Here is a 111,812-nt window from a genome sequence, read left to right as displayed (position 1 = left end):
TATACTGTGAATAATTTGTTTTAACGTAAAAAAAATTTAAAAGATAGTGTCTAAGCTGCCTACATTTTTAAGTTGACTTTGAAAAGACAAGTTGGATCATTACAAAATTACATCCATAAATCCACTTATCATTTTTCTAAATCATTTGGTCCTCTTTACATCCTGCAGTACACAATTTTAAGTTGTTTTTTTTTCTCAGAGTAGGTATATTTTTGCCTTAAAAAACATCCCAATAATTAAAAAAAAAATATTTATTTTGCTCTACAGGTTTGATGCACTCACTGTTACCTGCCTGTACTGCCTGTCTCACTTTGCAGGTGTATCAGACGGCACTCGTCTGATACACGGTCTGTGAAAATTCAATGTCTTGTTCAGGATGTTCCCAAAATAGATGCACTATTTTCACTATTGTTCAAAACTCATCTAACCAGTTCAATATGCATCTATTCTTGGAAGGAGGCGACTTAATCCTCCTCTGTGAAGTCCAAAAAAGAAACAAGGCTTATAGGCCATTTCTATTTTCCTGTGTAAACACAAACATTTGTATTATGTAATAACTCTATGTGGTCTGGACATGCAAAACACAAGAGTCACAAGAGAAAGAGGAAGCAGAAGAGGGCAGAAAAAAATACAAAAAAACCCAACTGGTTAACATTCATATCAGTTTGCAGGTAAAGCATGCAGCTGCTTCTCTTTCGGTTATTGGAAAAAAGAAACCTCACAAAAAAATGAGCAATAAATTTGGTGTTTCTGATGAAAAGAAATAAACTCAGAAAGGCTGTTCACTAGGACGATATGTAGATTGTTGTTTTTGGCCATCACACTTAAATATTTGCATTTATAGTGATCATTTCTGTGTGTGTGAAGTTTTTACCAATGCTGTCTTAACAAATTCTTTTAAAAATCAAAACTGAGGCAACATTGATAATAACAAAAATCACTGCAGAGATTTCAACATGGTTCTTTGGCAAAACAAAAAGGCAGAAACAGAAACAAAGTCTTCAGGAGCATAATGTTAAATATTTTCTGTGTGCTGCATGCAGATGCCTTTCACAAGTGTTTAAACCTTTGAACACAGAGCAAATTGATTTCTTTCAAAAACACGGGAAAAAAGGCAATGAGCAACTTTTTTTTAACTTTCCAATTTGAGTAAAATCTGGAGCGTATGGTATCATAGTCACTCTCGGCTCACACTTCCAGATAAATATAAATGAAGTGCGACCTCTGGTGGACATTGTCTTGAACTGCAGTTTATCTAAATGCTAAATTTATTGTCAAGAGATTCTTATTCTGAATAAATGGCGTTCGACAGCACAACATGTAACTATCCACATTTACAGCAGCTGCTGGGTATACTGAATTTCAATTTATAAATTTAATGGGGTCACAGAAATTCAACACAGTCCCAATAGTGAGCATGAAACTGACTTATTTCACAGAGTTTATATGTGGAATTTTTAAGTTTAGTCACTAGTTGGGCTTTTACAATATATATATATATATGTATGTATGTATGTATAAGATCAAGTGTACAGAATATTGTATGGATTGATTTAGTGTTATTAGAGCATTGCAAAATGATGTCCACTCCTACAACTGGTGATAAAATAAATTATCACAACAATAATCAGTAATAACCATGTGCCTCCCCAATGCTGACCCCATATAAGCCAGTTTGCAGCCTTGGATCCTCAGGTGGGGCCCTTTTGGCCGTTCTAAAGTCGAGGCTTAAATCTAAAGGGGACCATGCATTTGCATTTAGGGCCCTTTGTTTTTGGAACGACCTGGTCGAGGAGATAAGAGTGACCTCTTTTAAATCACTTCTTAAAACCCATTTTATAGATTTGCACAGGACAACACAGGATGCTTAGGGAGAAGGAAGAGAAGATGCGAGATAGACTCCAATCTGTAGTCGTTTTTTTTTAAACAGTTATTTACAGTTTACAGTGACACAGCAAACATGAAAGGGAATGCGTGATACAAAGAACCTATATTCAATGCATAAGATCATAATTAAATTATATGTGTTTTGGACAGTCAGCAGAAAGTTCCACCACTCATCTGATACGTCATCTTTTGATACAATCTTTGCTAATTCAGATGCATGGTTCAGTGTGATTTTTATATCAAACAAGGGGAAAATTCAAGGTTAGAAAAGCCTCAATAATCCCAGAAAAAAAACACTAAAAGACGTACAGTTCTACTGCTGCAACATCAGATCAGACAGCACGTTTATGTCCGTCTCTGCCGGGTGGCACTGCAGCACCAGCGCCACCATGTTGTCCTGACCCGGAAAAAACCTGACAGAGCTGCTCTCTCAGGCCGGCCGTTTCCTCCGGGCCCCTGTTTGCGCCAGACACCAGTCCAGAAGCTCCAAGCTGCCACTGCTGGGCTCCCATGTCCCATCCCTTTCCATGTCCTCTCCCTTTACCCCGGTTCCCTCCACCTGCTGTTGTGTTTAAGGCTCCGCCCAGTGTTCGGTCGCGAAAGTTGAGCACCTCTGTTTGGGAGCGCGGAGGTTTGGAGGAAGGGAACGTGGTGGCAACACAGGCAAAAGAGTGGTTTCCTGGATCTGGAGTCCTGAGAGGAAATAACAAATTTCACTCAGAGAAAAGAGCACGATACAGCTAAACTTGTTATTGGAAACATGTAATCTTAGGTAATTGTTGTAAATTTCTCAAGAGTTTAGGTCATATTTTATTTTATATCATGTCCGGTTGTGCTTAGAAGCTTTTATTAGTGATTCTTGAGTACTGTTGTCCACAGTCATTCCCAGCTGTTACAGCACAGACAGTAGGAGGAAAATTAAAGCATGTGAACATGTCCTTGAATAAAATAATAATACCTGTGCTCAGAGCGCAGGAAGTCATCCAGGTGAGGCCCTCCTCTGCCCAGAGGGTCGTCTGGCACCATGAAGTGATCCCCCACAAATGTGTACTGAAGAAGTCTGCGAGAGGGGGAAACATAAGATCATACCACTGTATTCAGCCTTATAAAATATATTTTACTTATTTATTTGGAGAAAGATTGCATAAGATCAAAATCCATCAAAACCTTTACATGTATTTAGATAAATACAAAGATAAAAAACAAACAGACAATAAAAACAAAACTCAGACATATACGATAACTTCATTGGTATCCTCACAATATACTATGACAAGTGGCCATGATCAACTTCACTCAAGTACTTTGAAGCAACCACATTTGAAAGTTTTTATACCTTTTTTTGATGATGTCCCTCCAGACGGGGGACTCGTCTGAAAGGTCTCTCAGGTTGTCGTTAGTTACAATCACTCCGTCTGTCCTCTGTGCAAGCTGCAGCATGAATCTGTGGAAACAGGAATAGAAAGATTTCAAAGCAGCTTGGAAAAGAAATGAAAATCTTCTGGTCTTTGGCACCCCATAGTGGTGCTCTCAAACACTTGTGTGTATATACATATATATATAATATATATATATATATATATATAATAGTAAATTGTGTTTGCTGTGCAAAAAATCTCAGAAAACAAAAAGCATTTGTAAAGTTTAATAAGCATCCAATGCCACATGTACTGTAAAATATTCTGTTAGAATGAAATGGTTAAGTATGCTCTTTTTTGTATAATACCCGCGAAAACAATATAACATGATGAGTAGCGGTCGACCAATATTGGTTTTTCAGGGCTGATACTGATAATCGGCCGGGCTGATTCTCTGTCGACTCCTAATGATGAGTAGCATGTAGTACATACTGTGTAGAACTAGTATTTACTATGGATTTTGTTGCTGTGCAAGTGTGTAAAACAAATGAATATAGTAGTTATTTTCTTCTATTTCAGCATCCTCTCATTTCACAGGAGCAGGAAATGAAACGGTAACTTTCTTTTTATAGGCTTGCTTCTCTAATCTCTAGGCTTCTGTTGTTGTTGTCCTCCTGTTATGACAACATAATGAGACTAACACAAGTTTGTTTTAAAGCAGCATTGCGTCTACCTGTCGTCGTACGAGCTGATCCTCTTGCCCTGGACTTCTCTGGAGGGCGTGTAGGAGAGCAGGCCGAGCTTCTGCAGCTCAGTCAGATAGTGCTGCTCTGTGAGGGCAGGAACAAACAACGCTATGTTTAGTCTGCACTGAAAGGAAAAAACAAACGCCCACACACACACTCATATGTTCGCCCAGTTCGGATAGTTTTTTTTCCCCTTTATGTGTGACTGAAATAAAGACCAAGACACGCATGAAAGTGCAGAGGCCTTTGTCAAATGCATTGCGTGGTTTAAAAAGACAAAGGTTAACTGTGAATGTTCCTGCGAAGTTTTTCTTGGCACTCAAGGTGTTTAACAAAAATATTGTGGAGATAACGAATAATTTGATGAATAAAGTTGGACATAATTTAGTTTTCTAATTCTAATTCTAGTACCAAATAGGTATTATGAAGAATGTGTTTACATCTTATTGCTAGATACTTTTCTTTCTTCTACATATTTAACTTTATTTTCTATAAATCCAAAATATTTACATTTCTTTTTCTATATTTAAGCTACGTAAAATAGCCAAGGGTAATATGAATGCACCATTCCATATAGTGAATGGGATTAAAAAAATGCAAATGCAATAAATATTTCATTTATACATTAATGGATTACCTGATCTACAGAAAATATTAAAAATCAATTTTGATATATACTTATTAATAGTGAAAATGCCAAAGGTTCCCTTTTTTCCAGGTTCTCAAATGTAAGGTTTTACAGTTTTTTTGTTTCATGTGATTGTAAATTGATGATTTTGGACTGAAAACATATTTGAAACATTAGCTTAGTCTTTAGTAAATGTCTTATATTTTATCAACTAAACTACATTTTTTAGCACAATCCAGAGAATAATCTGGAGATCAGAATCAGAATCCGGTTTCATCGCCAAGTACATTTACATATACAATGAATCTGACACTGGTGTTGGTGCAAAACAATTAACATAAAGGACGAATAAAAATAGTGAATTTGAATAGAATAGGACATAAGATATAAAAATATAGAAGCAATTTAAACATATAAAATGACAAAATAGAATACAAAGAACACAAAATGTATGTACAAGATTGATCTATAGCAGAAACAATCATTAAACCGTAATATCAGTTATATTTCCAGAATTAAGATATTATGTTTAAAACACTACACGGGCAGCAGGAAGTGTTACCTTTAATTTTGGGGTCGCTCTTCTGTCTCCACTGTGGCAGCAGGCAGCTGATGTGACGATGACCTCGGTCCCAAAAGTGCTGGACGGCCAGAGCGATTCCTCGACAGGAGAAGAAGTGACCCAGCCCGTGACTGTGGAAAACACGAACACTATGTAGAGTTATACCAGAAACAAAATGTATTTCTCAAAGCAGCTGCAACAGGTGAAGTTTTCCCTTATTAGTGATTTTCCAGACATGAGGAATGCCTCTAATTTTATTTTTCGATCATTGTTCTGCCTACCGTGTTCTCGGCATTTTGCTTTACCACATGGATAACTGCAAACTGATGCAAACTTTATAGCCGTGTTTGTAAAATCAATAGCACAACATCTTCTGTGAATCAGACGTTAAGACCAGGCAGATATCGGCTAGTGATGGGCAATTTTCTTCATGCTTTCTTGAATTTGCTCATCAATCTTCACTTCACTTTGAAAACTATCCTACTGTACCGGAAAGTGTGGATTTTTATCTCTTTATTTATCTCTTTATTTAATTTCTTTTATTAGGTACTAACTCTTCTTCTGCAACATCATCAGTATCCAGAGTATCCAATAATGTTTGTAAAAAAAAAAATCTATATTATATTTCTAATATAATATCAGCAGATTCTGTAACCTGTGTGTTGCTCTTCAAATTGCTAAAGGTACTGTGTGTTTTTGAGAAGGTGCATGAAATACACAGGATGCAATATTCAGTCCTACTGCATGTTTCATGCTTTTCTGCTTGAAAATACTTTTAGAAAAATGGCTTTGCAAATGTTTTAAAGAAGGGAAATGCATTCAACGTTCAATGTTTATTTGATCTTAAGGATAAATAAAATAAGTTTTAGTGAGAAAAACTGAATGTAAACATAACTTTGTCCTTTTTGCAAGAGGACTCAACAGGACATGTACAGAGCATTTAACAGTTTTTTGGCATATTCTAATATACTTTTATATTTCATTTTTAAAATGTTATTTTCAGAACCAAAACATAACATGAAGATCCCCAACTATCATGTAATTTTTTTCTTTAGTGTCAATCCCTTATGTTATTTAACTATCTTTTCTCAAACAACAAAAGGGAAACACTCGACACACATTTCCATCCAATATCAACCCTGATAATAAATCAATAAAAATATTTAAAAAACACACATTTGAGGATGCTTATAACAAACTCTATCCCCACCTCATGGCCACGTTGCTCCCATCGATGATAATCGTCCTCAGTTTCGGGTTGCCAGGTTTGTCTGTTAGCTGAAGGTCGAAGGGCATCTGCAGACCCTCCAGGAAACGCTGCTCCCCTGTCACCACCACCGAAGAAGCTGTCATAAAACCTCGTCTTTCCCTCGCTCTGGTGGGAGACAAGTCGTTCCCTCTGGGGGGCTGAGGGGCTTGGACCGCTTGTTTTAAGGAAGACTTTGGGTTTAAGACATTGTCTTGGTTTGGATGAGTTGGTTTTGAGGTGGGCTGATTCGGACAGTAGATGGTTTGGTTAAACTGTTTGTTGGGTTTGGTGAGTGGATGATTCAGGGATGGGGGATAAATAGGCCTTGGTGGCCCTTTGACTTCAGGCAGGTTGACTTGATGTTGAGTTTGTGAGTTTGTGAGTTTGTGGAATTTAATAAAGTCAGGTGCAGCTAGGTCTAACACTTCTTCTCGTCTTTTATCATCAGATTTTCTCTTTTCTGCAGGTAAGAAACGCTCATTTTTTCTCGCATTTTCTTCAGATGGTCGAACTTTTGGTCCTTCTTTCTCCAGCACCACGTCATCCATCTCTCTCGGCCCCTCCCTGAAGTTGTCCGTCTCTTTGCTCTCCTCTCTCTGAAGCTCCAGGAGCAGCTGGTGAGTGGATCCATCGGGCAACATGTTGTAGACTTTGGCCACTTTCTGCTCCATGTACCCACAGCTGGCTGCCGCTTTCTTCACCACTCCCAGGACAAAGTCTTCCTCCTGTCCTTCCTCTTTTTCCTCGGCACTACCTTTTCCCTCGCAGTGTCTCGTGCTTCCTGTCGCGCCCTCACAAATGTCCCCCATCTCTCCATTACTACTTATCGCCTCATCTCCTCCTACTTCCATTTCCTCGTCTTCTCTGTGCTCCGTCTCACAAGGCCGGTTCCTCTCACTCTGATTTAAGGCAACACCATCCTGAATTTTCTTTAACTGTTCCCGGTCACTGCGATCCTGCTCTTGTTGAACTACGTCCAGTATCTGCGAGGCCTCTTTAGGTCCCGTTCGGGCAAGGACTCGTTTCACGACATCCTCTGTGTATCCCATGGCTGTGAAGAACTTCAAAAGAAGCCAAAACTCCTTGTTTTCACCGGCCAACTGCAGCTTCTCTTCTCCCTCCTCCCCTCGTCCCTCCCTTACTGTGGTACCCAGTGTCGCTGCTTGCTCCAGCTGCTCTTCCTCTCCTACCTCCTGTGGAGAATGCACAAGTCTTTGCTCAGCGGCCTCTGCCCTCCCTTGGGCGCCTGAAGACAAAAACTCAAAAAAGGAGTTTGTGGCTGCAGAGTTGTTCCCCGAACCTGCAGTCATCCCTTCAACCCACCGATCAGTAGTCCTGGAAGGCTCAGGGAGTGTGTAGGTAACTGTGGATGGTTTGTCCCATCTACCCCCTGAATCCTCAAGTGATCTCGCCCCTGAATTTCCATCCATCAGTGCTGGTCGGGGGTTGGATCCAATCCCCGAATCTTTTACCAAATCCAGCAGGATTTCCTTCACTGATCCTGGCAAAACAAGAAGATCCAGGATGTGCTTGTCCTCCCATTTTTCCACCAGAGTTTTGAACGCCCGCCGTGATTCTAGAGACTCGCCTGGGACTCTGTCTCCAGTGTCAGAGCGTCTGGACTGTGTGCCCTCATACCGCTCCACCAGGTCTGTAATGAGGGAGTAGGCTCGCACTACCGGCTCTGCCAGACCTGAGATAAGCAGGAATCCTGTCGAGCCAACCTGGTTTGATGAGAGGAAAACAGAATTGCATTAAAATTAGACCACTTAATGACATTACACACTGGACCTTCAACACTGATACTTTACCATATTTTCAGCTGAGTTTGACCACTCACTCCAATTTTAATACAGAAAACAATCTAACAATACACACAGTTTTTGGATCATATCTTTGGAATCAGCTGATCAGGTGAATCATGTTGAAAAAATCTTTTTCCAATTAAGGTCTGATGACACATTAATAATTTCCAAGCAATTTACTGCAACAATAAGCCACTAAAGTGAAAAAGAAAGTTGCTATAAGCAATAAAACTTCCCTGAGTTACAAATTTGCATTCAAACAAAATATGTTAAAAATAGGTTGAAAATTCCCAGTGACGTCATGACAGTGTTACATTAAGAGACAGTTGTTGCTTCATGAGGGGTAGGGCATATCTTTCACAGATGACATTGACTAATAATGTAGTTTCTTGTAATAATAATAATAAGAAAGCAAGATATCACATTATTAGTCAATACCATTATTGAATCATCAGTCAAAAATGTCAGTCAGTATGTCTGTGGGGGATTTGTACAATAACGGAGGCGAGTGATACTGAGTAAGTGTACTCCTTTTTGGAGTCATAACTGCAAAAATGCAGACAAGCCAAAAATATTTTTAAATTCAGCATGACTCATACTTTCACAGGACACCATAATGTCTGATCTCCACTGCAAATAAACATCCATAAATCCACTTAGAAATCATAGATTAAATAAGCTGCTTATAACTCATGGGTACATTGCAAATAGAAAGCACTGATAGCTAATTTGGCATATTTAAAATCTTTTGAAACCTTTGCAAATTAATTAATTTAGGCTTAATTTCTTTCAAAAACATGGGAATAAGAAATAAGAAATAGCCAAAAAATGCACAAGAAAGTAGCAAAAAGTTACAAGAAAATTATCTGAAAAAACACACAATGACCTTTAAAAAGTGACACACACACACACACACACACACACACACACACACACACACACACACACACACATACACACACACACAAACACACACACATACCTTGTGGAAGGAAATCAAAATACTTGTTTAAATACTTGTGAATGGTGCCTGAATGCTGCACAACAAAACCGATTTCGATCCAGGTGTTTAAGGGTTAATGGTGCCAATTTACCAAAATGTAAACCAACAAACAAACAAGCTCAAGTTGCATATTAGACTTCCTCGCTGTTCTGTTTTTGATGGCTCTTCTCCTTTATTCTGGGTAATTAAAGATATCCTAAAATCTGCTTTGTGACCTTTGAATGTAGTCTAAACAAAAACCCACAATGCAACACTCACCACTATATGTGCAGAGGTGCTTTTTGTCAGGCAGTCCATGAACAGCCCTCTGGCTCCACAGAAGATGCAGTGAAGGACCCCGGGATAAGAAACCTCCTGCTGCTCCTCCTGGTTCACAAGTCCTTTCACGAATAACTACAAAACAGAAATATTATTTCTGTAGTAGTGAAAAGTGGTATTCAAAATAATATGTGTCCATTTTGGAATAAAGAGTTCATTATATACATTGTCTTTAGACTGAAACTCCCGTTTTACACTGTCCAGGGAAAAACAACCAGGGAAAATTTCCACTAAAAACTTTGACTAACTCTGACTCATGAAGCTTCTTTTAGCTTCAGATTAACTTTGGAATGATTTTCTTGGCTGTGGATTTTATTTTGAAAGAGAATGAAGACGGGATCTCATTATCCAGTTTGAGCTTCAGACATGATAACAGCAAGCTCAACCTGTTTCATAGCTCATACGGGTGGCTGACTACTTTTATTATTTCACTTTACTTTCAGTGTTGTTTTCACCAGTAATATGCTAATAATCAGAAGCACTTGTGTTTAAATGCTTTGACCTTTAAATGGTGACTTTCATGCACTCGAGATCACAGTCGGGTTTATTTTCGCCTCTAAATCTTTTCTCTGGAGATATCTCTCCGATGTTATTCATCTTTTCTTTTTGTTCCTTTGGTCTTGTCTTTTTTTTCTCTTTCACATTTGTTAATCCACATTAGGACCTTATTGTTTAGATCAGGATGGGTACACGACAATGGTGGGTTAGATGTAATCATGAGTCAGTTTTGGGTTTTATGAGAACATTCTGAGTTGTCAGGAGATTATTTTAGAGAAAGAAGATATTAATTATATTTAAATATTGTTAAACAAACTGAGTTGTGTCTGGGGTCAAAAATATATTGTCATATATGTGCTTGACAATTATGTGATTTCTGTTTTTTATTGTCTTGGTATTAAACGAGGACACACATTTCTCCGAGGAGGGAAATCTAAATGGAAAGGGAAATTGTCCATTGCAATTTGTGAAAACTGAAATTATCAAGACTAAGTGCATTTACTTACTATTCACTACTGTTGTTCTGTGTAAATATTTCAATATTTTTAAACCCCTTGAGTAAATTGTTTTGATTTCTTTAAAAAAAAACATGCGGAAGAGTCAACAAGAAATTTTAAAGGACATGGCCAAAGAATCAGCAAGAAACTAATTAAAAAGCTAAAAGAAAATAACCTGAAAAAAACCCAAAACAATAAAATGTAAAATGTACATTTGTGCAATGAAAATTCAGTATTTTATCTATCTATCTATCTATCTATCTATCTATCTATCTATCTATCTATCTGATGTAAATCTGTATTCTTAATTCAATTTGTGATTCCAGTTATTTAATTATCTTTTTACTGCATTTTCCAATACTTTTTAAATCCTCTTTATCATGTAGCAATTCATTTATTTTTAAATGATGGACTGGTTGTTTTATGTTCTTTTTGTAAATCCCTTTTTAAGTTGGTTACTGGTTGATGGATTAACAATTAATTTAATAAATTATTTTTATAATTTTTTTTGACCATTAAAACATCAAATAATGATTTACTTACTCATTACTTACTTACTGTAATTTAGTCCGTTTATTTATAGATTAATAAATAAATTCACATACAAAATTATGAATGTTAGTCTTATAATTAGTAATTAATCAGTTAAAAAATAAATGCTTTATCACTATTTCCGTGACACTTGTGGTCCGCAGAGCTTATGTTCATGTGCATACACCAAACAAAAAGACTTTGCATTTAGTTTTAAGTCATCATAACATTATTTTCATTTTGTGAGGTCAGTCATTCTGAGTGCATGTGTCAGCAGGTTGACCTCATTTGGACTGAAACTCAACTCAGACTAATTATACAACATTTAAAAACCCTCCATGAGTCATTCACCAGCACCAAGGCCTTTTGTCACTTACAATAATGTCAATAAAAATTTCCAAATAAAGGTTCACAAACTTCAAACAATAAAACTAAATTCCAATCAGCACAGCAACAGAGGTTGGATGATTGTGTGCTTTAAGTCATATTAATCTAAAATATGTTTTAGTATTGTGCGAAATGGTTTTTAGACAAGGTTGCTGGGCAACATTGCCCAAAGTCAACTCTTGATGTCAAACATCAAACAAAGAAATCTCGCCTTACTTTGGCAGCTTTCACATCGTTCCTCTGCCCTCGTAGTTTCAGCCATATCTGCCCGTTGTTGTCATGAGACATATCATCAGTCCCGATCCCAAAAGTCACCCTGAATATCCGCTCCACCGTGCCGTGCAGGGAGGTCAGAGAACCACGCAGCATCCCGGCACACGCAAACTCATCCTCCACCTCTGACTCTCCTCCTCCATCGCTTCTCTCACTGTCCATCCCTTCTTCTCAATTTGGCGGCAGAGTGTTGAACATCCTGTGAAAAACACAGAATATCAAATGTTTACACATTTTGGCGGAAAAAAGGCATGAAGTCTGATCTCACTGCAAGAAAATACAAAAAAATCATCCTGGAAACATTTAAAAAGCATTAAATATACATGTCTGATACCTGCAGATATTGTGACTTATCCTGCATTTACTGTACATACAGTGGGCCTTTTTTAAAATTATTAAATTATCTCTAATTATTACTAAAACCTTTAACTTATATACAGAAAATATTTTCATTTCTATAAATATATAAAACATGTTGATTTACATGAAGTGCAAATGCTAATGTTGTTTTGTTCTAATTGTTGTAATATATGGTAAAGGCCTATGTGTAGTTTTTATATAACATCACTGATGAATGCTATGTTACAGTTGAAACTCTATTTTTTTACTGTATCAAAGTACAGTGTAATTTATTTTAATATGAACCCCATTTGGCAAAAAAACAGAAGTAAAACAAACAAACAACTAATTGACAACAATGAACGTCTAACAATGTATTTTCAATGTATAACAACTGCATTTTTAAAGTAAAATCTTAATCTGAAAATTTAGTAACTACACTCGTCGAATTAAAGTAATCGAGTATTCCAGCTCCCTTTTGAATGTAGCAAAGTACAAGTAAAAGGTAAACTTTGTAGCTGATGCACATACCTTTGCAAACTCCAACATGTCAACAATGATGCAGCGCTTACAGTCTGTTATTAGTATACTAACACATTACGTGCAACATGCTTTTGTTCAGCAACACTCTTATTTCGGCTGATCTGTAGAGAAATTTCTTTACCAGCGTACAAACCATGGCCTAATGCCCGATAATGCTGTGAAACATTTATCTTGATAAATAAACTGTTGGACGCTCTTTAAGCAAAGACAAACGAAGAAACAGATAGTAGACAGTTTAAGGTTCTTTTTAAAATAATCACTAAAACGGTATAAACGTGATTTTTTTGGTCTTTTTTTCTTACGTGAGGTCGATCGCTCTGCGTCTTCAAAGTTTCGTTTCCAGCAGCTGTACAGTCACCGAGACGCAGTGCAGCTTCAGGCTTCCGCAATCATACAACAACAACAACATGGATCAGACCAAAGTTCAACCAATGTTGTAATGTCACACAACGATCGCAGAGGCGAGATGGAAAAAAATTCACGGAAGAAAGACTGTGCTTGCCGCGGGTGGCGGATGAGGAAGCCCGGAGCTGGAGCCAAACCACCGATGGAAACCCCGAAGACAAAACCGAAACTAAACTGTAAACAGTTTATCACGCATTCAAAGCGGATTCTCCTGTCTGGGTGTGGGGACATAGCGTCGCCGTGACACCTAAATAATGTTTTTATAATAATCCTATGCACTCAAAATGCAGCTATGGACTCTTCTCCTATGTTAAAATGTATCTAAACGTCCAAAAAATGCACACAATGTGTCTTCAATGATAGCATTTTTTCCCCAACGTACACGATTATTATGGCGAATAATACGCAAAAGGCGTATAATTGTACCCTATGTTTTAAAAAAATATTTATTCAAAAATGTTTTGTTAACTAGTGTGAGGGTCAAACAGGAGATAGAGGGAATTTCCACTGACGTCAGAAGCGGGGGTTTTCTGTCTGTCTTTCCTGCTGGTTAACTCCTAGTTGACTGCTCACTGGCAGACAGGCTTTGCAAATAAAATACAAAGGCTCTTTGTAACGCATTTTATGTCTTGATATCTCCTAACCCAGTGGATAAATAGATTTTTTCTAAATGCAATTTTATCTTTACAGTGGTTTCCTTGGTGCAGTTAATCTGTGTCAAAGACAGGAAGAGAGAGGTTACCTCCTACACTACATCCTGTCTTTCTCTATTGGGGTAACATGTAACATCGAATGGATCAACTGGGTTCAAAGTATGACATTTAAAGGATCATTCTGACTATATTTGGCATTAAAAAGTATATGTGTGCGGTGGTGAAAGTATATATACTTTAATACAAGTAAAAATATCCCTATATAATAAACATGTTACTGAACCTAAGTAAAAAAAAATACTGGCGTCAGAATATTTTATGTACCAAAAGTACTGGTTATGCAGAATATCATATTTAAGATAATATGTTGCCTATTATATTATGGTTTTATAATTACTGATGCATTAAAGGTGCAGTAAGCGATTCTAATCTAGAGCACTTATAGTCAAAGTCTAAAAATGGTACCAGATCCTGGGTGTTTTAAGAAACGCGGTGTTTCTCTGCAGTGTTTGAGTCACCGCACTACTATGTTTTTCACCAACCTGTTCCCTGCTTTTCCGGTGGTGTTTGTGTCACCAAAGTGGGCGTTTTAAGCCAAAACATGATCTTTTCTTGCCTACCCACACCTTCACCACAGCGTTGTTGAGACACATAGTTCCATCATATTATCTACAAAAAAATGTACAGCACAACATAAAAATATTTGATTTCAGAAAACTACAATGCAAACAATTTTTCTGGTGACTGCGTTGGAAAGGGCCCTGCCTCTAACACTGTATCCAGTTCTCTTCATACGTCCATTGGTTGTATTTGTTTGGGTGTTGTCGGTCCAGTATCGCAGACTAATGTGTATGCATCACCTGCAGCTGATAAATATGGAGTTAATTTTAATTACTCCGCCCATGCATCTAAAAAGTTTTGCTTAATCTATAATATTACAAAATAATTTACTTGTTGGTGTAATCTAAATCTGGAAAGTAACTAATGGTATCAAAAATGTAGTGGAGTCAAAAAAAAATTCCCTCTGAAATGCAGAGGAGTGTGACCTCACTGCAAAGAAGTTGTACTGGTTTGCGTGAGGTGATAAAAATGCTTGAGGTAATCCAGGTTTGGCATTAGTCAGTGATTAAAAGTAACACCACCTATTTACTGTAAATGAGTTTTCAGACTACGCCCTCTGCTGGCAAAACTTAAAATAGCCATTATAGTCTTTTTTTTCCACATCAGTCTTTGTGTAAACATTTAATAATCTCGGTAATAAAAAGCTTGGGTTTGTGATGTGTACATTAGGTTGGGTGGTGTAGTGGCTTAAGTATCTTGTAACCACAACTTCTCTGATTTGCAGCTTCATATTTCAGTACATAAATAGCTTTCTTTTCCTCTATATTAGACAATTTGCTTCTTGACTAACACATTAAAATGTAAAAAGTAATTTTAAAAATGAATAGAAAGCAGCAAAATGAGAAAATTGGCTTTTCTTTCCAAAAATGAGCCCAGGACAGAGTAGAGTGTCTATATATCTGATTATGAGATTTTTCATAGATATATTGAAAGGTATTGAGGAAAGAAATTATATAAAGAAAAAAAAATATTACAAAACTTAAAACAAATTAAATAATTATAAAAAATAAACACACAAGCAGTCATTAATCTTATGAGGAATAAGGTTAATAAAAATCATTTTAAAAAATCCTTTTGTCTCCACACACACTTGCCTGTTTGCTGAGCAGTCCATAAGCAGAAGTGGAAAAAAATAGTTTCACTTCTGTTCCCCCCCTCTCAACGCGGAACAAGACATGCTGCTGCTGCAAGTAGAAAGTCACTGAATGAGCAGCAGGGTTTTTACTCTCCGGCAGTACTATTGAACGATGAGGAAGAAGAATATATCCCTAAGGGTGAGTGGATTCCCTGTTTTGAAAAAAAAAATCACCTTAGTGTTTTTTATTACTGTTTTGAGTGTCTGTGGTGTGGATTTGATCAGGAACTTGTCAGACAAGCCACTTGCTGTGGTTTCTACCTTGTAATTTATCTTATCATTTACACTAGCTGGAAATGTTAAAGTTATGGAGATATGTTCTTTAACTACAGTAGACAACTAAAATGGGAAGAGTTTACGAGGTGGAACAAATACTTTGTAGTATAATGTAATCTAATACAATAACACAAAGCAGCAAAAATTTAAATTGAACCAGTCTTAAGAAAAACTGAACTGTTAGGGAGAATTATCGTATTTTACAGGCGTTTTTATTATTTTGTCCACCCCTGAAGCTTTCTGATATGGGTTAGGTAGCCTCAACAACAAAGAAGGTGGTTTCCTGTTGTATGTGTGTGACATTATGTGCTTGTAAAATGTTGATGGCCCTGTGTGAAATACAAAATCATACACAAACACCGAATAAGTGAAGTTAAAGAGAAAAGGTGAACTCAGTGTTAGATACTATCAGCATTGGGAAGATTTGAAGGTTACAAGTTGCTAGTAACGCTGTTAAAAATGTATTAAGTAATGAAATATTTTAATTACTTCAACAAAGCAATGTAACATTGCATTTGATAACTTTTTGATTTTTTTATGTAACAGATTACTGTTACATTAACCCTTTACAACCTGAGCAAATTGGTTTGATGTTTTCAAAAACATTTAGAGAGGGCAATGAGCAACTAAACAAGAAATTGCCCAAAATCAGCAAGAAATTTGTTTTTAAAAAATACAAGAAAATGTAAAAGGAAAAAAAGGAAGAAAATGTAAAAGGAAAAAAAGGAAGAATAAAAAAACAAGAAGAAAATTACCTGAAAATTAGAAAAAAAGAAAAAAGGGTGTAATAAAATATATATTAACAAGGAAATTACTTGGAAAAAATGCGAATATATACATATTTCCGTAACATAATTTTACCGTATTTGAATTACTATGTGGTTATTTGGGGCAATACCTACAAAAGCACCCCACAACTAACATGCATACTGTGTCTAATTTAATACTGCGCAAATAGTGTACAAAGAAAGAAATAATCTGTTACCTGGCAATATACAATAGATGTTCTCTGACAGAGAATGGGGTTATAACTTATAACCTATAACAGGAAAATTCAATCTGAAACAATGTTATGCGCACACAAACCTTAAAAGTATGTGTATGTCTACTTGTGGTGTGCTTTCGTGGAATGGCCTGGAGGAAATCAAACAAAGTAAGAATATCAGACAGTTTAAAAATATGTTCAAGGAGAGATTTTTTGCAAGGTACAGAAATGAGGGCTGGGAATGTAAAACAAGCATTTTGCTTTTTCTTTTCCTTTTCCAATATTAAATGTAAAATTCATGTTGATTTTTTGAAAATATGTTATATATATTCATGATAATTTTTTTGTCTTTTTTTTATGTGCATAATATTTTATTTATTATTATTTCTTATGTTTGAAAGAAAGTATATTCAGTTCAGTAAAAAAATAAATAAATAAGATAAAAAATGATGACCTGGTTACTGAAGATAATCCACAGCCGAATGCTATCTAGTCACATTATCTTGGACAGAGGGCAAACATTTCTACGGCCGATATCTACAATCCTTGGCAACTTACACCGTTTAGATAAACACCACTACAGGTATGAGGAAAAATACATATTCTCGATTTGGGAGTGAAGAGGGCAAAAAATTAAAACTGGGCGCTGTCACATCTTAGCATTAAACCAGCCTCCCCAACTGGGTAAGATCCTCTTTATTTAGAGGAACTATGCTTTTCATTGTTCTGGCCTGTCACGGTTAAATTATTCTGAATTATTTCCCCCTTCAGTGAAGTATGGCACTGTTCAGCTGTGCAGCTCCAAGTTGGATTGAAGACTCCAGCCTACAAGGCTGGAAGGTGATTGGCTCCGGAGGTTTCGGACAAGTCTACAAAGCCAGGCACCGTCAGTGGGGCTGCGATGTGGCCATCAAACTGCTTCATTATAATGACGGGTAAGTGATTATAGAGAGCTTTCTGTTTACATTTAAATTATGTGGTGAACTACTTCTAATGCAGACATACACACAGGAACAGTACGTCTTTGCTGCGTGAGATCGACATGATGCGTCAAGCAAGCAGTCCGCTTGTTATTCAGGTCCGAGGGGTGTTCAGGGGTCAAGTGCCCAACTTTGGCCCGTCAACGCATCTCGGCCTGGTCATGGAGCTCATGGAGAGAGGATCACTGGCTTCCTTACAGGTAAGTGTGGGAAGCACTTATATCTTGTGTGTAAGATTTAGGGGGATTTAGTAGCATCCAGCGGTGATGATCGCAGATTGCAACCAGCTGAAACTTCTCCTGATTAGAATTCTGTCAGTGTTTACCCGAACTATCTGCAGAGGTCTTTTTTCTCTCCAAAACAAACACACCAGGTGATTTAAACTGGTAAAAACATTGAACAGAACAGGTGATTCAAAACTTTTCAATGTTAGTATATATATGGTAGAAAGCATATGTATCGTTCCTTTACAACACAGTCTCCAATATATGTAGATCTATAACTATGGGAACACTCTTACAGCAAACTTTAGGTGGAGCACCACCCTGGCCGCTTGTCTTCAGACTGGCTCACCAAGTAGCTCTGGGAATAAACTTCCTCCACAGTCTGTCCCCTCCCCTCCTCCACCTGGACCTGAAGCCCAGCAATGTGCTGCTGGGGTCTTATCTCGATGCCAAGGTTTGTCGCAAGCTTTTAAGGAAGGCAACGCCTCTTCCTGCTCACTTTATATTGTTTTATTAGTCTGCACTCTGCACTGTATAGCAACTCAGTCTTTATGAATACTACATGGAGCCTGAAAGCAGAGGTGGGAGTAAATTGCACATGTGCACGTCAAGACGAGTCCCTGCCATGAATCAGGAAAGACGAGACAAGTCATTGCTCAGGTCAAGAAAGTCACAAGTCAGGTCATGAAATTTTGATGCCAGTAGACTTTTAAGTTCCCGAAAAACACATTCAAGTACTTTTCTTTATGGGTTTTGTGGCGACGGATGAAGTTGGATGTTGTGATGGTCGTGTCACTGATTTTTGAGCTGCAGACTTTGCGTACCCCTGTTGTTTTCTTCTTGCTGTCATTGACAAAAATTTAAAATCCTATACAAATTTTAGATTTTTGGATTAACTTGCTCCATGATAGCTGCCCTGTGTATTGGTTTGTATCTTTGGAGGTTAACAGGTTTGTGCACATTTTCACTAGAAAACATCCAATCATTTTCAGACACAAAAAGTTACTTCTCAATATTTACAAAAAAGCAAATATTTAATCCGAATTTGTGATCAGCATCTGACTTGAGTCTCCCAACTCTGCCTGAAAGTGTAAGCCAAAAGTTATAGACATGGTTTCCCCCTTTCAAAAGTATTGAAAGGGTTTTACTATTTTGCAAGACTTACTTCAGCACATGCACTTTTATTCATGTAGTTATATTCTACCACTGGGCATCATCGACCTTTAAGCTCTCTGTTGCTTTTCTCTCTCCAGCTTACAGATTTTGGCCTTGCCCGGTTTTACCACAGCATTAAGCGGGTTTCCAAGACTGACAGCGAAGGGGAAGGAGGGACGCTCAGCTACATGCCACCAGAAGCGTTTCACGCATCATACAACCCTACCCGAGCCTCTGATATCTACAGGTACAAGGGGACCGGACCAGTACATAAATAATAGGGTTTTATTAATCCGTCCAGTTCTCATGAGCCAGATATTTTAAGAATGCCTTGAGGAGATTTCTTCAAATTTGGCACAAATGTCCACTTAGACTCAAAGACCAAATTAGATTTTGAAGATCAAAGGTCACTGTGACCTCATCTGTCTCATTCTTGTGTATACTATATCTCAAGAGGGAATTACTTTAAATTTGGCACAAACGTTCATTTGGACTTAAGAATGAACCAAGTACATTTTGGTGGTCGAAGGTCTAGATCACTGTGACCTTGTCTGTCTCATTACAGTGAACGCAATATCTCAAGAACATCGCAAGGGAATTTCTTCAACTTTGGCAAAAAGGTTAACTTGGATTTAAGAATGAACCGAGTACTTTTCGGTGGACAAAGCTCAAGGTCACATTGACCTTGCATCTGTCTTATTCCTGCAGATGCAATATCTCAAGATCATTGTAAGGAAATTTCTTTAAATTTGGCACCAACATTCACTTGGACTCAAGAATGAACTGAGTATATTTTGGTGGTCATAGATCAAAGGTGAAGGTCACTGTGACCTTGTCCGTGTCATTACTGTAAAGGCAAGATCTCCAGAAAATCACAAATGAATTTCTTCAAATTTGGCAAAAACATTTACTTGGATGGAACAATTAAATGACAATATTTTAAAGGTCAAGGTCACTGCGATCTTCCATCTGTTTCATTTTTGTTAACATGTTATCTCTAAAAAACCTTGAGGGAATTTCTACAAATTTGGCACAAACATCCACTTTGAGTCACAGATTAACTAATTTGAATATGGTGGTCAAAGGTCAAAGTCACTGTGACCTCACAAAACATGATTTTTGGCCTCAAGAAGTCATACCCGAATTTCACACAAATGTCTGGAAGGACGAAATGATAAAGTGATGACATTTTATACCCAAAAGGTCCAAAAGTCAGCTTCACTGTAATAAAGTTATTGTTTTACAATAAATATAAGCCTATAAGCTTACACTTTATACACTTTTGCACACTTGTTAAACACAGTTTCAGTATTGGCAGGAAGTCAGAATATTAATTGTCTAATCATTTTACAGTTAAGGGAAATGTTTTACAGGTGTACAGTAAAAGCGTTTACTGTAATCACACTTCCAGATTGTCAGGTGGCATTTTCATCGGTCAAACCGCACCCAAATGCTTCAGCACCTCTTAATATTTTGGACTCCAAATATTCTGGCACCTGTTTTGTTGACATTGAATAACCTAATTCTTGCATGAGAGTCGGTTTATAGATCGAAACAAACCAGCCATCAATAAACCAGGGTGTGACTGTTATGGTATGAATAGTAATCCTGGCATGTCACTCCCTGTTTGTCTTGCAGTTATGGTATTCTCTTATGGTCCATTGTCACAGGGAAACAACCATATGCACGTAAGTGACTGTTGTGTCTCATTGCCTTTCTTAGTCATTTTATCTCAATCTTTGCTACAACTATCCTCCCTTTTTTTTTTCTCATGATTTTTTTTTGACACATAGTGCACAAATGGTAGGACTTTATAGGTGTAACCACACCTACCATTTGTTTGCTTGGCTTTGAGTTGTAGGGTAATGGCTTGTAAACAAAAGTCATGTGAATGAAAGCATATTGCTTTGCAGTTTTAGCAAGACCACCGAATTTATTTTGATGTTATAAAACTTTGTTTGGGCAAACATGAACCAATGCCAGTGAAAACTGATGCACCCTATGTTACTTGCAGCTTGTTAATATGAGGGAGCGGGGGTAAGTGTGAGTGTTTTAAAGGGACAAAATAATGCAGATACAAAATATCTAAAAAAGAGATAAAACAGCAGCAGTTGGGTTTGAAATACTCTTTCAAGCCGTCAATAAACACTGTGAGACAATGACAATTACAATTGCTATCTAAGTACTATAACACCTATATGGACAGATTATTCTGCATAAAAGAATACAAAAATACACATTTTTTCTCTTACCAGTAGTTTTTTTTTTTTATCAATCAGATTATTTTGGTGTAAGTTGCTGAGTTTTTAGATGTCCACTTTAGAGATGCTCAAGGTGCCCTTGTAAGAAATATAGGAAATATTTTCTTTAGTCATAGTTTAGAAGAAAACAAGTTGTATTTTTACTAGATTACCGACTTTTTTTCTCATAAAATGATGACTTTTTTTTTCAGCAAAGTTACGACTTTATTCTTGTAATTTTATGATTTTAATCTCACAAATGTATGACTTTTTTCTCTTAAAATTGTGATGTTTTTCTGGTAAAACTGTGAATTTATTCTGATAATATTAGGAGCATATTCTTATAAAAGTGCAACTTTATTTTCAAAATGCCGACTTACTTCTCATAATATATGAATTTTTATTCTCAAAATCTAGATTTTTTTTAAAAACCATGGCCCTAATCCTCCGTCTCAACCATCAGTCGTATCACCACACAGACACATGCATCTACTGCTAGCTCACCTGGCGCCAATAAATTTGCTAAAATTATTGCTCATCTGAGAAAGATACCATTAATGTTTACATCTTGCTTTGTCACAAGCATGAGCCTCTCATCAATGAGTCAATGCAAAGTCAAAACAATTTGTAAATGATGCTAAAAGGTTCCTGAGGTGAACTGCAGAGCGAGGTGAAAATCGTCTCTGGATCCGTCTCTACAAGTAACACCTTTTGCACTACACATCCTCATTTGAATCTTTGTTATTGTAAAAATATCAGTGAATGCAGATTTAAACAAATATGAAGAAATATCTGAATGCAAGCATCAGTCCAGAGCTTATATTCAGGTATTTCCGATGTCTCACTAACCTCAATGCCACTCTGACAGCCTTTTTAATCCTTCCTCCGCTGTAGATGCACAGTCCAGCATAGTGCGGCTTCGCATCCCGGAGGGAGACCGTCCATCGCTGGAGGAGATCATGTGCCATGCACAAGGGCTTGCAGGGCTGACAAGGTTGACTGAGCTCATGATGCAATGCTGGGACACAAGACCCGAGCAAAGGCCCCTCGCTTTTAGTGAGAGAACTACTTCATTTACCTTTGAAACTCTGAAATGACACAAAAAATTCTACTTTTAATACTTTGTAATGTTTGGCCCTAATCTTATATCTGTGCTCTGTGTTGTTTACAGAGTGTACAACTGTGACGGAAGAACTGTATAAGATGCACAAACATGCCATCAATGATGCTGTCCATCAAGTGGTGAAGCAACTAGTGAGTGACAAATCTCTTCATAAACACTTCTTTAATGCTGCAATGCTGTAAAATTTGACATGACACAGCAATCGACAGTTCTTAGAATTGTACTTCTTTCTCTTCCTCTTTCCAGGACCAAAGGGAAGAAGAAAGGATAACAGAGCAGGTTCAGCGGGGTCAAATCACTCAGAAATCAGGTCTTGTTACATCGTGATGTATTTTGTGTTTTCAGATTTGTGTTTTCAAATGCTTATTAGCAGCACAAAAGGGTTCACATGCTAACTTTCTGCAGCTTTCAAGTGCATCTCACAGTCTTCATGATAGGAATCAGAGCTAAGATTATTTTATTAAAATGCTTTTTTTAAAGTGGTTTCACTAATTGACTTTGATTTAACAATGTTGAGCCGTATTAATAACTGACAAACTGTTATTTTCCAGCAGTAATTTTCAATTTTATATTGTTTTATTTGGTCTTGTTCCATTTTTGTTTACAGAGGGTGAATGTTTTCAAGAAGAGAACATTTGCGATAGCGTGCCGACAGGTCCGCCACCAGTACAGGTGAATGTTTAAATTATGTGTACTGAAAGGAAAAACAGAATATAACACTTTAACGTCATCATCAGTCTCTTTATAGGACAGTGTAGATTACATTTTTCTTTTAACCCCAGAACGACTCACTGTGGTCTGTGAGATATTGTTTTTTTTTTCCTTACCTTGTTTTTGTTTTATCTTTTCTATCTAATCTCTATCTTTTTGCTGCCATGGGGACAATGTGACATTCATCACTTCCTGCTGCACAAGGGAAATTTTCACAGGAAAGAGACACAGCAAATAGAAAGTTTGGATCAAGGTTAGGCAATCAGTGACAGAATATTAATATGAATATAAGCAAGAAAATGAGTTTTAGGGCATATTACTAATATTTAAATGTCATAATAGTTTATCGTGCAGTATTTTTGGAAAAACTCTTTTTTTCTCTCTGGATGACAGATAATAAGATATCTTCTCACGTGAATGAGTGTATTTCCTAAAAATGTCAACCTTTTTTTCTAAGTCTTGTGAATCATTGATTTCACCTGTTTTGTAGTCTCTCCTTGTTTTTTGGCTTCTGCCATATCTGTTCTTCGTCTACAGGCAAAACAATGCAGACTAACAACACAAAAGAAAAACAAAAACAAATTTCCTGTGTAGCAATTCTTTTGTTTTATGGGAGACCCGATTCAATATTGAGAAAACAAGTAGGAAGTTCCAAATATTTAACGTGGTATAAAAATGGTTTCTTTCTTTTGATTTCTTGTGGTGTTTTGGTTATTTCCTACTATGCAAAACACATGTGCAAACTGCTAATTAGCTCTACTCAATGCAACTTTTTCTGACTTTCGTTGCAGGAACGGGCTGACGTCCGGCCCGCGAATCAAAGAGACCAAGTGAGAGTCAAAGGTAAAAAAGGAAGTTGGTGAAGCTGCATAGAAACCACCAAACTAGGACCGAAACTTTTGTTTTTAGGTCACAAATCAGACAAACAAATCATGTGTCATGGCAGATACATTTCTTCCCTTTCAGATCCGCATTCATTTCAACCTGTACACATGCATCATGGTGACGTGAGACGCCCATCAACAAACTACAAAGGGAAAAGCTCCTCTGGTAGCCCCATTGGGTCGGCACCGTCGTCTCCTTCCTCTGGGAGGTCATCTAAAGGCAGAACACAACCGCCGAAAAATTCTCAGCTGGATTCTAGAAAACAAATGTCGCCACAGTACCAGGTGGGATTTTTACTTTTCATCCCTGCATTAAAGATATGTTTCACATTAACCATGTTCTGCATTAAAAATAAATTATATTTATTTTACTAAAGGTTTTTTATGAAATGAAGGCAAGATTTTTTTGCACTTAGTGTCTAACATAATAAATTCTCATGAATGCTGCATTTATCGAAGACTCAAGCAAATATTTCATCCTAGCTGCTGCTGACTTTCACTCTTTTTATATTTTCTATCTGCAGCGTCAGTCTTCCAGCCCCGACACTCCTTCTCCTGCATGGAGAATCCAAATGAACCTCAGCAATGTAACCGGATTTCAGCAGGGTAACAACAACACCATGCACATCCAAGTTTTGGACCCCCGAGATAGGAAACGACATCCAACAGCACCATCTCGCCTCAACCTCCCGCATATAGGAAACTGGAGGGACAAGACAGGAGGCGTGGGCTGAGTTCACAAGCAGCTTTTTAGTTTTAAGTTCTCTATTTTTTTCATCACAGTTCTCCATGCTTGGTTTTTCCTTTGTTGCATAACAGGAAGGTTGTGTTTTGCCAGAGAGGCATTTTCTATTTTCTCTATTTAAATCTGTGCAGGATTAAGATGTTAAAATAATATTTAATAACGTTCCTTATTTAGTTTGCTTCCTGAGTCTGGATTTTTAAACCAAGGAGCAAAAACCTCACACCTTTACATTTTTTTGCCCTGTCAGCACTGGTAGCCGTCAATAAACACTGCCAAGTCTGGTCATATGGTTTTGCTTTTCCGCCAACTGTGGTCAACAAAAAATATCCAGAACTGCAGCGCCAGCTCACATTCAGATGCCAAAAATCACCTGAACAACAGACGGACAATTAATCAAAAGGTCGAGAGATATATATATATTCTCTACTGTTTTTTTTTTTGGTTTGTTTGTTTTTTAATTTAGCCTCAATGCCAGGTGCACACATTAATGTTTTTTGATCATGTGACTGATCATCAATCTGTACTGTATGTTTTAGACAGTGCAAATGTTCTTTGTACTCAGTGCATTAATATAGTGTCATTTATACCTATGTGTCCTTGTGTGGCTGTACTTTTAACATCCAACGTTAAACATTTTATATTCCTTTTAAATTATTTTTTAAGACATATATTTTTAAAATGAACGTCTACAATCAAACACAAGTTTGAATTTTCACACGTGTGTATAAAATGATTCACAAAAGACATGCAGATGATGTAACGGTGCTGCTGTGAAAAGTTAGCATCTCAGTAGAAGCATGATGTAGCTTCAATGAAGTGCTGGAACAAGCATGTATGGAAAATGTATGTTATATTGCTTTGTAGAATGCAAACAAACATGAATTTAAAGGATAGGTCTGGGACAGTTTTATGGGGTTTGTTCACAGTAACGAAAATATAAAATATCCCAAGACTAATCCTTTCAACCTGAAGGTACTAAATGGAACTACTGTAACTGAAACATTAAGAAACAGATTAATAATGATGATATTAATTAAAAAGTGCTGTTTTTGTAGATTTAGAATTCTTTATAAATGTTATGTTTGTACTCAAATGTTCTGGGAGTTGTATTTATGTTTTTACTTTGTCATTTGGTCCAGTTGCAAATTGAAAGTCTCAATTCACATCCCACACTCAGGGTTCCTTGATGACTTAATTTCAGTTTTTATATGTCAAAGAGTGAATATAATAAAGCGAATGCATTAATTTCTTGCTTTCTTTTTTTATCTCATTGCAATGTGAATATTTTTAGTTAAGGACCTGTAATTGGTGAATATCCCAGTATAGTACATGCTACTGTATATCACTGCGTCCCACTATTGGGGTGCCTACTGCCACTAGGGGTCGCCAAAGTTTCATGGGGATGCCCTCTTGAACAAGAGTGACAAAACTTCACTTTTGTACTCTACCGGCCTTGTCCTTCATTAAAAAGGTACACACTTAATGCAACCACGCAGAATTGCCCAAAAAGAAGCCTGTTAAGCATATATAATGCTAAAATAATAATTAAAAAATAAATAAAATTACAAAATATCAAACAGACATCATACAGAGAGGGAATCGTGTAGCAAGTTCCTGGAAATATCAGGAAAACTCCTGATTCCTGTAGTTATTGTGTTCAGTATGTGGGGTAATTAATCAGTTTTTCTGCACAATTATTGTTATACACTGAATATATTATGAAATATCAATAAAATGTGTCACTTTGTCAGGGGTTGTCAGGTAACTTAATGATAGAGAAGAGGTTTCTCATGGAAAAAGGCTGGGAACCACACATAATATTTAATATCTATGGATGCAAAAAGTGCAAAAATTAATAGGCAGCTTTTTTTTTTTTTTTAAAAAAAAAATGCTTTGGGGTTTAAATCATATTTTAATTGCATTTCCCTGATTTTTATCTCTGTAAAACAAATATCTTTGAAAATCTTGCCTTTTCTACTAAATAAATATAAGCTGCACCCCTCTCCCCACCTCAATAAATTTAGCACAGACCCTAAAGTTGTTTCTTTGATATGTTTTGTTGTTGACATGTTTAAAGCCATGCGGTGTTTATTCTCTGTAATCTGTCAATCGTTTTGGCAACTTTCATTGAGCGTCTGTAGGTGGCACTCTTGTATTTATTCTTTATTTTTTTGTTTGGCCTCTTTCACTCTGTGTTTATCTGTTTATTCCAAACAAATCACTTCTGTTGGTGCTGAAAATGTATAATTTACTACTAATTTTCCCCCCAACAAAACAGCATTTTTTTTTTGTTTTTTTCAAGAAAGATCCAGTTAATGCATTATTTTGTTTATCACAGGAAAGGGAAAAAAAATCAAAATAAACATTCATTTTTATTTAAAAATGTCCTAAATTATGATTTAATTTTACTTTAAATGTTAAAACTTCTTTTATGATATTTTCTGTTATTTATTAATTGGTGTTTATCTGTTTTTGGATCCAAAATCTTAACATTGTTTTGCACTCCATACACGAATCTCCAAAGTGCTAACACAGGCCTCTGCTGTGCACCTGGGCGTTGAGACTAATCGGTTGTGATGGTCCAGTGTGATCTCAGCAGGCATCTGGCACTGGACCCCTTCCTTTAGTGCCAATCCTCCATCTGTCACCGGATCCTCCGCAGAGACACGCTGTGTGTCACCAGGATGACACATTCACACAAGAATGTATGTGTAGTTTACTTATTCTTTTTTTTTTTTATACAATAAATCTACAGTTTTCATCTTTAAACTTTATTTTCAACAGTCAGTAGTGGAGTGTTGACATGTAGGGGTTAAAATCTTGCAGTGTCCTCACATACTCTTAATATAACTCAACAGGGATGCATGCTATTTTTAGAACAACAGTCTGCCTGCATAAAGTGATTTATAGAGTATGTAAAGTGTAGTGCAGGTGTTTTTGAGGACGTAAATGTCAGCTTTAACCAAGGGCATGAGCATATCCTTGTCAATGTCAGGTGAATAAACTGTATCAGTAAATCTTTTCATGCATATAATAAGTTACATTGTTAAAAAATAAATAGTGTGGCTTTTCTTGGTTTGCATGAGATTGTTTACTATTAGTAAGTTTGCTTGCCTCTATGGTAATGATTAATAGAAAAACTGTGCAAGATAAAATGCTATGAAGTATGATAGTAATACTAATATTCAAAAATCAGACTTTAAATTACAAATAACTGAATAACCAATAAATGATACTAAATTTGAGCGTGAAAATAAACATAAAGCTTTGTAATATTGCTTAACAAAACAGTAAAGTAACCAGTTTTGCAATTTATTTAATTTATGTCACCTCAGTAATGACTGAAAAGTTAATAAATAATACCAAATGTAATTGCTAAAATATATAAAAAGCTTGATTATTTTTTACTTCACCTCCAATCAATTGCTAAAAAAAACGGCAACGAGCTTATTATTTTTTTTAGTTGATAAACTCTTTTAAAAAACTTTACCTTAAGCTCAATTTAAATTCATTAATTAATTGCTTTTTTAATTCATTTATTTTCCCTTTCGATTTATTTTTTGTATATTTTTTTCAATTTCTTACTTTATTTTTTTCACCGCGAAAAATATTTATTATATTTATATCGTATTTATTTCCAGTACACTGTGTGGTAGCTAGTAATTTAGCTAGCTGGCTAAAAACAACAACAAAAAACACAGTAATACTCCCCTTCTTGAGTCACACAACTCAAATCAAATCTGAACCCGAAGACAAGAAACACATATTTTTGAATTCAATGTGACTTACGATTTTTAAGGATGTCATTATCTCCGATGTCGACCTTGGATTAAAGCCCATAAATCCGCTTGGAAATCACAGGAAAGACCACACTGCTCGAAACCGCCGAACTTGCCTGAGAATCGTTACATTTTTAACTTTTCTTCAGTAACAAACGTCTCCAGCGATAGTTGTCTCTACATATATGGGTACAATGCAAACATGAACTTCTGATAACTAATTCGGCATAATTTAATTGGAGCAATTTTCCCGAAATGTCAACAAAATTAAGCTAAAAAAGAAGCACAGGGGGTCAAGTTAGCGCACTCCATGGCAACAATGCACTTCCGGTTTGAATCCCCCAAAGCCCTAAAATTATGGGAAATGTAGTTCAGCGAGATGAAAGAATAGATTTGGAAAGAGGCAGAGAACAGATACAATAATATTTATTGCCACAAAGATTTACCATCCTGTTTTTCATGCATAAAATAAAATCACAAACCTCTGACAGGCTGGTGTAAGCAAGCATGACGACACATTACAGTCAGACCACAGTGAGTCATAAAAGTGCAATAGAAATGGAAATTACATTCAGGATTATTTGCTGCTGAGTGAATTCAACCATTCATTTAATACATATGCTGATGCATCAGATCAGTTTGACTGAATCCAATGACAAAAACACAGCTGTGTATACCTCAGCCTTAATCTACAAGGGGAACACCAGAAACCCAGAGAACGTGGAGTACTTCCACCCTCCCATTAGGTTCCCCCTCTCCAGTTTGAGGTATGCCTTGTCCCCTCTCTCCATCATCACCAGCCCGGCATTGGTGGCAGCTTCCCTGGTCACGTCCTGATCACCTGCAAAGGCTGAAATCACTGGCCAGCCATTGAGAACCAAACTCACCTGAGAAATTTAGGCAAGGAGAAAGATAGTAAAGACAGGAAAACTGGGACCTGAAATGCTATAATGTTGTTGATTTTAATCCAATTTATTCATGTATACTGCAGCTGTAGAAAGGTTTTGTATGCCCATCGCCTAGAGAATTTTTATAGTAGCCTACTGTATAGATTTATGTAAATAACAGTTAAAAGGTACAAGGGTATTGAGCAGCTGCCATGACAGCTATGTAGGCCTATGTGAGCCAGCATCTGCATTGTGACTGTCAGATTAAAACTGAAAAATACAAAGATTCAAATTACTTTTTAGTTTGACATTTTGAGAAATATGTCCTTTTTATAGTTGACCTATTCGTCACATAGCGAACAAGTTAGCGAGCGGCAAATTGGGTTACATGTCAAATGGTGAAAGCTTTTCAGCTTTCGTCTTTACCTTCGTCTTTTTTTCCCCTTCCCTTCCTTTTCTTTTGTTTTTTTTTTCTCCCTGGCTTTCATCTGCAAATTTACACAGTTTGACGTCTGGGTCAAAGTCTAGCGCAGGGACTATGGAGCATGTGCAGAATGCCAAGGACAGTTTAGGTCTAGTTGAAGCATATACATGAAAGAGTAAATTGACCCCAACTGCATCATTAAGGTGTGTATGTCCGACTTTAAGAAATTCGGCTTCCGATTTCAGCTGGACGAACATGTTTACACAGTCCAGTTTTAGTTGGACTATCACAATAGTCCGACTTTTTCTAACATCATATAAATGTAAGGAGTGGTGGTTAGCTTTGATAACCTTTGAAACTAACCAAATATTATTCATGCTAGTCACAGGTGTGCTTATGTACTTATACAAATAGCACTACATCCCTGATCCAAAGGAAACAAAATCTGCCTACCAGCACCTCCAATGTCCACTATTTTCTGTCATATCACATTTCTTTAAAAGACACATCAGTGCACTCTGTGCTGCTAGGTGGATTTTGTTGCTGTACAAAATCAGGCCAGCTGTTTATAGCCTAAACTGTACAGTATGCTAAGATTTTAAAAATATGTGCTTTGCTGGGATTTTTTTTCTCCAAAGGAAATACACATTATCTTTAAAATGTTAATCATTTAGGTTCTTACTTGTATTGTCTGCCGGTTGTAAACTTTGACAACATGAAAGCTGAAACTGTAGACTCCTTTTCTCGGGGCCACGAAGATGCTCCTCGCTGGATCAAAATGGCTGCCAACGTTTACTAGGATCTGAGAAGAAGAGGAGATAAAGAAAAAAGATAGGAACACCACAACCTGAGCAGAACCACTCATTGGCTACATTTTTGGAATATCTGATCAAAAATCTGTCTTTTGGGAAAGTTCAGCTTTAAATCATGGTCAGGAGAACAAGAAATGGAGGACATGAAGAGGGTGTTCTGGCAGGACTTTTGAGTGGACCAACAACAGGACACAGACAAGACATAGTAAATCATTATTGGTCTGTATTGTGTATCATGTCAGAGCTCCAGACATTGCTCACAATACCTGAATGTCCCCACCCAGGACCTGTGTATGTAGTTCTTTCAGGCCTATGAATAAACACTTAATTATGACCTGCCACATGCAACGTTGATGACATTATGACAGCTTCCAGCATGTAACAACACTGACTCACATATTGGCAAAAACTCAGCATCGACCGTTTGTGATGTAAGCATTTCTCGGCAGTAATACAATGGACTCTTTGCATGTGATCAGCCACTGCCAGTAATCAAGCCTGTTTACGGACAGCAGGGACAGTCCACCATTTTCCTTTCATTGGACTTACCCAACAATTACTGTATGGGTTGTTGTGAAATAAGTTGTTGCTGATGACATAACTTCCTCTTTCCCTCCAAAACTCCAAGGACTGTTTTAACCATGCACTGAAGATTTAAAAGTGTAAAACAGCCGACTCTCATTCCCAGGGTACCAGATACTGCCGTTTTGTCACACCCTTCGGCACATTAAGGCCCAGACATACCAAACCAACGTCAAAGAGGCAGCGCAGAAAAGTCAACTGTTGCATCCCCTCAAGTTGCCCATGTCTCAGCCAAAAAGTTGCACATGACCACACCGCAAAGACTACAGCCAAAAGCCCACTAGGCTGTATGTTGCAGCCCATTCTCGTTCCAAAGTTGTCAAATACCACCGCTTTGACAGTGCTGGCACAAAAGCCACCTTTTGCATCCTCATGACTCGCCACTGGATGACGTTAGGTGAGAACACGGCCAGACAGAACCAGTTGGGTACTACTGATTTGATGCAAGACAATGGCAGGTTGAAACATGCAGGTAATGACATAACATATGAAGAACAAAAGACAGCAAGAAAGGGTTATAAAACATCCCAAAGCATTTCTGGATCAATCAGAGTAATAATCTGGAAATGCTTTGTTAAACAATGGTTTATTGAAAATAGTTGTTTGGATTTCCATGAATATCACAAATGGATACTTTGATAATGCTGCACATGATTTTTTCAGAACATTTTTCGAACATTTATTTTTGATTGCTGTCTTTTGTTTGGCCTATGATTTGCACTCATATGCTGAAATTTTTGGGTGCTCCACTCTCATAAACACCATTAAACAGAAAACTTTCTCGGACCATAGAGATCCCAGGGTGATGATGTGCAGTTTATACTGTTATTGGGTGAACTATTCTTGAAAAACTTGTATTTTAAGTGCCTCTGTTTGGTTCTACTAAATCACCGTTATCATTTATTTGAAGGATGGAATGGTAAACATCTTACTTTATGCTTTTTAAATAGTTGTGTGACCAATACCCAATAGAAACCCACCTGGTCAAAGTAGATGGTCATGGTGCGGTTGCTCATCTCTGAGGGTTCATGGTTAGTATTTCGAATGGCTGAAAACGCCACCCGACCGGTTCCTGACCTCACCGACATGCCCAGAGCGTTACCCGATGGCTCCGCAGAAGGGGTGGAGTCGCATACCACCAAACACTTTCCCTCCAGCACGATTGGCTCCGTGTCATTCTGGCAACTGACCTCCGAGGGCCCCCAGTGGACCAGAAGCAGAAGTCCAAAGAAAAAGACTGAGCGTGGTGCAAGGTAGGGCAGAGAGAGAGAAAATGGGTAGGGCATAGTTCCAAATGAGGGCAAATATCGGGTGTTTCTGGAGCACAGTGACAAAATGTCAGTGAGAACGTGTCTTCTTGAGGAACACCTCACTTTAACAGCATCATCATAGTTTCACCCGGAAAGAACTCTTCAACCCAGCAACTCATGGGACGTTAAATGATTCAAGTAATCCTCAACTGATCCTGCCAACAGCAAGTGGAGTTGGAGTCTCTTTGGGGAGGACTGTTAGTTGGCACCAAGATGGCAGTGTCCCTTAACAGCAGACAGGAAGTCCTTATACGTATAGTTGGAGGTAATCCAGTTCCTCACACTGCAGCAAAAATGGCCATCAGGAAAACAAAATCCAAACTGTTTTGATGACTGTCAAGACTTCAGGCCTGTTTGAAAATATGGACACAATTTTGCAGATAAATATTTTTCATATTTTCCATTTTCCATATTAAAATTATTGCATTACTGAATGGGCAGAGTATATAACAGTGGGCTCAAACATGCAAAAGGCAACACAGTCTCTCCAACATAGGAGCAAGATACACGGACTTTACAGCTGTTTGGCCTCTTTTTGTTGTTGTTCTGCATCTATCTGTCTAGTCATTTTATATCTATTTGGGGTAATTTAAATTTTGTGGTCATTTTGTGTCTCTTAGTAGTTTTGTGTAATGTTGTAGTCGTTTTGAGTCTATTTGTAGTCTTTTTGTATCTTTCTGTGGTCATTTTGAGTCTCTTTGTAGTCATTTTGTGTCACTTTGTACTTGCTATGCGTCTCTTTGTTGTCATCTTGAGTCTTTTTGTGGTCACCTTTTAACTCTTTGTGGTCATTTTGTGTCTCTGTGGTAGTTGTGTCTTTCTTTAGGTCATATTGAGTCTGTGCAGTTGACTTGTATCTCTTTGGGGTCATTTTGTGTCTCTTTGTGGTCATTTTGTGTTGCCTTGTAGTCATTGTAAGTATCTCTGTAGTTGTTCAGTGTCTTATTTTGATCTTTTTGTCTTCTCTTGGTCTGCATATGTCTCTTTGAGTGACATTTTGCAGGTGAAGGTCATAGGGACCCTGACACATTGATAAACCCATTCAGTAATCCATCCATAGGTATGTGAATATGTTTGCCTATGTAAAATGTGTAAATGTTTGTGTGTGATCATGCATTTGTATGAAAAATTGAATTTAAAACACTTGCATCTGGCAGAGACAAAAACAGTTAAAATGGTTTCTCTGACCCAGGCTGAATAAAACAGAAAATAATGAATCAAGAAAAAGATGAGTAGGGGAATGGCAGTGGATATTAAGAGCAAAATAATTACGCTAAAGAGGAAAATAAGCAGAAGTGATGAGGTAATGTTTTGGCCAGTAAGAGGGTGCGTTAGTGCCAGCTGGACTCAGGAGGGGGGACAGCGGACTATTGCAATCCCACCACCGAGAGGCCATCTGTGGGTAAATATTCTCACTCCCTCTTCCTCTGCACCTTTCCAATTAAATCTCTGCACTTGAATTCCTTTACACAAACCCCCATGACCACATGCTATAAATAAAGATATTACAATACTAGCTCAAGCATTATGTTAAGTGTTGATAATAAATCATTCACTCAGCAGCTGACTTTTCATGCACTACAGGAAAGCATTATCCTTAAATAAATGCTAAAACAATCTTTTACTTTAAACTACAGGGGTTAAGTAAAAATACAGAAATCTTTCATTTTGCAATTAGATAAATCCTCAGAATTTGTGCCTAATCAACACCTTCAACAATAAAAAGTACAAGCATTTTTACAAAAAAGTGACTCTTGATACATGCATACAGAAATTATTATTATTATTCTTTTAAAATATTGGCTTTAAAACACCCACCTGTCACTTAAAGTGTTGCCTCTGCAGCGACTTACAAAACCCAGCTGTCTTCAGTAAAGTTAGAGCATCCCAAGAGCCCTGTTCTCCCGTTACCTTCAGCTTTATCTTTTCCTCTCCCTCTCCTTTCCCCATCCCTCTCTCTCTCTGTTCCAGGGAACCCCTGTGTTCGAGCAGACGTTTAATCACATCATGAGCATCGCGGTCCTTCTGTTCTCACGGCTCTTTGGCCCCCTGCTGTATCGTTTCCCCTCCCTCTTCCTCCATCTCCTTTACCTCAGATACCACAGAACTGATGGCAGAACTGAAAGGCTGCATCACAAACTGCTATATATCCTTTCTGTGAGGGACCAGAACATTTTGCTGGTTGAACTTCCTCCCAAAAAGCCCAGACTTTAATGAAGGTGTCTCAAGACTTGGAAGAATAACTCTTCATATGCAAAAGATTGCGTAGTTTTGATGGTTTGAGTCTGAAATGATGGGACTGGATAAATGATTACACCCAGATCTGTGTTCTGAAAATGAATTTGCAAAAAGAAATGTGTTTAAACTGAAATACGATGCCACTTGGATGATTTAAAAACATCAAGGACATCAAACGAGCAAGCACTTTTAATAAAGTTTGCAAAATGTTCAGTGATAATGTGTCTTCCCAACAACATCTGCTTTTTTAAAATATTTGTTTGAAACAACAAAAACATAGGTCTTTCACACATTCACAGTATGTTTTAGTGAAATAATAATAATAAAAAAAGCTGATGATACCTTACAGGGCAGATAAAGGGCAATAATAAGGCAGATGGTTTACCAATGTTCATAAAAAAAATCCTTTTTATAATTTGTTGCAAAACATCGAGCTTGCTCCTTTGAGTGTTTTGTTTCAATTGCTAAACTGAAAAAGCACACAGGTGCGCGCGTCACTGAGTGCTTGTGGTTTTGTGGTCAGTTATATCACTATTTACTTTGCAATGACGTGATTAATTTCTGAGGTATGAGTCTCCATCTTTCAAGAAATACTAGATTTCCATTGTCATTAAGTCCTTCCTGTATCCTAAAAAACTTTTCATCTCTTACATAATGTGACAGCCCTAAGATTGTATTTCTGCTAAACTCCGTTCCTGCTCCCTTGTTTCTTAGTTTTCCTGGATCCTGGCCGTAACCTTGACTCTGCCTGACCGTGGTGATCGCTGTGCTGATGCTGTGATGCTGCCTTTGGTTGTGCTCGTGCTGTGGCTGTACTGACACTGTGCCCCCCGCTCGCCCTGATCGTGGTCTGGTCCTGGTTGCGCCGATGCTGTGATCTTGCCCTTGGACACCTCCCTTTCAACATATGCATGAGACTGTTATCATCTCCCTCAACATCATCATAGAGTGCAAATACTAATTTCACACCTACCATTATTGTAATATGACATGCATCTGTTTCTATTATTGCCGTGCCTCTCTCCCGCTCTCTCCCCTCTCTCTTTCTCTTTCCTTTTTTGCCATGATTGTATTTCATTTGCTATTTACGACATCTATTGCTCGTCTGTCCGTCCTGGAAGAGGGATCCCTCATCATCCTCTACCGCTCTTCCTGAGGTTTCTTCCTTTTTTTTTTTTCCCGTTACAGGGGTTCTTTTTCGGGAGTTTTTCCTTGGGTGATGTGAGGGTCTAAGGGCAGAGGGATGTCGTACACTGTAAAGCCCTCTGAGGCAAACCATGTTTTGTGATAATGGGCTCTATAAATAAAACTGACTTGACTTGACTTGGCCCTTGCGCCGACAGATTGCCCAGTAACCACTGTCAGGACGCACTGTGATGGACCCCTTCCCGTTGATGGACACCTTGGCTACACCGAGATCCCAGTCCCAACGACATCTGCTTTTTTAAAATATTTGTTTGAAACAACAAAAACATAGGTCTTTCACACATTCACAGTATGTTTTAGTGAAAATAATAATAATAAAAAAAGCTGATGATACCTTACAGGGCAGATAAAGGGCAAAATAAGGCAGATGGTTTACCAATGTTCATAAAAAAATCCTTTTTTATAATTTGTTGCAAAGCATCGAGCTTGCTCCTTTGAGTGTTTTGTTTCAATTGCTAAACTGAAAAAGCACACAGGTGTGGCGCGACACTGAGTGCTTGTGGTTTTGTGGTCAGTTATATCACTATTTACTTTGCAATGACATGATTAATTGCTGAGGTATGAGTCTCCATCTTTCAAGAAATACTAGATTTCCATTGTCATTAAGTTCTTTCTGTATCCTAAAAAAACTTTTCATCTCTTACATAAAGTGACAGCCCTTAAGATTGTATTTCTGCTAAACTCTTAAATAAGTACTGTACCAACACAACCAATCAAAATTACCAACAATCACCCCCAGCCTATGGAGAGAGCACGTACGACACAGTGCACAAGATGACATTTCAGCTCTCTTGTGAAATAGTCGGTGTAATATCATCATCATTTTTGATTGGAAAAAATGCGCATACTTAAAGAGGATAGGTGAACATGGCTTTACAATGTTCTCTGTAAAAATATTGATTTGTTGCAAAGCAGCTGGTGAGCTTGTTCAGATGACTGTTTCGTTTTAATTGTGTAACCGAAAAAGCACATAGGTGTGGTCCAACATTATGCAAGAGCTGGTCTGATGTAGGTCAATAAAAAGTAGAATAACGACATACTTTGTACTGATTCATTACATAAGTAATTGTGACTAAAAAAAAGAGTATTTACAAGTTTCCTTCTTCATACAAAGAAATACTGGATCATCATAAACTCCTTCTCCTTCCTCTGGTGCATCCTGCAAAAATCTGTAAAAAAACTGTAACTTTTCAGTGACAAAAAATATTTATTTCTCTGCTTTTGCATGTAACTGTTTTTAATGGTGTTCAGACTGTTGTGAATGGTTTGTTCTTTATGTTTTCTGTGCTCTCAAAGTAATTGAAAATACCCACAATGATTCTCTTAGATTTAAATAACAGTTGAATTAATAAAAGTGTAGTGTATGGCCTTAATGCAAACAAAGAGTCTTCGATTTAATTTCATTAATCTGGAGAAAATGTTGCGTCTTCCATAATTTAATAACAGAGCTCAGAATGTGCCAAACTCTGCTGATCTTCATGAGTTTTTGAGGGAGGCACAGTCGGATATCCTCTGAACAAATGAACTGCCCTTAATAAACACTATTTCATGCTTTTATTTCATTGCTTTTATTTTCAGTTTTTCAATTTTAAGTTATACACAGGCCATTTCAGCTATGGAAAAAAAAGGCTTTGCAATGCGTTCAACAACATTTCAAGCATTTCATATACACTAATGTACACAAGTGTGTCATTTTGTTATCATTTTGCGATGGTTCATTTGATTAATCAAATCAAAGGTTTTGGAGGAAAGCAGCTGTTAGAAACCTCACTGTCATACTTTAAGCGGTAAAAGTGCATCCAACGTGTTTATTTACATAAAAAATAAGTCATGAATTTCAGCCTGTTGCAGGCTAATGTAAATCAAATACTATTACAGTACAATGAATATAATACATTTAGGTGTAAACTAACTGTTATTAACAACAGTTAGCGTCCTTCTTTCTTATGATACATCATAAAGCTGACTCAGGGGTTTTGTGTTTTCCCTCCCTGACATCTCCTTCAATGGGACAGATGATCAGCGGGGCGCTGTTCTTCCCATCATCTTGAACGCAGGGGTTAAAATACGGGTACAGAGGCTCGGGGAAGTCACAGCCGCTGTAAGTGTAAATGTGAGTCTTTGCTTCTGCGTCATAGAAAGACACCTTTCCTTCCTCATAATCCAGGAAGATGCCAATTTTCTGTGGGGGCTCTTGGAGCTGGAGGGTGACGGAGGGGCCGGCGCAGGCATTGAGGCTGCCGCCCTTGCGCCGACAGATTGCCCAGTAACCACTGTCGGGACGCACTGTGATGGACCCCTTCCTGTTGATGGACTCCTTGGCTACACCGAGATCCCAGTCTGTTTTATCTCCAACCTGAAATACAACATACAGAAAACAGTCAGACACGCATGCTTCCTGAAAATAAACTGCTAAAAATACATTTGTGATTAATTTTATGCCAGCTGTTTTTGAATTAAGTACATGGTGAACTTTCTGTTGACTTAAAATTGCATTATATTAGATTAGATGTTGAAATTGCGATCCATTACTTGACTCTTGTGTATTTTACAGTTAAAAAACATCCAATTCCTGATAGCAACTTGCAGGATACGCAACAAGTAATAAAATTAAATATAATTTTTGTATGCAAAAACCAAATGTGACTCTGTGCTTGGCTCTAATCATTGTAGTGTGTGACATGTGCATGTCACATATACCTAAAAGTTCTAATTATAACACATTTAATTAGATTATTTTCAGTGTAGTGGCAGTTGAAAGTGTGTTTTATGTTTCTGAGCTCCTCACCTGAACAACCCAATAGCATCTTCCAGATTTGAAGCTTTGTTTTCCCAAAACGCAGACGCAAGAGTTGAAGCGGTGAGGATTGTCTGGGAGTTTGCCGCTCTTCTGGCTGCTGACGCTCACCTGTAGATCAACGTAACCATTGTTATCATCATCATTTCAAAAATTTGCATTTTAGTTTCAATTTGAGCCCCTTTGCACCAAATTCTCACATGCTCTTGAAGACCCAACCTTTTCCAATTTTCATGTAATTTCACTGAAGTACAAAAGCTCAACCCGTTTTAACTCGACCTGCTGCTTCAGAGCATAAGATTGTCTAGCTTTGCCATCAAGCTATTCTCTAGAACTGTAAGGTAGACTCTTTGTTCTGCACAAATTTAATTTAATGATCAATCAGACGATACCTTCTTCCTGTCCGGAGACAGAACCAGCCAGCCTGAAGCAGTGTCAGGATCCAGAGTGACATCAACTGCAGAAACAAAGCAGAAAAACAATGAGTCTGGCAATGAAAAGGATGAGTTAAACTAAGGATGAAGCTTATTGTAAAAATAAATGAGAGTGTGATCATCAACATACCTGCGTATTGATCCATCTTGTCCACTTCTGCAAAAAAAATAAAAATAAAAACGGTTATTTTCATGCACTGATTTTTACAACAATCTCTTGAATCTATTTGCAAAGTAGATAACAATTTATTAATAGATAAAAAATCACTGACCTTCTGCAGACAGTTTGTTCACAACATAATGGCAGACGTCCACAAGTTTGGAGATGGCTTTTGTCCCCGTCCCCATGCAGTTGTCTGAGTGGACTGCGACCTCAGACCACTCCCTGGTGGATGGGAGTCGACTCAGAGACCGGAAACTCTAAAAAAAACAAAAAAACAATGAAGGATTTTCTCATGAGCATAGCGTCCTGAAATGTAGATGCAGTACAGAAATAGTAAACTGCACTATGGATATCTTACCTGCACAAGGTGGACGGGGTTCTGAGCGTGCCCCAGGTGCTGCAGCACGCTGCTCCGCGTCTGCAGCTCTTCGAGTTCCCGTTGCATCTCTTCCAACAGCTCTTTGGATCTCTGCTCAGCTTCGCGCTGCCTTTCCTCCAGCTCCTCCACCAGCTCGGCCTGGTGTCTCTTGATAGCTGTTATCAACACGTCGCAGATTTTAGCGTTTTTCTGTATCTCCCTCTTCGTGATATCCTGTTGATTAAAAGGATAGAAACATAAATTTACACATAAAAACAATCAAATATGACCACTGGGTTCATGCCGTGTATCTGTGTAATGACTTACTTTACTTTGATCCACTTTATCTTTTATCTCCTGCATTTTTCCCCATCTGGCCTGAATCATCTGTTGAATGCTGGCCTTTGTCTCCCTCAAACAAACCTGCAAAAGATCCAAAAAGGTTTTATTATAATGTGCTGCAAAACACACACAAATATTACATATTTCTATGCAAGAGGAAAGCAGGTACATTAAGATAAACTTATTGTCTCACCTTCACCCTCTTGCTCTTCCTCTCAACGGGGATCGTCTGGTGGTTTTTGTGGTTCCTCTCTGTGCACATTACGCACACAAGTTTCTGGTCTTTCTCGCAAAACATCGTCAGCGGCTTCTTGTGGGTTCTGCAGAGGTGAATAGTGGCAAAGGTGGCCGGATCGATCAGTCGATGTCTCAGCAGCTCTTGATTCCTTAGGTGTGGTGTCAGGTGAAGTTCACAGTAAGACGCCTGACACAGGACGCACGACTTGACCGATGGCGACTTGTCTCCATGGCAGATGTCACATGGAACTTCCTCAGCCTCAAAAAGTTGGTTCAGGGAATTTTTCCGGCTTCCTGCTTTCCTTGCATTGCTGTCGCCATTCTCTGGAGACCTGTTAAATTGTTACATCCGAATTAATTTCAAATATTTGACTTTTCTGATAAATTTTCTGAGCATTTGACAGAACCAGTGAGCTTTAAAAAAAGTTTTTAAAAAAAGAAAAATGAAACAAACCCTTCACAGAAATCGATGATATCAATCATTGATCGGTTGATTCTAAGTTGAGGACGCTTGTCGAAAGTCTCTTTGCATAGCGGACAGTCAGGCTTGGCTTTTGTATCCCAGTATCCTTCAATGCAGTCTAGGCAAAAGTTGTGGCCACATGGGATGGTGGTGGGGTAGGTGTATCTCTCCAGACAGATGCAGCACCTAAACTGCTCTTCAAGTGACACAGCAAGGGCCATGTTTGTGACTGGAAAAAACACATTATATTAGTTAAACATGCACATGCATGATTCAATTGTATATCATGCACATCAACAAGCCTGCATTAATTAACAAGACAACACAAATAAATCTAAACCGCATTTTTCAATAAAAGAGTCGAACAAAACAGAACTGAAAATCTATTTTCTGATGCAAAACATTTTTAAAGTATTCAATATAAGAGAAATGTGAATAAATACATATTAAACAGTCCCTCTTGCCTTTTCCTCTAGACTTTTGGAACAACTAAAATAATTTTAATTAAAGCAATGCTTGATTTTTCAATCATCTGTACAATATCTGTACTGAATTCAATTAAATTAAAAAAAAAATGTTTTGTGAATTTCATTCATGCAATTAATGTTGTGAACTAACTCAAAGCACATTTTGTTGGCCATTTTATGAAATAAAAGTGTTCAAATGACAAAATGTGTTTTGAATATTATACCATCAGCAAATTTTAAATTCCCAAATTTTGTTTTCTCTTTGAAGTAGTCCAATAATCTAATAATAATATCTTACCTGGTTGAGTTGTCATGTTGACTGTCCTGATTGTTCTCGTCAGATGCAGAAAACAGTGCAGGATGCAACTTAAATGCTCAGTAAACTCAGGATTAGTCACTCCTGATTTCCCTTTAGCTCCTCCCCCCCAGGGTGCAGGTGCATTTTCCCACATCACTCACACCAACTGGTTATTCTGGTTCTTTTTTCTAACTTTAAATCATGTTCTATACAATCATGACCTGAGCTCACATTTATGAGCTCTTGCAAGAAATGAGGGCATGGTTCTCTCAGCTGCAGCTGTAACTGGAAAGTCAACCCACTATGGTTTTGCTTCTGAGCATGTTTTTGATTCAGCAACAAAATGTAATCAGTTCATTGTTCAGGTTAAAAAGTGTGTGTGTCTAAAAACAACTTGTAGAAAAGCACAGAAGATGATAATAATATGTACAAAAATACAGCAAACTGCGCTTTGCCCGGTGTGCTGAGTAATGATTAAAGAGCCGATATGTGAGTGTATTTGAGATCAGACTACATTCAGTGCACAGTATGAACAGTATGACACGTGCAAGAGTTACAGGAGGCAAAACATAGAAGTAAAATGTGCAGCGCCCGTGTGACCCTAAGAACTTTTTTTCATCAAAAAAAAAAGAAAAAAAAGAATTAGCATAAGGGAAATGGTGGAGTGAAATGTATATAGAGAGCATTAAAGTAAGAGGAAATGAAAAGGCAAAAGACATCTAGGGTGCAGTACAAAAACAAGAAGATGAAAGTTGCGTAAAAACAAACAAAAGAAATGTATTCTCTCATTATTTGTTATTTATTATCATTAGTTAGCTTAATTGTGTTGATTTTTCTTTAACAATTGTTCTCATTAGTATGAATACAAAATAATAAATTTTAATAAATTTTGCAATTTGCTATTGTTATTTTTGTTACTTTTGCTATTAAGTAATTTAATAATTAATTTTGATTTCTATCCTCTTTACTCTTTTATTGCAAGTCTCTATCCTTGTATATGTTTAATATTTTAATGCTCAGTAAAGCACTTTGAATTGCCCTGTTGTATGAAATGTGCCATAGAAATACAGTTATACCCTGCCGTGCCTTGCCTTGTCTTCCCTGGATAAGTATATACTGATCGGAAGGTAATTTAAAATGTATGGGTGGGCTATGTAAGAGTGCAGAAGGTACAAGTAGTATAAGTATAAGATATATGAATAATAAGGTGGTTCTCATGCACTTTTCATATGTACACCTACTAAAGAAATCAAACATCACAATCACAATTTGTAAATAACTTGCGTAATAATGAGCCAATAATTTGTGTATAACCCACACTATAGGGATGGCTGTGATCACTAATGGTGACCAGTGGGTTGATGGGAATTAAGAAGGAACAGGTTGGGGTGGTGGATGGGTCAAACAAACACAGGACTTTCCCCAAAGAAACCGGTGTGTGGGACTGTGTCAAACAAAAATAACTTTTAGTTATTTTAAGGTATGTCATTACCGTGTTTCTTGTCCTAAACCTAATCTACAAAACTCTGTGAGATATAATATGAACCACTGTATGAGGATATGCTGGAGTAATTTATTGGATAAATTTGCACATAAATTAAATATATGTATATATATATATAATGATCTAAGCCAGATGCTGATCATATGTTTATAAATTTGCTAACAAAAAAGTCCAGAATTACAGAAAACCCTTAGTTATCAGCAAATGTAAAAAAAAAAATTAAAAATGTAATACTATAAAGGATAAATCTGAATAAATACTTTGTGTAATATGCACTAAGCTCCGTGATATTGTTTGTTTTTTGTTTTTTTTTTTAAAAAAAGATATTATATCGGTTGAGTTATCAAGATAGAAGTGCGTTAATCACAAATGTGAATGTTCATCATTGCATGTACAGTGACGTCAAGAAATAAACAGACGTTCTCAGTGTGCTGAACGTTCGCAGATAAGGGCTGTTGTTTTTCAGCATTTCTTCATTTTTCTGTTTAGACACGCTTCAGCTCTGTGCTGATACAACATTCAAAAGGAAGACAAACCTGTTCTCTCTGTCAGAGGTAAACAAATCCATGTCGCATTAAGAGTAGTCATACGTGAGTGGGAAATTTTGTTTTTTAGTGCATCGACTCAACCTATGTTTACCAGAAAAAAAAGTATGCCAAATAAGATTTTGAGGCCTCTTATCAGCTGACTCTAGTTGTGGGAGTATTTAGATAAAAAAAAAAAAAAACACATTATTTAACTCAAACATGCTTATCAGAGTAATATTCTTTCAAATGGTTTTATCTATTGTGCACAAGAAGATTTTGAATGCAAAACTATTGGGTCATTGCATTTTTTTTAAGTATTTGTCACAGTATTAATCATAGGAAACAACAGTGCAGATACTCACTGTTACTCAATTGTCAAAGAGTGCACTGACAATTTTCAATTACTGACTAATGCAATAAAAATAATGTTTCCCCAGGATTGCACCATACTGATGACTAATTGTTATTGAGTAAAATACAGAAATGTAATACAGACCGATATTAAGCAACTCTGCCAAGCACATACTGCATTTAAGCAGCGCTCTAATGATGATATCATTACAGCTGGTGATAAGTTAATGAACAGTTGTTGCCAGCCAAAAAGTAACCAAGAGAATCATTAAAAAACAAATATAAAATTCATTAGCTGCTCACTGTTGGCATTATTATGAGATAAATAGACTAGGTAATGATCACTACATGAGAAGTTTTTAAATAATGAATCAAAAGATGGCCATGATTATTGCTTGTAGCCTGTAAACAGATGTTATTGATTCATCGTAACATCATTTGTGGGGCGTTGGATTCATTGGATATCATTCGAGCTGTTTTCATTTTTGCAAAAGACAGGACTGTCACATCCCTGTGGTTTATATCTTTTCACCTTTTTCTGTGTGAATTTGTCATAGTTTGTAAAATGCTGCATTAATATAGACTGTTCCTATAGACATACTTAAAATATTTAGAAATGTAGACCTATGATCTTGTAGTTTGAGTTCTGCTGGACAAATGCTGCTAAACGTTTATTATTTTTAGTTTGATTTTACGTATATGGATGACATTGCTATTTTATTTGCGTGTCTTGCATAAGTAAATGTACTTTGCACGTTTTTAGATTTGGATATAATTTTTTTAATCAGTTAACAAATCTAACTATATTTTCCCCTTTAATCTGGAATTTTTTCCTCTCTTCTTCACACAAAAGCTCAAAGACAGCTGCCATGTGAATCAGCCGGCACGTGTGACGGAAACAGGAAACAAGAATAAGAGATGTGGGATGTAAATGATCCGACAACCAATTTTGATTCATTGTGCCAATGCAAACAGATTTTTTATCAGGATGCTACGTTCTTTTGTTGTGACACTTTCAGGTAAAGATCCATTAACCTATGGACTATCCATTTATAATTACTGAAACCTGTTTTGCAAAATACAGTTGAGCATAAACAACAAAAATCCCCCCATAAAATGAGACAGGCGACTTGTTAAATCAACAGGAAAAAAAAACAACTGGCACAAAATCAAACGAAGCAATTTGTTGCCCACAGCTGCTACAGCAAGGACATAGCCTTTGTACATGGGGCACCCACTCCACCAGGTGAGCTACTGGGCACCCCTTAACCCTTTGAAACTTGACTGACAATAGTATTCTTGTCTGATTTCATTTAACACTTGGGGAAAAAGACAAAAAACAAAAGATGCCTCACAAGAAAGTAAAGTTTGTTTCCTATTTTTGCAAGAAATTGGGAAACAGTGACAACTACTAGAAATTTATTTTTCTGAAAAACATAACATGTCCAGGAATGTTACAGAAATATGTATATGTGAGTGTATATTAGTACGATTTTAGTTATTTCCTATTTTATCTTATTTTATTTTATTTCATTTCATTAAAATGTTTTCTAATTTTCAAGTCATTTTCTTGTTTTTGTTGTGTTATTTGTTTGTTTGTTTTTGTTGCTAATTTTGAGTAATTTCATGTTAAGTTGCTCATTGCCTTCTCCCCATGTTTTTGAGAGGAATCAAGCCAATTTGCTTAGGTTTCAAAGGGTTAATTCATGTTTTGACCTGAATGTATCATCATGCCCTGCAGCTGAACTGTCATAAATTTTTTACTGTCACCATAACAAAAAACAGACACTCTACAGCATGACCCGGCCCTGTGTCAAAATAGTTTCGGCTAATGTCACTCAAACTGGCAGACAGCTTCATGTGCACGCTTGGTATGTTGAACCACCAGCAATGTTTTAGTGGTTCCAGCAAACAAATCAGCCGCCTCTCTGGCATGAGAAACTTTAGCATCTGGCCACAAGAAAAATGCAGTTAGTTCTGAAGGTTTACAGTTCTGCCACACTGATCACACACACACACACACACACACACACACACACACACACACACACACACAAAGAACTTAATGTGCACAATCGACCTTTTCTGTTTTTAGTTAAAGCCATAGTTCACTAAAAATTGAAAACCCAGTCATTATCTGCTCACCCTCATGCCAATGGAGAGCTGGGTGAAATTTTACAGTCCACAAAACACTGCCGGAAGATCAAGGGGAAAAAGCCGTTCATCTCCCAAACAATTGAGGCAAATGGTGACCAGGTTTCTGATAACACATAATAAAACCACAAATGTCTCCATACTGTTCACCCTGAAGCCCCGACGTGCCAAGTTGTTTTGAAAAACTTCACTAGTGTCATGTTTTAAGCCTTGTTTTAGCCTGTAGCTTTTAGTGTTGGAGCCAAATTCACATACGCACGCTCACGCAAGACCAACGAGAGCTCGAGTTATCTGCACGCCAGTGTTTCCATGCTACCTGGAAGCTTCCCGCACACAGAGTAGCTTTATATCCAGCAAATGGACTTGTTGCTTCCTGCTAACTCCATAAGTCTCTCTGCGTGTGATAACTTAAGATAAAGACAATCAAGAGGTTTTTACCATAAATTGTATAATCCAAAGAGGTCTCCTCCTCTCCAAAACAAACAGACATGGTGATTTAAACCGGTAAAAACACTAAAAAAAACAAAAAGTAGTTTCACATTACAAATCCAGTGCAGCTAAAGTACTGCTCATTGCAGATGTGCTTTTAACAGCGTTGACTGATGTGAAAACATGAATGGCCCCATACTTCAGAAACATAATGTTGCATCATGATGACCTCCATAAATGAGAACCTGCTCCCTATGTAGATATAAACGAGTTATTACAAGATAATGAAAAAACATTATGACTATTATTTTTGGGTGATTAAAGGCTACACAAAAGTTCAATTTCTGCCAATATATCCCCCTAAATCCTACCCACTGGACCTTTAAAAGTGCACTGAATTATATTTTTAAAAGACTATTATAACATGATTTAAGATGCTTATTAGTTAGTCTGTTTGTTTTCACTGTTATTAGGAGGATATTGAATTCCCTGTCCCCTCATGTCTTTCTTTGCTGCCTTTCCCTCACTTGTCTGTCTACACACCTGTCCTGCATCAGCCTCATTAGTCCTTCTCTGTTGGCTGCTCTCCTGTCTCTTCACCTTATTCCCCTCACCTGTGCTTCTCCCCTCTTTTCTCCACCTGCACTTCATCCCCTTGTCTGATTAGTTTGAGTTTAAGTCTTGTTTTTTCAGTTTAGTCTTCCTTTTTTCCCTTGCTGCCTACTGCTGCTTGCTTTTTCTTGCACAAACACTTGAAACTTGACTTCCTGTTGCCTGCCGTCTCGTATCATGACAACTCTAAATTAAATTAAAAATGAAAAATTGTGTCACTGTTTCACCAAGCATGGTCTCTTAACACATACGAAGGCTGTATGAGGTTAGTTGGCGCGAGGCCAGAGAATGTTCCCGGTAATCAAGTCATTATGTGGATGTGTGAGCGCATAAAAAGGAGACCGTTGAGAAGTCCGGAAGACGCCCTACATATAGAACATCTTGCATCACTAATGACATGTTTTTCACCTGAAGTTATAATATTTATGACTCTCTGTGTGTGTGTGTGTATTGCCTAATTAGATTCTGTACCTGATTTCTTCATGGCCAGACACCTTTTTATCTTATACCCAACCAATACTGTAAATAAATATGCTTTTAAAAAATGACTATTGTCGCCTGAATGATACTTTATAATTTTTTCTTTTTAATTTACAACCACAACAAAAGTAGATTAAAACAGATTGTGCAGGTGAGATAAAAAAAAAGCCCATAAGGGGTTGCAAAGATATCTCATCAAAATAAACAATGCAAACAGTGATGAGGACAAAACACAAGAAATAAAGAAAAAAATTAAAAACATAAGAAAATTAAACAAAATAAGGCAGAAAAGCTGTCATGAAGCAACATGTCCCTATTAAAAACTTAAACACTGCAGAGAAAATCCACATACAGAATTCTAGGCTCCACAACCTTATCTTCCACCAAAAACAAATGCAACATTTATCCTTATATTAAGAAAATATAATTCATTTTGAGTGTAAGTGCATTAAAATTTAAAATGTTCTTAAATACTTGCAGACAGGGAGAAATGTTCACCATGTTGATAAGAATTCAATAGCTCCTCACCACACCTGAATTTAATAATATTTATTTATATGTATTTTTTAGTTACAAAGTAACTAAAACAATCTGTAAAGTCAGAAGTGGGTGAGTGAAAATGTGCTGCGGGGATGTTGCGTAGTGAAAACAAAGAAAAGGAAACAAAAGCCACAGTGTTGAGCCCAGGTGTGTCCAATGTCTCTGACAGACAAGAGCATCTTTGTTTTGAAATGCTAGGACGGTATGTTTCTGCCAGATTGTTATCAAAACAATGCACTTGCAACACAGATGTCTCCACTTTTTTTCACTCACATGCAGCCGTCGCGTCACAGAGCATATTGAGCTCACTATTGCGCAAATTGATACCGTTCTTTGTGACACAGTTTGATCAGACAGTGAGATTACAATGAACAGCACAGTACGTCCTGTACCTGCATCAAAACAGTCTGAGTTCAGGCAAATAAGGTCAGCGTTGCATTGTTTTCAAGGGCTGTACCAAATAGTTTGAAGCTTCAAATCTAAATCAACATTCAGATGCTGCACTGCTTTTTCATTTTATTTTTTTGCGTGTCTATTTATTCTGTTTAACCCCTTGAAACCTGAGCAATTGTATTTGATTTCTTTCAAAAACATGGGAAAAAGGCAGTGGGCGACAAAAGAAGAAATGACTCCGGATTTAGCAAGAAATTAGTAAAATGTACAAGAAAATTACCTGAAAAAAGTATTCACACAAAAGAAAGATAAAGAAAGTAAAACAAACAAACAAACAAAGCAATAAAGAGTTTTTTACAAACCTGGGAAGTTCACGAGTCATCTGCAGTCCAGTCATTATGGATGTGCGGCCCACTTTTGGACCAGTTTTTCTACAAGTTCGGAACCACTGGTTCAGTTGTCTCTCACAGAAAGCAGGAGAGACGGTTTGATGCACCAAAAATGAAGTATGTCATTCCTATAAGGTGCGTTTTGGGTTAAAAAATAATGTTTTTTGACATAAGGAGGTATCAATTGTTGAGGCAGATTTCTGAAGTAACAATTTGGTTGTACTTCCCTTCAGCTAACTATATAATAATCTTACTCAGTATGTTAAAAAAACATACACACACACACACACACACACACACACACACACACCATCATTTTCCTTTAACATGACCTGTTTGTGTTGCTTTAAAGTACAAGAAACCTCTTTGCAGAGGCTGTTGTTAGCTGATCTAACAGTTGGAGTGGTTTGCCATAACAAAAATGGAGTGGTTCATTCCCAAGAGGTCAAGGATTTTTTATTTATTTATTTATTTTTTTAAATATAGGAAAGATACAAATGGTTTGAGAAGTGCACCTCTAGCGTGACTCCGTTCAATAAAGTCGTTAACGCAGGCCGAATCTTGACCTTGTTTTCCTCTTAAAGGTGAGTCACTATATCTGTCGGTATCTTACCTTTTGCCATACATCTATCACACAATACAAATGCCAATAAGTTTCAATGTAGGGCACGTAGACTGCAGTGTCATGAAGCGCCTTAGAGAGATTCTCTACTATGAGATGCAGGTTTCTGTAATTATGGAGAGCTGTTGGCTGCTATAAATGTATTTCTGATGGCACCATTGTAGACTGCACGTGCCAAAAATGTAGAAACCAGACACAGAGGTTTGTTCCATTTTATTTGGCTTTTGCTTTATTAAAAGGTTGGGATTTTTTATTTGTGCCCAGACTTATTTCAATTTTATTTTTTATAGACTATCTGTGAAGCTCACTCTTTTCAAAGTAAGAAATTATTTTTAGAAGTTAATTAATACATCACTAACCTGTGTTTTTGTCCATTGTCCTGTTTCCGATTTTTAAACCGGGGCAACCTGTGATTACAGTCTTCAAAATAAAATTGGCTGTAACTCAGGGCAGCAATTGTGTGAGTGTAACCATGGCCCCCTCTGACCCCCCCTTGGGGACGCCACTGTGAGGCTGATGCTATCAGTTTTGCAGGAATTTTTTTTCATAAAGTAATGACTTAAACAAATTACAGTTATGACCCGATGATGGTGCTGGATGAAAATTAAGTGGATCACCAAAATCAGTTGGATTCATCTTCTCGGAAACATGAATGTCTGCATCAAATTTTGTGCAGATCCAACAAATAGATGTGGAGATTTTTCAGTCTGAGACAAAGTGGTCAGCAGGCTGACACTGCCATCCCTAAAGGCAGCACTGAAGCATATTTATAGCTCTGTATATTTGTGCTCTGTACCTCAAAAAACTCCTGTACAACACAAATGTTTTCATAAGTGGTGCCAACCTGGAAGATACATCCCAATTCAGGGTCTCATGAGGCAAGTCCAATTTCAAAGGCTTCCTGAAATGAAAGCCTCCTTCTTTTTGTCCAAATTTATCACAACCAGTGTGTCAGTTTGCAGCCCTTAGCACTGCTCAATCTGTCCTGTGGACCAGTCGGGTGATTGGTGCATAAAGTGAGGGAATGTCATGTAGGTATTTGAATTAAGATAATGCATGTGTACAAACATAACACACAAGAGAAATGAAACTGCCCCCGGAGGATGAATTTAATGAGATGACACAACCTGGATTAACAACTGTGAAACATGAGATCCAAAATAAAGTCAACAGGGCGCAGTCGATATTCGGAAATAAAGCCCAACATACTTTTCAAGGCTTCAAAAATAACACTCTAGCGGTGGGTTGACAAGCTGCTTTGTTTAAATGCAGTGAAACATGAAACGCTGAGAACACAATGCTTCGAGTGCCACACAACCATCTCCTGGCCTCACCCACATACCTCACCAGAGGTAGTCACAAGGCTTCAGGGACTTTCACTTTACAGCTTCATTGTTTCGCACTGTTTTGGCTAATTGTCCAAAACCCTGCACACTAACTACATACCTTACACCAAAACAGCAAAACATACATCTCTTGCAAACAACTATTCTCGCAAAACTCTTTTAATAAAATGTCTTTTTGCATTAAAATAATTTGAATAAGCACCAACTTTGCACTGATAGAATAAATGGGAAATGTGTAGCTTTTTCCTTGTTTAAATGTGCGTACGGTTTAAAAGTTTGCAATATGTTTTGTCATACATATAGTAAACACGCATACGCACAGGTATCCACATGTGTAAACACACTATCAATACAAAAAGGTAATTTTATTTTCTCAAAATATTCTGACACTTTTTGGCCCAGCTCGCACCCGACGTCAGCATGACCCGAGAGAGATTTTGGACTCTTATATTGGACAAACATTAGATTTTGGTTGAAATGAAAATTGAGTTGATGAAATATTAAATGTCTTACATTAGTGGACATAAGCACTATTAGTTTTGTAATGCAATAACACAGTGCACAAGTACTTTTTGGAAGTACTTTACGGAAGGTTTTTATTTCTGTTAACTTTTACTTTACATTACATAATATTTACCCCAAGCGTTTGCATATATTGTTAAAAAGATGCACTAACATGTTTGGTGATGTGATCTAAAAAACAAAAATATCAATAATAATAATAAAAAATCACAAAATCTCCCCTAAGAGAAAAATTGTTTATCAAAACAGACACAAAGTGACAACAAAAAGAGACAAAATGACCTAAAATGACACAAAATTAACACTATGAAACAAATAACAACCACGAAGAGACACTGAAAGACAACAAAGAGAGACAAATTGACCAAAGACTACAAACAAAAAGACTGCAAACAAACTGCAGACCAAGAAAAATTACAAAATTAACCCACAGAGATAAATAACAGCCACAAACAGGCAAGGAAAAGAAACAAAAAGAACATGACACAAACTGAAAAGACAAATAAAAACTACAAAGACACACAAAAATACTATAAAGACAAAAAATATTATAAAATTACCCTAAGAGACAAAAAACGACCACAAAGAGACACAAAAAGACAATAAAGAGTGACAAAATAACTACAGACAACACAAAAAACACAAAAAATAACAACACAAAATTACTCATGGGGACAAAAAATAACAACTACGAAGAGACACAAACAGCAAGAAAAAAAAGTTGAAACCAGCATTAAGTTTGTGTATTTCACCCTGGTGTAGCAGAGGTGGTGGGGGCCTGTTGCATATCTGTGCCCAGAAGCTTACTGTGTCATACTCCGCCCATGTTATCGGGTACAAGTGTTAATGGTTTCAGAGATGCAGACCAAACTGTAAAAGGTTTTAGTTGATGCACGCTCCACCTGGTGGGTGTTTTGACTCAAAGCAGCTTCAGTTACTACGGTCACACAGTTGAAACAGAGACGTCTAACTTTAGCGACTCCTTGTGGCCGTTAAAAGAAGATAATAGACCTTTTCCACAGCAGACACAGCACAAGTGCTGCTAATGACACTAACGACGGCTCTGTTATATTCAGGAGTCCCTGTGAGTGTGACGGTGAGCAAGCATGCACGATACCAGGACCCTGAAGTCGAAGCAATCGTTAATTTAGTTATTTACACCTGTGCCTTTCCTTCTTTGACATGTGAAAATGTCCTCTGCAAAAACAGGCCTGTTTTACAAATGCCAATACACAAACAATCTAAATTAGAATTCAAATTTGACAAATTAAAGATAACTTTTTAAAGATTTTCTTAACAAGCGCAAATGCTATATGTATTAGTTATATTGTTTTAATTATTGATGTTCATACTCTTTCATTATTTTACTTTTTCATTTCTCTGATATTGAAATATTTTTGCAAAATCTATTATTTGGTTTATATTTTTCTTAACTTTTTTTCTTTATACTATCTGTTAATTGCTATCTAGTGTTTAAGGCATAAACAAATTGCATTCAAAATCATTTTGCACTGTGTATGATGCACATGTTAAATAAAATAAAACAGGATTTGATGCATTTTTTTCTTTTTAGGTTTATTCATTAACAGTTAAAGTATACACATTCTTTTATACACTGGTAGCTTACACCCTCAGAAAAAACACATGGTCTTTTTTTGTAATTTGTCTTCATAAATGTAAGCAAAAATAAATCAGTCAATATAAAAAAGGTTTAAAGAAGTGATATCCTGGTTCCATGTGAGCAAAAGCTTAAAATAATAAAAGAAAAAGACCCACACCCACACTTATATTTTGTACAAATATGTAAGAAACATTGATTTACACTTGTTCATATATAAGGGGTTGAAGTAACTGAATCAACTTCATCACAGTGATTAACAATCCTTCACATCTGTTTTGTACCAATTTCGATGGCTAATTAGCAGCATGTGTCAGCTGTAAACCAAATCTGGCATTCAATAATTTAACAGGGGACAGCGTCCAAATAAGTAAAACGTTCTCAAACTTCAGATGCACTGAGACAAAAAAGAAAATTTCAATATGTAAGGTGCAAAAGCATCCGTAGTGCATGAACATGATTAAAGGTAAAGTTAGAATTATTTTACAAATTAACAGAAAAACAGCATCAAATAATCAGTTTCACAGTTCTAAACACTGCTTACACTCACTGTATGTTTTAGTCCCAGAGCATAATAACATGTATTATTATTATTTGAAATCCTGTTTTCCTAGAAAAAATCTCTAACTTCTGGCCTCTTTGTTAATATTTAACACTTGGTGGGGCTCATTTTACTTATGTTCATGTGTACCGCTTCTTAGCTTGTGAATTCATGCTTGAATATCAATAAAGATTCATCTACACTTACAATAATGCACGATAATTCATTGTTGATTACATTTTGTTTGATTAATCTGAATCCGCAAAGTAACTAAAGATATCAAATAAATGTAATGGATTAAAAAGAATAATATTTGCCTCTGTTTAGATATAGGCTACTTAGTCACTTTCAGCATCTGCACATTAGTTAATGTGTTTCAATTTTTTTTTTTTAATTCATTTTTTAAAATGCGTGTGCTCTTGAAAGTTGACTCTTAGCTGCTCAGCAGCAGTAAATTTTAGCGATTTTAAACACAGCAACTAGGGGTCGACAGAATATCAGCATGGCCGATTATTGGGGTCGATATTTGGCATTTTGCTGATTATCAGTATCTGCGTTTTATTTTAATGATTGTGGATAAAATTAATTAAAATTATTTTTTTATTCAAATTTTCACACTAAGGACTTTGCTGTCTTAAGTGTGCCCTGAGTCTCCCGTTCAAAAAGCTACAATCTCTCAGCGTGCCCAACCTCAACAGGACAGATGATCAGAGGGGCTGTGTTTTTCCCGTTGTCATGGAGACATGGGTTTAAGTACGGATATAGAGGCTCGTTGAAGAGACATTCGCTGTAAGTGTAAATGTGAGTTTTTGCTTCTGCATCATAGAAGGACACCTTTCCTTCCTCACAATCCAGGAAAATGCCAACTTTCTGGGGGGTTTCGTAGAGCTGGAGGGTGACGGAGGGGCCGGCGCAGGCGCTGAGGCTGCCGCCCTTGCGGCGACAGATTGCCCAGTAGCCACTGTCGGGACACACTGTGATGGCCCCCTTCCTGTTGATGGACTCCTTGGCCACACCGAGATCCCAGTCTGTTTTATCTCCAACCTGAAACACAACAAACAGAATACAGAGTATTAGACAAACAAGCAAATTAACCCTTTGAAAGCTGGAATGACATCACTTTTCTTGTGCTGTATTCAGTCGCCTTTAACATGGAAATAAATAAATGAATAAATAAATAAATCTAGATCACTTGCTCTTTCAATTTAATATGATAATATTTTGGGTAATCCTTCAACTGTTTGAAACCTGAACAAATTGGTTTCATTTCTTTCACAAACACGAAGAAGGTAAAGAGCGACTTAAGAAGAAATGACCCAAAAATGTAAAAGCAATTATCAAAATAATAATAATAAAAGAAAAAATGGTAACGATAAATACAGTTTAGTTATAATAATTTTCCCTAGCTTTTTTCTTTTCTCATATATCTTGCAATTTGTGGAACAATTCTTACCAGTTTAATTGCCTTTTTTGCCATGTTTTTGAAAGAAATCAAACTAATTTGCAAAGAATTCAAAGGTTTAAATACTTGTGAAAGGCGTCTGAGAGCAGTACAAGAACAGTGATGTTGCTCCAGGTTTGAAAGGGTTAAAAGGACAGTTCAAGTACATATTTTCGCTCCTACCTGTAGTGCTGTTGATTAATCTAGACTGTTTTTGTGTGAGTGTCCAAGTTTTGCAGATATCAGGCAAAAAATAATTCTGAAAACCTCAATTTCTCTTTCCAGAAATGATGACCTGGTTACTCAAGATAATCCATAGACCTTAAAAACATTCAGCTGATTTAGAAACAATAGCGTAAGTGAAGGTCTGAGCACCTACCTGAACCACCCAATAATGTCGCCCAGAGGTGAAGCTTTGTTTCCCCAAAACGGAGACGCAGGCGTCAAATCTGCGGGGGTCGTCAGGGGGACAGGGTTTTTTCTGCTGGAGGCTGAGGCTCACCTGTAGATTAACAGCATCACTTACTGTAAAAACGCTGGACCACAAATTACTCGTATTCCAGTCAGTGCACGTGCCCCGTCACACTTTACCTGTTTCCCATCTGGGGACAGACACAACCAGCCCGAAGCTGTCACTGGATCCAGAGTCACATCCACTGAAGAAAGACAGAAAGACGGTATATGTAAGAGAGATAGAATTAAAGGAATGTTTCATCCCAAAAAAAAAATGCCATATTGGACAGCATGCGCTTTTTTATGTCCATGCAATATATTGTGATTTAATAATCACAAATCCATGTGAGCCTTTCAGAGTTCAAGAATATAATAATATATTGATTGGGTTTGAAAGCTAATTTGGCTTTGGATTAAAAAAAACATTTCTCCAGTATTTAATTTCTGTTACTTCCTAAATACTATGTTGTGTGTTTTGCATGCTTTAACACAATATTCAGTTGATATTTTCACATGAAGGAGGGATTTTTATGCACCAATTCGTGCCTTTTCTGCATCAGTTCATGGTGTTAATGTCTTCAGTTCATTTTTATATTTGGAGGGACAAATGCACACGTTCTAGGACTTTTTCCCTGCATCCCTCCCTGAAATTTATTTTATAGAAACTCTGAATCTTGTTTTAAACTATGTCAATTTACAGTTACCTTTTCCCCCAAAACATGAAACAATGATAATACAATGACTTATATTCAAAAACATACCTGCATACTGACTTGTCTTTCTAATTTCTATTAAAAAAAAGAAGAAAAAAAAACAAGTTTTAAATTTTGCAACATGAAACATTCCTGTTTTCAAGTTATGTGTATGTACAATGGAGTTATTGTAATTTTGACAGACGACTTTGTGATGTACAGATATTAAGTTATTATTAAAAAATATAGAGATGTTTAGGCGGAACAAATCCCAAACAAGCAATACAATATGGATATCAGCTAAAGATACTGACCTTCGGCGGACAGTTGCTTCTCAAGTGTATGGCAGACTTCCACCAGCTTGGAGAAAGCTCTCCTCACTGCCCCTATGTAGTTGTCCGACTGGTCTCTAACCATGGACCAGTCCCTGGAGGACAGCGGCGTGCTCAGAGAGGGGAAACTCTAAAACATGAAGACAGTGACATAAAATGCTAAAGTCAGGTAAAGTGGGACATCAGGTACATCAATTGCTGCATCTTTATCTTCTTTCATATCACTTTTGATGATTTATTTTCATCAAAAGGCACTCCTATAATGTCTCTTGGGATACTGTACAGTACTCCTGAATTATCCCTTGATACATTAAATTTAATCTAGCTCATGTATGAATAATCTAGCATGGATGAAAACATGAATGGAGGAAACCTTCTAACCTGTAGGAGATGAAGAGGGTCCTCGGTGTGCTCCAGGTGTTGCAGCTCACTTCGCCTCCTCTGCAGTTCATTGATCTCCTGCTCGAGCTCGCTGATAAGCTCCACCTCCACACTTTGAGTCTCTTGCTGCTTCTGGTCGATCTCCTCAAAGAGCAAAGCCTGGTTTTTCTCTATGACGCTGATCACCGTGCTGAAGACTTCAATGCTTGTTTGTATCTCCCGTTCCTTATTTGTCTGCAGAAATGCATAAATGGATAATTACTAATGTGCAAAATAATTAGGGCTGTCAGCACTAATGCCTTGACTGCGATGCACTTCAGGTTCATAAGTGACACTCAAAATTTTTTTTAATCATTTCAATCACTGGCCGACAGTTCCATCTTTAACGGGCTATACTGGGCTGACAGAGTGATGATACTGGTATGATATGAAACTAAAAGGCCTGAGGAATCATATCATGCTAGCTTCTCAGTAAGGGGGCTAAATAATGCTCTAAAGTTAGGCTAAATTTTGGTAATGGAAAAACAGTAAGGGGTCTCTTGACCTCTGAAATTCTGCAGTTAATCGTGATTTAAAAAAATAATCATTTGACAGATGAAAAAATAATGCAAATGTAAATATGTATTAAAATAGCACCCCACCTGGACCCTCATTACAAACAATTCACTTGCTCCATCTTTAAAATTGCAAAAAGAAGCCATTTATATTAATGGCCATTTCACAAACTGAATCACAATTTCTGAATTTAGGTAAGTTATGTTTTTATGCATTCAAAACATACTGTATTTGGTCAGAAACCAAGTATTGGACACAATGCAATTTTGACCAGATGATGCAGCTAGATGAAAAGACAGTTCAATTCATACAATACAAAAATTACTTTGCTCAAGTCCACTGAAGTGTTGATCTCCTTGAGCTTTTTGAGTCTGGCACGGACCATCTGCTGATACTCTGCATCGACCCTTTTCATCTGAGCCTGTGAAGGTCAAAGGTGAACACAAATACATCACCAGGATCACTGTAATGCAACTATTAGAATGAAAAACTAAATTACAGGAAAACAGAAAAATCTCTGTTTAAATTATCTCACCCTGATTCTTTTGCTCTCCTGCGCTATCGGGACTAACTCGTGGTGTCTGTGGTCCCTCTCTCTGCATTTCATACAGACAGGCATCTGTTCCCTCTTGCAAAACATATCCAGGAGTGTGTTGTGACTTCTGCAGAGGTGACTGGTGATAAAGGTGGCCGGATCTGTCAGCCTGTGTGTCGTTAACACTGGATCCCTTAGATGAGGCGTCAGGTGAACCTCGCAATAAGACACCTGGCAAACGAGGCACGACTTGTTTGCCAATATTTGCTTATCATTGCAGACGTCACAAAAAATGTCATCGGTAATAGAAGATTGGTTTGGCAGACTTCTCCTTGGTGGTGGTCGTGGCTTGTGTGCTGGCTTGCCTGTCATGGTCCTTAAGATTTAATACAGATTTGGTCAATTCAAGTCAAAAATGGCTAAAAACAGTGTTTAAAAAGGTGTATTTGATTTTGCAAGACATTTTAAAAAATGCATACAGACTTTTTAAATTCCTCTGTGATGTCTCTTAAGCCTAAGTTGACCCTGAGTTCTGGACGGGGTTTGAAGGCCTCTTTGCAAAGCGGACACTCCGAATTATGTCTGATATCCCAGAAGCGTTTGATGCACGTCATGCAGAAGTTGTGCCCGCATGGAATGGAGACAGGATTGCGGAAGATGTCCAGACAGATGCTACACCGAAACTGATCCACAGACATTGCAAAGGCCATGTTTCTGACAAATGAAGGATAATATTATATTATTTACAGCAGAACATGCCTTTGAAAAGAATTAGCCGAACACAGATAACATTTTACTTTATACATAATAAAGAAAAAACTATTTTTTGGTTTAAACAAATTAACATATACCAGGAGAGAGGAATATTTAATTATATAAAAGGATAAAAAAAAAAACAAAGACAAAAAACAAAAAGTTTTTTTTTAATTTTATCATATTTTAACTTAATACAAAAGGTACTTGACAAGGTAGAGATATAGCCACTTTTTCAGAACAGACTTTGGTTTCCCCTCATATACTAAGCAACAACACAATAAGTCCCAAAACCCAAAATACTGTAAAGGACACCATTGAGAATAAATTCATAAAATAAAGCTTTTTTACAAATGATGAAAAGTAATGTTCAAACTACATGTTCTTTTGTTTCTCCCTTTGAGTTTTGCACTATTGTAAGGACAACATTTACTGTTTTTGTCACATGAAACGCTTTAGTTATCCAGCAAACTCTCAAGCCAAGAGGAAGCGTTGAACAAAAAATCCGAGATCTGAAGGACTGAACAGGTGAAATCTGACAAGATCAATTAACTTTCTGTTGAATGAGGGAAGAGTAAAGGAGTGTCGGAAAATCACAATGGTGGGATTGGCTCAGGTTCAAAAACTGACAAAGGAATGTTGCATGTTGCTTTCACGTGTATGTGCCCTGTGTATGTGTGTCAGTCTTAAATGTGCTATTTTAACACAATGTTAAAAGCATAAAAATACATTTAAAAATTGTTCAATGGTTTTGTAAAAAAAAGTACCTGACATAAAAACATTTTAGATTTATTGTCCCCATACGTTTAAATTTAAAGGTTGGTAGGTTCACAGAATCATATGCTAAGCTGGCTTTACATTTTTAACGTCATTTTCATCATATCTACTGTGACTTCTGTACCTCATAACATTTTCCTTTTGAAAAATGGCTGACAGTTTTACATTCATAGCAAAAATCAGTTTAACTCGAAGCATTGATTACTGGTATTTCATTTTATATGTTCTTACTCTTTACACTTTCTGCTTAATAGAAATAATGTCTTACCTTGGTGTGTTGACAAACAGATACTCCTAACAGGTGTATTACCGCCAGCTGAATGAGGTCAACACAGAATTCTGATAATAGACAAAGATACACGAGTTTAAAGCTCCTCCCATGTTGACATTTGCCAAAGCAGGTATTTCTGGTTCTCCTTCAGCCTTCATGAGATTTCTGATTACTTTTTGATTGTCATTTACATTCATTACCTGCTGCACCTATGCACAGAATGAATTATTGTAAGGTTATTTGTATGTTTCTGGGAGTCATGTGGTAGGCTGTGTTACTGAAAACGTTTGCAGAACAAATTAAAATTTGGTGAGCTTCGTGACTCCACATGTTTCCATCTGTGGCCACATGTCAAAGTATAATTGATTATACTACAATCTATTAAAAGCTTGGTGTATGGCTTGACTCCGAACTCTCATTCAAGCAAACATTGCTCACGTCTTGCGTAAAGTTAACTTTGAAACTCAGTAAGTAGAAATTTAGAGGCAAGTTCTTTACAAACGTATAAAACAACTTGGACTTTGACCTATTTTTAGGTACATTGTCATCATGTCACTTTTCTTAAACCTAACCCACTAATTCTTCAAGTAATGTAATATGTACTGATCTAATTTATTGGATCCTATATCATAGGAACTGTAATATGTGCATTTTCATGGGGTAACGCATGAACTGTTGTATGAGGATAAGTTGTGTACTTCCATGTTTTGGCTGAGGTGAGGATGTGTGTGGGGTGTGTCACCCATAAATATGGTCATAAATAGAAAAACATGTCTTCCATGGGAACTCTCACCAAAAAGATTCTTTATACTTTCAAGTTTTCTGTTACAATCAGTGTCTAATCTCAAGTAAAAGCAGCATAAAGTCGCTTGTGCACTCCCTGCAATGGTCACTGCATTTCTCAGTGCTGAACATTCATGTTATCATGAATGTTCATTAAATGGCTTGAGTACCACATCTGTTACAGTAAATGTGCTTCTCAGTTAAGGCTGGGCTCTTTATTGTCCACTCATTGCAATTGGGCTCCTCAGACTTTCTGCACCTTCCGTCTCTTTATCCTCAGTTAGCGTATTTGTTTGTCTGTGACAAATGTCCTAGACTGTCATTACTATATAGTGTACACTCATGTAGCAGAAATTGCAACACAAAATGTTAAAAATCCAAAACAGAATACCTGAAATAAAACTGAAAATCAATAGTACAGTCACAGATTGCTGTAGTTTAATTTATGTCTAATACTAAATGGATTTCCATTACATTTACACAAAATTTAAGCAATATTTTCAAAATGTTGATAAAAAACAATTACAAGATGACTGCGTTTCCATTTAATTATGTTTTGCACTTCTCCTCTCATGATGGCATACCAAGAAGCATGGTATGTATGGATGCAGCATGGATGTTAAAAACATTAGCAGGTGCATTTCCATTGCAGCTACTGCACTAGCCGTCATTATTTCCAGTCAAAGGTGACATAGGCGTGTTTTGCAAGCGATAACAGAAAGGCAAGCCCCTTATACCTGGAAGCAGCCACATTTGAGGGATTTCTGGGAGGAGATAGTCAACAATTTAACAAAGGAATTTTGGATTCAAAACCTCAGGATGATCCACTCAATTTCCTATCGACAAGTGCATAACCATAGCATCATGTGAGTCATAAAAGCTGTGTTTGCTCTTGTGCTCAGGCGCGTTTTTCTTGGCACTCAGTGAATAGACCTTACAGTCTTATGTTAAATTAAAAGATAGGCTGTGATTAGTTAATAAGTATCCTTATTGTGCAGTCAATTACTGGGTGGAGTACACAAGTCTGGGCGAACTTTAGAAATATGTAGAAAAACTTGGTTGCGAGAGATAAAGTATCATCTCATCTTATTCGAAAGATTTGGTTGTTTCAGGTGACTGTCTGATTAATATAGACGTCACTGTTTGATTTCACCCCTCATGACTTCAGCTTCAAATGCAACAGCGATGAAATGTGAGTTTTTGATTGATTAAAATATCTTAGTTAATTCATTAAAGTATCTCTGTTGCCCAACCCAAACCACATCTCAAAGTTTATTTCTTTTCTTTTTAGTCATAAACCATAATCTTTCCCAAATCTTAACCATAGCGCTGTTGTTGCCTGTGTAGAAACTTTAAGAAACCATCAATAAATATTGAAATAAATAATGTAGCGTAGTAGTCAGATAACTTCTAAACTTTAAACTATAACACGCCATTATCAGATTTCATCTGTCCTTCGTTGTCATCGCATGAGAACCAAACGAGATAAAAAAACACAACAATATGATTGGAATATTTTATGTTTACTTAACAAGAAGCAGAATGGCTGTTTGGTTTTAGATTCCCAAGAATGATTGTAAGTCATAGAAATACCTGTGCTTATTCTCAAGAATTAAAGTAAGCGTCATTTTCTTTTTTCTAATGAAAACATTTCACATGATAAAATTCCCATTGAGTTGTGTATTCCCAATAGGAAAAATAACATATAAAAAAAACCCATAACTTTTTGTTCTTTTATACATTAACATTAAAAAAATTTATAAAAATTCCAGATATAGCGCAGGCTTAAAGTGATACTGAGTTTTTGATGGCTAAAATAAGTTTTGCTTCTGCCCCGTCCATAATAATACTTCCTTTATCTTCCGAGCTGGTAGATTTGGTTTATCAAAGATGCTATAGAGACACAAAATAAGCACAGCAGTTTTGAGATTCAAATTTCATTGCACCCTTATTAGTCTTAGACACTGACTGCAAGTTTTCAGACACAGTTGAGTCACACTACTCATATTTCTACTTCCTTCTTGTGACTGAACTCTGTACAGCTCAGCACAGACACTCTGAGCCACAGGGGGTTAAATAGTGTGTTTGTGAACAGCTGGGAAATACAGGGGATTCAACCAGCGCACACTTTTTACAAGTTTCTGTGAGGGACGTGGTAAAATTGTTAGCCGTTTAATAGCGTCAAGTGTTGGCACAGCAGTTCGAACACCTTCAGTAGGTATCAGACAGACTGGCAGCCTGCTGATCTCTAATGTAACACGACCTGTGCTGAACCAGGAACACAGTTTATGCAGTAAATTCCCTCAGTCAGATGATAAAGGAAAAATGTCATTTTAGGCATCTGATCCTGTCCTGCTGGTGTCCTGTGTCAAACCCTCTCAGCTAGCAGAGAACGTTCCCACAACGTTGGCTAACGACAAGTTGCAATAATGTTTTAAAGAAAACATTTTAATCCAAAGTTCAAAGAATGTTTTAAGGATCATTTCAAATAATGTTCCTGTAAGGTTAAATGATGACTAAGATGCACGGTTTTAACAGCATGATTGTGAGGATGTTTGGGAAAGAGGTGACAGATCATAGAATCTTATTTTTTTATAAAACGTTCCCACAATGTTATATGAGAACAAAGGAAGAACATTTTCAAAGCACCATTTAGAGCATGTTATTACGGACTGATATTACAGACCGTGAAAATGAATAAAATAAATGAAAATGTAATGTAAAGTGATATGATAACATATATATATATGCATATTTTATGTTTCGAGAGAATGTTGTCCTAACTTTAGAAAGAAGATTCTGAGAACTAAAAGAAAACTTTACTAAAACTTTACTACCCATAATGTTTTTAGAACCAAAAAATGCTAGATCTTTGGTTGTGGCTCTAAATCAGCGTTCCTACATCACACAGAGAGAGAAGATTATCGTCAAGGTCTTGCGATCAAACACAGTTTGGAATAAAACTCTGACAGTGTCATACATTTAGGATGACTATTGTATTGTGTGATCGCTGTTATACATCTCCTGACCAACCAATTCAGCTCTTGTATGTTCACATTTTCTCTTAAGACTTTAGTGGCGTAGATGATGCAAGCAGACAACGTTTTCCTTGTATATTGTACGTTGTAGCCTGAGATTCAGTAGGCATTGCCATCATACAGTCTGCATTGTTGGCTACAGAGACCTGGCTAAGGACAGCATCAATAATGATAAGCTGCACACAAGCTGCTCTCTTAGCTGCGAAGACTAACTTCCTCGTTCACTACCAGAAATAACAACACACACTCCCAGCTCTCAACCAATTACAGGTGCGCCATCTCTGTGAATTACCGTCACCCGTTACTGACATGACAGACAGGTATTACAGCATCTACACTTATGCTGTAGGAGCAGTTTGTGATTATTGTACACAAACAAAATCTGATGCAACCAAAAGTGAAGGTCATTAACTCTGCTGGTAAAACGACAGATTATTACATTTCTAGTTGATCATTTCATTTTGAGAGTTGGAAAGCCCCATCAGTGGAAAATTTAATTTTAATTTTAATTTTAATTTTAAATAAAAATTATTTACCTATAAAGATAGCTTTAAATGTGATTGGATGAAAGTTTTTTTCATGTTTGTGCCAAATGTTTTTTTGTTGAAGATAACCTTAAAATTTGAATTTGTGTTTTTGTGTTTGTCTGTGTGCTTTTGCAAGAGCTTTGTGGTTGAAGTGATGTGGCTCTTTAACCCTTTGAAACCTGACCAAATTGGCTTGATTTCTTTCAAAAGCATGGAAACAATGCAAAAAGCAACGTAAGAGGAAATTACCCAAAAATTAGCAAGAATTTCTTAAAAAGTACAAGAAAAAATATGATCGTTTTAAATGTAATTATTTTCCCTAACTTTTTTTTTTTTTTTAGAAATATATATTTTTTTAAATCAACTAATTTCTTGCAATTCTTGTGAAGTTCCTAATTATCTTTTTCCGCATGTTTTCAGAAAACAATTTGCTAATGGTTTAAAGGTTTAGATATTTGTGAAATGCATCTGAATGCAGCACAAGAAAAGAGATGTTAATCATGATTTGATATGTAGCAGAGGGGCAATAAGACCATGCAGAGGCCAGAAACCAATAAGGTGACGCCAAGAAACTGATCAATGGGCTGATGAACAGCAGGTGAGACTGTTGACTTCACTCTCCTCAGAAAAGGCCCTTTGTGTGCACTCGTGTGTCACTGTTTAAGTCTCCCTTTGGTTCTGCTAAGCTGAACCTTTGGGGTTTTTGAGAAGATGAAAGATTGTAATAAAGCGGGTCTACTTTTACTTTTTAATTAAGCATTTTAACCCTTATGGAACTGATGCATAATACGTGCTTTTTATTCTTTTCTCTTTTTTTGTGTGTGTGATAATTTCAGCTGTGTTCATGCACATGGCAAAAATTTTGGTAAGATTGTATATTTTTTATGTTTGATCTTGGAATTTCCAGCTCAACTCCTAGAATAACTCTAAAATACACAGTGTAAACAAAATTGTTCATTCATACTTTAAAATGCAAAACATGCACCATTTAAACCCATTCAAACTGCAATTTTTGATCCCACAGCCATCAAAGCATAAAGCATTGTATAGTTTATAGTTTTATTTTTCTGTCTGTTTGTGTTTCTAGTGCTGCAGCTGCTCTCCATTCACTGGTGCGGTCTGGGCCGTGATATGGTTTGTGGTTACATATTTTTTATTAGTGTGGTGTTTATTTAAATAGCGTTGTGGTTTCTAATCATAGTTTGTCCTCTCTGTTGCCCCAAAATCTACAACTCAATGTTCCCACTAACTGGAAAAAATATCCGCCTACTCTGTAATTTATTGCCACCAAGTGGAGCTGTCGGGACATTACACGAAATCATGACCGATTTCTTTAATTTATACATCACATAAATGTATTTGTCACTTGATGGTTATGTACTTCACCTTCAAAAAAAACTTGTGGAGAATTCCTGCACATTGTCCTATTACTTGACGAAAAATGTTTCATTAACTCAACAATGTTTCAGTCATCAGACATTCATCAGATTACATAAAAGAAAATTTGAAACATAAATAGATAACACCTAATGTGGCGAGGCCAATCAGCTCCACAGTTAGTGTGTATTTAGCTTATCAGAAGGCACTCCCCACCACCAAATATGTTTTTTCACAGCAAAAAATTTAACAATATACACATAGAATAATATGTATTGTATGTATGTATATGTATAGAAAATCAATGCAAACAATGTCTAACGAGTCAACAGTCAAAGTGCAAAGACTGTAAACAGATTCACTGTAAAATGAAATACACAAACATACATTCACATCCAGACTGACCTTGTTGCAGCAGTTGCGCAGAGCTGCAATCGTTGCAGCTCTGTGCAATAGGCCTATTGCGCAGGCCTAAAGCCTCAAACCCTGCAAATCAAACTGAAAATTAAAATAGAAATGCTAAACACTATCCTGGTGGATTTATCTGTCTTTACATCTCCCAACTGAAAGAAAACCTTTTATAAAGACGTCATGTAGCTTTTCGTATGGTACAATTGGAGCCATTGAACCACAGTTTATGTTTAATGGTGGATAAACTGCAGGGTTGAATAAGGTCATGGATGGTTTAGAAAATGTTCGTTGTGGTCCATGCAAAGCAGATGTAAAACTGCACAGACTCACCTGATGCAAGCAGTATGCTGACATGAGGTGACTTGTGGTTCCTTGTTTGGATAAGCGACTACACCTCTGAATTAAAATTTCGGACTGCAACATTCCCAGTGCTGAAACTGGGAGCCTTTTTGCACGTCATCACCCCCTCTCCCCTCTTAATTGCTGTCATGAATCAAAAATGGCAATAAAAATCCTCTTTGGTTGACTCATACCAACATCTTAAATAATGTGCGCTTCAACTCAAACTCTTTAACTGACCCACGGCATAATGCATAAAACACACATCACTGTAACTTTATAACATCAGCTTTACATTTGTTGTCAGGCATCAGCCTCAGTTTGGAGAAAATGTTATGAAGTTCATTCTAGAGTGTCTTTCTAACGGAGAAAACATAATAAAGTGCCCTCTTGAGTACCAGTCCAATGGAAGGACACTCTATAAGGATGTTTACCACCTCCTTTTGAGACACATTAAAGCCTCAATGCCAGACTGACAAATCACATTAAACAAAACAGGAATTAGAAAAACTCCCACATTAGAGTAGGAGTTAAGTTATTTGTAAAGGAAACACAGTGCTCATACGAGATTAATTTAAAAATAGGAATGAAAAAACCCATTTTATCTAACTGAAATGAGAAAAAAACTAAAAGAAAAATAACTCAAATTATATAAAACATTCGTGTCTTTATAAAACTAACTAAGATAAACTAAAGGAAATGTCGTGAGTTTTAGTCTTTGCCAATTTGGTCAAATTTATCAACACATGAAGCATGAGGCCTAAGTGCATATGCTTATTGAGACTGTGTTTGATCTGCAAAACCTTTTCTGGACTTATTAAATCCTACCCCCTAGAAATACCAGAAACAAAAAAATAAAATAATACTAATACTAAAAATTATAAAAACTAAACTACAACTAAACATTTTTAAACAATAGAAACTAAACTTAAATGAGCAAACCCACTCTGGAAACTAACTGAAACTAAATTGAATCCCAAAACAAAAAATAAAAAATAGTAATTAAAAAAAACAAAAAAACAAAAATAGAATTAAAAATAAAAGCTGTAACAACTCTGGGGTGTACAATCAATCTGGAAATGTACATATAGAAAGGTATTTAATGTAGAGCTGTATACAGTTTATAGTTAAAGGTGCATTGTCATCAGCTACTGAAGTCAGTTATAGCCCTTATGATTATACTTTATGAGGTTGGTAAAGTTCCCATCACACACCTGTCACATGATCTCTAATCTGTAACCAATGTAAGACAACTGGTCTGGTTCCAGCCATTATCTGACACACTTTTAACCACTCGTGCTTTATTTGAAACTCAGCAAAAAAAGGTCTTTATTGTGCCTAAATGGCTTAGTTAGGAAGTACTCTATAAACATGTTTACTCTTATCTGAAGCCAAATATGTCACTTTAAGCGTAACAGTGGCATATTTGTAATGCAATGCAGAGCTGCAGCATTCCTCAGGTCAGGCTGAGGTGACTCCAGTATGTTTCAGGTGTGTCATAAGCGGAAAATGTTAACCATTGGACTCAAACACCACACCCAGGAGGCAAACACACAACTTCCCAGTGTGAGAGCTGCTATTATGTATTCTCATCATCACATATGCACACATACAAATGCACACAAATGTCATGCCACAACACGTGTGCATAATCGTAGGTTTTGCTGTAAATGCTAGTATTTTAAGATCAGGTGACGGCAGACAGACAGAGAAACCAGTGCTGAGCTCAGGAGAGGGAGGGGTCAGGCCGATGAATAACTGTGTTGACGTTACATTTTCCTGTTCCACAGCTAGCCCTGTAATGTATTCATAACTCACTCCCACAGCAGGAGAGTCACCTGCTCCGCTGTTACCAAGAGAAGAAGTGTGACTGACCAGCTTCACCTAAGAGAAATAGCTGTGAGTATGAGAAATATGCAGTAAGAACTAAAAACATGATTTATTGTGCTGTGAAAAAAGGCCTGAGCAGGCTAATTAAAGTCGAGTTAATCAGATTAAATAGCTAACACGTGGATAATTCAGAAGTGGAACAATACTTTTTTGTTAACTGACAGATTATATTAAGTCTAACCTGGTGGGAATATGCTGCTTTTGGACTAAAGGTCTGGGGTGTTTTTTTGCATTATAATGTTTTTTGTCTTGTTTTTCTTCTAAATGTTGACAGTGACCAACATTAGCAGTTCTGTTTAAATACTGTTTAAACTGTATTTTCCTTGTTATTGTGGTGTTGAATGATAATCTTAGCTGCAGGCTGTGTAGATTTGATTTATTAGATATATGTAAGGCCTTAAACCTCACCATGTCTATTTGCAACTACACCCCCAACCACTTTTTGCAGTTGAAAAGCAATATATATTGGGGTATATCATAGTATCTTTGACAGATTCAGGTCCAACTCTTGACATATGAGTGCAAAGTATTAAAGTTCTTCATGTTGTGTATAAATATGCATAGTGACTGCCTGCAAAAAGTTGAAACCTGGCGATAGATTGCCCCAGGGTTGATGTTTTTCTGTAGGTCAACCCAGAAGCTAACATTGCCCTGGTTCCTTCAACAAAAACACTGGGATTTTTCCATTGGATTTTAGATAATTGCAGAAAAAAAGCTTTGTGGTAAACAAATGCTTGTGCTACTTACACCTCTTGTTCAGCAAGACAATCTTCTCAAATGAACACCACTTTGAGGATTTTGGAAGCCTAAATATTGACATATTTCATGTTGTAGGACAAAACATGAAAGTGTCTTAAGCTTATTTTAACCACAGACCTTATTTAAGGCTTCTAGCCAAAAACCCATTGACTTCCGTCACTAACTGAGACCCCCATCGAAAGAAGAAGAAAGCAGGGTCTCCCGACACTGCAAACTTTGGGGAGAAGTGAATTATTATGATTGATTTAGCATTAACGTTGTTCAGTCATTTCATTAGTTTTGGTACTTGCCGGTATTTGACCAAATTGGTTTGTCACCGTTTAACTTGTGCAACATTATTTATTTTTATAACAAGCAATGATGATAATATTATTTCTAACTAAATCATAACCATGAGAGTAATAGTAGTAATAGAATTGGTAATAGGGTGTTGGTGTTACTGGTGTAATTATGTGGATGTTTTCTGTGGGAAGTAGGGGTGTGTCTGGTGAGATTACTGGGCCGAAAAAAGAGTGACTAACAAAGCACACCAAACACTGCAGGGTGTATGAGTCCTGAATTTCAAGATGTGCAGAGTTATGCGTATTTACACAATTACTGCATTACATGATTAGTAAAAGAAGGTATGTGGTCAGCTGTGCTTGTTAACAACATATTTCATTCATAAAGGAAGTTCAGCGTTAGTTCAATGTGTGCCTGTATTTTTGCATTTGCTCTGTGGGTGTAAATCTTTCACTTCCTCTGTTTAATATCTTCCTCAGCAACTGATCACCTAACTTCCTTTTTTTTAATTGTTCTGCAGACAATGGCCTCCTCAGGTAACATGTTGCCAGAAAAACAGTTCCAGTGCAACATCTGCCAGCAAATGTTCACTGACCCCGTCACCACTCCCTGCGGACACAACTTCTGCCAGACCTGCATCCAGAGTGTGTGGGACAGTAGCGAGGTGTGCCAGTGTCCCACCTGTAACAAATCATTCACCCCTCGGCCTGAATTAAGCATCAACACAGCCTTCAAAGAGCTGGTGGACACATTTAGAAACATTGTTATCTGTTCATCAGCTTCACCACTGTGCTCAGCCAAACCAGGTGAGGTGGGGTGTGATGTCTGCGCCACGACTTCCCTGCAGGTGAAGGCCCTAAAATCCTGCCTGGTGTGCCTGACATCATACTGCGAAGCCCACTTAGAGCCTCATCAGAGAGTCGCCAGCTTGAAGATCCACAAGCTGATCGAGCCGGTGAAGAACCTGCAGGAGAGGATGTGCAAGAAGCACGAGAGGCTGCTAGAGATGTTTTGCAGGGACGAGCAGAAGTGTGTGTGCCAGTTCTGCACTGAGACCGTGCACAAAGACCACCAGGCTGTTACAATAAAGGACGAGAGTGTGGAGAGGAAGGTAGCGTATTTCTCTGTATTACAGGGGTTTCAGGCCCAGACACACTAAACAGACGTCAAATAATTAGTGGCGACAAAGGCCAACTGTTACATCGCCTCAAAGCAACAAGCAACTAGCATTTTGTTCTGTGCCTGCATGGAGAAATAACTCTCCATACCAACAAAAAAAGGGAAACCACAACACTAACAGGATGGATTCAAGACACTAGTTAGCCAGCACATTAAAAATACAACTTGATGTTGAAAAAAACAAGTGATTTATTGTGTGCCAGTGAACAATAACAACTGAAAACTGTTTCTGCTGAAAAGGTTGGTGCAGAACTTTTTCCTTTGGTTGTGGGCAATGCACATTTAATTATATCCTGAATCTTATCCAAGTTATGCGCATTTGTTTGTGTCTAATTCCAGGTCCAATAGTTTAATTTGCTTGTTATATCAATGAAAAACAATGAGGTCTGCCAGCCGAAAGTTTCAGTTTCTATTCTGCCTGTTTAGGTCCAAATAAAGAAGACCGAGGCAGATTTTCAGCAGATGATCCAGGACCGACTGAAGAAAGTAGAGGAGATCAAAAGCTGTCTGAAGCTCAGTAACGTGAGTCCGAATGCAAATGTAATCACTCTCACAAAGCATCTATTTTATTCTTTTTGTTTTTTTGTTTAAATTAGCTGGCAACTTGGGGGTATAATCGAGCGGTTACAACTGCAGCAGAATATGATAAGAGATTGCACCTTGGTGATTTAAAGCATTAATGCAATAGGAGACAGACTTTGTGTTAATATGCGTCTCTTTGTGGTTATTTTGTCTTTTTGTGGTTCCTTTAGATATCTTTGTTGACTTTTTGTGTGTCTTTGTTGTCATTTTGCATCTTTCTTGGATGTATTATTTCACATTGTGGTCATTTTGTGTGTCTTTACAGTTTTATTCATCTCTTTGTTATCTTTTTGTGTCTTTTTGTGGTCACTTTGCATTTCTTTATGGACATTATGAGTCTTTTTTGATGTTCATGTCACTTTGTAGTCATTTTATGTCTCTGAAGTTCCTTTGCATTTCTTTGTCATCTTTTTGTGTCTCTTTGTTGTCGTTTTGCATCTGTTTGGTAATTTGGAATCTCTTTGTGGTCATTTCTGGTCTTTTTCAGATGTTTTTGTCACTTTGTAGCCATTTTGTGTTTCTTTGCAGTTTTAGTTTTCGTAAGTATGGTAATCTGAGTTGACATTTTGCAGGTGAAGGCTGGGACAAGCCTTGACATTTTGGGCCCTAGGCCAGTGCTCTGTAGGCCCATCCAGTATTCCATCAATGTTTCTGGTTCATTACTTTGTCACATAGATGCTGATTTTCTGCTGTTTATCATCATTACGGCAATGATAGGTTTCCACAGTTTAAAATCCTACCTCTGAGTGGCTGTTATATATGGTTGTGCAGTCTTCTGGTGTTTGAAGCCTTTAAACACTATCGCCTGCTGCTCAAACTGGACTGGTTTATGGCAGGGCTATTTTTGGGCTTAATTTCTGATTACAGATTTGTTTATTTTTTTACGTGCTGCTCTCTTTAGCTCTAACAGAGATGCACATAAGGGTAGGTTAAAAGAACTATTTTGACTGTGGATAAGTACTTACAGCTGAAGGTATATTTTCTTCTCATTTTACATATTCGTGTTCACTTTTTTTTATCCATGTCCAGGCCAGTGCGGAGAAGGAGATGAAGGAGAGTGACCGTCTCTTTACTTCTCTGATTCGCTCCATCGAGGAGCGACAAACTGAAGTCAACATGGAGATAAAGGAGAAGCAAAAAGCAGCAGAGAAGAGGGCAGAGGAGCTCATTGAGGAGCTGCAGCAGGAAATCACTGAATTGCAGAGGAGAAATGCTGAACTGGAGGAGCTGCAGGACACGGAGGACCATTTGCACGTCTTACAGGTTATAATCAACCTTAAACTGTGATGAATACAAGGATTTTAACCTATCATAGTTCATGTGTCATAAGAAGGTTAGACCCAGATTTAGCATCTCATAAACTCTTTTTAGGGGTATTTTTCGCCATAATAAACAAAACAAATAAAAATCTTTCATCAGTTGAACCAGCTGTCTTTTTAAAGCAATATAGATGCACTAATATTCACATTTCTTCTTCCCTGTTTTTTCCGCTGGTAGAGGTCGCCTTCTCTTATGTCACCTCCACCCACCAGAGAGTGGACGGAGATCGGCATCCACCCTGAGCTCTGTGTTGGGACAGTGAGGAGAGCACTTTCTAAACTGGACAACACGCTGATGAATGAACTGGACAGTCTGAAGAAAGGAGGTAAACACTCTGGATGGAGCATGGCACCAATTGCACATGCTTATCATCAAATATTACACTGAAATTTATGACACATTTTAAAGTTCTGTATCATGTTTTTAACTAAATTGTCTTACTGATCAAACGGATTCATATCATCCTGTCAGAGATGAAGAGGATGCAGAAATATGCAGGTGAGACCCTTATTTGGCATAGTTGTGTGGTTTCAGTGTGTAAAAATGCACTGTGCTTTCATACTATGGCTCACATTCACACATACAGTCATACACTGGTGGCAAAGGCATTCATTCACACTTACACACCAATAGAACTGCCTTTGGAAATAATTTGGGGTTCAGTATCTTGCCCAAGGAAATCTCAACATGTTAACTAGAGGAGACAGGGATTGTACCACTAAACTTCTGATTGGAGGACAACCAGCTGTACCGCCTGAGCCACAGCCGCCCCAATATATTGGTTACTACACCAGATCTCCTGATTAGCTGTTCTGTTTTATTTTGGCTGTTGTCCTTAGAGGCTTATCGTCTTCAGACTGACAGCAGATGGGTTGCGAGATTGCATTTGTTAAGAACTGTAGTGAGCTGAAGAGGAATTGCATACTGGGAGTCAAGATAAATCTCTTCCAATCTTATTTTATTTCTGATTAATATATTGACTATTGTTGTAGGTTGTAGGTTAATGCCTATGAGAATGAAAATCTATAGAGAAATATCAAGCAAAAAACAAGCATTTGTAGTGCAAAGTTTTGGTATTACTTGTAGATTTTGTAGTAAATTCTCTTTGTTGTTTCTTCTCAGTCGATGTGGTTCTAGACCCAGACACCGCACATCCAAACATCGTCCTGTCAGCTGATGGAAAGCAGGCAGGCCGCGCCGAGCTGCTGCACATTGTGCCTGATAACCCCCAACGCTTTGACCCTGTCATCTGCGTTCTGGGCAAGAAAGGCTTCATGTCCGGGAGGTTCTACTTCCAGGTCAGCATCTTGTTTTATTTGTTTGAGAGCGTTTTAGGATCAGCTCTTAATAACCTCCGTGTTTAAGGTTTTACATTCGTCGTCAATCAGGTTGCAGTGGGGACAAAGACCTTCTGGGACCTCGGCGTGGTCAAAGAGTCCGTCAACAGGAAGGGGATGATCACCTCAAAGCCAGAAAACGGCTTCTGGACGGTGCGACTGAGGAATGGGAAGGAGTATCGCGCTCTGGACTCCCCTTCAGTTCATCTTTCCCTTAAGGAGAAGCCACAGATTGTCGGAGTGTTTACGGATTATGAGGCGGGGATCGTGTCGTTTTTTGACGTGGAGGCCCGGTCTCACATCTACACCTTCACTGGGTGCTTGTTCTCGGAGAGGATCTTCCCCTTCTTCAGCCCAGGTGTTTTTGATGAAGGGAAGAATGTAGCGGGGTTGGTTATCACAGCTGTTAATCATGAAACGTAGACTTGAGGATGCAAAAATGATTTCAACGCACAGAACTGAAGATCAAGATACAACACATAAGGCTTGGCTTCTTTCTAAGCATCACACTCATAAACAAAACCTTAAAAAACTTCAGCCAACCACAACCAGTACACTGAAACCATGGCAACTGCTTAAATAATCAAGTATTTCACAATTGTAAATAGGTCTATAGTCCTAAAAGAAATATGTTTGACTTAAATGTTAGACAGGGTTATTTTTGTTATCATGCAGTGTTCAGAGGCCTCAAAGTAGCTAAGGCATTACGTCATTATAATTTAATTTTTTTAGGGGGAAGGACTGATCTGAAATTAAACCAAAACAATGGCAATTACAAATCAAATCAAAACTGTTTGCATAGCTTCAAGTCATTTTAGTGCACCTTTTGGGCCTCAACCCCACCTCATGTACACCAGTGCCAAACTTAAATGAAACATCAATCCCGTGCAAAACTTACGTCTGACATTTTTCCGGTTGTGTTTTGGACAACAGGCTTAGCATGTCGTTGTATTTGCAATATAGACTTGTAACCTAAAACATTGTTTCTGCATTCAAGAGGTGCTGATTTACTTTATGGAGAGCTGAAAACAATTTTAACCTTAATGATCAAAAATCTTTTCAGAATAAAGCCTTGACAAGCATGCTTCAGTCTGTTTGTTTTTTTTAAATAAAGAAAGGATACATTATTTTACTCTGACCCAGAATCCTTTTCTGTTTTGCAAAACTTTTTGCATCAGTCTCAGTAGAGCTTCAGTGTTTCCATGTGCTTTGCATGCTTAGAGGACACATGCTAAACCATGCAAGAGAAGAAAAAAGAAGGATTTAGACTTTAAAGCTGCACTCTTTTCTCTGCACTTTTTTTTTACAGCAGTACCAGCTGTATACACTTGTGTATAATAAATACTATGTTAGTAAACAGGTGCCTATTTATGCATTCAGCAGTTGCAGAGCAATAGTAGCATTCATTTGGAGTTGTAAGTCTGGCCACTAGATAGATGTAAGTCCAGTATTCACTCTACTTTTCACCCTCTTCCAAAGACAGAAAGCAGGCGGGCCTCCTGTTTTGAATAAATAAGCTGTGCTGCTTTAAAAGGCAGAATCAAGGAACAAGAAACAAGAGAAGACAACTCTCAGTTTCTCTTGTTGGACATTGTTTGTTTTAGACAACACAGGTAAATTTTATTATCTTCACTATTAGTAGCAATATGATGATATTTATAATTTAAATTACCCACTTTTCTTAAATTTGTGCTTAAGATGATAAGTCTTAAATTGTATTTAATAATTTTTTTTCTTTTAGGAATTTCAGACAATGGAGAGGGGAATGTTTGGCATTTTGGTACTTTCAGGTGAGGGATTGTGTATATGTTGATACTTTTACTCCATGTATTTTTACAAATACTGTACTTTTTACTGTGCTATATTTATTGTATAGTTCTAGGGTTTTTTTCAGATTTTAAATTTGAAAACATATGATGAACTTATTAAATAAACTGTTGACGTCATGTAAGATTTTTTTAAATATAATTAGTGTTTTTTTCTAAAAAAAAAAAGAAAAAAGAAAAGCCAACCACTTGCTAACAGCAAGATAAGAATAGACAAAATCAGTCCAAACTGCTGAAAGCCTGAGAGCCGCTCGAAATAACCAGGGATTAAAGATTTTCAGCAATGAGTTGTTAGGAGAGATATTTCCCTTTTTTTAAAAAAAAAAACTTTTCAGATGTTTTCATAAAAAATAACTCTTTGTTATTGTTCATTTGGTTATGGAATACAGAAAAGCAAAAATTTGAGAAAAGTCCAAAACCCTTCAGTTTTATCTGGTGACCCTTAGGAGAGAGCTCAACCCTCATATTGGAGCATTACGAATTAAAACTAGCTTTACCCGGACCTGCGCCAACATTACAATGCTGTTTAACTAATGATGCATCATTAACATCCAAATGAGAAATCTGGTGATAATATTTAGGTCAGAAAGGCAATTTTTCTTTCAATACTTTAAGTACAATTAGCGAATAATACCTTCTCACTTTTACTTAAGTCAGATTTTCAATGCAGAACCTTTAAATTGTTGTATTGGGTATTATTAAGTTAAAAAAATGTAATCTTTCACTCCTGTCCACAGGTCTCTTCCATTGTGTGTTCTCTTATCTTCATAGTCGGTACAACTTTATCAACACGCCAAAAACTTGGTCGGAGGCTCGTAAATACTGTAGAGAGAAATACATTGATTTGGCCACAATCACTGAAGAACGGGACCTGGTGGAACTAGCTGCTCTGACTGAGCCCGGTGTCCAGTTGGTCTTCATCGGTTTGCACAGGGCTTGGGGTTGGTCGTACCCAGGCGCTGAAGTCTACAGTCAGCGAGAGCTGACCTACTTGAACTGGGCAAGTGGTGAACCCAAACAAAACTTTCATTATTGTGCAGGCATGGGAAAGGATGGAACATGGGTTTCTGCAAACTGCAGCACCAGGATGAATTTCTTCTGCTACGAAGGTAAGAATATGGTTAAGAGTTTGCATTTGTGATACTCTGCAGTTTACCCACAGTTATAAATGTGTAATAAAAGTGATTTTTTTGCCAAAGAAATGCATCTCATTGGCAGCAGGTTGAATTATAAATTGGTGCACAGTCGCAGGGTTGAAGGACGACTCAGACGCCAGAATATATGTTTGCATTGTTTATGTTTCTTCAAACTACGGATATGTAACATTTTATCCAACAGATATGTTGAAACTGCCTGTTCTTTACCTTTTAACAACACCGTGGTGAACATGTGGTCATGAATAGGCACAAAAAAGTTATTAGCTTGGAAAAAATCTTGTTTTGGCTTAACCCTTAGAAACCTATTGCTCTCGGGCGCCTTTGACAAGTATTTAAACCTCTGAAACCTGTGCAAATTGGTTTAATTTCTTTCAGAGTATGAGGGCGCCTGTAGGGTGGGCGGAAGGAAAGGTGGATGAGTCCCATTAACAATGGACTTTAATGCAAGAATCGAGCTCACTTCCTGTCTGAATGTGACGTTGATCCTGGGTTTCAAATGCTCTATTGATTAACTGAATATTTATTGAACAACTCTTGTCTTTTGCAGAGTCCGAAACTCGCGTCACTGAAAGGTTTATTTTGAAGAGAGAATTCCTGAGCTGGGCCGATGCTCAGCAAAGCTGCAGAAAACATCACACAGACCTGGCCAAAGTGCGGGACATGATTGATAATAATATTCTGCATATGATGATTGGAGGAGGCCCGGTCTGGTTCGGGCTGACGGATGTATTCTGGGTGTGGTCTGATGGGAGTGAACGTTCAATCATACCCTGGAAACCCTATGAGCCCCAGTCAAATGGATTCTATGATTGTGCTGAACTTGAGTTCAACAGCAAAACTCTTGCAATAGTAGACGAGAATTGTGCTGTAGCACGGCCTTTTTTTTGCTATGGCGGTAAACAGCTTTTCCTTCCATCCCACTGTATGATACGCTATCAAAATTGCATTTTTAGGATGACTAATTATGAGAACTATACAACACAAAACATGTTTTGTGTAAGAAATTACACGCTCTGATGTATATATAGATAATAAATGTGAACCTGCACCAGGTTCATTATTTTTCATGCCATATTCCCTGTTATCTTCTTTCCAGACCTCATTAAGAAACACATGGTGAGGGTGGCGCTGACTGCCACCGCCTCGGACATGACACACACTGCTGTGATGGAGTCCACCTTGAAATGGGTGACTGGCACTTTTCACACCTTTGAGGAATTCCTGACAGCTTTTATGACGCCGTGAAATTGTACCAAAAATTTGCAACGTAACCTTTTATATCTCTTTTCTGTTGCGTAGGTGGAGAAAGAGTTGAGCGATGGACTTGCAAGACAAGATGTAAAACTGAGCTGGATCAAACCTCCTGAGAAAGGAAAAAACACAACACAAGAGAAAACATTCAAAACGGGGTGCACCCCATAATTTACATATTTAAATCTTACATAGTTAAATCTTGTTTTTTTTTAACAAGATTTAACTATGTAAGATTTAATAGTTAAATCTTGTTAAGTTAAGTTAAGTTAAAAAAAAACATAATTTACATATTTAAATCTTACATAGTTAAATCTTGGTTTTTTTAACATGATGCCAGAATTCTGTCAAAAGTTCTGTTACTTTAAATTCATTTGTGGACGTTATTACTAAAGCAAGTCTATAAACAGAGTTTCCTATATCAATTTTGGGTGACACTGGAATTACTAAATGATTAAATGTACCAAGTAGATGAAAAAAGTCAAAATAAATGTAATGACAGTTTGCTGTGATGAATTTAATAACATTTTGTAGAAAATGGCCAAACAGATTTATTTATTTATTTATTTATTTATTTATGTCTAAGCAGTGACAACATCTGCAGTCAAATTTGAAACTTAGCATGATGATGTTTTTTTTTCTCTAAATCATCCATGACTGTGGATTAATTCAAGTAAATTGGTGTTGTGATTAGTAGGTTAATTTATCTTATCTCATTTTGGGTATGAGGGTGTATGCATATAAGTTTAGTTAATACGAGTAGATTTAAATCGATAAGGAAGTGGTTAATTAAAATGTAATGACTCACTCATTTTCGATTGTGTAAACCAAGTCATTGTGTGTTTGACCATTCCTTTTGCATCATACTGTTACTGTCGCGTTACTTTTTGTTTGTCTGCTTGTTTGCATAATCATTTCTCTAATTTTTTTTTTACTTGTTTAAAATAAATGAATAAAATTTATCAGTCACCTTATATGTAAAACCCCTCAAATTGCATTAGTAATTGAAGGTCCACACATTAGAAAATCATTACTTTTCTTTCAGTTTCAAATAGCTGTGGCACAATATCTTTTTTGTCAATGTCTTAATATTTATGCCAAAAACATTTTGTTATTATTTTGAACATCAATAGGAAAGTTCAGGTTTTAAAGAACATTCAAATGTGACAATCAAGTGTGTTAAAATCCATTTGTGGGATATGAATTTGTAAAATGTAATATAGTTTCTCTCTGTCAAAAAAAATCTACCCAACAAAAACCCTTATTTTAACCCTGTCATGTTGTAATTTTAACAGAATACATTTTGTGTTCTTTAAATTCTATTTTTTAAATATTGTTTCTATATTTTTACGTTATTCTATTTAAAGTTACTATTGTTATACTTAATTGTTTTGCACCAAAACACTGAGTCAAATTCCTTGTCTGTGTAAATGTGCTTGCAAATAAAACCCGATTTTGATTCTGAATTGTATTATTTTTTGTATTTTGTACAGTTTGCTTGTGTTTAAACCATAGTAATCTGCACATTTTTACAAAGAAATATCATTTCAGCATATTCTTACTTTTAAATTAACAGTGTTTTGTTTAGAGCTTTATAGAATATTACTATAAATTTAACACTGTTTCATTGTTTCTCTTTTTACAGTGTTATGATGATTTCACAGCACCTCGCTGTAAATCTTACGGACATTTTTTACAGTGTGGCCCTCTCAGCTGTAGCTGCAGTTGCAGCCTGCGGCCGCTGGAGGCAGCCGAGGCTCCGCGCTGCTCCTCAGACTTGTACGTCAGGAAGAAGGAGAGGAGCCTCTCTCCATGATGGCTGCGACCATTGACAACAGCAATGCCGTGCAGGCGACAAAGAGAAAGCACCTCGGCATCCCCGAAGCTGTCTTCGTGGTACGTGAAGTCTGACATTTCTCCCTTCTGACGCGTGTTTACAGTGGCGTTACACCGGTGGAAACGCACTTTTATCGGTGTAGCCGGTGTGTGGGCGCGTCATGCTGCTACGAGCTAGTTAGCTCAGTTAGCATGAGAGCTAACGGTGCTGTGTGTGCAGGCTGGGCGGCTCCTCACCTCCATCTATGGACATCACACTGTCCGTGTGCTCCCCAGTTTAAGCTGTAAAGTGTTTTAGTTAGCTATACGTTAGTCTGTTAAACTGCTTTTATTAATGAATGTCTTGCTAAAGTAGCGTTAGCTGCCTCCTCCTTCATTCATTGTTGGGTTCAACCACCTTAAAGCCACATTTGAGTAAAAAAATATATATATATTATTTGAATATAAGTCGTAAAGTACCTGTCATTTACTGCTCTAAAGAATCAAAAGTTATTTTTTGATATTAAATGTAATTTAATACAGATCATTCAGATCCTTTTTAAGGGTCACTATTAACTCTGGGTCGACTGATAATGGTTTTATAAGACCGATACCGATTGTTAGTAGTTATTGACACCGATACCAAAAATTTGGAATCAATATGCGTTTACAATAAAAATAAAAATCTCTCTGTCTGTGTTTAGAATTTTAAATATAACAAACTCCAAAACTTTGGTTAAATGCCTGTAACAAATTAAAAGTTCATCCCGTGCTGACACTTTCCTTGCACTTTTTGATTATTTGATTTTATTAGCGATCATTAAAATAAAGTATCAATACAGGCTATAGGCAAAATGCCAAATATCAGCCCCAATAATCATCCAGGCTGATACATGTGCTGTAAGTAAAGATCCTCACTGACAATATTTGTTGGTGTTTATTTAAAGGAAAAAAATAAACAATAATGAGCCAATATATTGTTATTGAATCTTGTTCTTAAAATACAGATATGGGTCAGTATTTAATGTCTCAGCTTGAACGAGTGCTCTCTCGTCTGCTGCATTTCACAGGAGGATGTCGACTCTTTTATGAAGCAGCCAGGAAACGAGACGGCGGACGCAGCGCTGAGGAAGCTGGACGAACAGTACCAGAAATATAAATACATGGAGCTCAACCTGTCTCAGAAGAAACTCAGGTAACACCAATAAGAAAACCTGTGGGATAATGGGGAAGATTGTCATTTCTACAGAAAATAATTTCAATACATATATATAGTAAAAAAGATAATTGAGGATTGAGTATCGGTTGATTCTTTATTCCTAACGCAGTACGCTTAATGTGTGTATTTAAAACTCTGTGGTTAAGATTTTAACATCGTTGACTTTTATTGGAACGTTTATTATCATTTCTAGTTAATAATCGATGTATTTGTTTGTGATATTGTCTTGATTTGCAGGTTGAAAAGCCAGATCCCACAAATCACACAGACGCTAGAAATCCTTCGACACATGCAGAAGAAAAAGGTGCGTGTCGTCTTTGTAAAGAAAAGTTTAAATGTCAAACAATTTTTAAACTCTTTTTAAAACTCACATTCAACTTATGGCTTTCTTTTGACTGATGGTATTTTAAATCTTTCATTGTTTTTTTAAATTTACTTTTAGTTTTTGCTTTAAAACACTTTGTAACTTTGTTTAAAATGAGCTGTATAAATGAAGTTGTCAATACTACTCCAAATAATAATAATAATAATTCATAATTTTATGTATGGACTGAATCTTTTTTTTTAATACTTAAGAACCAGGGAGTCTGATGTCTGAGTGCTTCTTGAACCAAAATTTCATGATTTCAACGTTATGCCAAAATGTACTTTCAACAAAACCTATTACTTTAACACAAAAAAATGTGTTCTATATTCTAAAATTGCAAATATTCTCCTTTTTTCACCAAATTCTATTGTCTTCTTGTACCCACATTAATGATTACATTTGATAAAATGATAAGTACATTATACAAAAATAACTAAATCTTCAATGGTATTGTGTAAATCATTAATGAAAGCAAAACAAAACTGTGTTAGAAAATATAAAATACCTCAAGATCGAAATTAATTATTAAAAAAACGTTACAATGGACGTCCTTTTGACCAGTTTGCTGTGATGTTTTCTGTCCCCAGGAAACCACAGCGCCCATGGAAACACACTTCCTATTGGCTGACAATGTTTACTGCAAGGCTTCAGTGCCGCCCACCGACAAAGTCTGCCTATGGTTAGGGGTAAGTTGAGCTCAGACAAAACAAAAGACGAGCATTTGGCAGAAATTCTAATTTCAGCGTCACTTGAAAAAGATGAAAGATAAACCTAAGAATAAGAGAAGAAAAACAACTTTTCATTGTTTTAATAATCATTTATATCAAACCAGGAGCTATCAAGGCTATCCAGTCGTCAGAAACAAACGTTTGTGTTCCACATTTTTACAAACGAAGGATTCGTTATATTTGTACGTTATTTCGTAGAGTTTCAAACTTAATGTTTCTCAATAACGCTGTGATGAATGTGGTTAGGTTTAGGTACAAAAAGCTCTTGGTTATGGGATGATTTGGATTAAAACACCAACGCTTAGTGGCTCAAGCGCAGCCGGAAAATGCGGCATTGTGTCAGTCGAAACGCTGTGATGTGCAATTAAGGCACCAATGGCTGTGACACAAACACCGGTGGAAACGCCAAAAAACGGTAGGTTAATATCATCCAGGTTTAGTGGCTCAAACGCAGCTGGAAAACGCTGCAGAGGGTTTACCAAAACACAGTCCATGTTGTTGGTTTTAGACTGTTTTGCTCTCCTGATGACAAAAGTCGGCTTATACGTCGCGCCACTTTACAAAGGTTATTATGATGCATATGAGAGCGCAAATGAAACGTTTTTGTGGTTTGCAGAAATCTACAATGTGAACATTTTCTTTTGGTCACTGGGCTGATGTTTGGGGTAAATTGTTCATAACTTAAATCCTCTTTACATCCTCTATTCCCGCCCACCCCCGACATTTTCCCCCCAAAAAGGCTAACGTCATGTTAGAGTACGACATCGATGAAGCCCAGGCTCTCCTAGAGAAGAACCTATCCACGGCATCTCGTAACCTAGAGACACTCGAGGATGATCTGGATTTCCTGCGAGACCAGTTCACCACCACCGAAGTCAGTATCCTTCCACCACGTAGTCCACTCAAACCGGGCGTACTGTGACGAAAGTCTTGTAGAGCTACTGGTGTTTTTCTAACGTATACTCATGTTTTATTTGTTGTTTTTCATAGTGACGGGAGAAAAATAAGCTCATTTTTGAGGAGCTGACCAAACCCTTAGTGTTTATTTTTTCTAAGTTTGAATTAAATCTTAAACAGTTAGTCAGAGGTCTAACTAGTTTTTTATTCTGTTCAAAAATTACATTCTAACATTCAAACAATACAAAGTGGTTAATTTATGATGGCCCAATCAGTGCAACAGACAAAAGAAAACATTAATAATACATACATATTTCAGAAAAATGAACACCAACTTGTTTTAATGACTGAAATCAGGCATATTTACAGCCAGTGAATTTAAAAAATCTGCTCATTTATGTAAACTACTCGATAATTTAATCAAAGGATTCTCATCTGAGACAGAGTTGTCTTTAATTTCGTGAAAGCAGCATCTTATTGTGCCAAATTCCGTTTTGTTATTGTTTGGTACAGAATAGATTCAGTGCAGCATTTTATCAATATTACTGCATCACTGTCAGATCTCCCCAACATTTATGCCTTCAAGCATCAACTGAAGTCAAGAGTCACGGCACAAAGACGGCTCTTGTGTTTGCTTTTGCATGATCTCTTTCGGGAATAGTAGTTTTTTTAGGTCCTTGTTGAAATTTTTAGAAGAAAAATGTACATAATAGCATCAAGGCAAACAAAACAAAAAGCACTCAAACTATACCTACCCTTTTTATTTAGAATATTTGCACGTGTAATCCATTTACTTTTAAGTTTTATAAAAAAGAATAAAACAAAAAAAGAAGGACTTAAAATGAGAAAAGTTAACAAATACTTGAAAAAGTTCATTTTTAGGACAAACAGGATAAGGGATTTGGGACAACTGCTTGTGATTCTGGACCAAAAAATAAAGAAGTTAGAAAAACGAAACTAAGAAAATCGTCTGTCAGTAAAACAAGTTTTTCAATAATTATGAACTACCAAAGCCACGGGAAGTCCTTAAGTATAGAGATATTAAAATTGTTTTAATCAAAGTTTATCCTGATGTCGCTCTGCTGCTGCTCCTTAACTCGCCGCTCCCTCAGACATGGCACGAGTCTACAACTGGGACGTGAAGAGAAGGAGCAGAGAAAACCTCCTCAAATCAGCAGACAAGTCTTAATATCCACAGGACAGCGTCCACGTCCTCCTCCTGCTAACCATCTTCTCCTTTAGTCAACAGTAAACAAACCCTGCCCCCCCCTCCACCGAGTCATGTGTATGTTCACCACAGAGCTCGAAACATCAGAGCGCATGTTTGAAATATTTCTCAAAGCGTTCTTGATTTAAGATTTTTAAATCAAGCGCGCCTCATCGTTTTAATTTTGAACGTGCCCTCTGTTGGGTCGAGCTCAAACATCCACCACTACTGTTTTTCTGTTGATTTGTTACTTTTTAAAGTATTTTTTCAAGTAAAAAACTAACAAAAACAAAGGCAACGAGACAATTTTGTATTCTTTTTAATGATTTCAGTATGTTCCTGTTATCTTTGGCAGACTAATGAGTGAGGGTTCTCTCGCAACGTCTTTTCTTTCCCTGCATTTTTTTCCTCTTTCTTACTGACCTGCACTTGTTTTTGTTTTTTCTTCAACACGCAACAACATTCACAAGATGTGGGACTTTTTTTGAGTTGTTAATTCTTGAGTCCGGTTGCCATTATACTCCGTAGAATCTGGCTCGTAGGATGACAAAGTTCACAACGCAAGAAGAAGAATACATAATAAAAACTAGTTCTGCCTTGTGGCTTCAGTTTTCACTTGAGAGGGATTAACTGTTCTCCTGCTCCACATCTGCTGCTTCTCCTCCATCCCTCGACCTTCCACCTCCTCCTCTCCTTTAAGCCGCTGTTCTGTCTGTATTTATTTGTCTCTCACTGTATCCATTAAACAATGAATGAAGTAAAAGAAGAACATTTGGGCAAAGAGATAAGACCTTGACCTGGTGTCTTGTTTATTTCTCTGATGAGAGTTCGTAACACTCAGGTGACAAACAGTGTTGTCAAGAACCTGCAGTTACAGTTGCGTTTTTTTGGGGGGGTTTTTTGATGTCTGAAATAAGGTTAACACAAGCTTAAGGGACGTTAAAGTTTTGTTCTATTATGTTAAAAACTATGCAACACCTGCCAACGTAATAACAGCCTGCAAACGTAATAAACCACAAACGTACTACAAATCTGCAGATTTTAATGTAATAATCCCACAGACAAAATGGATATTACATTTGCAAAGATTTGTTACGTTCGTGAAAATCTCCCTTCCCACAAAAGTATTATGAAAAACTTGTTTATTTACTAATACACCGTGGGTTTGAGTAAGCTCTAGAAAATATCGCAGTTTCGGGTAAAGGGGGTGAAAACGTGTCAAAGCAGAGCTCTGAGTAAGTTAAAAATAAGTTAGGGAAACATTACGCGCAATAATAACTTAATTAAGAAATCCATCTTCTACCTCCTCCTCTGCTTTTTCTGTCTCTAAACAAATAGTGTTTAAAAAAAGAGTCTTTTTATTTAATTTTCTAATGCCTGTGTGGATTCTAAAATGGACAATTAACTAAAATGATGAGTTTCTTGAATTTTATGTTGTCTTTTTTTATCGATTTCTTTTAAATTTGGCCCATTTATTAACATATTTATTTGTAGCAACTTTTAATTTCCTGCTTTTATTACTCGGTTAGATACAAGGCAATCAATGCATGCACTTCAGAGCCTTTTTGTCCACTGAGTGAACTGGAGATTGTCTTCAGTTCATCCCTGTTCCTCCTCCTGGAGCTTACTTTTCCCTCTCCCACTAAAACCTGACCATTTTCCTTTCTTTCATCTTGTCCTCTTACAGTTTCAAACTTAAGAAGCCTTAATAAGCAGCCAGCTGAGGAAAAATCTTAAGGCATTTTGACTGAATGTATTTGTGCAGAAAGCTGCTTCTCTGACTGTAATTTTAAGCAGATTAACTGACTGGTTGTAATTTCTCAGTTTTGTGTCAGTGCTTCCACCCAGTGGTAATACGGTGAACTGCAGCACATCATACAAAGACAAAGATATCATCAATAAAATGTATTAAAAGTATTAAAGTTAAAAAAAAAAAAAAAAAGTACTCATTCTGCAGTAAAATGATATATATCACTTTTTTCCCGCCTGATACTTTTATCAGGGGTTGGCTCCCTTTATAATAAATATTCAATATTATAATTGAGCATCAATGGAAAAAAAAATAGCTTTTCTCTTTGAAATATTGGTAAGTAGAAGTTTAAAGTTACCTAGATTGTTACCTTGACAAAAAAAAAAGAATAAAAGTAGGTTTTCTTTCTTAATTTGCATTTGGCTATAATAATCCAACATGTTTCCTCCCAAACACTCCACAGATACCAAAAAGCAATCATATGTTAAAGAAACAGCAGCGAGAATATGTTTATTTTTCAGTCACATTTTATTTTTTAGTACATTTCAGTTTGTTGAGAGATAAGTAGAGCAGAGGAAAAGAGACCGTCCAATCAGGATTAAGGACAGTGATATACAGTATTGTCTGTACAGCTCAGAGGGTTGAAAATAAGTGAAACATCGTTTTTGTCGTACCACGGCTCCTGTGAGAAGAAGGGTTACACTGAGGGTGGGACATAGCTGCTGTAACCCAACAAATACATGCTTTTCATGGTAAAGCGGACAAACTGATGACATGTTGCCTGTCAAAGTAGCAAAGTAGAGAAGACAGCTACAGGTCAGTAAGTCAGCTGGTTTTTCCTGTGTCCCCCATGTGTCTGTGTGCAAAGTAAACGTAGAAAACCACTTAGAAAGAGAGGGGTAGCATTTGATATTTGTTTGAAATATTCAATTGTAATTTCTCAAAATGAGCAACTTTCTATATTATCAGTTTACCTGAATAAAATTGGACCTCCAGATTATTTTGGCAAGCAGACAAACTTCTTGGCCGCAGCCAGAAATTTCCTTGAACAACATGATTCATGGCAAACGTTTCAAAATAATAATGAAGTTTAAAGGAAGAGGAAAGCATTTTGGGAAACACACTCATTCACTTTCTTGGCAAGAGTTAGATGAGAAATTGACACCGCTCTTATATTTGTTGGGTAAATATTTAGTTATATTTATTAGTTCCTTAAAACCAGTTTATCATAAAGACTAGAAATTGGGAATTAGCTTGCCTGTCTGTGTCATAAGGCTGCCAAACAGCACCACCGAAGCTCACTTATTTTTGCATTGTCCGTACAAGAAAAAATGTGATTTTCTGGGTGAAAATAATCCACAGTGTTGCCAGATTAACTCAGTGTCTTTCTGCCTAAATGTCACATAATCTGCCTACAAGCACCTCTAAAGACTCCAGAAATTAACTGTTGTTAAATAGGGTGATGATAATGTTTATTTTTAGGCCAACATGGAAGTTGGCCTTGTCCTGGTTCCCTCATCAAAAAACCAATGGGATTTTTCCAATGGATTTTGGACTATTGAAAAAAGTAATATCTGTTATACGTACACATTTGTTCTGTAGGATAATGTGCACAAATGGACAACACTTTGGGGATTTTTGAAGCTTAAATGCTATCATCAGAAGTAGAAAGGTTACGTTAAGAAATAAACTAGACCAAGGTCACATGACTTCAGTGTCCCCACGAGGCTCTCAGACTGTGTTTGGCATGATGACGTTCTCTAGTTTAATTTACCAAGTTTATCTTTTTTTAAGGGATTTAAAGGCTTCAAAATGTATTTCATGCTGTAGAACAAAATCTGAAAATATCTCAGAATTGTGTTAACCACAGATCTCATTTCAGGCGTCTAGCCAAATACCCATTTAGAAAACCCAGTGACCTCGAGAGGAGGGAAGCAGGAGCACTAAAATACTCATTTCCAGGTTTTAAGACTCATTCCTGTAAGTACTCTATAGTGCATCACATATTACCCCCTATTAAACCACAGCATGTCAGTTTTACATCTTGGATTTGTAAGATAATCTCTCAAAATGTGTTTTTCAAAATATGTCAAACTATTATTACGTACATAAAAGTGTAAGAAAATGACAGCAAAATGACAACAGAGCACATATCCTCAGCTTGAGTTTTAGGCTGCAGTTTTGTTGATGGCAACGTCTTTACTGACAGTTGAAGTGAGTCCAGCACTCTTTAAGTATTCTGTGTGTGAAATCAGCCTTAAAACGCCGCCAAGGACTCTGGCAGAGATCACTGTGCAGTGCCAGTAAATCACCCTGTACCTTTCTCTGGAAAAAAGCCAAAAAGCAGATTGCTTTGCTGTCAAACATAAAACTGCTTTCTATCATACGAATGCGTCCCTTGAACCTTGATCCCGTTATATTAGTCCTGAGGTGAATTTTGTCACAATTTTCACATCTTTTGTTTGTGCCAAACTAAGACTCAGATCAAATAAGCGGGAGGGAGAAACTTGACACAGTGGGCTGCCAAAGCCAAAAAAATGCTGCCTTCAAGTTTAGTAAAATCATGTGACTCGCTGGAAGGAAACCAATTTGCTTTACTCACAGACTGCAGTGTCAGTGAGGCCGAAAACATTAACAGTCACTTGTAGACCATTAGCAACTGACTGGGCTGCTGGGAAAGTAGAGACCTCTCGAGTATGAATGTCTTTAATTGCTGGCTGTTTAATTCACACTGATCCAGTTGTGTTTTTCCTGGAATCAGCCGATGGTTGTTCCAGGATTAGGCCTAATGGCTATTTTACTCTTAAAATGAATGTGTGTCTATAATGGGAACACAAACATTATGGTAAGCAAAATAATTACTGACAAGAAACAAAAAATTCATCGAATTTCTGTTCGGTGAAAAAGGCATGAGATTTTAGAGACTTGGGATTTTATTGCAACTACTTAAAATAATTGTTCAACATTTTGGGGGAAATACACTTATTTCGTGGTATCAGTCTTCTCATCAGACTCTTAGCAAAGGAAACCAGTAAGCAGATTTCCCCAAATGATTAAGACAATATTTCAGAGATGAAGCAAGATATAACAAGCTGAAAGACATCCAACTGGGTGCTGTACTGCAGGGCAGATACTACGGCATGACGTTCACTTGGTGACATTTTAAAGTGTTTCTGTTGAAAGCAGCAAGCAGAGAAAGTAAAGACTAATTACCGATTTCACTAAAGACTAATGTAATATGAAGCTGAGGGAGTACACTACATTTCCTATGACATCTGGATGTAAAAAAAATCTCACCTCTTCCCCTACTGATACATTCATGTAAAAATAAGATAAGACATGCAGAAGTCTTTGGAGACGTAACAAGAAGGCATACAGTGTGAGAAAATGAAGCAGTGTTTCACAGTTTCCTCACTGTAGTTATGAACTGTGGGGGAAAGGCATTGGATGAATCGATGTTATTAACATGTTCTAATCCCAACTTGTCAAATACTGCCACTTTGCGAGTGTCCTACACGTCTAAATATGACGTGCTAGGTACCCTCTTGCATCAGTTTTGGGCGTTAAGAGCAAGTGTGTTATATGCAATGTGTCTTTTCAAAATATATTGTCATTTTCAGCCAGTGCATATCACAAAACCTCAAAAAGTGTCTGTGTGATCTTGTCTGATGCCAACGTTCACTGACAAAGCACCATCTAATAATGACACGCCCGTTGCGTATCATACCACCATGAAAGGTGCGTCTTGCGTCATTTTCTGATGATGACGGCGCTGACAAAGCGCCGCTATTTGACAAATTGGGAGTAAGAAGATATATAGGAGAGGTCATAGCAAAAATCAGCGCAGGCATTCATTAAGGATTGTGTATCAGATTAACGGTCAAAAATAGATGAAAAAATGAAATCAAATCATTTGAAAAGAGAGAAATACACGGTAGTTTAAAGTTATTCTGGAAAAAAAGGTGCATGGAAATACAAATTTACACCAAGCAATCCAGGTGCTTAAGTTACTTTTAATTGCTAAAAATGCTAAAAGTCTCACTGTTCCTTGTCGGTGATTAAATGACAATATTTATATTGTAGCAAATACAGTCAGATATGTATGTTGATGTGGCTTACAAAAACAAAACAGATTAATATATTTGGTCCGACACTGATTTCATATGTTAAGTAGTTTTAACGGGAATCTTGAAAACACCTTTATACAACATTTGGCTGTTGCTGAGTGTCTGTTGCCCTAATTCTTGCGTTGTATGCTGCACCGTAGGTAATATTCTGTCATTTTCTGCTTTTTTTAGGTTGATTTAGATTGTTGAATTGCCTTTGTAGCACATTGGTGAATGAAATCACTTAAAAACAGCTAAAGTCAAGAAGGAGTGAGATCTAAGTAAACTTGTTATATTAGGTACGATTATTTTTTAACCATTGAGCTTTTTAGCGGAAACGATTCGTAATTGTTTTATTGTTCGATGGCACACTGTAAATATAATTTGTTCTTTCAGCATTGGGTTGTATTGTAAATGTGCTAACTGGCTAACTAGCATCTTGAATCCATATTGTCAGTCTTCTGGTTTCCTTTTTTGAATGACGAATACAGACCGCCTGCTGATGTGGAGCGTTATTTTCTCTTACGCAGGTGCTAAATGTTCATTCTAGTTGGTTATAGTCTTTGCAGTGTGTTCAAGTGCAACTTTTTGCAGAGACACAGGAAACGTGAGGCGATGCAACAATTGGCCTCGATTGCAACTAGTTCCATGATGTCGGTTTGGTGTGTCTGGGCCTTTAAGGATTTCCACCACACCCCCAAACAGTGATGTCACTGCAGGTGCATTGTCTTAAGACCATGGCGTTGGGCGCTTTTTCCACTCTAAATTGTATTCTTTTTATCTCAAGGTCTTTAGGGCACTCCTGCAAAAACGTTGGGTGTTCAAGCAGCAAGCACGCATTAAAAAACCATCACGAAAGGCCGACCCAAGCTGCTAAAGCACGCGCTGCCCGATCAGGTCCTTAGACTGCATTACTGTATGGTAATTGTTCCTAATAAACTGGCAACTGAGTGTATGTCTCTCCAATTTACATGCATTTATACCATTAAAAACTATCTTCCAATGCTGCATTTACGTTTTTTTGGAATCAGATAGCTACCCAATCCATCCAAAACAGGTTGTAGTTTCTAAGTGTAAGTGGGATCTTTGAACAGCAGACAATTCCAAAGTAACATCGACCTGTAGCATTGGAGCATATTAAAAAGAAAAGTAAGGTCTGATGAGATATTACACTTGCGCACACACATAAAAAAGGCATATAAACCACTTTCTCACAGCAAATTTAACCTTGTAGTTTCTCCGTACCTGTATCTGTGTTAGGTTGAATCAATGCCAATTTGACTTCCTTTGCATGATTATATTGTCCGTGCATTGCGGATAATGTGGTTCTTTTGTGGAGTCCGTGGTCTGGTCCCTCTCTGTTGCTTTCAAGAAATAAGTTATCTCCATCATAATTCCAAAATGAGGCTCCACACTTGGGGTGGACTTGGCTCTTAAGGTGCTTTCTGGCTCCGACACTCGTTTAAGTCCACCTTAACATGTCATAGTTAAAGGCAGACAGTTAGGAGTTGTTAGTCCAAGTCCACCTCTGTCAGTTAAGCTGTACACATTGTCTCGTCCTGCTTAAGGAGTCCATTAGGAACTGGATGGGTGACAATGTTTTGTTATAGTGCGGTATTTAGCAGAATGATAGTGGATAATAATTATTTCGTCAATGTCATTGAGCTCGCTGGAGACCTAAATTGCTTTGAAATAAATAATGAAATAATGTGGCAACAAAATCACAGCACTGGGAAGGAAATCAGTCTTCCCGTGTTGAATTTAGGACCTCCAGGACTCCTCCATTGACCTCTGATCGTGGAATGTGGAGCAAAATGTCAGCACAAGAGAAATCTAAAGGCGCCGACTCAAGTTTTTCGAATGATATGTGCTGGAAGGAAACCAACGTAAAAGTGATATTCGTATGTGATCATGTAATTGCATATTGGAGGAGAGGAGAAGTTTGAAAAGTTGTGGGAGGCGAGATGAAGGAGGCGATGACGGGAGAAAGAAAGACTAGTCCAGAGTGTCATTTGGCGGAGAACCAAAATGGATCCTCTTTCTAAGGCCTTTCTAAGACTTTCAAGGAGGGATTATCCAAAACAAAACTAAAGGAACTGAATCATGGGAGCCCTCGCAAGTAAATCTGTGATCCTTCCTCTCCGAGAAATAAAACAGAAACAGGCACAACCCTTCAGCTCTCCACCCGTGTTCAAGGTGATCTTCTCCGCCATCTACCTTCATTGAAAGTCCTTCTGTATCCAGTCCGAACAAAGAACAACAGAGGGCTACCAACAGTCTCAGTCAGACGGCTGACACTTCAGTCCGTCAGCCGCTCTCCTCTGAATCCTTCCTGGATCGCTCCCCGTTTCACCTTCAGTCCCAAAACTCTTCCCAGATCAACACAGACAGCGGCGGTCACTCTTGGTCACTTCCTCCGAGGAGTGCACCACATTGGGGACAAACCCGCTCTTAACGCCCTCCCAGCCCTCCTGGATTGTGATATCGCCGGACCGCACCAGGGCGAAGATGTCTCTGGTCAGCTCGGTGAAGGCGTGCTCCACGTTGATGGCGTCACGGGCTGACGTCTCCACATAGCGCATCCCGTACGCCCCCGCCAGCTTCTCTGCTTCTTGGCGGGTCACCTAGAAGATCAAGATGAAATGAGGTGAAAGTTGTTCTTTTTTGGGGTTTTTTGTTGTTTTGCATCTCAGTGTAGATGCTTGTCTCAGTGGATTGTGTCCCTGTAGATATTTTGAGTCTTTTCATAGCTGCTTTGTATCTTTTTGTTGTCATTTTGTGTTTCTTTATGGTCACTTAGTGTCTCTTTGTGTAGTCATTTTGTGTTTCCTTATGGTCATTTTGGTCATTTTTTCCCTTTTACAGTGTCATTGTTAGTCTATTTGTGTCTCTTTGCAGCATTTAATATGTCTTTATAATATTTTTGTGTCTTTTTGTGGTTATTTTGGTCAGTATGTGTCCAGTAGTGCCCACAGGCCTATGCAGTCATTCATCCAAGGCTACAGTGTGCAGGAACAATACCGTTTACCAACTCAACCACAAAACTGAACAGAAACTACAAATCATCTGCTCTGAGTAGCACTTACGATTTTGAAAAGTGATAAGTAGCTAGTAAATGATCTTTCCAGCTCAACATTAATTAATGAGAGTGAACAGATCAAGATCAGAATAAGCTGTCTGAGACGGGAAATCTTACATCATTTTCTGCCTCATTCAATTTGAATCCTGCTTCTGCAACATCATCTCATCAGCGTACTCGACACTCTGTTGTGCAGTGTTTTGCAGTGTCATCCTGTAAAGTCTACATTTCAGTAGTGATATTTTTGTCTGCAAGCTGCCCCGAGACAATTGAACAAACGACGACGACTTGCCTCTGATCCAAATGTGTGCTGATCTAAATGTGAACAGTTATTTTTATACTGCAGACTTTAATTAAACTGCATGTTACATAACATTCAAAACCATCCCCAGCAACACATTTTAACCAAAAAAAATCTCACAAATATTACTGTGTTCCCATTTACACACCTGGCGCTGTGCCTCCAGATCACACTTGTGGCCGACCAATAGGAAGACGATGCTATGGGGCTGGACGTGGCTGCGCGCCTCCTCCAGCCAATCGTGGACGTTCTGGAAAGAGCGGCGGTTGGTGATGTCGAACAGGAGGAGCCCGCCCACCGAGTTACGGTAGTAAGCCCTGGTGATGGACCTGCAGAGGTTGCAAAATTGAGGAGAAAGTACAGATCAGATTAATCTGTTAAAGCCCTGACCCGTTAGTGTGTCCACTCCTGTTTAGTTTATTTGATAATAGTACATTTATGCACAAGAAACCAGATGCTCAGTTTAGCGTTTGTAACAAAACGCTGATTTGCAAAACCTGTGCACAGGATGCTCTCCATTCTCACAGGGCACAAAGGCATACAAGCAGTTTACAATGTTAAAGATTTACCACCCAATTTTTTTTTTTAGTAATTCCTCAAACAGCAAGTCCTTAATTTCAGACAAAAGCAGGCTTTTCATTTCCTATCAGCGACTGTCAGTTTCAATTACGGGGAGAGGAAGACATGATAGATGTGATGGATCCAGTGGGAAAACTAATCCGAGTAAGAAACTGATGACAGAAGGTGTGAAAGAAAGAGAAGAAGCAGAGGTGATGCAGGTGTCGGGCGGAGGAGCTGAGAAGTTGGGAACAAAATTAGATGTAAAGGAAGATGTTAGACGCAGACTGCTATTAAACTGAGTCAATTAGAAATATGTAGTCATTACTGAATTTACAGTTTATTGGCTGTAGAGTTTAATATTTCTTTGATTAATTCATATGTCTAGAAGCTGATGTGTATTGACATGAGGGTGCTGAGCTGTGTGAAAGATGATGCCTAAAAAAATATGATCTGGATCATATTGCTAGATATTGTCACCAGTTTTGTGTGCTTTACATAGCATATTTTAGAACAGGGAAAGTGATATTTGAAAAGAAATTTCCTTGAAGAGTAAAATAAGTAGAAACAGCTGTCATAAAATTGTAGGATAATTACATTTTTTCTGATTACAGGCCATTTTATAGTTCCTTTTGAGTGGGTAGTTAATTTTACTTTTAATGCATTTTTATCAGTATCCTTACTAAATTAAATTGAATATAAAATATATTTCAAATCATGTTTTTTTCATATTTTTTGTGTGGTGTCTATTTTAGATATTTTAGAAAAAGGAAAGTATTATTTTTTAAAAAAAAGTTCCTTGGAGAGCAAAATAAGTTGAAATAACTGTCAAAAAAATGCAGGATTATTACAGATTTTCTGATTAATGACTGTTTTACAGTTTGTTCACAAGAGATGAGCTTATTTCCTTTTGAGTGTGTAATTAATTTTACTTTTATTGCATTTGTATCAGAATCTTTACTCATTTAGATTTAATATAAAATATATATCAACACTGCCAGCAGTCAAAGTATCTACAATGAATAAATATGCAAACTTTATTACAGAAATGTAAATATTGACCATCAAAAGTTAAAACCGGAATTGTGTCGTCTGATTTTACAAAACGAACACTGCGGCCTCGTCTGGGAGGAGAACTGCTGCTAGATTTTGACAAGATGTGACACCCTGCATGAACACAAACGCACACCAACCCCCTTATGATGCGTCTATCTTCCCGGAGTGTCCTCGCAGAGAGAACGTCAACATAAATATAACGAGGAGGAAAATTACAGACTCGAGGCAGAGATGGAAAGAGAGACGTGTCATGAAAGAGGAAGAGGGGAGGATTAGTCAACGGAGAAGATACAGCGAGAGAGGAGGTGGCAGAAATTCAGAAGCAGCGAGTGATTCATTTGATTCGACACACATACAGATATAGAATATTTATATATTTATGGAAGAGAGGACTACACAGATGAAACAGTGACTAAGACGAGATGTGAGGTGGATTCAACTATACCCATTCGTAGGAGCAGGAGAAAAACATCAACTACTGTGTCACAAAATCCTAAAATATGCAGAATACTCAGTGGATCTTCAATATTTTCCCAAAATGGCCACAGTACACGAATCAAAATAGCAACCTTGGAGGACTCACGAAAGGATACTGGGGAGTTTTAAACCTGCTGCTAAATTTATACTAAATTCAAAATACATTGAGACACAGGAAGGACAACTTGTATAAAGAAAATAATGATTGATAATTTGTTGATGGCAAGACAAATATTAAATATATTTTTTGTCACAGTAATCAATACCCAATTCAAGATGAATAAAGACATAAAAGAGACAAGTAGTAACCTTGTTTTTTTTTCCGATAATCTTTTTGTCTATTTATTTCCGAAAGTACAAAGTAATACCGTTTTCCTTCATGTCTTCAAAAAGATACTTTCGTCCAACAGTCCAAAATCCCCAAATAATTTGTGAGAAAGACAAAACTCTTCAAAATGGCCGAGTGATGTTTGTATTCTGGGTGTAATTTTTTTTCTTTCTGATTGGTACTTTGGTCTCAGATGAGGGGATGTGTCATGGTTGCCATGGAGACACTAATCATGCTGACAGGTGAGACCAGTCCCCTTCTGTCAGGATGATGAGTGTGTGTGTGTGTGGGTGTGTGTGTGTGTGTGTGTACAAGCATGTGTGAAGATGCAGTTTAGTCCATGAGACATACATCATACCAGCTATGTTATATGATCTCCCTCGACACGCTGACGATGGAATATTTGCATGTTAGACGCTCAGATACAAAGGTGAGGAGCTTTTATGAGACACACCGCTGTTTTGCGGACAGACGTTGGCTGCTGCAGGGTTTGAATCCAACCAATTTATCAACATGTTTTCTAACTTGAGGCTCAAATTGGGTTTTTTCTTTAATTCTTCTGATGCATCATTGGCTGCATTTTACATGACAGCTCCCTAAAAACAAGGTAATAAAGGGGTGGTATCTTGGAGACATACTGAGGTAATACTGCTGCAGTTACAGAGGTAATAGTTTAGTTATATTCTAACAGTAGTGGTAATATACTGTAGGTTTGTTTGTATCCGCAGAAGCTAATGTCTCTTTGTTGTTGTGCATCTTTTTGTGGTAACTCTTTGTAGTCGTTCCTTCTCTTTTTGAGGTTATTTTGCAATTCATTTGTGTCTGTCTTTGTAGTCTTTTTGTGTCTCTGCACTTGTGACTCATCGTTTTCTGTGATCAGTAACGATTCCAGAGTCACACGATGATCATTATTTGCATTTTTAAAATAAATTGTGTGCACTGCAAATAGCTGAATGTACTTTTTTTTCATTAAAATGTGGAAGTTTTTAGGGCACTATATAGGGCATACATTTCACACTTGAATAATATTGTGGACAGTAAACACAGAGCATGACTGCAGTAAATATGGAGTGAGTATCAGACACAGTCTGCTTTTGCTTTCTTAACTTTGCACCTTAATTTCCACTACGGATATGCCTGCTTTTAACATGCAAAGCGATCTAATAAGCCAGAATATATAGAAACTAATCTTATATTGTAGATAAACATCACAAACAGTGCTTCTCATCTGTGTTTTCAGTAGCTTCACAGATCAATCAATCAAATCAAATCTTTATTTGTATGGCACTTTTCATACAAAGAGTAACACAAAGTGCCTCACAGAGATTAAAAACAATAACAGAAATGAAAAACATCAATGATCAGTCATCAGATGACCCCAGTGCTGTCATTATGACCTCCCGTCTTAAGGTAACTTCTAAATTAAGTTTCTCACAGCGCTTCTTATAACAGCATGAAACGAAACCACCTTTCCTCCAGAGCAGGTTTACTTTAGAGGCAGAATCATCTGTGCCATTCAAATTTACCCTGGTTGAATTAAAGATATTAAGAGCACCGTCATGTGTTTACATTTTAGAAACAAACCCTCCAGTCGTTTTCTCCGCTTGTATCACCTCAAACCTCATTTAAATAACTGCTGTGTCTTTTTGTGCCGGCAAACAACTTAGTCACAGGTAATTCGAGTTTTGAGACCTCAAGGCTATGTGGTTAAACTCTAAGTATTTCCTGATATTCAGAACTAATCATCCAGTTTTTTTTTTTATTAATAAATTTAGGACAGAGAATACTGACATATTAAGTGCACGGTTTTTCCAATAGATATATGAATCTTTCCTGGAGAATTTACTAAAATTGCACAATTTTGACACTAGTTGTGTCTGGTGTTAACTGTTAATTAAATATTGAATATTTCTGATCTTGTAAGAATGTTATTTAAAAAAAAGATGTTAACATATCTTTGTGAGAAAAAAAAATTCACTTCAACAAAAATGGTCAAAGGTCAGCTACAAGCCTTTTTACACTGAAAAAAAGTTTCAGTTCTGTAATACAACTCTTTTCCAATTCAAAATCCACAAGATACAGGGAAACATGTGAGACTCTTTCAGTTTCGACATAAATCAGAATTATAATTAACCACAAGTTCCTCATTGTGGACATTTGTTGTGCTAAATGGCCATGATTCTGCACTGCATTTCCCAGAGATCACCTGTGTAGTCTGAATACTCTGACATATTTTCGTTGAACTTTCTTGTTTTGAGTTTCTGTTTGATTTGTCGGTCAGCTGCTCACACTGACTACCCAGTTCTTCTTTGTGTGTTGACTCTAAATATAGTGTTGTTGCAGTAACATAGTGCATTACCTCCTGATTGTGCATGGCTGATTTTATTAGCATGCATAATAATATTTTTCTTCTATTCTCTTGTCGTCATGTTTTTATTAAAATATTACAAAACATTACACAATAATGAGTCCAGTGGTTAAATATAACTGTGTGCATTTACTAAAGTACAAATCTGAGGTAATTTTGTTATAGTTACTCGACTGCAATCCAGAGCAAAATAGTGTAGGCTATAAATGATAACAAAAAAAAATTCACTTTTGACAGTTATTGTAAGTTACCGTGTCATTAATAGCCTTACACATTTCTTTTGGATAAACACCCCAAAAACATGTAGTTAGTATAAATTACAGTATACAATAACAAACTAAACAAGCTAATAATTATCCTATTATTATTATTATTATTATTTATTATTATTATTATTATCATTAGTAGATACTTAATGATTTTATGTCTTTTATATATATATATATATATATATATATATATATATATATATATATATATATATATATACTTTTTTTTTTTTTTTTTTTTTTTTACAGTGTATTGCTACTTTTGAGTAGCCTACTACTTTCACTTCCTCAAACAAAAAACACAGTTTAGCTCTACAGGTGCACACTATGATCACTACTGTTACATTATAGTAATATCATGAAGTAAAACTCATATATTACAGTATATATAAAACTCACTGTAATAATAGTGTAACTTTCTCCCGCACACACACACACACTTACACACACACCCAGCTGTTCTCACCTGAAGCGCTCCTGACCCGCGGTGTCCCAGATCTGCAGCTTGATCCTCTTGCCGGGCTCGATCTCCACCAGCCTCGAGAAGAAGTCCACGCCGACGGTCGGGTCCGACACCTGGGCGAAGCGTCCCTCCGTGAACCGCCGGATCAGACACGACTTGCCCACCGTGGAGTCCCCGATGACGATCAGCCGGAACTGATAGAGCCATATCGCCTCCATGACTTGGCTGTGCCTGTCTGTCGCTCTCAGCGGGCTGTCTGTCTGTCTGCAGGTCTGCTGCGGGGCGAGGCGCGTGCGGGAGCGCGTGCGTGGACAGAGAGAGCGAAAGCATTAGATTATCCCGCTATATTTTTTTAAATAAGTGGCCTAATTTTACTGAAGTGGTTTTGGCTTTTTTATTTCTCAAAATATTTCTCAAAATTAGCAGCACTTTTTGTGTGCATGTACATTCAAATAATATATTGCCAATACCTTATTTAAACATTATAAAATCGTTTAAAATGTGCATAAACACTAAAGAGAGCCTGTCTTTGAAATTCTTGCTGGAGTTTCTCTTTACAGCAGCAATCTTTCCATGCCATCAGGGATTATATTGTAACTATTGAATGCAAACACAGAAAAGTCATTCTGAAACAACACACATTCCTCTGTGACTGTAATATAACCTTTTATTACCAACATCACACACATGACTGTGCTTCATTGTATTCAGTGCGTGATTCAATTAAAACCACGAGATATGAGAGAAAATCCTCTTATGCTTTTTTTTTTCGTCACTCCATGGCGTCAATTGATGTTTTAATAAGCCTGCTTTTTGGATTATTGGCCATAGCTTGGCTTTGGCATTTGAACGTATGACCTTCCAAATAATTAAGCAGTGCTCTGCTGGCTTGTTTAGCCTATATATTGGGACAATAGTAACATTTTTGACATGCAGTTAGACATGACACTTTTTCACAATAAGTTTTCACATTTTAGCCTTATTTACTGAAACTGTCACTTTTTCTGAAAGAAGTACATGACATAGATGGAAAAAAAAATCATGTCCCTCCCCACTCTTACTATTGTTTCAAGGTTCTGCTACTGCATTGTCTATTTATTGCCTCATTTTTTTTTCCAAAAACATATTTCAGTGTACTGTTTAGCTGTGAAATGAGAACATTTGTTCTCATTTCCCGGCTGCCATATTGGAAACTGTCAGTCTGACAAACTCAGTATCACCAATCAGCTCACAAATGTTCTCATGTTACAGCAAAACAGTACACTATATGTTTCTGAAAACATTTGATGCCGAAAAAGACAATGCAGCGACAGAATCCGGATTCAGATTTGATAAGCGCTGCCTATAATTTTGTTTGACCACACACGCAGTTAATGACATAATTGACAGCTGCATTAGATGCTCCTTGGTTCTGATTGGTTGTTTTCGTTCACATTTAGTACAGCCATTAGAAATGCTGTAAGACTTTACTTGAGTATTTTTATTCTATGTTACATTGTACTTCTACTCTACAACTACTGAATCGTTACAGTTACTTTTTGCACATAAAAACACATGATATACTATATGATATGAAGCAGTACACAAAGTATCTAAAATTAGCTCCACATTGACAAACTAGGTGGATTTCAGAGGAATTTCTTAAGACACATTTTAGTTTGTTTACCTTTTTGTTTTGTTAACCCAATTCTGCACTAGTGGAAAAGAGCCATATGTAAAAACAAAAAATCCTTAAGAAACTGTTTGGATGCAGACTTTTTTTTCTTGTATTGCATGGCAGAGCTGTTAAACTGAAGCATATACACTGGATTGATTTTAATAACTCTAAAGTACTTGAAGTGTGAATTGTGCCGCTGTATTATCCAGGTAAATGCAAATATCACATTGGGACTAAGTATCAGCAACAAAAAAACTTGATCAGGACATCTCTATACTTAAATAACATTTTGAATTAAGGACTTTAACTGGTATGGGGCATTTGGAGTATTTACTCCAAATTTACTCCTGGAGTTTTTACTCGCAGATCTTTTCCCACTGTATATCCAGATTAAAAGAAAAATATGGATATTCAAAGAAATTCTGTTTACTGTTATGCAGCCGTGGAGGTTGTGGAAGTAAAGCCAACCTCAACACAACACAAGAGTAAAGTGGATAATGTTTTGATGCAAAAAGAGGAGAAATTGGTCTTAAATAGTGTGACTTTACAAGCTTTTGCACATGTTGTAGCCTGTGACCAGGCCACCAGGCGGGCAGGGAGCCAGACACATGCAGCCTCCCATCACCCCCTGCGTGTCTCTGTGGAGTCGGGTTGCGTAGCTCGGTCGGTATGCAAACATTAGTGGCCGAATCCCCGGTGAATAGCAGCCTTGTGGGCTCTCACACCGGATGCGATTGGCCAATTTAGAGAGGATATCACATATCCAACATTTCAGTTAAAGTGTAGCCTATTATCTCGTGTAGTAGCACACTTTGTAATGACATGATGCTGTGAAATATTTGTGTCAATTTGCATATCTTGCGTAGAGTATCAGGGTGGACTCCACGCGCATAAAACGCCTTGGAGTAGAGATTTTGTTTTTACTGCAGGCTATTATTAGACCACATCACGACTGAAACTAGGCCTTTTTAAGGGAATACACTTTCATGATAAATACAGAAATACAGACTACATGGCAAAAAAAAACAGCCTACTTGGAGCAGGAGCGGACTTTAGGCCAGAATGGTTGCTCTGTTTCCTCACGCCGTTCAGGACCAGGCTGATGTGGGCTCCATGGCACCGACAGGTCTGGCTAAATCGATCCACAGGACGCAGCGTTAACACCCGAAACCTCCCCAAAGCCTCGATGTTTTCCTAAAAGCCCGAAAACAGACGCTGGCGCACGCACAGCAGGCCCTGCTGGGCTGATTTCCTTGTTGATGCCAGGCCCGATCGAGAAAGAAAAACGCATCCAGAGCAGGTGCAACAGAGGAGGGAAAAAAAACGATCTTGCGCTTTCACACCCGGAAACACGAATAAACCACCGATTCGCTACTCTTGTGTGTTCACACACCGAGGCGCGCGGATGTTTATGAGGGCAGGATGCTCGCTGTCAGAGGGGGAATCCCGCCGTATCACTTGTGTGTTTGCTGTGTGTTTTTGTGGGGTTTCGCTGCTGATGAAATGGCAGCAGTAGCAGCAGCATCATATAGCCTGACTCATCCCGCATCAGTACCACTGCCGTAAAGGACCGTGCAGAGGCGCAACACTGAAGGAAAACCACTGTGGTCGATCTTAGAGTTTCGGCGGATGGTGAAGAAAATAACAAATGAAGTATCAGTTAAAAAGAATAAAAATATATTATTATTATTATTATTATTATTGCACTTTTAAGATCTTCAATTATAATTATTATTAGGCTATTATCATCATCATCATACTTATGATTATTACTATTGAATATTATCAACATAAAACAGTGGGACTAAAGAATACTAAATCCTGCAATATGATTTTAGGGACATGAAAAGGCTTTAAATTCACGGATGCCTATCAAAAGTAGAGACGTTTTAAAATTAAGATAATTGTGACTTTTTGTTATATTATAGTGTTTGTTTCATGAGTGGTCGTGCTGTGATACAAGAGGGAAGCTGCACACTCACTGCGCCAGTGCGCGCTCCATGTGCGCACGCATCAGTGCGCAGACACGGAACTAGACGAACTGCAGGGTGGGAAATGTAGTTTTTAAACGTGCAGCAAGGAGTATCGTGTGTGCAAACGTGCGTGTGTGTGATGTAATTGTGAGGGGCAACTTCTTTCATAAAGATCAAGAGATTTTATTTTTTTATTTTTTTGCTTATTTAACCTTTAAGGAGTTTCAAGGTTTTGATTCAAGGTTGAGTTAATAACTGGCTTCTTTTTGGCTAGACTGCAAGAGTAAAAATGTAAAGATGCAGCACATGACGTAGAATTTTGCTGCTTGATGCTAAAAGAAACAGTAGTCCAACATTTTGGGAGTGAGACCACACAGTAGCAATTATGCAGTTTCATGCATTTCCAAGAAAAAAATTGAAGGCAAGATAGTGTCTTTATCTTTCAGGTTGTTTTTATTATTGTTTCTATCCTTGAGTTGTTGAAATGCAGGCACACATTTAATACATTTAATAAGTAACACTGAAACAACAAAATGCCTGAAAGTAAGTCATATCTACATTCCCGTTTAATGCAGGAATTACGAAAACAAAAGTCAAGCCTGATCAGTCTCATCAGGCTCCAAATTTGAGTGGTGTTTAACTACTTGTCAGTGTTTTTTTCCATTATCTCCAAATGTTGTTGTTTTGTAGCGATGTGTCAGCAGGGATAGCACCATGAAAAGGGGCAGTTTTGTGGCATTATCTTTTCCTAACCATAACCAAGTGTTTCTTTGTGCCTAAACCTAACCACAGGTTTTAATGTACCCACTCCACGGTAATGTGGAAATGTAGTGTCTGTGGTTTGTAGGAATGTACGATGAAGTTTAGTAACATACACATAATACACTCCTCACAAAAACAATGAAAAAAAGAAGTAAAACAGATTCAATCAATACAATAAAATGAAACTAACTACAACATGTAACAAAAACAAGGCGTAAAACATTCAACTGGAGCATTCTGAGTTTGTACTATTTTGAGTTGCAGCCACATGATTCACTAATGCTTTCAATAAAATGCAGGTGTACCTAATAAAGCGACCACTAGTCTCTCTCTCTCGCTCACACACACACACCAAAAAAAAAAAAAAAGTTTGGGGGCGTGCTCGTGCAGACAGCTCCAGCACAAACTGCTGACAGTCTCCTCTGTGCAATTTTTTCTCTGGCAGCGAACCAAACAGCAGCAGGAGATGTGCACACAGACCGCAGGCTAAACAGACAACAACAACAAGGTGTTTTCTTCTTTGAATTGCGCACGACAGCGTTTTACAAACAAGCAAGTTCTTCTTTTTCAGTTGAAAAACTTTTTGCACGGAGCTTACGGAGACAAAATGTCCCATGAACACTTGCAGGGACGGTAACGATGATAAGACAACCAGAACTACAAAATTTTAACAGGTTATTCCTCGTTTGTGAGTAACTTTTGATACATTTTTAATACTGGGAGTACTTTTAAAAACATTTCCCTCTATTTATCTGAATATTGGCGTGTTTTGTCGTTTTATTTTTTGTTAAATATGATTAAATAATTGTTTACAGAGCTTGTTTTTTTTTTTATTCAAGTGTCAAATATTACAAGCATTACTCCGTGTTTTTAGCCTTCATACATTACAAAAGACCGTCAGTCGCTGGGCAAACCCTCCATTTCATGCGGAACCTAATTGGAGACGTCACCGTGTCATCACACTCAACACGCGCCCTCGGCCGGAGTAGTAATGCAGCGCGAGCGCCTGCTCAAAGTCTTGGTAATCGGTGATCTTGGAGTCGGTAAAACGTCCATCATAAAGCGCTACGTGCACCAGGTGTTCTCCCAGCATTACCGCGCCACCATCGGAGTGGACTTCGCCCTCAAGGTGCTCAACTGGGATCACAAGACGGTGCTGCGGCTGCAGCTGTGGGACATCGCCGGTGCGTAAAGTTGTTTCTGCGTAGGAATGACATGGTATCCTCAGATTGTGTGTTATGTTTACCAGAAAAACACCTGTCATTTGCACAGTCAAATGGCTTAACTTGCTCAATGCCTGTTTAACATAATAGTCCACGAATGGGGTTAAATTAATCTTCAGATTGGGTTCAAAATTTAAGAAAATGTTATTATGGTCAATTAGACACAATAGCCTGTAATTCACTTTCATGAACATGCACTTTTTAGTCATTAGTTAAAGTCATTAGTTAGTTAAATTTTTGACTCTTGGCCATGAGCAGATAATAAAACAATGGGGCCCTGGGCATATTGGTGCAAGAGGCCCCACCACCGCTCCTACACAAGAGCAAGACACACAGACTTAATAGTTGTTTATCCTCTGTTTGTCGTTGTTTTCTGTATCTTTGTAGTAGTTGCGCTTCTTTCTGTGGTTTTGTGTGCCTTTGTAGTCAGTTTGCAACTTTCTGTAGTTGTTTTGTGTCTCGTTGTAGTTGCTTTGCATCTCTTTGAAGTCATGTTGAGTTTCTTTGCTTTTCTGAATCAGGGCACAAATGGCCAAGTTTTGCATCATTCTTTTCATCTAACTTTCCAAACAAATAAGTGCATTTCTGAAATGTGTTTACATATTACCCAAACATAAAAGTGTTTTCATCTTCCAAGGCAAAACTTCCATTGCAAAATGGCTAATTTAGCCACCATTGGAGCTAACTTCCAGGTTGGTCTACAAAAAGTTGCCCTAACTTAGTGTTTCAAACTGATACTAATAGACACACATTTTACTGACATTTTTGTGCGTATGGAACGAAAACTGACTAAACTCAATTTTTTCATCTTGACACCTGTAGCTGATAAAGTATTTTATATTTTATTTAAATATTTTATGATGCCAAAAAACCTGCTGCAAGAAAGTTCAGCTAAAATGAGCTGATAAACACTCACACACAAAACAGTGATGCAATTACCACCTTGACACTCTGACAAGGTTAATCTGCCAACTATTAACATGGTCCCAGTTTATCAGCCTCACTGACACTGACTCCAGTATGAAGTCATCACTGGTTACTGGTCTGAAGTCCACCAGCTGGACGCCTTCATGTAAATGACGGCTCTTATCAGCGATCATGTTGTCAAACACACTCAGCGAGTGTGTGAGACAGCTGAGAGACGGAAAGAACATCAAATTACATGCAGTTAGGGAGGCATGGTGAGTTTTATGAGCAGAATACAAACAGGTTGTCTTCTAAAAATATGGTTGTAAATGAGAGAGGAAAACTTAATATTTCATGTGCGGAAACAGGTTAACCACATTTTCTAGGCGGTCTCATCTCATATCATGCATCATCACTGTTGGATGAAGTCAGCAAAATGCAGACTATAGCGTGTTTGGATTGAAGCTATCTTTCAGGATGATACCATCATGTGCAACATCAACAGGAAGCTAGCAAACCCACATTTGAAAAAAAACTGATATGTTTTTTCGTTGTATGATGATTTAGTGTTTTAGTTCTGTTGTGGGTTTGTTAAAGTACTTCTGTAAGATAACTTAAAGACTGTTCATACATATTTTAAACTTGCAAATGTTTTAAATGGGAAAAGTTTAACATTTTGACTTAAACAACCTACGGTTATTTTGATCTTAGTTAACCCTTTGAAACCTGTGTAAAATGGTTTGATTTCTGTCAAAAACATACACACAAAACAAACATATATATTTTCAGCACTTTTTTATAACTTCTTGCAAATTTCATGCTAATTTTGGGCCATATTTTGTTTAGTTGCTCATTGCCTTCTCCCCATGTTATAAAATATATAAAACATCCTGTTACAGAAAAAATATACATATATATTTTTTAATGTTTTAACTTTCTTGTAACCTTTAACATTTTGCTTTCGCTCAATGTCTGTAAAAGAAATCAAACACATTTGATCAGATTTCAAACGGTTAATGTCTGTAGGAGGGTTATGGAGCTACAACAGCAAAACCTTAGACTATTGACGAGTTTGTGACTGTTTACTGCTCACTGATCAGAAAGTGTTAAGAAAAAGTCTCACGCTTTCTCTTGGGAAGTGAAAGACGGAGATAACATCTGCTGTTAGGAAACTTCTTGTAAGTGTGTGTGTGTTCAGGCTTTAAGAACAGGAGAGAGAGGGGGTTTTCTATCAGCTGTTGTCTTGCTGGTAGGTCATGTGCAGTGTGTGTGTGTGTGTGTGTGTGTGTTTATCAGATGCTCACTTGCTGATTCACGTCTATATTGGGATCATGTGGAGGAAGTTAGCATCCAGGATAGAGACTTATTTATATGTTCAGTTACACACACACACAACAAAAGATGATTTTTGCTGCACGTATAGTCATAGGTTAAGGAAATTTTATTTTAATTATTTCTCAGGAACACAATATCTCCAAAATGCCTAAGGGATTTTTAAAAATTTTATTTTCCAAATTTGGCACAAACATCCACTTGGACTGAAAAATCAACTGATTAGAATTTGGTGGTAGAAGGTCAAAGGTCGCTGTGACCTCATGAAGATTTTTTTTTTGGCCATAACTTGAGAATCCTTACGCAAATTGTGACAAAATTTCACACAAATGTCTAACAGGATAAAATTATGACATTTTATATCCAAAAAAGGTCAAAGGTCATGTTAACATTGACATCATAATAATCAGCAAAAAAACCCCAAACACTTTTCTGGACATTGCTCAACGTCACATCAACCGCTACCAGTAATTATTTTCATACTGTTATTAATTATTATTTTCCATAATCAAAATGTTTTGGGTTTTTTTTTTCAGGCAAAAATGCCAAACAGAAAACTTCTTCTGCCTCTTAAATGTGAAGATTTGATGCTTTTGTTTTGCCTTGGATATTTGGGTTTTGGTTTGTGGGTCAAATAAAATCAGCAATTATAATAGCCATTTTCACTATTCTGCCATCATTTTATAGACATTTTTTAAAAATGAAATAATTACATTGATAAGTCGATAATTGAAGTTATTGTTAATTACATTAATTGTTGCCCTAAAACCTCAGTTTTAATGGCAGACAATTGTGCAAAAATCTTTAGATAACAAATAAAGAGTCTTGTCTGAAAGAATTACAGCAATTACTTTTCTTTTTGATGTAAAACTTTTAGTCACCTCACTCCGAAGTTAAAAGAAGTATTTATTGCCACTTTGTTGATTTGGTCTGTAGTCCAACGGTTGAGGAAAACCCAACACAAAAACAGCATAAATCTTTGAATTAATATTTATTCTGTCGTCTTTCTTCTGTAAAAGGTCAGGAACGCTATGGCAACATGACCCGAGTGTACTACAGAGAGGCTGTAGGGGCTCTCGTCGTCTTCGACATGACCAGACTGTCCACGTTTCAGGCTGTCCTCAAGTGGAAAGGAGACCTAGACTCAAAGGTAAACATGTTGATAAGAGCGCGATCGAGACAGAATAAAAGAATAAATGAAAAGGTAGATTAAAAGACGAACAAAAATCGCTGACTTAAATTACTTAGTAATTGTGTGATTGTTCTGATCTTGACTACTTCTGCTTCAGTCGTGACTCAGGAATTTTTTTGATAACCTTGGCGGACAGTGTGAGCATCAAGTCGTCTCACTGTTTGTTTAACTGTGAACAGAGAAAAGTAAGCTTGTGCCACATATTTCTCCACTTGCAGTGTTTTTGTTGTGCGATTTATATTTAAAGGTCATATTGAAATTTAACAGCGTGTAAGTCAATTCAACTAAATGTGACTTTATTATCTCTTAAAAAGAAACCGTCCTTGCAGTAACTTTTAAAATAACAGTAATAATAGCAGCAAATATATAGTCCAGCGTCACAAATATTAAAAATAGTGAGGTAATCAGGTGCACTTCATTCACTCAAATACAAACATTTCCACGTTTATAACCAGGCAGCTGCTTTTAAATGATCAATGAAGTACCATCAAATAGAAATACTCAAGTAGAAGTACCTCAAAATTTTACTGAAGTGTAGTATTTGAGTGAATATGCGTGGTTTATATATCCGAGTAAGTGAGTGACTGTCAGTTGTTTACTTCCTGGTTTCATCAGGTCGCCCTTAGCAACGGGACGCCGGTTCCAGCTGTTCTATTGGCCAACAAGTGCGACCAGCGGAGTCACGGTTTGTGCCCCAAGCTGCCCAAACTGGAGAACTTCTCCAGAGAGTACGGCTTCGTCGGCTGGTACGAAACCTCTGCCAAGGTAACACACAATTATGTCAGTGTGGTGTTTATTCGCCTTCTTTTTTACATACACACACACACACGCACACACACACACACACACCCATACTTCTTTTTTTTCCTATATTTACCCCAATTTTTCTTTCTTTTGTTTGTACTCATGTTGGCTCTTCTCTGCATCAGTCAGTGCCTGTTTCTCTGCTTTTTAAGTTGCACCATTAAACAATTTAATTTAAAAATATAAAATTTCTGTTGTCTGGTTTGGTCACCAGCAGTTAGTCTCTTACACCTCAGAGAGAATTTGCAGTTTGGGGGAAAAATAGATCAAGTAAGTGTTCAATTGTTTTAGTTCAAACAGCTCCCTCTTGCTGCTAAATGTAGACACCAACATGCAATAATAGGTTTATCTGCTCCAGCTAAAATTAACAACACTAAACTGCGTATTCCAGGATTTGTGGACAATAACCTCATTGTGCTGCATCTGTTCTATCTGGTTGATTACATTTTATTTATCTACTTATTCAATTTATTTATTTTAAAAGGTGCAAGCTAGAAGCTTTTTATAGAACACAAGGAAGAACCTTCATAGTCTTCATTTCTTGTCTCTGCTTTCATGTCTTCCTTTTTAGTCATTGTCCTGCACAGAAATAAACAAGATCATCCGAAACACATCCTGATGTAATAATCTGCGTCACGTGACCCCACCTATCAGTTTACGTGTATTTATAGAGCGTGCACAGTTAGTGGGTGGAGAGATAGTTTTAATCCATGATGAAAGAAATAATATTTATTTGAATTTGGTGTCTTTTTCTTGCCATTAAACTGAATATTTGATCAGTTTAAGGAATTATTTATAGCTGTTCACTTTATATTTTAATGTTAATAATTGAAGAAGTAGCTTTACGAAACACAAAAGGGGCTGCTAATAGTGCCACATTTAGGAGGAGTTTTATTCTGCTTCTGCAGCTCTACAGACTGATGGAGCATCTCCCAGTTCTTTTTTTTTTTTTTTTTGGTTTTACAGCCCACAAATTCATTGTTTTGGTTATTTTAGCACGTTTTTATGCCTCCATGCCTGTGATAGCTGTGACCGGAGGCACGATGATTTAGAGTTTACCGGTGTTTCTTTTTTCCCTCTCTCTCCCAGGGTTCTTTGCCTCTCACAGACGCACACACACACACACACACACACACACACACACACACACACACACACACACACAAAGCAGGGCATTTTTAGAGCTCCAGACTGCAGCTATTTAAACACATTTTGCAGCCATGGAGCACCACTATGACGTGCAAATAATATTAATACATGAACTGGAGAGCTGTTAGTTTGTTTCCAGCTTGCAGTGGATGAATCCTCATACGGCAGTTACAGTTTAACTTTCTGCTAACGCTAACATCCAACTGTTGATCGGAAGCTTTAAATCTACAGCAAAAACATCAATAAATACACCTAAGACAGCTGGGTCCTACAAAATAAAAGCACCATGGGTTCCACTTTGATTTATTTAATTATAACAATACTTTTTTGAACTTTACTGTAATAGTACTGTATTTAACTTTATACTTTACTTTATTTAACATAACAGTATTTTATTAAACTTTATTGAAACAGTAGTTTATGTAACTTTATTTTATGACAGTAGCTACTTTATTTGTAACTAAGGTTCATTTAATATTTTTTTTATTGTAGTAGTTTACAGTGTTTTAGAGATTTCAAAATATCTAGATATATATCATGTATCGTGATATAGCCTAAAAATATTGATTGTGATTTTGTTTTTAGCCCTTCACCTCCATCTTCTCTCTCCAGGACAACACCAACATCGATGCCGCCATCATGTGCTTGGTGAAGAGCATCATGACTCTGGAGGATGAGAGAGCCGCGAGTGATGCTATCGCTGTCGAAGGCAAAAGCGAACCAGTTCTGGTTCTGCCTCGCTTCGACTACAATGCCAAAGAGAAGGGACTCAGTGGGTGTTCAGGATGCCAGTCGCTTAAAACCAAAGACACGAGCAACGACTGATGGAGGGCGGGATGGACAGGTTTGAACCAAGAAAGGAGATTTATTGAAAGATTAATATTTGTCACTTAAAGAGGCATCTCCTTTCTGCCCTTCTTTTCTCGTCAAAAAAGCATTATTTTTGAGATGTTAGTTGGGATTTTTCAGAAAACTCCATAATATAATATTGTAATTATTGTATTTATATAACAGAAATTGAGCAAAATATGACTCCAGTTTTGTTAATAAAGATATTTAAAGATTTTGCTAACAGTACAACAACTATTTTTAAGGTTTTAGACAGCTCTATTTTACAATGACTTCATGTTTTATAATGGCCTGTTGAAAGTCATTTCACTTGTGAATAACAGATTGAAAACTTCTTGTAAAGCAATTTTATATTCATAAAAGTGCACCTTTAATCTCTCATGTGTCTTTTCTAATGCTTGTCTGATCATTTCAGATGTTTTTTTCAAAACAGACATTACAAGCCGTCTCTTAGAAGGCAAGAAAAACAAGATATGTTTAGATTTATGAAGCAAAAACTGCTCTCTCGTAAACCACCTTTAAAAATTTTTTTGTAGTATTTAGTCTGAAAATTAAATGATTAATTTATATTCAAACCAGGGAAAAAAACTGGGGACAAACTATTTATAATTAAAATGATGTTACAAAATTATGCCACATGATGTTCCTTCTCTTTAATATGCATAGTTTGATTTTCAGTTAATTTATTCTGGGTATTATATGGACAGACAATCTTGAAGTAGTGTTTTTGCTGGAACACAGTTCTCATGAGGTGAAATATCATTGTCTAGTATTTTCTCACTCTATCATAGTTGTATTCACCTCTTGGCTTTAAGTATTAGGAACAACAAGTAGAATAAGAATGACTTCATTTTCTTCCATCCATTTATCACTTTCCTCTTTTCGCTCACTGTCTCTTACACTGGTATCGCTTTTTGGATAAAAGCTTGAAAACTAACCCTAATTATATGGAAGACATTCAAAAGCAGCGTGTCTTTCTGTGTGTGTGTTGTCAAGCTCAGTTGTTCTCTGTGCTTGCTGTACTGCCTGATGGGTAATACTCTATAATTTTGTGTTGACCCGTGTGAATATGCTGTATACTCCCTCCCATTCACTCTGCCAGAACAGACTGTGCATAACATTAATTTTCTCAGGAAAAGTGTT

The 111,812-nt window shown here is 37.2% G+C and overlaps 10 protein-coding genes across 14 annotated transcripts; 5 read left to right on the top strand and 5 right to left on the bottom strand.

Annotated features, from left to right (window-relative positions):
* Nucleotides 1-1,366: 1,366 nt before the first annotated feature.
* Nucleotides 1,367-13,431, bottom strand: khnyn (KH and NYN domain containing). Its single transcript, XM_042512430.1, has 9 exons — nt 12,927-13,431; nt 11,686-11,941; nt 9,497-9,631; nt 6,392-8,154; nt 5,182-5,312; nt 3,979-4,075; nt 3,224-3,331; nt 2,846-2,947; nt 1,367-2,580 (listed from the first exon to the last, which is right to left on the bottom strand). The coding sequence occupies exons 2-9, from the start codon at nt 11,902-11,904 to the stop codon at nt 2,220-2,222; spliced, it is 2,916 nt and encodes a 971-aa protein (XP_042368364.1). The 5' UTR covers nt 11,905-11,941; nt 12,927-13,431; the 3' UTR covers nt 1,367-2,219.
* A 2,057-nt stretch (nt 13,432-15,488) lies between these two features.
* On the top strand, nt 15,489-26,006 carry ripk3 (receptor-interacting serine-threonine kinase 3). Its single transcript, XM_042512470.1, has 13 exons — nt 15,489-15,577; nt 17,471-17,634; nt 17,711-17,879; nt 18,202-18,357; nt 19,157-19,305; nt 20,697-20,746; nt 22,193-22,354; nt 22,470-22,552; nt 22,668-22,731; nt 23,029-23,093; nt 23,924-23,975; nt 24,099-24,301; nt 24,541-26,006. The coding sequence occupies exons 2-13, from the start codon at nt 17,477-17,479 to the stop codon at nt 24,748-24,750; spliced, it is 1,521 nt and encodes a 506-aa protein (XP_042368404.1). The 5' UTR covers nt 15,489-15,577; nt 17,471-17,476; the 3' UTR covers nt 24,751-26,006.
* Nucleotides 26,007-28,558: 2,552 nt separating this feature from the next.
* On the bottom strand, nt 28,559-34,538 carry si:dkeyp-74b6.2 (cerebellin-1). Its single transcript, XM_042512458.1, has 4 exons — nt 34,374-34,538; nt 32,226-32,905; nt 30,534-30,653; nt 28,559-29,427 (listed from the first exon to the last, which is right to left on the bottom strand). Exons 2-4 carry the CDS (start codon nt 32,529-32,531, stop codon nt 29,230-29,232), a joined length of 624 nt encoding a protein of 207 aa, XP_042368392.1. The 5' UTR covers nt 32,532-32,905; nt 34,374-34,538; the 3' UTR covers nt 28,559-29,229.
* A 3,373-nt stretch (nt 34,539-37,911) lies between these two features.
* On the bottom strand, nt 37,912-41,644 carry LOC121962237 (E3 ubiquitin-protein ligase TRIM39-like). Its single transcript, XM_042512461.1, has 10 exons — nt 41,559-41,644; nt 40,785-41,022; nt 40,287-40,662; nt 40,079-40,174; nt 39,752-39,985; nt 39,503-39,650; nt 39,361-39,387; nt 39,189-39,253; nt 38,788-38,907; nt 37,912-38,355 (listed from the first exon to the last, which is right to left on the bottom strand). The coding sequence occupies exons 1-10, from the start codon at nt 41,572-41,574 to the stop codon at nt 37,954-37,956; spliced, it is 1,722 nt and encodes a 573-aa protein (XP_042368395.1). The 5' UTR covers nt 41,575-41,644; the 3' UTR covers nt 37,912-37,953.
* An 11,339-nt stretch (nt 41,645-52,983) lies between these two features.
* LOC121962238 (E3 ubiquitin-protein ligase TRIM21-like) lies at nt 52,984-59,847 on the bottom strand. Its single transcript, XM_042512462.1, has 10 exons — nt 59,774-59,847; nt 58,459-58,689; nt 57,976-58,351; nt 57,766-57,861; nt 56,886-57,119; nt 56,487-56,634; nt 56,242-56,268; nt 55,619-55,683; nt 55,407-55,529; nt 52,984-54,630 (listed from the first exon to the last, which is right to left on the bottom strand). The coding sequence occupies exons 2-10, from the start codon at nt 58,683-58,685 to the stop codon at nt 54,253-54,255; spliced, it is 1,674 nt and encodes a 557-aa protein (XP_042368396.1). The 5' UTR covers nt 58,686-58,689; nt 59,774-59,847; the 3' UTR covers nt 52,984-54,252.
* A 5,368-nt stretch (nt 59,848-65,215) lies between these two features.
* On the top strand, nt 65,216-74,737 carry LOC121962151 (E3 ubiquitin-protein ligase TRIM39-like). Of its 2 annotated transcripts, none has more exons than XM_042512352.1 (9): nt 65,216-65,258; nt 68,078-68,150; nt 69,703-70,293; nt 70,788-70,883; nt 71,973-72,206; nt 72,441-72,588; nt 72,735-72,761; nt 73,386-73,561; nt 73,652-74,737. In XM_042512352.1, exons 3-9 carry the CDS (start codon nt 69,706-69,708, stop codon nt 74,021-74,023), a joined length of 1,641 nt encoding a protein of 546 aa, XP_042368286.1. In that variant the 5' UTR covers nt 65,216-65,258; nt 68,078-68,150; nt 69,703-69,705; the 3' UTR covers nt 74,024-74,737. The 2 variants fall into 2 exon arrangements, with proteins under 2 accessions (XP_042368286.1, XP_042368287.1); XM_042512353.1 differs by having other exon boundaries at nt 65,222-65,258; nt 68,081-68,150.
* Nucleotides 74,738-75,174: 437 nt separating this feature from the next.
* On the top strand, nt 75,175-77,392 carry LOC121962433 (putative C-type lectin domain family 20 member A). The gene is made up of 4 exons (XM_042512688.1): nt 75,175-75,390; nt 76,164-76,535; nt 77,098-77,334; nt 77,376-77,392. The coding sequence occupies exons 1-4, from the start codon at nt 75,354-75,356 to the stop codon at nt 77,390-77,392; spliced, it is 663 nt and encodes a 220-aa protein (XP_042368622.1). The 5' UTR covers nt 75,175-75,353.
* A 2,212-nt stretch (nt 77,393-79,604) lies between these two features.
* vbp1 (von Hippel-Lindau binding protein 1) lies at nt 79,605-84,863 on the top strand. The gene is made up of 6 exons (XM_042512798.1): nt 79,605-79,730; nt 80,720-80,844; nt 81,106-81,172; nt 81,823-81,921; nt 82,703-82,841; nt 83,973-84,863. Exons 1-6 carry the CDS (start codon nt 79,647-79,649, stop codon nt 84,047-84,049), a joined length of 591 nt encoding a protein of 196 aa, XP_042368732.1. The 5' UTR covers nt 79,605-79,646; the 3' UTR covers nt 84,050-84,863.
* Nucleotides 84,864-89,575: 4,712 nt separating this feature from the next.
* On the bottom strand, nt 89,576-101,732 carry LOC121962353 (ras-related protein Rab-39B). Its single transcript, XM_042512600.1, has 4 exons — nt 101,514-101,732; nt 98,826-99,097; nt 93,452-93,632; nt 89,576-92,547 (listed from the first exon to the last, which is right to left on the bottom strand). The coding sequence occupies exons 2-4, from the start codon at nt 99,038-99,040 to the stop codon at nt 92,302-92,304; spliced, it is 642 nt and encodes a 213-aa protein (XP_042368534.1). The 5' UTR covers nt 99,041-99,097; nt 101,514-101,732; the 3' UTR covers nt 89,576-92,301.
* Nucleotides 101,733-103,592: 1,860 nt separating this feature from the next.
* Nucleotides 103,593-111,050, top strand: zgc:162171 (uncharacterized protein LOC565931 homolog). 4 transcript variants are annotated; one of them, XM_042512597.1, is made up of 5 exons: nt 103,593-103,888; nt 104,089-104,398; nt 107,695-107,825; nt 108,483-108,632; nt 110,406-111,050. In XM_042512597.1, the coding sequence occupies exons 2-5, from the start codon at nt 104,206-104,208 to the stop codon at nt 110,643-110,645; spliced, it is 714 nt and encodes a 237-aa protein (XP_042368531.1). In that variant the 5' UTR covers nt 103,593-103,888; nt 104,089-104,205; the 3' UTR covers nt 110,646-111,050. The 4 variants fall into 4 exon arrangements, with proteins under 4 accessions (XP_042368531.1, XP_042368532.1, XP_042368533.1 ...); XM_042512598.1 differs by having other exon boundaries at nt 103,593-103,902; XM_042512599.1 differs by lacking the exon at nt 103,593-103,888 and having other exon boundaries at nt 103,914-104,398; nt 110,433-111,050.
* The last annotated feature ends 762 nt before the right edge of the window (nt 111,051-111,812 follow it).

Source organism: Plectropomus leopardus, chromosome 23 (assembly GCF_008729295.1).
Source record: "Plectropomus leopardus isolate mb chromosome 23, YSFRI_Pleo_2.0, whole genome shotgun sequence".
Lineage (NCBI taxonomy): Eukaryota > Metazoa > Chordata > Actinopteri > Perciformes > Serranidae > Plectropomus > Plectropomus leopardus.
This window is presented reverse-complemented; position numbering and strand designations above follow the sequence as displayed.

Coding starts and splice junctions, on each gene's coding strand:
- LOC121962237 (XM_042512461.1), bottom strand. Junction 39,651..39,751: donor ACCCCGTCCACCTTGTGCAG/GTAAGATATCCA, acceptor TGTTTTTTTTAG/AGTTTCCGGTCTCTGAGTCG. Junction 38,908..39,188: donor TGTCTCCGGACAGGAAGAAG/GTATCGTCTGAT, acceptor GTTGATCTACAG/GTGAGCGTCAGCAGCCAGAA.
- khnyn (XM_042512430.1), bottom strand. CDS start 11,904: ATGGACAGTGAGAGAAGCGATGGAGGAGGAGAGTCAGAGGTGGAGGAT. Junction 5,313..6,391: donor GGGAGCAACGTGGCCATGAG/GTGGGGATAGAG, acceptor TGTTTTCCACAG/TCACGGGCTGGGTCACTTCT. Junction 2,948..3,223: donor AGGGACATCATCAAAAAAAG/GTATAAAAACTT, acceptor CCCCTCTCGCAG/ACTTCTTCAGTACACATTTG.
- LOC121962151 (XM_042512352.1), top strand. CDS start 69,706: ATGGCCTCCTCAGGTAACATGTTGCCAGAAAAACAGTTCCAGTGCAAC. Junction 70,884..71,972: donor GCTGTCTGAAGCTCAGTAAC/GTGAGTCCGAAT, acceptor ATCCATGTCCAG/GCCAGTGCGGAGAAGGAGAT. Junction 72,589..72,734: donor GGACAGTCTGAAGAAAGGAG/GTAAACACTCTG, acceptor TCATCCTGTCAG/AGATGAAGAGGATGCAGAAA.
- LOC121962238 (XM_042512462.1), bottom strand. CDS start 58,685: ATGGCCTTTGCAATGTCTGTGGATCAGTTTCGGTGTAGCATCTGTCTG. Junction 57,862..57,975: donor AGGAGAGCAAAAGAATCAGG/GTGAGATAATTT, acceptor TGACCTTCACAG/GCTCAGATGAAAAGGGTCGA. Junction 54,631..55,406: donor GACATTATTGGGTGGTTCAG/GTAGGTGCTCAG, acceptor GTTGTGTTTCAG/GTTGGAGATAAAACAGACTG.
- si:dkeyp-74b6.2 (XM_042512458.1), bottom strand. CDS start 32,531: ATGCCCTACCCATTTTCTCTCTCTCTGCCCTACCTTGCACCACGCTCA. Junction 30,654..32,225: donor TGACCATCTACTTTGACCAG/GTGGGTTTCTAT, acceptor TCTTCTTCTCAG/ATCCTAGTAAACGTTGGCAG. Junction 29,428..30,533: donor ACAACCGGCAGACAATACAA/GTAAGAACCTAA, acceptor TAAATTTCTCAG/GTGAGTTTGGTTCTCAATGG.
- zgc:162171 (XM_042512597.1), top strand. CDS start 104,206: ATGCAGCGCGAGCGCCTGCTCAAAGTCTTGGTAATCGGTGATCTTGGA. Junction 104,399..107,694: donor GCAGCTGTGGGACATCGCCG/GTGCGTAAAGTT, acceptor CTTCTGTAAAAG/GTCAGGAACGCTATGGCAAC. Junction 108,633..110,405: donor GGTACGAAACCTCTGCCAAG/GTAACACACAAT, acceptor TTTTGTTTTTAG/CCCTTCACCTCCATCTTCTC.
- LOC121962433 (XM_042512688.1), top strand. CDS start 75,354: ATGGAGAGGGGAATGTTTGGCATTTTGGTACTTTCAG. Junction 75,391..76,163: donor TGGCATTTTGGTACTTTCAG/GTGAGGGATTGT, acceptor TCCTGTCCACAG/GTCTCTTCCATTGTGTGTTC. Junction 76,536..77,097: donor GAATTTCTTCTGCTACGAAG/GTAAGAATATGG, acceptor TATTGATTAACT/GAATATTTATTGAACAACTC.
- ripk3 (XM_042512470.1), top strand. CDS start 17,477: ATGGCACTGTTCAGCTGTGCAGCTCCAAGTTGGATTGAAGACTCCAGC. Junction 17,880..18,201: donor GATCACTGGCTTCCTTACAG/GTAAGTGTGGGA, acceptor ACACTCTTACAG/CAAACTTTAGGTGGAGCACC. Junction 19,306..20,696: donor CGAGCCTCTGATATCTACAG/GTACAAGGGGAC, acceptor TTTGTCTTGCAG/TTATGGTATTCTCTTATGGT.
- LOC121962353 (XM_042512600.1), bottom strand. CDS start 99,040: ATGGAGGCGATATGGCTCTATCAGTTCCGGCTGATCGTCATCGGGGAC. Junction 93,633..98,825: donor GCGGGTCAGGAGCGCTTCAG/GTGAGAACAGCT, acceptor CAACCTCTGCAG/GTCCATCACCAGGGCTTACT. Junction 92,548..93,451: donor ATCTGGAGGCACAGCGCCAG/GTGTGTAAATGG, acceptor TTGATCTTCTAG/GTGACCCGCCAAGAAGCAGA.
- vbp1 (XM_042512798.1), top strand. CDS start 79,647: ATGATGGCTGCGACCATTGACAACAGCAATGCCGTGCAGGCGACAAAG. Junction 79,731..80,719: donor TCCCCGAAGCTGTCTTCGTG/GTACGTGAAGTC, acceptor TGCATTTCACAG/GAGGATGTCGACTCTTTTAT. Junction 81,922..82,702: donor AAGTCTGCCTATGGTTAGGG/GTAAGTTGAGCT, acceptor CCCCCCAAAAAG/GCTAACGTCATGTTAGAGTA.